Consider the following 144,179-nt stretch of genomic DNA (forward strand, 5'->3'; position numbering starts at 1 on the left):
CATTCAGATTGTCACTTATAAACATAATTATTCTTCCTGAATTAATCAATGTACACTGAGATGAAACTGGGTATTACTATGCCTAACACCTTTACACTGAACTTATCAATAGTTTGTAACTACTTAAATATTCCACATTGTAGAAAAATTAGAACTCATGTTTTGTTTTTTCTCTTTCTCACAAACTTGGTAATATTTAACCCCAAAGGAATCAACTCAAAATATCAAAGCTTTCATGATATTATAAAAATTCATTCATCTCAAATATATTTGGCAAAATTATTACATCACCTTATCAGCAACAAAACTAATGACGTTGACATCTCACATCAAAGGCTTGAAATACAGAGGAAATAAAGGTAGGTCAATGTCCAATGTTTAGCATAGCTCAGTTCTAAAAGAAAACTTTCCTATGAAGTCTTCTCATTTGCATTGTTAGCACACAATGAAGTAGTTAAGCACCCCAACAACATTGCTATGTTTGGGGGCCTCCTGTTTTATTTTTTAACCATTTATCCTATGAAGGTCACCACATTAATCCAAACCTCTCAGGATTCTTGGGCCCTAAGTCTGAGAAGTATGTACACACTTCATGATTCTATCCCCCGCACATCATTTATGTATGCATTTTATTTATCGCTTTTCTTCCAGGCAACAATTATTCTTGAACATGAATGGCTTCCACAAAACAGAAACTTTAGTAAATAAAAACTCAAGTCATCCGGGTCATGTATAAAGCGCGTAAGTGCCTTAAAGTCCATCTTCTTTAACATCACACTAAGAACACAGTGGCAATTGTTTTGTAAACCGTTATCTCTTTGAGAAGACAAGGGTGAGATTCCATAAGGATGCTCGGGCCTCTTCTCTCAGACCTCCAGCCAGGTGGACAGGAGTGAAGATGGCACTCCCTGTTGTAGATACCTGTGCAGTAAAAGACTTTATTTCACATGGGCTAATAAATTGAGGCCAGGAGACTCCATTTAGAACAGTGGTTCTCAATGCCAACATGCTTTGTAATCACCCATAGGATTTGTAAGTGCCTATATTCCTGGGTACCAAACCCAAAAGATTCAGGTTCAGTAAGTTTAGGATACGTGTTTAATACTAACTTCTGCTAAATGTGTGTGTTGTGGTTACAGGGACCACACTGCACTGAGAATCACTGATTTCGAACACAGAAATTCTGACTTCTGATGACAATACTCTCTCTCTCTCTCTCTCTCTCTCTCTCTCTCTCTCTCTCTCTCCTTCTCTCTCTCCTCTCTTCTCCTCTTTTCCTCTCCCCATGTCTCTCTCCATCCTTTCCCTCTTAAGGCCTCCCTTATTTATATAACACGAACTATCATCTTGGGATCTAATATTTGTCTCACAGCTTAGAGTTAATGAACCCAATTATATTAGAGAAAATCATTATATCATGCTTAGTGAGCTGCAAGGCTATTAAGGCTTAGTACCAAAAAGATTTGAAGATAACTTCAAATCTTAAAGTGCTAACTGTCATCACGATCAGAAAATTCCAGCTCTCCTTGCATGTAGTGTACGGTAGACAGAGTTCTCAAAAGGGAGAGAGGAGAAACACATTGAAAGTGATTGTGTTCATAGATATAGAACATCACGATATTCAGCCATATGATTTTGATAAACCTCATAGCAGAGGGTAGTCCTGGCTTAGAATACTAAAAGGCACATGGTAACAAAACCCTAAACTCTTGAAAAGAAAGTATGGATGATTTGGTTGTGTTATTTTTCTCTGAGAATAAAGAGTTGGGGAAAAGGCAAAATGACAATATAAGTATTTTCAAATAAAATCTCTCTCAAATATTAAATATATACTGTTTCTTTATAATCAGAGTGCCTACATACTACTACTACACTATGAGATGAAGAACAATTTAATATGTACACTTTCAAATTCTTAATTTAGAAGTGGACACTTTTATCATCAGAATTTTGCAAAGAACGAATTTGAAATAACCATTTCAATCCCATAATTTAAATTTATACAAAATATACTCTAGAGTTTCTATTTGTATATGAATTAGTAGCCAGCTTTCCACTTTCCTAGCTTCCAGTCTCTTAGCCTCAGGCACGCTAAAATTAGTAATACAGAGAGTGTAATATAATTTAAATGGGGGTGGGGGAGGGTTGTAACAGTCCTGCCAGTGTTGTGGTGGGGACCACCATCTTTGGTTGTGTGACTTCTCTGCCATGCCTGGGAATCTTCAGCCCTCCTCTCTCACTTACTTAAGCCTCTCTCTCACTACAGTAAGCCTTGGTTCATTTATTTGATGTTGTTCATTTTGTTGTTCATGTTGTTTCATATTGTTCAGTGATGAGGACTGAACCGAAGCCAAGTGTAAACTGCTAGAGAGATGCTCAGCTATTTATACTTACCCCAGACCTAGAGTCCAGCCCTTCTTGAGCCCTGTCTGCAACCTCTTTGCTTTACTTATTCCCTAGCTCATAGACACATTCTTAATCCAGCAAGGGTGACTAACTCATTATCCTTAACTAGAAGAATAATCTAATTTTTAATCTCTTAATTTAAATCTTAAATCCTTCCCTAGAGATGAAAATGATTGTATATTAGTAGTTGGTACAATTTTTTTTTAACTTTAATTCAGTCATTTTGATTCTGTATTACACACACACACACACACACACACACACACAAATCTTAGATATTGTAAGGTTATAAACCTGAGAACATTTAGTAAGTGGAAAATAACATCAGTGGAAAATTAGGCTTAATCTTATATATTTTAGGTGATTTGGAAAGGTATACTTCGAATATATACAAATTATATGCATTTAATTAGGTAGCACATTGTAATGATAGTTTTTGTAATGTTTTTAAAAATTAAGTGAATTATGCTTGTTGTTAACTAAGAATTAATAATTGTTACTTTCTTTATATGCTGAAAGGAAATGATTAATTTCTGGTGATTTTTAGCAATCAATTTAAATGGTTAAATTAAAATAGCAAGCAGTTATAGAAAGAATTAGAAATGTTCAAACCCTTAATTGCCACAAACTTCAGTACACAGAATTAAGAAAAAGTAGCTTGAAATAAATTCAGCTGAATTTAAACTTATAACATGTTTGAGAAAATGGTTCAGGAAATATTTCAAATTTGTTTTTATTTCCAAAGAGTGATCTATTAAAAAAATGCATTGACAAGTAATTTTAGGTTTAGATCAACTGGATACTAAAACTTCCATTCACAGAGTTTATATAAAAGAATAGTTTGGGTCGGATATCCTCATCATAGCAATAAATATTCTACCAGTTTTGAAGCGTTCCTGCCCCGTTGGCTGCTGGGAGTGTGCTTATGCTGGTGAGCACCACGTGCTCTGAGAGTTTTGATACATTATCAAAGTTGCTGATCTGCGTGGTCAGGGACTTCCTGCTCTCTGTGCTCGTGCATCCCCTGGCGAGGCGATCTCCTTGGCGATGATGAACCCCAAGACAACAAGAAAAGGCAGCTTTAAATTCCTCTCGAAATTTTCCTGGCAGACCAGAAAGAATGAAAGGAAAGTGAATTATGCATAAACAGTTCAATACCTAATGTGCAGGGTACAAATGAGTCATTCCCTTGAGCCAAGGTAACAGTGAGGTGGCACATTTTGCATCAGTAAAGGAAATAGAAAAAGGAAATTAAACGATGAACTATTTTCATATGTAATACTTGGCATTTGTTTTCTTTCTTTAAAGTCAACCCCCACTGTGCTTCTCAAGTTAGTTTTTAACCCTGTAATAATGCCAAATGGCTCTTAGGAAAAGTTTGCCTAGACGTTCAATGGCTTCAAAAAGCAAAGAAATCTGCCTTCTGTATAAGCAAGAACATTGTATTTTAAGATACATTGTATTTTAAGGACGTTGGTATGTATCATAAGGGTTCAACAAAACAAGAAAAAATACACTAAAATATTTATGAAAAAAGTCTCATTATCCAAGTATGGCAAATTAAGTAAATAAAGAAACTGGAAAAGTCTGAGGCGGTAGTAGTTATCTTTAAACTATGAGTGAGATTCTAGGCAGGTGAGAAAATGAAATGAGGGCAATTATTAGAGAGCAACCGACAAGACAGGAAACTGTTCTTCCTTCTCTTCCCGCCTAGGTCACCCTTTGCATTAGGCTGCTGAGGCGACTGTTCACAGGCCTAGGACAATGGCAGGCTCACACCAGGGGGTTGTCAGTGGCTTCTCTAACTCCTCTTGACCTCATGCCAGCACTCTGCCTTGCTCTGCCTTCTATTTCAAACACTCGTCCCCCCATTTCTTTCTGGGTCTCACCTACTTAGTGCAAGATCAAAGCACTAGTCAGGGTGCAATGATTATTTAAAAAGTGACAAAATCCCTTCTCAGAAATAAAATTGGTCGTGCTTTTCTTTTTACTAATTATAACTTTTTAATTCATAATATTATAGAAATTATATTTCTAGACTGCCATGAGATATTTTAGTAAATGTACGTAATTTTCATGGCTTGAGTGGCATTAAATGGATGAAAACATTTGATGTGTATTCATGGTAGAAACATTTAAAATCCTTTTTTGTATGTGTGTATGTGTGTGTATGTATGTATGTATGTGTATATGTGTGTGTATGTATGTATGTGTATATGTGTGTGTATGTGTGTATGTGTGTGTATGTGTGTATGTGTGTGTATGTGTGTATGTGTGTGTATGTGTGTATGTGTGTGTATGTGTGTATGTGTGTATGAGTGTGTGTATGTGTGTGTATGTATGTATGTATGTATATGTGTGTATGTGTGTGCATGTGTGTATGTGTGTGTATATGTGTGTATGTGTGTGTATATGTGTGTATGTGTGAATATGTGTGTGTATGTGTTTGTGTATGTGTGTATGTGAGTGTGTATATGTGTGTATGTGTGTATATGTGTGTATGTGTGTGTGTATATGTGTGTGTATGTGTGTGTTGTGTGTGTATGTGTGTATGAGTGTGTATGTATGTATGTATGTATATGTGTGTATGTGTGTGCATGTGTGTATGTGTGTGTATATGTGTGTATGTGTGAATATGTGTGTGTATGTGTTTGTGTATGTGTGTATGTGAGTGTGTATATGTGTGTATGTGTGTGTATATGTGTGTATGTGTGTGTGTATATGTGTGTGTATGTGTGTGTTGTATGTGTGTATGTGTGTGTATATGTGTGTATATATGTGTGTATGTGTGTATGTGTGTGTGTATATATGTGTGTATGTGTGTATGTGTGTGTGTATATGTGTGTGTATGTGTGTGTTGTATGTGTGTATGTGTGTGTATATGTGTGTATATATGTGTGTATGTGTGTATGTGTGTGTGTATATATGTGTGTATGTGTGTATGTGTGTGTGTATATGTGTGTGTATATATGTGTGTATGTGTGTGTATGTGTGTATGTGTGTATGTGTGTATATGTGTGTATGTGTGTATATGTGTGTATGTGTGTGTGTATGTGTGTGTATGTGTGTGTATGTGTGTATATGTGTGTATGTGTATGGGTGTGTATGTGTGTATATGTGTGTATGTGTGTATATGTGTGTATATGTGTGTATGTGTGTATATGTGTGTATGTGTGTGTGTGTATGTGTGTGTGTATGTGTGTGTGTATATGTGTGTGTGTGTGTGTGTATGTGTGTGTATGTGTGTGTATATGTGTGTATGTGTATGGGTGTGTATGTGTGTGTATGTGTGTGTATGTGTGTATGTGTGTGTATATATGTGTGTATGTGTATACGTGTGTGTGTGTGTGTGTGAATCATAAGTTTGATGTAAGGCACGGAAGATGCCCATTATTCCTTTAACATTTATTTAACTTTTCCAAGGAAAAAGATTAAACCATTTACTCTGATGAGCTTGATGGCTTATATTCACTTTCAAAATGAAGACATTCTACAGAAATCTACTCAGGGGCAAATCACAGCTCAAATTGAAACTAAGTTCTGTATCTACTTCAGAACTGCTTCAGGGCAGCTCTAGAAGCTCCACCCTTGAGTAGAGGCTTAACAAAGAAACACTGAAAACTTACCACTAAGAAAATTATAAATAATTGGGTTTGCAGCACTATTGGCATACACAAGCCAATGTGAAAAAGTGAACCAAGCGTAGACAGTCTCTCTGTCTTCAGTGTGTGTGAACATCCCAAATACTCTGTAGGAAAAGAGACAGAAAATCAAGAGTCTTAAATAATTGAATCCAAAACATCACAGAACTAGCCTGACGCTGTCCTCTGCAAAGGCACTGACTGCACAGCCTCTTTACAATGGTTTCCTGTGCCTGTCAGAAACCCCAGCTCAGAGAAAAAGTCTCTGTGCCTTGCAACCAGAAAATGCAAATCTCTTGTCAAGAAGAAAGAAGCCGAACATTTCCCTTCTGTTATTTTGTTTCTGAATGTGACTGAGTAACCTTCTGTTGGTATTCCACCACGCACATGTTTTCATTTGTTTATTTGCTTGTTTTAAGCATATGGGCGGTATGCCTACATGTCTGGGTACCAAGTGTGAACATGCCAGGTACCCATAGAGGTAAGAAGAGGATGCTGGATTTCCTTTAACTGGAGTTACAGATGGCGATGAGCATCAAGTAGATGCTGAGACTCGAACCATGGTCCTCTGAAAGAGCAACAAGTGCTCTTCACCACTGAGCCATCTAGCAGCCCCACTGCACATATTTTAATCAGCACTCCAAAACTGCACTGTTAGGTTCTTCCCACTTTCACCTGTGCACAGATCAATGCATTATATATCTTCAAGTTCAATGAGCCCAGCTTTGTTGAAATGAGACTTCGATGTATGCAGGCAATAACTGGTTTTCAGTGGGTAAGAGTCTACATGAGTTTTAAGTTTTCACATATTATGTTAAACTAAAAGAAAATGTATTATAGTGTCCTGAAAGTCCATTTTAAAGCAATTTTAACACTGATTTTTCTGGGCTGTGGGCATCAGGCAGAGCACATGTGTGAAGTTCAGAGAATAACTGTCAAGAATTGGTTCTCGCCTCCTTCCGCCAGGCAGGTCTCAGAAGTCTGCAGGCTTCATAACAAGTGTCTTACCCACTGAGCAACCTTGCTGTCTGCCTTAAAGGCATCTTGAATTTTGCGTTCTTTGGTGTGGGGAGACTAGACAGTGGGTAGAAGCAAGTCCTGTGAAGACTTAATGACCTGAGTTCATATTATCGGAACACTCACAAATCCTGATAGAATAGTGTACATCTGTAATCCCAGCAATCATATGTGAGCTAGGAGGTGGAGGCTGGAGACTCTCCTGGAAGCTCATAGGCCGGCTAGCTTGGGGTATATAGTACAGCTGCATGGTCAAGAGCAACCCTGCTTCAAGAGACACGGAAAGCCAGAACTGGCCCTCATAGGTTTTCCTCCTTTCCTCTAACCTATGCTATAACATGTGTGCAACAGCAGCAACACACACACACGCACGCACGCGCGCACACACACACACACACACACACACAACACTAAAAAGAAAAAAACCTAACTCATTGTATTTTATTCTTAGAAATTCCCATTTATCTTTTGTATTATTTGATGATTATATTCAGTAACTACTCAGTAAGTCCTAGGATGAAGAGATATTGTGTTCCCTCCTGAAGGCCCCAACCCTGATTATGTGATCTATGTCTTATTTTTTTTCTTTCTAATGAGAAGGTACACAATAGAAATAAATTTCAGGGAAGAAGGGATGCTCTATAGAGTGGTAGAAGTTCACAAACAAACATAATAGAAGTTCACAAATAAACAGAGTGGAAGAATGTAGATAAATTAAATATACAATAAGATGCAATTGCTGGCTCAAAATCTCTGAAATACTAGACCAATAAAAATCACATTGAAAGAGGCAATAGGGAGGGAGAGGGGCGGGTGTCAAATGTAGGGAGGGAGGGAGGGGGAAGAGAAGACAGTCAGTGGTGTGGGGGAGAAGAGCATGTCAGAGACCCGGGATGGGGAGTGGCCCCGGAGGGTCTATGGGGGTGACTCTAGCTGAGACTCCTAGCAGTAGGAGATATGAATTCTGAAGTGGCCACTTCCTGTAGCTAGGCAAGAATCTCAGTGGAGGGGTAAGGACAGCCACCCAGATGCAAAACTTTTGACCCAAAATGTGTACTGTCTACAAAAAGTACAGGGACAAAGCTAGAGTAGACAGAGGGAATGGCCAGCCAACGACTGCCCCAAATGGAGACCCAGCCCATGGACACCATAAACATGAGTGACACTGAATAGACTCATCCCTCCTCTTCTTTCCTTCTCCTTTTATAAAGCTGTCTTCAGTAAAAACATTTTCAAAAACATTTTAAAATGTTTGTGTGTGTGTGTTGGGGGGGGGGAGTACAAACACACAGATTGCTCAAAAACTTTAAAAAGAGTTTTAAATTATACATAGATTTCTTTCCCACCTTGACAAAGGAAACTTTAATTCAGAATAATGAGATGAAAATAATTGACAAGAGGGCATCTGGAAATAACGAGAGGGAGAGGTGCAAGTGCAGACATAAGAAATTCAAATGTTCATCCCACAGAATGCTAAATCCTTTTTCAAGATATTTGATCAGGATTGGTAAAGAAAGAAGGGGAGAAGAAAAGAAGAGGAAGAGGAAGAAAAGGAGGAGGAGGGAAAGGTGAAGGAGGAGGAGGAGAGAAAATGACAGGAAGGAGGTGAAAGGGGAGGGAGAGGAGGAGGAAGAAGAGCAGGGGAAGACAGGGATGGGAAAAGAGGGATGAATCTATTCAGTATCATCCATGTTTACGGTGCCTTTTTTCATTAATTTATTTATTTGTTCACTTTACATCTGAATGGCATCCCATGCCTGAAGTCCAACCTTTACAAGCTCCTGTCCTTGCTACCCCTTCACCTTCCCTGAGGAGAAGAGGAAATCCTCCTCATGCACTTCCCTACCCTAGGAATTGCCTGCCACTGGATTCCCTTCTGCTCGAGGGACTGCCTGGTTTAGAGTGGACAACTAGCAAGCTGGCTACATACTCAATACATGTGTGTATGATTTCCGTTAGGAAGAAAATGAGAGGGAACCTTGGCCGAAGCAGGGGGTAAACTGTGTTTTGTGAATGAACACATATTTCAAGAACTGGAGTTTTCAAAAACCCTTAAACATACAAGGCTATATCCTTTCTGAACAAACGTTCGTGTTGGTATCAGGCTCCGAACCCAGTGAGGTCACATCTAGGCGACCCCCACATCGTTGCCAAGGCAACAGCCGCACACTCCCAGAATCCACCCGGCTACCTCACCTTTACCTGGGAGATACTACGTCATCGCCCATATAAAACAGGCAGGCCCCCCTGACTCGCTCTCTTATCTCTTCCACCTTCCTCTCCCCACCTTTGCCCTATCCCCTGAATAAACCTCCTCCCCCTTGGAACCGCATAGTCTGTTCTGAGCTGCAGTCGGACTTTTTCTTAAAACTAGCAGTTCATTTTCTACTTCATCATTGAGAAAGTCTTTAAAGAATCAAAACAAAGTCCAAAGAGGACAACTCTCTGCAGCTGTTTTATACCACTTTTTGTCTGACTTTGGCCAAACTTACCTGTCTCCCAGGTCCCCAGCTGTGAGGAATATGATATTGACTCTGACTTTGGGAAAAAGGACACGAGCAATTCCAGGCTAAATTCGAAGCCTCTTATAAACAGAAATAAGGCTGCCTTGGGACGAGTGTGTGTATGTGTAACAGCTTTGATGTTTCCCCCAAAAGCTGGCTATCCATGTACTGTACTGGATTTGCACCTCAGCATCTGCTGCTCACGTCACTAGTCAAAAGCATTTCAACTTCAGAGTTTTGATTATGTACTTGCACTCACTGGAAAAATAGGGTTGTTTATATATTTGAGGGAAAAAAAAAGTTTTGTAAAATTCATTTACTCTTTTCCAAAATAATTTAGAAGTACAATTGACTTTTATTTACTTATGAAATTAGTTATTGAAACAATTTTTATTAAAATACTTTCACATCTAAGCCTTAGAGTCAACATCAGGAGGTTAGGAAAACAACCGTTTTATCTGCCATTCAACTGAGAGTCTTCACCGACTGAAAGAGTGTATTTCCTGACTGTGCTTGACCACTGGTATTGCCTTAAGTGCTCAAAGAACATCACCAGCTCAAACAATTGAATTGATTGGCCAGACAAAGTGCTAGGGAGAGCGGTTTTGTCTGTTTAGAAAGAAAAGAGTTCTTAATTAAAATGCCAAGCTGCTTCATTTTTAAAATAAATGCACGTGTTTTACCTCTTTAGCACATTGAGGATGCTGATTGGTAGATAGCAAATTGCAAAGACCAGAAGTACAACCATGAGCATCCGGGCTGTTTTCCTTCGTGCTCGGATCTGCTTTATCTCAGCGGCAACAGTGCTAATCCGGGCCTTGCTCTGCTGTCCAGACCCCCGGGGCTGAGAAACCGGCTGTGGCTGCTTCCATTTTCTCTGAACCACAGAAGAAGTTCCTGGAATCTGAAAGGAGATGGGATCCCTCATTGGTACTTAGCAAAGTTCTACAAAGAAGATGTAACCACTAATAAAGATTAAGAAACAGAAGTTTGGAGTTTGAAATCTCCGTCTTTCCAGACCACGAGCTAGGCAGAGTATGTTCTTAGCACTTATTTAGTCAAACGCCTAATAAGTATTTGGGGGGAAAAGTTAGAAACAAGCTTATGTTGTTCTTGTGTTAAAACACGATAATCTTGTCAAGGTCTGAAGACAAAAGAATGCTATGAAAATTCAGACTATAAGATTTCGTTATAAATTCTAAATTCGGATGTCGCCTAAATTTAAACACTCATCAGATAACAGATCCCCCCCACCCCACCTCCGCACACACCGAAAAACAACAAAAACTTAAATGAAATTTTGATGCATCGATACTGCCACCTGCTGTCGCGTGGAGACACCGCACCTAACCAGCTATTGATTTTTTATGAGGGTTTTTTTTTTTTTTTTTTTTTTTTTTTTTTGTCTCCTTTTGAGACAAAGCAAATCTATGTGTAGAAGGAACAAAAACTATTCTTCGTGATTTACTGTTCCCACTTACAAAATTGCCTGAAACAAATTTTGCAATTTTCCTTTCTGGAAAGCACACGAATACACTGAGACTCCTTCCGGGTCTTACACTAATATTTCAAATAGCCACGATTTGTAGCAATTACATTACACAACGGCGTTTCCCTTGATTTTTCTTTGGTTGATAATATCAGAAAATTCTGCCAAGTATAATATCTTCTTAATTATAATCTCATGAAAATTGATAGATTTTAGCAAAATGTTAAAATGCAGCTTGTGCTTTTTATTTTATTTTATTTTTATTTTTTTTTTTAGATGTGCCAATAAGTACAACGCGGGGACAGCTTGATTGTGTTACAGTTACTCAGCTGCTACTTTTATCTTTGCGCCGCTCACAGTAGAGAGCAATGCGTTCCCGTGGCCTCTCAGAATGAAGGTTACATTGAACCCGTGCCTGTTTACACTACGAGATCAAAGTCTATTAGAGAATCTTTCCTTTGAAAATGGAGCTTTGCTTTGATGTCCAAACAGATGAGTCTCATTACATGAGACCCCACTTGACCATCTTCTCAGTTCAAGAGATCAATCATGCAGATGAAAACCTGTCCCGAGACAGAAACTTCTCAGAAATGGATGGGACCACCTCACCAAACCACTGGCTGGGGAGATAACGAGCTACAAACGTTCCCATCTCGACGATTCTATTTTTACATTTCTAAAAAGATTTTTCAATTTTTATTTTTGTGTCTATGAGGGTTTTGCTCTCTTGTATATCTGTGCGTCACATGTACACCTGATACCTGAGCAGGTCAGAAAAAGATATTAGATTCTCTGGAACTGAAGTTGGAAGGTTGTGAGCTGCTATGTGTGTGTGGTTGGAATTGAACATAGACCTTCTGCAAGAGTAATCATTACTCTTAATTGCTGAGAATGTCTTCAGTATTGTGGCTCTCTTTAAAAAGAAAAACAAAAACAGTTTTAGAAACAATTGTTTTAGAAGTAACAATAGATCTTAGAAAGTTCCAAAATCATCCTATCACAAAAGCTGGTACGTATCCATAAACTTGAAGTAGTTTCTAAATAAAACTGTAAACATCGTTCTATTTTTGAATATTCCCATGAAGGGGGGACCAATATTCTGCCCAATGATGACTTCTTCAAATATCGGAAACATTCCCCTGAACAGGAAGTTGTACAGCGCGCAGAGTTGTAGCCTTGCAATGAAAAGGACATGTGCTGATGTCATTCTCAAATAACAACCTGAAGGCAGAAGAGGCTTAATCCTGCAATCCATTCTCCACTGATAAACTGTGCAGAAAAGCTGAGCAGCCCAAAGGGGACAGTGAAAATTTATCAGGAGTCATTACATCAACTGACATTCAAGAATTGCACATAACCTTAAGCCAGGTCCAGTGTGTCCTTAAAGGTAAATTACAAACTGCATTTTATAGATTTGATTGAGAAGATACTAAGTAGAATAAAGCAAAATATTTCAGACCATATATTTAATTTGTACAGACCTTCAAAACACACCTTATTTTTAATTGTAAAAAGATTCCTTTTGCAAATTTACATGTAAGAGATTAAGCTTTTTTGCATACATTTTTATATGTATGTGTGTGTGTGTGTGCAGTTTTGTTTGTGTACATATGTGTGCACAAGCATTGGAGGTCAGAAGACAATGTAGGTTGGCATTCCTTGGTTGATATCCATCTTATTCTTTAGACAGGGTCTTTCATTGGCGTGGAATTTGCCAAGTTGGCTAGCTTGTCTGGCTCGTTAACCTTAGAGACCTTCCTGGCTCCCCTCTCCAGTACTGAGGTTACAACTATGTGCCATGAGACCTAGATTTTTTTGCATGGCTTTGGCATATTAAACTCTTGTCTTCATGCTTACAAGGTAGAAAATTTATAGGATGAGGTATCACTCCAGACCCCTGATTTTTGAATGCATGTTTTATAACATAAAAGTACTAATACTGATTTAAAAGAGCCAGAAAAGACACAGTCCAAGAGTTTGTCCTTAGGTCCTTTCACCAATAATGTCACTGAGGGCTCTACAGTACCTAACAGAAGAAAGCAAAACACAGAAATAGGTGTTCATTATAGTGTAAATGAACCCTGTAAACTATCTTTATATAAAAAATACTACAATAGAAATGTGAACAATAGTTATTAGTTCAAAGTACCATGCAAGTGATGAATACTGAAAAAGAAATAAAATGCAAGCCAGATAGAAAAGAGGATTTTCATGTTTCTGGATTAGCAGAGTTAATTTAGTGAAAATGGTCATATAAAAATAAAAATATAACGTAATCTGCACATTCACTGTAATCCACATCAAAATTCCAGTGACATTCTTTGAAGAACTATAATATAATCTAAAAAAAATCATAATCAAATGTAAACCCAAGTGACCATGCATAGATAAAACAACTCTAAACAGAAAGGATACTGTTGAAGATAGCATAGTTTCCAACCCTGGCCTACTATAGTAAAAAAGACAGCATGGTATTGGCTAAAATAAAAATAAAAATAAAATAAAAGGATATGTACACCAATAAAATTGCATAAAGAACCCATTAATAAATACACAACAATGGCTTAAATAAATCTGAAAAGGACATTGAGAATATACATTGCAAAATGGCAGCCTAGTCAAGAAATGGCACCGACAAAGCAATATCTACATTCAGAAGAGTCAACTGAGATCCACATCTCCATTGTACGAAAGTCAGTTGAAACTGTTCAAAGATTAAGGTGCAAATTTTATTTTAAATTATTTCTGTGTTTCTGTCTCTCTGTCTCTCTCTCTCTGAGTGTGTGTGTGTGAGAGAGAGAGCACATGCCAACAGAGACTGAAGGTGTTAGTCTTTCTGGAGCTGGAATTACAGACAGTTGTGAGCTCCTTGGCATAGTACTGGGAACTGAACTTGGGTCTTCTGTAAGAGTACAACATGTTTTTAACAACTTGCCCATCTCTCCCACCCCAAGACCTTAACTGAAATCTGAGATCTTTGAGCAAAACATAAGGAATTTACTTGAAGTTAAGGGTATAAGCACAAACTTTTTTTTTTTTTTTTACCAGAACTCCAATGACAGAGAATAGTCCTATGAATCAAGAAGTGGACTATGAGAAATTTAAAAGTTTCTATGCAGCAAGGAAAATTATCAGCAGAGCAAAAGATATACCATAGATTAAGAAGAAAGTCTTTGCCAGCTATAACTCACACAGGGGGAGGGTGTGGATATATAGAATAAATAAAGCACTGTAATGTTTAAATACCCAAGCCACAGAACTGCCAGTAGATAAATGGGCTAATGAAACAAGCAGCCAGTTCTCAAGGGAAACACAAATGGCCAATAAATGTTTTCAGAACTGTTTAACATCCTCAGCTATAGACAAATGTAAATTAAAACGATTCTAAGATTCTATCTCAACTCTATTGGAATGATTACTGTTTTAGTTTGGCTTTCTATTGCTGTGATGAAATATTATGACAAACAAAACAAAACCCCTAACAACTTGAGGAGGCTAAGTCCCCATGAGGATCGCAGACCATCATGCAGGGAAGTGAGGGTAAGAACTTGAGGCAGGCACTTGAAGCAAGAACTGAAGGAGGGGCTGGGGGGGGGTGGTGTGCTGCTTAGTTTGCTTCCCATGGCTTGCTCAGTCTGCTTTCTCATGGCACACAGTGCCTTCTGCCAGGAGTTGCATACTTATGATGAGCAAGGTCCTCTCATATCAGTTATCAATCAAGAAAATGCACCACAGGCTTGCCAACATCAACAGACAGTTGGTGGGGACATTTCCTCAGTTGAGGCCTTCTCTTCCAAAATGACTTTATCTTATGTTGACAAAAACCCAGTTAGGACTGTCAAAGTAACTTTTATTCACCAGATGTAATTGTTTCAGAGGCTTGTTGCTCAATAATCTCACCCTTTCTAGTTCTTTCTGAATTGTGGCTTGCTGGTTCAAATTAGCTGTCTGACTCCTTTCTAAGGTGACTGATTTAAACTGGTTTCTCTTGGCTTCTGACTGAATTGCTCTGTTTGGCCTCTAACTCTGGCAATATGTTTTTTTTGTTGTTGTTGTTTGTTTTTCGAGACAGGGTTTCTCTGTGTAGCCCTGGCTGTCCTGGAACTCACTCTGTAGACCAGGCTGGCCTCGAACTCAGAAATCCGCCTGCCTCTGCCTCCCAAGTGCTGGGATTAAAGGCGTGCGCCACCACCGCCCGGCGGCAATATGTTTTAATCTTCTGGCTCCTTCATATTCTCTGGCTTATTCTCTCTTCACCTATGTTTAGCTTCTTTTCTCCCTGCAACCTGCCTCTGTAAAACTGCCCCCTCCTTCTTTCCCTCTCTCTGCACTGCTCTCCTCACTGCCTGTCTTGTGATAGTTGAACATATACTATCTCTGACTCATTGTATCAAATATTTTTCTGATTCACCCTCAGTTAGACATCACTTTCAAACACCAGTGTTTCCTCTACGAATTAACCTTACCTAATTGTTAGGGATTGAAGGAATTAATGGAGTGTCTGCAATCCATCCAGAGGGATTAAAAGTGTGTCATTCCAGTCAGATCACACTGACCTAGAAGGTCTTTGTATGTAATCTGTTGCCAGAGCAGCCATGTTGATGGATTAAAATTCATTTACATCTGACAACTACCATCAAAAAAAAACCCAAACGACAAAAACCAAAACAAAAGAATATCAAAACCAAAAACAAATGACAAGTGTTAGTGAAAGCGTGAGGAAAGATGTGTTCTTATCCACCGTTGGTAAGAGTGTAAACTAGTATAACCACTATGGAAGTCAGTATCAAGGTTTCTTAAAATACCCAATTCTAACTACCATATGACTCAGGATAGCAAAGGATTCTGTATTTTGTCACAGAAGTGATTGTTGCACATCTGTATTTGCTGCTGTACTATTCACAAAAACAAGGGAAAGGAACCAGCTTAGATGTCCATCATCATCATCAACAACAAAATGGATAATGAAATTGTGACTCATATACAGAATGGAAACACACTCAGGGGTTAGGAAACATTAACTTTGAAAATTATGGAACATGGATTGTACTGGCAAGTGTTATACTAAGTGAGGTATTGCAGTCAGAAAGACAAAATCATGTGACTCTTCACTTTACTATTCGTAGAATTCTGGTTACTCATTCTGTTTCCTAATATAGGTTTGTTCAAATTTTCTAATTTACATTTGCCATTTTGGTATTTTTGAATATGCATATATTACCTATTTTGTTTATTTCTCTACTAGTATTTTATTATTTGTGTTTATTTCTCTATTAGTATTTTATTATTTTTATTGTTTTCTACTATGCCATCTAAATTTTATTGTCTTTCACTAGATATTTTTAACATCACTCCACACCCCCTTCATCTATTTTTTAAGTTATGTATTTATACATTATAAATTGAATTCTTTGTTTTATTATTTTACACAATTATATTTCAGTCTGGATACAAATAGAAAAGATTACAAACAAAAATATCTTTACAGTAAATTCTTTTTTTCAAGACAAGGTCTCACTATGTAGCCTTGGTTATTCTGGAACTCTCTTTGTAGACTAGGCTAGCTTTGGATGTGGAGATCTGACTGCCTCTGCTCCCTGGGTGTTGGGATTAAAGGTGTGCACCTCCACTGCTTGGCAGTCAGGCACTACTTGTACTTGTGCTTTTGATTTCCTTATGGAACTTGAAGCATTGCCTTCCTGCATCTCCTCTTCTTTTATGACCTTCTATCCATTTTCTCACACTAGACTAATTTTTATAACTCAACATCACTGCATGAATTCTAAGGACTCTAAAAATGTGGTAAATAAAAGGTAAACGGGGCCCAGGGACACAGTCATAGTATGGAAGGCCTTTCAGCCTTTGGAAAGCTAACATCCTGTCTGACTTCAGAGTATATTGCTGTTTAATCTTAAAGCTTTACATAGTGTGAGACATGTAAGTGCTTAGTAATATTTTTGGGATGCATTAACAGAAGTTTACATAGTAACCAAGATCTGTTATTGAATTCTTAGTACTGGATTGAACGCTAAAGTATGCACAAGTAGCCAAGCGAGTCAAGCTTCAGAAGTTTCTGAATGAGAGGCTCTTGAGAGACTAGTCTGTCTCATAGCCAGTGGATTCTTTGACTCATATTGTCAAGGAAAGCGAAGTCTACTGATTCGAGCAAGACTATTAGTACTTTTAAAATGATTACTAAAGTTCTTAACAAAGTCAGACAAGGACACACGATTTGCTCACTAATAACTTTACACTTGCTAATTCAAAAGTGCAAAACAGAATCCATGTATCTTCATAACTTTAAGCAAATAGGGTAGGCCCTTCTCTTCATGGCTCTCTTGACGTGGCCCATGGCAAACACAATGCCTGACAATTTGTTTAGAGGCAGTAACAGTTAGAAGCCAAGCGTTGATCAAGCAGAGTTCTATTTAATTATCCATCTGGGGTCAATTTACTTTATTACAGCTGTAAAGTGGGCTCAGCTCAACTTGCCAATTTCCATTCCAATCTGCTTTTAAAATGTTTTAGTCTCACAGTTCAGGCATTTCACTGCAAATCTTGTGAATCATGTGGATAGCACTAAATGAGACATTTTGTAAAAAAAAAAAAAAAATGTAGATCATTTCTAAGCCTGTAATACAATTTGAGCCTATTTTTAAAGGTTTGGAAATTGAGAAATATATGTTTAAATAATAAAAAAAAGTACATTGTTCATGATTCAAGAGTCATTTGCACAGCAAAGAACATTTTTCAAGTCCTTTCTTTGTGCAAGGTAAAAGGTAACAGTTGTCAGCACAATGATAACAACACAAATTATGTATCACACGTAAGAGTTTTAACAGTCTATTACTTTTTAAGCAAGTGAATATGAAAATATATGTAAAACTACATAAAAGCATATCTTGATGTTTAATTTGATCCTCAGAAACTCAATGTACACTTAGAACATGTGTATATCTGTATTATACATTAATATCTTTTCTTCTTTGAGAAACTGTCATATTTTAATTTTTCTAAAGCATTCGTCAGAATGGCAGAGAAGTCAATTGCTACATGTCCTTACTTATTTAAACTCTCACTAGATTTTTTTATGTAGTAGTTGTTTAGGCATGTGATGATTAGAAGAATACAAAGACTTAGGCTATTATGTACTATTTATCCATTAATGGCCTAGAGGAAACAGAAGAGTCATTATAAGGTTGTTCTAAAGCCCCCTGAAGAAATTTTTTTTTTTAAGATTTATTTATTTTATGTGTATGAGTACACTGTTGCTGTCTTCAGACACACCAGAAGAGGGCATCAGGCCACATTATAGATGGTTATGAGGAACCATGTGTTTGCTGGGAATTGAACTCAGGACCCCTAAAAGAGCAGTCAGTGCTCTTAACCACTGAGCCATCTCTCTAGCCCCAAGGAAGTTTATTTTTAAGAATGTTATTCAGTCAAAAGATATGCTAGTCAGTTAAAACATGGGTAGGCTATGAGTTTCATCCTCTAGTATGAAAAGAAGGAGGAAGAGGGGGAGGAGGAGGAAAAGGAGGAAGAAGAGGAAGAAGAGGAAGAAGAGGAAGAAGAGGAGGAGGACAAATAAAGGTCACAACAATTTAACACATGCTAATGTAGAACTATAATCAGACTTACTGGAAAGTCCAGCTAACAGCATAGACTGCTAAGGTACCTTATTCAATGATACTTTAAGGATTTTTATTCAATAATACTAATAGTATTAATAATAATAATAATAATAATAATAATAATAATAATAGTATTTCAATGATTTAGGTACTTAATTCGTCTAATAGGTATGATTTTGTGAGCTGTACGATTTTGTGAGCTGTACATATCTAATGTAAACATGATGAAAATGAGGCTGGAGATGTGGCTCGGTGGCTAAGAACACTGGTTTCTCTCAGAGCACACATGTGGTAGCTGACAATCTTTTGTAACCCCTATCCCAGTAACTCCTACCCAAGATATATGGTGCCCTCTTTTGGTTCCCACAGGTACTGTACACACACAATCCCCATACATACACATACAATTGAATAAAATAACAATGATCGAAGTCACAGGAATTATTGATAAACTTTGTGCAACTACCAAGTAACATGCTCAGAGTTTAAACTCTTGCATTCTTGCCCATTTTTGCATTTTCATGGTGTGATATTCCATATCATCTACTTTCAACTTGTGAGGATATCCTTATGGTTCTGTGATTTGTGCCTTTTGTCAGAGAATACTGAAATATCTGACTTCGGGGGGCAATGGAAGATTACAAGATGTAAGCTCATAACAGAAATTTCGAGTGGTGGTGGATATTTTTTTCCCAGCATTTCTGTCTTTACTATGATACCCAAAATGCCATGTCCCAGATAGCATCACTCACATAGTCTGGTGGAACAGTAGTTAGAGCCCAACACTGACATGAGATGGGAGTGAGACAGAACTGTTGCCGAGAAGAGTATATACATCTTGGATAGTATATAACCTAGTAAAAGCTGATGCAATAGCACACACGAGGAAATGGGGTGTTACAAAAACAAAACATCCTAGAGTAAGTGGCATTGGCTTTAGGACAGGTAGAAAATCTGAGAAAACACGTTGCTGGGAATTAAATGCATCATTGCTTATGTCTTACAGTGTTTGTACTCGTCTTTCTTTGTTTTGATTAAAAGATTTGGAGAACAGTATGTGACTTACCTTGACTACTGGACACAAAAGGTCACAGAAGTTGTAATATATATATATATTCTGTATGTATATATATATGTGTGTGTGTGTGTGTGTGTAAATATATGACTATATAGATATAATGAAAGGAATCATTAAAAATCTCACCTTGCGTTTGTGTGCCCATTTATATTCAGTTACTTATGCTATGCTCAAAGAACTCATAGTTTATTATTTAGAGTTTATTTATTTAAAACTTAGCCAGTAATATGCATTTTAGCATATAACATGAGTATATACACTTACAAAACTTATGCTTTAGGAATATTTTTGGACTTGACAATTCCATTTTCTAGTATCCTCAGTGTTTGGAGTTTTAAGCGTGCAACTCCCGTGTGTGCTCAAAGAGGCCAGAGCAAGAAGGGTGCTGGGTGACTTACTTGATCTGTTGCCTGACTGGCTTGAGACAGCATCTCTCACTGAACGGGAAGCTCACTGATTTGGCTAGTCTGGCTGGCAAAATAGTGATTACAGATTGCTTTATGAATAAAATTTAGTATAAAATACAGATCTAATGTATTCAGTTCTGTTATGCCTCAAGTTATTGTTGCTAATACACTAGTATACAAAAACTGACAATAATTCTCTATAAAGTATATGGTTTAAAAAATCTTACCTTGTAAAAATAGAAGAAAAAAGAAAAACTAGGACTTATACAACATATATGCCTAGAAACTGTAAAAGTTGTTTGTTTCCAATTAGTGAAAGATGGTCTTGAAAAGATGGTTTGAATACCAAGGGTTGAAGAAAATACAAATGAAGACTCATCTCCAAAAACCAAATGGGACATTTTAATAATTTACTATTTTATAACCATATATATTATAAGCACATATATGCTTATAAAATAGTAAATTATATGTCTGTATATAGATATAGATATATTTATATAAGAGTTTAATGTTTTATTTGGAGTTGCACAGGAATAATCCTCCCAGAAGATGTAAATTGCAAAATAAAAAGCCTATTGCCAAGTACTGAATTATTAGTCAGAGGAGTCTCATAGAATACCCAAAGCAGTTGCAATTGCTTTGCTCTTGTTTTCTACAGATTTTGATGGTAAGACACTATTGATGACAATGCTATACACTTTGATACAGAGAAATAAAGGTGGTGTTGAGAGAGAAGGTTCCTTTCTGTTAGCTAGTTTTCATAGCATCAGAAGATATTACGCAGGTACTGGGGGAGAAAAGTCATTACCAGCCCTTACTCAGCTACAGTAAAGGCAGGTATTTCAAGATACAGTTATGAGTGCCACAGTGGCATGAATGCTAGGTGGATAACCAACCACTTTCTGATTAGAATTTTAGGGGAAATTTTAGCAAAATGATAGTTGTTGATTTATCCTTCTCTGAGCCGACTAGCCCTGGATTCTTGCCAAGGTTTATAATATCAGATATGGTATTTCTAAAAGAGGAAAGTTATGGAGTATGACTTTAAATACAATGTTCCTGAATCTACAACCACAGATTAGTGTAGGTCTCCCACCTTTACAGAGTACTTTTTCTTTTGCTGTGAATGGCAGTTAATGCAGAAAGTTGCAGCTAGCTAAAGTGCCCAGTACCTGTGGAGTACACAGTCATGAATGGGACATATTCATCACACACACTCTACTCTCACAATTCACAGACCCATGGAAGAGGAACTGGAATGAAGAGATTTCCCAGATATTGGGAAAAATGGGGGAAAATAGCATCTTCTGGAAGCGATGGGTCCACTATACTCATGAACTCACAGCAGCTATGGTGGCCTATATAAGACATACACAAGATCAAGCCAATCAACATTCCATTGTGCAGGTAGGAGGGGCTCAGGGTCTATCTGAAAGGCTAGAAAGTTGGTAGGTGATTAGTAGGAGTGGAGGTTGGGAGAAATAGATTTTCTTTGAGTGTGTGGCTCTTGATGGGTCAACCATGCTTCATTGGATGTCCTCAAGTCCATGAGTACATGAGAAGCACAAAATTGACTCAGTTGATTATAAAAAGAGGATATGACTTTGCAAGATCTAAAGATCTGGGAGGAATTAGGGAGAGGGGTTGCAGGTAAACATGATTAAAATACATTGGATATTGAATAAATATGCAAAATTCACATATAATAGAAACATTTCTTTAAAAGAAAACAAATGGAATTGCCTTTAATGAATTAAAACGTTCTCAGTAAGTTCTTTCTCAATACAAATTTTTAGACGAAGGAGGCCAACAACCTGTTAGTCCACAAACTTAAAATCAAATAAATGACTGTACTGGCCATAGTTATAGAGAAATAAGAAAAAAATGCACCCTTATCATGTTATATAATTTATTAAACAACATTAGATGAGCTATATCCACTCGGCATATTTACAGTTCTCCACATTTGCTGATTTTTTTCAACTTATCAAGATTCAACTTAAAAGTTCCTATCCTGAGCTTAGAGACCCCACATCACTCAGCTCTAGGATCCTGTATTTGTATTAAAAAGTTGTTTTCATTGTATACCTGATTATACCTCTTCTATAGCCTGAAATTACTGCTCACATGAACTAGTGGTTTAATTTGAAAGATGGTACACAAAAAAGTATTAATATATGACAAATGAATCACTGGAGTGACTGAAATCTCATGGATGTTACCATTTTCTAATTTAAAATTTATTAGAATTCAAAATCCTTCAAAAATTTTTTTCTTTCTCCTTTTTTGGAGTTTATTTCATCTTATATCTTACAGTACATTCTGAATGGTAATCAGGACAGGAAATCAAACATGAATATGGAGGCAGACACTGAAGAAGAGGTCATAAAGGAATAGAATTACTATCTTGTGCAGACTGATTTCTTATTCCAGGTGTTCAGGGATGGCACTTGCAATAATAAATCATCAGTCAAGTAAATACTCAGTGATCTTTTGCCTACTGGACAATCTGATGGAGACATTTTTCCAATTAAAGTTTCCTTTTTCAGTTTGATTCCTGTTAGACTTTATTTGATAAAAAACAAACGAAAGAAAGAAAGAAAGAAAGAAAGAAAGAAAGAAAGAAAGAAAGAAAGGAAAGAAAGAGAGGGAGGGTCTCAATAGATGGCTTAGCAGCTAAAAACACTGGACTGGCAGCATTTCTTTTTTGGATCCAGGTTTGGTTCCCAGAATCCACCTGGTTGCTCTCAGTTATCTGTAACTCCCTTCAGAGTATTTAGTTCCTTCTTCTGACTTCTGAGAGCACCATGTACAGGTAGTATGCAGATATGCATGCAGACAAAATTCTTAAATGTTACTCCCAGACAAAATATAACTTAGTTAATTATTGAGGTTGAGAGTTTATAGAAGTGTAGACTTCTTAAGGCAGAATCTAAGACATTTGCTAAATATCAGTAAAACAGTTAAGAGATATTTTCACATCCAGAGTCTCACTATGTTAGAACAAATAATCCTGTGTTAGAAGTGTTATATTAATTCAGTGAATTTTAAAATTTGTTTTCATATACATTCTAAAGAAAACTCAAACAAAATTATTTGATATTACTTACCTGTCGGCACCAGAGTTTACGGAATATTTGGAGATAAGCCAATACCATAAGACACAGAGGCGCCATGTACGTCACCAGAAAGAAGCAGATATGGTACATCTTTGGGTAAACTTCACCTGAGATGAGAGTTAAACAGTAAAATATTCCATTAAAAAATTAAATGACTAAATCCATGTTTAAATAAGAGCTAAATATGAATACAGTTCACTATGCTTATTAAAATGTAAGTTTCTCCAATGATGGGACCAGTTGTGCTCTTAAATATAAATGCAAAAAAGTTGGAAAAGTAAATACAATCAATATTTGTTTTGTTGATTTATTGTCAATATTCCTATATGTGTAGCATTCATACATATGTTTGTAATGAAATTGAGAGCTTTAGGGATTTCACAGTTAATTTTTTATCTGTGTTTTTTATGTCCATCTCACTTATTGGTAATAACTACATTTAGGATTGTAGTGATTTTCTAGTCATTAATCCTAAACACAAATATATCTATCACAATGTTAGCATTTATTAAACAATAAGTTAATCACTTAATTAATGCAATTAAGCCTAACAATATTTCCGTATTTCTCCTAAATGAGTTTTATAAATAATAAATCAGCAATTAGTTATAATTCTAACTGAATGCTAACAGAGTAAAGCAAAGATTTCACTTCATTTTTGCTTTTTCTTTCATTTTGCTTCCTTCTAAAATTACATATTTTATCTTAAAATCAGTGCTGGTATTGATGAGGTGATGATTTAAATAAAAATGACCCTCATAGGTTTATTATATTTGAATGCATACTCAACAGGGAGTGACACCATTTGAAAGGATTAGAAGGATTATGAAGAATGGCTTTGTGTGGAGAAATGTGTTACTGAATGGGGAGTTTTGAAGTTTAAAAACCCCATCCTAGGCTCGGGCTCTCTTTCTGTCTATGAATATAGCTCTCAGCTACTTTTCCAGCGCCATGTTTGCCTACATGTGGCCTGTGGCCATGCTCCCCATCATGGCGATAATGGACTAAACCTTGGAAACTGTAAGTAAGGCCCCAATGCAATGTTTTCTTTTATAAAAGTTGCCTTTGTCATAATGTCTCTTTACAACAGTAGAACATACATCTTCTTTTCTGGAATTGATTGAATCTAACAGTTTTGAGTCTAATTTTTTTGTATTCTTCATTCTGAAATTATCTTATTTCTCACTTTTTTTTCTGTATTGTATAGATGGTACATAGGCTTTTGGGTGGAGTAACATCATTTTAAGGTGTCATTTTTAGATCCTTTCTGGGTCAGGAGACACTCATACACCTCATTCATTTCTAATTTCCTTTCAAGTTTATCTTGTAAAAGAGGTCATTATAAAGAGTTATAGAGTTCAAGTATTGGAGTAGTAGCTGATAACATTCCCACTGGAAGTGCAGCAGATTGAACAGCATTTGCTGGACCAATTTCAAAGCAACTAGAAGGTCACCCAGCAATTCCCAGGGACCTGAATGGCTTTGATCTTTTATTTGTCTTAAAAAGTATCATATGTCACGTGTACTACACACATGTGCACACACACACACACACATACACACGCAGAGAGAGAGAGAGAGAGAGAGAGAGAGAGAGAGAGAGAGAGAGGTTTGAAGCTCATGCACACTGAAGCTCTAATACTTGTCTCAGACTAAACTGAGATGGAGGAAAGTAGATTTGATTGCTAACATTTTTTCTGCTACAGTAGTAGATACCATTACTGACATAGCAATTTGGAGTTTTGAATGGATGGAAGGAAGGAGACTTTTTTTTGGTAATTTTGTAAAAGTGGAAAAATTAATGACTGCCTAGTAGGTATATATTATGATGAATACTTATGCAGAAAAGTTGATCAAACAAAATTATATTCTAAGAACAAATGTGTTACTGGTGAGGTTATAATAGATAATTAGGGAAATGTAATGTCTTAAAAATCTGCTTTACATTCTCAGATTAAGAACTAGTTGCAAATTCAAATATGGTACTGAAAATTTAAGTTGCATGTGTTGAAAATATCCTTGAATATTTCACTTGATAGTAATCACTATCTTCACTATATACTTATAAAACTTATAATCTAGAATATAGCTACATAAAGCTTGTGTTGCTTAAGCACTGCCTAAGTCAGAAAGTGGCATTTTGCAGTCTGGTGACTATACATCTGTGTCCTAGGCAGCAGATGTTGCTCAGCCAATAGAACACTTGCTTATCGTGACTTGTTAGTGATCTCTAGCAGTGCACAAAGCTATGTGTAGTAGTACACATCTATCATCACAGAGTCAGGGAGAAGAGGCATGAAGTTTAAGATCATCCTTGCCTACATAACAAGTTTAGTGCCAGACTGGGCTAACATGAGTACTTGTTTCAAAAACAACAACAAAAACAACAGCAGCAGCACCAGCAGCAACAACAACCAGTATCTTTATTCAACTGATGGAAGGCAGTATCTAAATAAATTCTTGTCTGTATGTATCTATAAATCCATATCTATCTATCTATCTATCTATCTATCTATCTATCTATCTATCTATCATCTATCTATCTATCCATCTATTTATCTCTATTTATCTTCTTACCTATTACTATCTCAAATCAAGAAATCAGAAACAAATATGGATATTTATGATATCTTTGAAATCAGAGATTAAAGAATAATATTCTTTAGAAGAGTTAAGGCACATTGTCCACCAGGATATTTACCTAATTATACAAAAATTACATTTTCCTCTGTGATACACTTGTCAGGGACAAGTATGTTAAACATAATTTGCCAATATTCAAATAGACAACTTATAAACTTAATGAATATTTTACAACTGTTTATTAATATATATATATATATAAATATATATTAATAAACTCATAATGAGTCAAAAGCCATAATTACATTGATCATAAGGAAGGTTCACTCTATTTTTCTTTTGTCAGATCATCAAAGTACATTTTGTTAGATCCATGAGGAGAGGTATAATCAATCTACAATATTAGCTGACTCTGTGACTTATTCCTGAAATCCTAGAATTCATGAGGCCTAGGCAATAATAATATATTTGCTAAATCTTGGGATTGAGGACAGCCTGGGATTTAGAGTAAATTCTAAGACAGCTTGGGTTACAAAAAGAGTTTTAAGATAGACTATGCTACAAAATGAGTTCAAAGACTACCTTTGGCTACAATGAGACTCCCTTTCAAATACAATTCTAATGTCTTGAACAATATTTGGTGGACATTTATATTCATAAACATTTGATCGAGGCATGATCAGATGATTATTTCTTGAAGTGAGTGTTAAAATAAGTAACTTTCTTTAAATAAAGCTTTTATTAAGGAACTTAATATTCACTTGCTAGCCAAGGAAGTATGAACATAATTCTGGAAATTATAAAGTTTTATAAATGTGGGAGAGGTTACAGAGCAAACAATCAACATGGATAACAGTGTAGTGCAACAGGAATTAATTTAGTAGGACACACCCACATTGTATGTTAAAGTGAGCAGCTCAGACACACATGTACCTTGTGTTATTTTCTGTTGGAGGGATCTGGTTTTTTTGTTTTTAAAAAACATGAACATGAAGAATATGATCATTTTGAAAACACTGGTCCCTGCATGGTCTCCCATCCTTCACAATACTGCTGTTTAGAGAAATTCCAGTCATCTTGTACCATGTATGAAGGATATTTATTTGCATGGCTTCCCAAAATGATTTGATAGACAACAGACCAGTGGGAGTTCTTATATGCTATCATTTGATAATTAAAACAATACCATTTATTTTCATAATCCTATGTTTATTAAATTTAGGAGATAGGTTAAAAAATAAGAATCACAGATAATAAATTAATCTCAAATAGAAGATACTGTATTCTACAGCCAATGTTTTAAGTTGCACTAAAGAGCATTACGGAGAAGTAACATTATAAACTATATGCTTTTCTATGGTGTGTGATATTTTGAATTATGGTTGGTTTTTTTTTTTTCCAAGTTAACATAAGCTAGAGTGATCTGGGAAGAAGGAATTTCAATTGAGAAAATCCCTTCACCACATTGGCCTATAGGCAAGACTGTGGGCAATTTTCTTAAGGACTGATGTCGGAGAGTCCAGCCCATTATAGGCAGTGCCATTCCTAGGCAAATGGCCCTGGGTTGTATAAGAAAGCATCTGAATAAGCCATGGGTATCAAGCCAGCAAGAAGTGTTCCTTCATGGTTTGTACTTCAGTTCCTGCTTTCAGGAACTGTCTTAATTTCTTGCTCTGACTTCCTTTGATGATTGCCAAACTATCAGCTACAATAAACTTTTCATCCCACAAGTCGGTTCTGGTCTTTGGGTTTATCACAGCAATAGAAAGCAAACGAAGAGAGGTATAATACCTATGCTGATCCTTAACATTTAATTTGGGCATGGAATTTTCAATGGGCTCTATGAACAAGGGTATTCTATTTAAGAATGTTAATGTTAGCATATGAGATAGATAATGCGTTAAATGATCAGAAGCCATTTAAAATTATCTTCCACTCTTCTTGAAATCAATAAATTGTTGGTAATTTGAAATGAATATCTGAAAAATAATAGTTTTATTGATTGTTTATTTTGTGAATTATCATCTCAATTCAGTGTCAATTTATTTTGTCCCCGATAATCATTTTGAGTAACTACCAGATTACTTTCAAGTAGTTTTATCAATGATTTTTGAATATTTGTATGAAAACCAGATAATAAAATACTAGAAATAGAAATAAATTTTGTTTATTTACAGTTTATTTGTCATTTAAAAATATTATGTGTAGTTATGTGATATAAACAACAGAACATTCTACTTAATTACATTTGTGGGTAGGATTCTGCAGCTTGGTAATTTTTTTGTTAACGGGTTAATGATGCTTGGTCATGTGTGGAGGCTATCGTTTATATATATTCATGAACATCTGAATGGAACCCATTGTCAAAGTACCTTAGAAAATCTTCCCTGACATTTAAAGAGTACTAAGTATTTTCTCTAATTGCCCTTTTCATTATCTCAAAGTATGCCCACATTTCAATAGATGTCTGGTAATTGACATGTACACACTGCTTTCTAATTTGAACACATAGTATAATCTCTGTAGGGCTCGGTTTAGTCATGGATTAAGAGAGAAGGGTCAGGGTATGGGTTGTAGAATGCTTTTCAGTAATTTCCCCAGGCTGCCTGTGCCCCACAAGTTATGCCTTCTCCCCTGCCCCTTCTTCCTTAAGATGTGGGTTTCTATGCTTCGGTTTCAGCAACACATCTTTTCCTTCCCCTGGATGCCCATTCCCTGCTTCCAGTTGTCAGAATTGATATTCATCTTTAATGCTTGTTGAAATTTTAGCAATGTCTTTGTAAACATTTGCCCAGATTGCCAGGACTGACAGTGTTCTCTCCTTTGTGTCCCTAGAACTTGGTACATAAGTCCATTAATCACACAGTGGTTTGTTTGTCTTTTGGCCTTACTGGGGAAGGTGCTCTATTAGGCAAATGCCTGGCACACTCCAGATGCTCTAGCTGTGGTTTGAGATGTGGACACTTAAGGAAAGTATTTAGGAGCTTTCCATTCGGTTTATTTTTGTCCATAATATTAAAGGATATTTCATTAAGAAATTGAAGATTGAAAAAAGCAAAAGCATCACAATGTTAGGAAAGAAGAATAAGACTAATTGAAAATAATTCAATATCTTGAGCAACAGGAAATTCAAATTGTAAGTTTTTATTTATTATAGTTTTTATTTATTTGCTTTGGTTGTTTTGATATTTTTCTTCCTCTTTTAAGACTGAGTATCAACGTGCAGCCTAATCTGGCTTAGGATTCAGGATCCATCTACCTGAGCCTCCCAAGTCACCTGGCTTGATTCATCTTTCTCATAAGTGTGACTGCCTGTTCCATGTATATTTAACAATCATTCTTTCCTGATGTTTAAATTCTGCAAGCGTGAGCCATGATAATGCAATTATCTAAAAGAGGGGAATTTGTTTCTCTCATGTGTAGCTAGTACATGCCATGCTGAAATGCATGGTAACCTTCTGTTATTGTTTTCTCTGTCCTTATCTGTGTCTCTGCCATGCATGGCTGGGTATGTTCCCATTGTTAAGAAGTTTTGAGGCAAAGAATCACAATGTCTCTAAAATTCTGCTTGTTTATTTTGCTATCATGGGTGCTGGGTATGTATAGATGTATACCACACAGAGGTGATTTCTAACTGATGTAATTCCACACTCAGTGAACAAGCATCTCTGTGATACTGAGATGCTCTAAGAACACAGTTTTAAACTGAAAATACACCTTTAAGGTAAGTGTGTTCTGTTACTCTTCGTACAACTTGTCCTTAACATATCGTTTTTTCTTCCCCTCTCACAGGGTCCTTTCTAGTTTTTTGGCATCTGCCTTGCTTTATTTGCACGTAAATTGACACTTAAAAAATGAAATGCTAAGATACACACGTGGGAGAGCACATGTAGCAGTTGTCTTTCTCATCCTGTGTTTACTCCATGTAATATTTTCTATCTCCATCCATTTCCCTGATTATTTTATTTTTCTTTATGGTGGGATAAAATTCCATTGTGATATGTATCACACTTTCCTAAATGTCTATGCTGATTATGGTTTTATTTAATATTATGAATAGAGTAAGAATAAACATAGATGCTTAGGTATCTCTGAAATAAAATACTGAGTCCTTCAGGTTTATGTCCAGGAGTGAGAAAACTAGGTTATATATAATATCTGTATTTAGGTTTTTGAGAAAACTTTCATATGATTTTAACAAACCGTTAATTTGTAATTTGATTTGTTTCATTGACCTGTTGCTTTAAAATTATAAGAAATAACTAAAAATGAGTCATTGAATAAACTCCTCAATTCATTTCCACTGTAAAAAATGTGAAAATTAAAAATTGTTCATAAAGCATCTCCAAAGGACCTAAATTATTTATCCAAATTGTGTGTTTCAGCTCTGTTTTCACCCTTTTGCTGAGCTCTTTTAAACGTATGTTAATAAAGTGTATAAGACCATAGTGATGCTAATCCATCATTTGCGGGTACCATGTCAATGTGAGCACATGGATGAAGCCTACTTACCGCCCCAGTGTTCATCACATACTGTAAAGAGGGTGGTCTTATTGGCTAGGCCAGGGAGCATGCTGCTGCACTCCATGACAATGGCTTGAGGAATCATTATGATGCAGGAGACGATCCAGATGACAACAATGCTGTTTCGAGCCCGTTTGGCAGTGCTCTTGAACATCAAAGGGTGACAAATGGCGTACCATCGGTCCAAGGCAATGCAGCTCAATGTAAGAACAGACACGGACACCGACACAGTCTAGAGGGAGAAGAAAGGAACATGAGTCAAGAGGATTACTAGGTGTCTGAAAGGTACCTTGAGCACATTTGATACATCAGCAAAGAGGGCATTCAGGGTGGCCTGCTCCATGTATCAATTCCCATAAATAATTTTCATGTTAAAAAAAATAACGATGAAAGTAGAAATGTAGAAGCCAGTGAGGAAACTTTGTATTTCCTGTTTCCTTTCAGATGGGAAGTAGTAGGTGCTTTGAAACCTTGCAGTTTTCTCACACTAAATGCTCAGATTATCATGTTTGAATAATTCCTATCTTTACTTTGTTTTGCAGTTTTTGTACTGCCAGGGTAAGTAGTGTTTATTCTCTAAGAAAAAAATACATATGTTCTTCTGCAACTGAAAATTCTTTTTCAACCAGAATGACACAGCACTATGTATTTTAAATTACCATGTAGGCTTTCACATGTTACATTTCATTATTGTAGATAAGGCATGGGTATCTTATTTCATGTTTTTAAATAAAAAAGGGCACTTTGTATCAATTGATTTTCAATATAGTGGAACAAATAAAAGCCTAAATCTCACTGAAAGAGAATTCTGTATGTGAGTATGTGTACTATAGTTTACTCACTGACAGAATTAGTAACTTGTTCCTAAAAAGAGGCAGGTCCTCCTAGTATAGACTTGTATGTAAATAGCAACATCACAAGTGATTCTTCATTTTGAAAATGGAAAGAAATAAACATTTCAACCCTGTTGGTTCCCATATAATTAATGTATGGACCTGTCTTTAACACATGATTCTGTTCTGAATGAAGCATTGATTAAATGAGATTGTAGAGTTAACTGAGATGCAAAATGCCTAACTCAAGGCTTCCACACAAGTGCTGTGTATTTACTCTTACTCATTATACTTAAAATGATGATATTAATCATGATACTATATTTATCATCTTACTTAGATGTTTCAAGAAAGACTACTCATAGATCATCTAACTAAACCCATAGATTTTTCTCAACTCTTGGAGGCTAATTTTCTGTAAGTTAATCTTATGTTAATTGATGACTGTTGGGAAGTTTAGGCACCTTCAAATTTCTTTTAGTGACTTCCCTACTCCCTCTTGTTTTTATGCTTAGGAAACTGAGGACCTTAGTCCCCAGATTCCACTTTTAATGTGGGTAGCAAAAGAATAGTCTAGATCTGTAGGGCTGCTGTTTTGTGACTGCTGGGACAAGGCTATGTTTATTTCTTCCAGCAATTAGAAGTGCAAATGTCCATCAAGGCCTCCCAATTTATTATTCATGTATTCTGATCAATGAAAGCAACATGGCTCAAATTCAAATGTTATTTCTAGTATGTCCCACAACTAATAAACTGTAATGATCAATTGATATAAGCTCACTTCAAAGACTGACATTCAGTTCCAGAATCAAACTGGATGTATTGCTTTCTTTGGTGTACATAGGGTGAGAGGTTATACTGGTCTACTTCTAGTAGGGAAAACTAGAAGCCATTGAGTCAACCAATGATTTATTTCAGTTCCTATGTCTGTCAATGTCTTAAGCACATTAAGTGTGTAATTAGCATCCATTTTATCAGATATTCTTGCAAAACATAAAATTGCATCTTATTATGAATGATTGTAAGTCACCGCTCTCTCTTTCTCCCTCCCTCCCTCCCTCCCTCCCTCCCTCCCTCCCTCCCTCCCTTCTTTCCTCCCACCTCTCTCTCATTTCAGCCTGAATCTAGAACCTAGAAATGAACTGTAAATATTGTGAATACAGACAGTAGAGAGAGATGTTGGGAATTTCTGCCTTTGGGTATCTTGGTCCTTCATATATATTCTGGGTATTCCATTCAGAAGGTAAAGCCCGAGGCGACTTATTTTAAATTATATATAGATATTCCAGAACGTTCTCAAAGACCCATGACTAGACATGAGTGTGGGTAATAGGGCCTAATGGGACAGGAGGAGGTAAGATATAACTGGGGCAAACTGTCGAGCCTGTCTGCCTGTCCACTGCCAGTCACCCACTCACATTCATTTGTTCTTTTCCTGCCATTTCCTGTTACCAGCCTCTTCTGAAACATTATGTCTTATAAAAAATATTTTAAAAGAACCAATTACTCCAGTCAGTATTAGTTAATAAAATATATAATGGTTGCTCACCAAGGATAGATTTATTGGTCGTGGAATTACAAATTATTAAAGATCTAAGAGGCCTATTTTAATTATTAAGTTGAATTTTTCCATTTATAAGATTCTTAAATAATTTAAGAATTTGTCAAAGTATTATAGTATATTACTCATAACTCTAAGATGTATTGTTTTAGAAGAAAAACAACATGTAAATTGTTTCAAAATAGTAAAAGCCAAACACAACCAAATATTCCTGTGTAGCTTCCATACATAGAAAGTGTATTATATGCATGTATACAAAATATTTTAACCATGTATTAGGGATAAAAAGCAATTAGTGTTTGGCTGTGTCAACTAGAAGAAAAAATACTGGACTTGAAATGAAAGCACTATCACTGTGCCTCTGTTTCCCTGAAACACAAGGGAAAAGGTAAGGTGGAGACTGGTTTTGCTAGCACATGAATTTCTTGGTGCACTTGCATGCTTCTAACAAGAGGTTGAGGTGAGATGAGTTAAGTGATGAGTACAGTTTACTTCCAGTCTGTGATTACACATTGGTTTTTCTCTTGTGGAAATGGGTGAACTGGACACTCTTTATCTGGGAACAAGAATCTCCCTTTGACCCTTGACATTCAGAACTTGCTCATAAGTTGCGTTAGACAGAAAAATGATGTATTGCTTTGTAAGATTACGATGAGGTAATCACAGGGCCAAGAGAGTTGTGTAAATGATCTAAATAATCTGTCACAACCACTATATGAGGTGGATCTTTCTAAAATTACCATTTTGGGTAAGTGAGTGCCAAGAGTCTATGTATTTTACCTAATAATGTGCCATCTAGAGATGGTGTGGAACTGACATTCCAAATCAGAACTGATGCCCAAAGTTGCCCTTCATTGACCACATACCTCTTAATTTTTCAGGAAGAAGAGAAATCATTAAGAAAAACTGATATTCCTGATTATTGAAAAACAAATGCTCATGATTATTTGAGCTAGGATCGATATCTTAATCATTAGTTTGTTCAAATCATCTATTTTATAATGAGGACTATGAAATAATTAACAGCATTATTGGCTCAATTTTATCCAGGCATGATTTATTCAGTAAATCTCAAGTATAACCATCCTTAAATTGTTCACTTCTTGAACATCTATATTTATTTATTAACTCATTAACTATTTTACCAGACCATAATGTTTTTAATTAAAAACATATAAAAAGGCTCAGAACATGTAAAAGGGTTCAAAAAAATTACCTGTAAATAAGGAATGACCTTACATAGGGACTGCCCAAAGAACCAGGTCTCGGTGATATCCACAACGAGGGTGGCTGGAAGGCAGGTGATGGTCACAAGCACATCTGCCAGGGAAAGGTTGACTATGAAGTAGTTGGTGACTGTCCTCATGTGGTGGTTCTTCCACACAGCCACACAGACTGATAGAGAAAGAAAAAGAGATGGGAATTAACATGACTTCAAAGTCTATACACATGTGCTGAGAAACCCATACATGTGTGTTTAAAGCTGTGCTGTTGTCTGTCCATCCGTTAATATCTGGGAATTTGTAATCTGTGGTTAAAATGAGTTCACTGACCCAATACCTGTATTTGCTATTCATACGGCCTGTTTATTTCTTGAGTTGTATGTCAAGTCAAAGGGCAGTTTCTGATTGATCTTTCTATTACTTTAGTACTTAGTATGTAGAAAAATGTCAAGAAATAGTTCCTGGACTAGGTATAGTAGCACATGTTCTTAATCTTAGCCTTGGGAGGCAGAGGCAGTCAGCTCTCTGTGAGTTTGAGATTAGCCTGGTTTACACAGTGAGGTCCAAGTCAGTCAGGGCTACATAATAAAACTCTGCCAAAATTAAAATAAAATGTTGATGAGTCAGAGTTGAACAGGAGAATTAGAATTAGTAATCTTCAAAGAACAATTGGGATCACCTCATTCATGACCTTGACCCATGTCTTTCCACAAATTGCATTGTGGACAACCAGGGGAAGAAAATATTAACTATTGGAAAGATAAACAAACAAACAAAACAGCCTACTACTACCCAACCATTACTCAACCCCAACTTTTGCCAAAAACTTAGCCAAATATTTAGTTCATGAACTTATATTGTGCTATTTGGGCAAATCTTACAGGAAGACATCAGGCATATTTGTGTGTAAGAAAATTGAGATGAAGACATTTGTTGGATCTGTTAAAAACTCACAAAGTATGAAAAGTAGTAAATTCCAACTGTGTCCCTCACCACTAAATTTGCCTTCGTTTTTGAAACTGAAGAGGTTATAATTGAGTAAATTTAAATTCTAGGCTCTAATCATCTCTTTATTACTCTTGATGTCCTCTGAACATCATGCTGAAATCTGTGGAACCTTCCTTCTTTAATGCTGTGCTAGCCCGCTCAACTGCTTTTTATAGAAAGAATATCAATTACTACACACTGTGCCCTCCACCTGTCTGACACACACAGATTTCAAAACTACCAGTTTCAGAATCTATGCTTGTACACAGTGCTAGCTACATCTGCTAATGATTTTCAGTAAATGGAACTGTGATTGTGTTTCCAGGGTATCCTTAACCTGCTAGGGTTGTCATGGACATGTTGCTGTGATTGGAAACATTAAGTAATGGCATAGAAATAAAATCACCTTGTTAAAAATTCTGAGTGTCTGAGTAAAAACTCATTTTTGCCAATTATCTACTGTAGAGTGAATATCTTGTGTATTGTATGGATGCATTGCCTGTCAATTAGAAAGCTTATGGCCCATGGCTAAAGCAGAAAATAGAGGTGGAAGATCTGGGAGGAGAATGAATTCTATCACCAAATCCGGACACTATTGTGGATGCCAAGAAGTGCATGCTGACAGGAACTGGATATAGCTGTCTCCTGAGAGGCTCTGCCAGAGTCCCCAATGGAGGAGTTAGAGAAAGAACTGAAGGAGCTGAAGGGTTTTGCAACCCCATAAAAAGAACAATAATATCAACCAACCAGACCCACCCCAGAGCTCCCAGGTACTAAACTACCAACCAAGGAGTACACAAGGAGTGATCCATGGCTCCAGCCACATATTTAGCAGAGGATGGCCTTGTTGGGCATCAATGGGAAGAGAGGCTCTTGGTCCTGTGAAGGCTTGATGCCCCAGTATAGGGGAATTCGAGGGCAGGGAGGCGGGAGTAAGTGGGTGGGTGAGAGAACACCCCTCAGAAGCAGGGGAGGGAGGTGGGATAGGGAGTTTCAGTGGGGAGCAACCAGAAAAGGGGATAACATTTGAAATGTAAATAAAAAATATCCAATACAATGCAATAAAATAAATAATTTTTTTTTTAAAAAAAAAGAATTCTAGAATAGAGCAAGGTGGGAGGTCCAGGGGAAAAGATGTGAGGAAAAGGATATATGCCAGCCACATGGCAAAATGTAGGTTAAAATAATTGGGTCCTTTTTGTTATGATTTAGTCAGATTAGAGCCTACCTATATGGCCAAGGTATTTGCAAATATATTTTGAGTCTGCATCTTACTTCTGGGAGGGACTAGGAGGAAGAACCAAAGCTTAACTTCTACAAAATTGTGCTCAACTGACAGTAATTAGAACCAAGGCTCACAGCCTGGAAAGGCCTACATAGAAAGCAGGAAAAAGTCAGGCTAGTCTGGTCTCCATAAATAAATAAATAAATAAATAAATAAATAAATAAATAAATAAATACCAAAAATAGACCAAATCCAAAGCTTCCCAGAAGAGCACAAGACAGGCTGCTGGGAAGGAAGATTCCTAGCCAAGGAGAAGGAACCCACAGATAGTACAGAAGATGGCTTTTTAGAAGATGCCCCTATTTAATTTAAAAGCAGAAAATAGAAGTTGGGGCTTCTCTCAAGGGTAGAGTGGGTAAGAAAGAGGCAGAACTGGCCCGAATTCCAACCATCTACCATGAGGACTTTTGTATTTTGGCAAAAATACATCTACTAGCTCTTAAGACTGGAATCAGCTCTCAGCTCCCAATATATAATTTAAGAAAATATTTATACTTTGGAAGGTTTAGTTTTTGAATATTTCACATGATCCCTTAACTTCAGCAGGTGATAGCCAAAACATCAGATGGCTTTAATTAGAATACACTCCAATGCTTTCACTTGAAGGTGATATTGCCAAATATGTTATTTTTACATAAATACTTGAAACATACATATTCTAGCAATTGAAAAAACACATTCTTATGGTTTGTAATAAGTAAAATGAATATCAAGTAATATTTTTGGGACTTTTTAATGTATCCTAAACTGTGCAACTTAGACCTATAAAAGAATATGTAGTTAGTCCTGCTAGCCTTCAAGCCTGTATGGAAGATCTCCCTTGCTTTCTCCTTGCTCTTTCTGGTCTGATGACAGCCATGGCTAATCTGCATACTTTACATGTGTAGTTCCAATCTCTGCATTAGTGGTCACATGACACTCTCTCTTGTCTAGATCTTTGCACAATCATCTTCTTACAAGATCATATTCATATGGGGCTACAGGTTCACCCTAGAACAGTTTAATGTCATTGTCCAAATTACATCTTCAATGATCCCATTCCAAAGAGATGGAAAGATGACTCAGTGACTAAAAGTACCAGCTGCTCTTTAAGAGGACCTGGGTTGGATTCCCAGCACCCATGGGGCAGTGGATTAGAACTGTCTATAACTCCAGTTCCAGGAGATCTGTGCCCCCTTTTGGCTTCCCCAGGCACAAGATATGCACAATATACAGAAATATATTCAGGAAAAAGTCATACACATAAGACAAAAATGTAAAGAACATGTATACAAGGAAAGCCACTGTCTGAGACAATACAGACCAGGATTTCACTGTATCTTCCGGAGTTAAGGGGCAGAATTGAACAGTGGCTATAATGAACTTAAAGTATTTAAAGATCACTGTTATGGTCATCCTCCCAGTCTTTTCTTCTCTGGCTAAATCTTTAAGACTCTCACATACACTCATCATTTTGTATCACTTGTCATTCTGGTCCCTGTACTATGAAGACATTCCAAGTTATTAATAATGACTTTCAATGAGCCATATGTAAATGCATGTGCTTCTAGGTGTAGTATGTTGAGCAAAGAAGAGGATGACTGCTGTGTTTTCTATCTCAGTGTTATATCTTCACTGACATAGTGCTATACCTATTGATGGGGGCACTGGTCAACCCAAAGCTTCTTTGCAGTGGACAAGACCCAAACTGGTGGTATGAAGATTTTGCAGCACTCATTCCTAAATGGGATGTCTTCATTAAACCCCTCCCCTTAAGGCTCAGGGGTCTATGTGAAACAGAGGAAGAAAGAATGTAAGGTACAGAGATGCTGGATAGCACCAAGTATACAGTATATTCCAGACAAAACAGCACTGATGCACATGTCAACTTAGAGACTGGCAGCACAGAGGTATATGGAAGACAGACAAGGTCCCAGCACTGAGAGGGGAAGGGAACACTGAATCCCACAACTGACCAAGAAGCCATTTTAATGGGGTGACACTGGTTATATCAACCATACTCCAGTGTAGGCTATGTCCAGGAGCAGTGGGCACAAAAAACCATAGATTTGACTTTCTTTTTGGTGTGTGTGTGTGTGTGTGTGTGTGTGTGTGTGTGAGAGAGAGAGAGAGAGAGAGAGAGAGAGAGAGAGAGAGAGAGAGAGAGAGAACATGAAGTTGGGTGGGTAGGGAGATGGGAAGGAGCAGGAGGAGGTGGGAAGCATGATCAAAATATATGACAAAAATAGAACCTCAAACCATAGACTGTTGCCAACCATATTAAGATAGGCATTCTCATCTCAGCTAACGTAATTAAGAAAATCCCTCACAAACACTTTGCCCAAAGGCTTGTCTCTGTTGATTCTAAATGCTGGAAATTTTAAATTCAACATGAATCATCACACATTATTATGGTAGAGGTTAACACAAGGGAAAAATCAATAAAGAATATTATTAGGAGAGTCCTGGAGCAGCTTATGTTAGAACTTTATGTTAGGTTGTATTATTCTGTCACTAAAATTTAAGGGTAGTGTTTGTATTATATCTGTTCAAATATTTATAGATTATGACTTTGCTTACCCATAAGGCTTTGCTTCTCTTGAACTTTCACCATTCTCATACACAACAAGGAAGCTCCACCCCTCATTGTCCTGGCCTCACTTGTGAAAACATTTCACATTGTCAGGACCTGTTTCTAAATGATCTGTCAGCTACACACAACCCTATAGTTATGTTTCCTGATATCTGCACATGGGTGTTTGTCTGTTTACTTGCCCATTCAAGACCAAAAGATACAACAGTAACCACTCTTTTCTTCCACAGCATGACAAATTCATCTGAAACTAGATTCAAGCCTTTACTCAGATTTAATATTTCTCTGAAATGTAATATCCTTTCCTTTCCCCCAGTGACCAATGCTTGAAATCTCCACAATGTCTCCCACCTGTCATGTTTTTTCCTACTCGTATTGAAAATATCCAGTGTCACTGTAACCAATAGCAACAGCAATGTCATGGCCTCCTGAGAGCTCCTGGCAAAACATCTGCTTTTATCTTTATGGATGGTGTTCTTTGATCACATACTCTAGCTACATTAACTCTTTATCTTTCACAGGAACCATTTCTGTAGGAAATCCCTATCCAGGTTTTCTCTTTTTGTTAAATTAATATTTAATTATGTAATTTCCCACTCACTCTTTCCTCCAATTCCTGTCATATTTCCCTGCTCCTTCTCAAACTCATTGCTTCTCTTACTTTAATTATTATTACATATATGCATAAATATGTAAATGCACCATGTCAAGTGTGTTTAATGTTCTAGGGGACCACATTACATCAGAGAATCAATTGGAGGCTCACTCCAATGGAAGTTCTATGTCAGTAGTCCATACCTGCCTGTAGTTCTTTTCTAGGGGTGAAAACTTGTGATGTGTTCCCCTTCCTTGGTATTGTCATTCTTCATGTCTTTTTAGGCATCCATGCAGATAAAGCATCATGGATATAGCTTCCCTGTCATTTTAGGATCAATAGCACAGCATATTTCTAGTCCTCTGGCTTTTGCAATTTTTACACTGCTCTTGCCAAATGTCTCCTCAGCTTCAGGTGTGGAGTTTGTGCAGTTGATCCTAAGAACTTTATGATCAGTTTTCTGTATTTTGATCTGTTGTAGCTTTCTTTTCTTTCTTTCTTTTTTTTTTAAAAGAATTTATTTATTTATTTTGTGTAAGTACACTGTAGCTGTCTTCAGACACCCATTATAAGGGCATCAGATCTCATTATGAATGGTTGTGAGCCACCATGTGGTTGCTGGGATTTGAACTCATGACCTCTGGAAGAGCAGTCAGTGCTCTTAACCACTGAGCCATCTCACCAGCCCAAATGTGTAGACCAGGCTGGCCTCGAACTCGTGATCCTCCTGCCTCTGCCTCCTTCAGCAAATCCTACCGGCGTGTGCCACCACAACCGGCCTGTTGTAGCTTTCATTAATGGTCTTCTCTGTTCCAAAGAGAAGCTTCTTTGATAAGGGGTATGAGCTATACATATCTGTGACTACATGAGAAGTGTTTAGACTTAGAAATTATACTAGCTTATGAAGGTGGAAGTAGTGGGTTCTTTTCTATTCCTGACTTCAATAGCCCCAGGTATTTGGATAGGTTTACAGTACTAGGTATGATTTTCCTCCTGTTGAGTAGGCCTTAAAACTAATTAGATATCTTTTGGTTGCTGCCAAGATGAGTGACACTCTTGTACCTTTAAGGATATCTTATCATTATGCTCACTCTGATGGTTCACATTTATAGGCATCACAGCTGTGTAGGGTTATTGGATTCTTTCCTGCCTTTGCAGCTTGTGTTATGAAAGCCAGCCCTCAGGGAGGAGACTGTGTATCATATTCAGCTTGACTCTTTTGAGTCTTGAGTTTTAAATGCACAGTGTCTTCAGAAATAAGAATTTATGCTCAAGTTCTAGGAGGCAACCAAGCTCAGATACATATTGTTTTGGGGAGTCTCTTGGACACACTGGGCCAACAACTCCAAAAAGGTTTTCCCATGTCGGGTAATAGGATATTTGTCAGTCTATGATTCTTGAGGGGGGGAGCATTATCACCCCAAGAAGCATAATTTTATTGAAAGTATACACATATACTAATATATACTTCATGTAATTTTAGAAAAATATGAAATAATATGGTTCTTCATGAGGTTTTCAAACATTTTTGATACCACTTTTTCCGTTTCTGTTCCTCTTTTTTCATATACACATCCTCCTTGCCTCACCCACATTTCTCCCATTATCTCCTTAATAGCATCTAAATCCCTCTATTCCCCTCTTGAGCACTACCCTTATCCCATGGTCCAGTTTTACCTTCCTGGTTTCTGTGGTTACTCCAGCCAATACACTCACATTGTTTTTACTTCTCTAATTACTAAAGATGATGGACATATTTTATAGCCACTCCTATTTCTCTCCTATTGAAAACTAGTCATATATATATATATATATATATATATATATAGAGAGAGAGAGAGAGAGAGAGAGAGAGAGAGAGTGGTCAGACTCTACATGATATGGGATGCCCAGCAAGGTTGTGGGTGTTGTGAATGCCAGACAGGCAGAAGGGGAAGTGTATCTAGAGACTTCTGGGGTCTTTGAGTGGGAAATAGTGTGATACAGATGCTTGGTGAAGTGGTAGGTGACTTGACTTTATCCTTCACAGGCAGACAGATGGAAAATGGAGGTCCCAGGTGGTCTTCCTGCCCCTGGGTTCTGGTGGGAATTGTCTCCATCTATCAGAGCCCCCAGTGAAACACCTGGAAAGTGAGTGAATGTGTGGCATCTCACTTGCTTAAGTATTGTGTTGGTTAAATATGCTTGGCCCAGGGAGTGACACTATTAGGAGGTGGCTTTGTTGGAGTAGGTGTGGTCTTATAGGAGGAAGTATGTCACTATGGGGGTGGTAATTGATAACTTCCTTTTAGCTTCCTGGAAATCAGTCTTCTCCTCTTTGCCTTTGGAACATGATGTAGAACTCTCAGCTCCTCCAGTGACATGCCTGCCTAGACACTGCCATGCTCCCAGCTTGATGCCAATTGACTGAGCCTCTGAACTTGTAAGCCAGCCCCAGTTAAATGTTGTTCCTTACAAAAGTTGCCTTGGTCATGGTGTCTTTTTATAGCAACAAAACCCTAACAAAGACAAGTATCTTCAGTGCATAGGGCATTACTCAGGGGTTACCAACATACAAGAGGACAAGGCAAGAAGATTGCAAGTTTTAGTACAGCCTGGGCTACATATGTAGACCTGAAAACAAAAACAGCAGAAACACAAAAAGCTTGTATATTTTATGTTATAGATGTTTCATCACAATTTACAGAATTGTCTCCCAAAATAAGAAAAGCCATAACAATGGTTACAACTTAATAATATCTTTCTGAAAATGTTTGTATAACGTTATTTTTTTAATTCACCTTATTTGAAACTGGTATGTATAAATTTTTAATTATATATAATAATGGGGTAGTGTAGTATTTTAAATATATGCATTATTGTATAATGTTTAAAACAGTGTAAGTACATCTGTTCACTCACACAGCTGTTATTTATGGTAAAACTTTATAAATCTTTCCTGTAATTTTTTTGAAAATTATAGTGTATTATGGCTCTCTGTTGATGTCCTGCTGTGCACAAGCACACCTGAACTTCTTTCTCCTCTAACTATGACTAGTAATGATGGATCGATATTTCCTTATTCACTGCTACCCTACTCGTCTTAGCCCCTGAAAGCGCCATCCTATTCTCTTTGATTATGAGATCGTCTGGTTTTTTTTTCAGATTACTCATGTGAATTAGATCATATAAACATGTCTTTATGTGCATGGCTTATTTTAATTAAAATTACAGCCTTGAGCTCCGTTCATTATCCATATTATTGGAAATAAAGGCTTTTTTGAGCATTTGTAGCATTTCATTTTGCTCATGTCATATTTTCTTCATTGATCCCTCAGTTATTGGATACTTTGGCTTTTCTTATTTCTTGACAGATGCAAATGGTGACACAATTAACACAGCAGTGCACATCTCTTGGACTCATAATTTTATTTCTTTTTGGCGTTTATTAGCAGTGGAGGTCTAGAAAATTTCAAACCTCTTAGGAGCTGAAGTTGTGTAAGAAAATTTATAGTCCTAGTACATGACCCACCTTTCCTAGGATAGTTGCTTCTTCCCTTTCTCTTCTTCCCCAAACCCTTTGCCACCTGGAAACCCACAAGCCCGGTTTCATACACAGGGCCTGCAAACACACCATCTTCACATATCATCCATCTTTCCACCTTACCTGGGTGAGCTGCCGTCTCTTTCCTAGACTCACTGCTGTCTACAAATCTGCAAGTCTAGTCAGATCTGTGTTTAGGACCCTCCTTCATTTACAAACACCCTTTGCCTCTCTCAGGGATAAGCCCTCTTATTTGTTATCCATACAGAGTGGTCAGTCTTGAAATCATATACATACATACATGCATACATACATACCACATACATACATACACATACATAAAAATGTACTCGATAGGACACACATGCATAAATATCACAAATAACAATAGCAAGTAAAAGAGGCTATCAACTTGAAAGGCAAGAGGCTTGGAGGGGGTTGAAGGGATGGTGGTTGGGAGGAACTGAAGGGAAGAAAGGGAGAGGGAAAGTTATGTAATTATATTTCAATTAAAAACATTTAAAATTAGCATTTAGAGTCTCATTGTGCTAATGTACTATTAAAGACAGAAAACATGATTCATTGTAGAAAATTTCACTGTGGTGAAAAAATGAATTATCTGAAACACAATTGTAGCATAGGTCAGCAGTGTAGATATTTATACAATATAATGTAGATCTTCTAATGAAATATTACAACTCTATTGATTTTAATTTGCAGCTCTATATAGAATATTCATTGAGACTCTTGAGACAAAAATCTACACTCAAGCAAAATATTAACCATTTCAAGAAATTTATAAAAAAAGAGTGTAGTACCACCTAGTACCACCAAGTGTCAGTGGAAGCCTTTGGAGTCACCTACCTTGGCATCTCAAGGATGTTTTCAACTTTGAATCAATTGTAACTTTTATTATAATGTAGAAATTAATACATTCATTTAAAGTCACATTTCACATGCCAGAAAGAATGTTGAAGGAAGAATAAACCATCCTGTACCTTCTCAATTTATGAAAATGTGTTAGTCAAGATGAAATAATGCATTTCTTTGTGAAGAAGAAAACAAAGAAGAAGAAAGAAAAGAAACCCGCAACAAAATGTAGGTGGTGGGGGGGGGGAGCCTGCAGTTAACCTTTTCAGTATTCTGTATTGAGTCACTCATTAAATATCTAAGGGGTAGACATAGGAAACCAGGAAGTGGGTCATCAATATATCCCTAATTCTGATGTATCCCGAAGGCCCTTTCCATGTCCACCTTCACTCTGTGGCCCTCCTTATTTGTACTTCTGGTTTTTATACCCATCTCCATATGTAACAGTAGACCTGCCATATCAACCCTTATCCACCTCCCCACATAGGCAAAGTTCTTTCTATATCTCTCTGGCTCATAAACATTACACATAGTGTTTCCCCTTTTACATGCTTCATGGCTGGAATCTTGCCATCAATGCAGCTGAATTATTATGAATTTGTCAACCAAAAGGTTAACTAATATTAATAGACATGAAACTTTAAAAAAAAAACATAAGGTACTATAAATGGACGAGTGCCTATATGACCTTCACTTTTATTTACTTAAGAAAATATAGGTCTGCAATTGAATAGATAACTCGGGTATACCTGATCCTTATGTGAAAGTGGCCAGGTCTTCTCTGAAAGACTAAGAGTGTCACCATGGTGCTGATGCTGTGAGGGAGTAATTACATCACTGCAGGAAGAATTTGCTTGGGGAGAGATTTAGAAAAATACTGTCTCTATGTACATACACACATACATACATATATACATACATACATACAGTGAATGAAAGAGGGAGAGGTAGAGGGGGGAGAAGGAAGAAGAGAGAGCAGACAGGAGAGAGTCTAGTGATAAATTCTTACAGAAGAAAAAAAACAGTGAAAATGGTGTTGAAAATGTTTAGCAACTGTCTCTGTGTGCCACCCGGACTCAGCAGTGGGAGGTGGGATGATTCAGAACTGTCTCTAAATCTTTTGTGAAAAAGCTCCCAGAGAGACAATATCACAGTTTTTAATAAGTATGAACAGGCAGCTAAGGTTCCACTGAAGCACTGGATCAGAGGTTGGGTGGTCAGGGCCTGAGATAGTACCTGTGTGTCGTATATAGTAATTATATCACCTCAGTGGCGTTTGAGTAGAGTTTGTGTTGCTTACTTCTTCCTTTGTCATTCTTTGGAGGTAAGTCACTGCAAGCCCCTACTCTAGTGCTGTCCTACCCAATTGTACCTGCACTTTTAACCTGTGTCAGAGCTTTTCAGGGGCACATGACCAGTTTTTATTTCTGACCTTTCTGAACTCAGGAGATGACCCTCCCCCCCCCCCACACACACAAGCAATAAATCCTTACAGCGCCATTTGGCTTCTTTCAATTTAATTCCAGAAGTAACTCATATTTTGATCACTTTATAGAAGAAAAAATTCTTTCAGTATAAAAATATATGTAATCCTGAATCCCCTTGTTTTGCTTCTTCCCTGCTTTTCCCTTAGTTACTATTATTTGGTTTTCACAACTCTAGTGTTTATCTCTGGTAGACTGACAGTTACAATCAAAACATCTGACTCTAATTCTTGGGTAGCTCTCATTTTTTGTACCTCAAGCGTCTTCTGCTTCGGGTTGCCAAAAAAGTAACTTGAGGGATCATTTGAAATTTACATGTGACTTTAATATAATATCAGAAGGATCAATTTTGAAGTTATTCTTCAGTTTTAAATAAATTAATTAATGAGCAAACACTGGTAAAAATGATATGAAGGTTACAATAAATCTTAAATAGAAGGCTTCAGTGAGTACATGACTAGCTATGAACATAAACGTGAATTATTGTCAAAGAAGATGTGAGGGGAATTAGATGCGTGGTGTCAAACATTTGGGGACACTCGCTGAACTGGAAAGAAAGAATTAAGAGACTGTTTAGGAGCAGGAATATAAGATGAAGAACTCAACTGTGTACACATTGTTCAGAAACACATGTAAATTATCCTACTGTCAAAATCCAGTTGACATTTAACCTTGTAGTTCTATTTTCCAAGATGTATATTTCATTTAGAGGTAAACATTTATGCTTTACCAGAATAGAGACTGTGATTAAAGCAGTTGAATGGATAAGACAGCAATGACTTAAGTCATCCAGAAGATGGAGAATACTCAAGAACATCTAGTTGTCCTCAGAAATCACATTTTTTGCATTATCCTATACAGAAAGTATATTCCTGGTAGCAGTAGATAATTTTGCTGCCATGTAAATGCCCTATAAGACATCAGGAACCTATGACAATGGAAGCTAGGAGCATCCAACTTTGTGCATGTCCAGTCTCTCTAAATCATCAGAGCCACTTAGTTTGTCTCTTTGTCATTGGAAGGCCATCTTCAAGGCAATGACCAGAAGGACCAGTGTCTCTGGGTGAAGAACAGCAGAAGAAAGGCCCTAGCATTCAGTTTCTCTGTTACTATAAGCTGAGGATGCAGAAGAAAACAGAGAGCTGAGTTCTTGGGAGAGTGTGAGCAGAAACTTGAAAAATTCAAATGAAAAGAGGAAAATTCCTGAGTCCAGGCTGATCAAAGCAGCTAATTTTCTTGGCTGTAGCTGTAGCTCCAACCATAAACTCTTAAGGGAAATAACTGTAGCAGACATGGGAACCAAAAGGATAAAGTTTGTATCAAAGGATTTTGTCCATTGACTAGACAGAATGTTTCTGCCTCAACACTAACTGCCCAAAGAAAACAAATTCTCTAGCGAAAAGAAGACAGCATAGTCTGAAGCATAAGATAATTTCTATCTTTTTAAAATTAAAATATCACTCCACTCATCCAATGAAAAACCGCACCTGTCCAAGAGTGTAGCACCATACAACCACCACCACCACCACCACCACCACCACCACCACCACCACCACCACAACAACAACAACAACAACAACAACAACAATCTAGACAGAAAAAAATGAGAAAATTGAGGATGATTGTATAATAATTGTAATAGATTATTTGTTATTGGGACTATCAGGCAATAATTAGAGAAATTAAAGAAAATGTACAACTAAAAAATATGGGAAAACAACAGATAGATTTCACTGATTAAATGGAGAGAAAAACAGAAAATGCAGAAAAGCATACAAGTAAAAATGATGAACATTCCAATGTACAGGTAGTTACACTCTTTACACATGTGTAGAGAAAACAAAGTGAAAGAAGTATTTTGAAAATACTAACCAGGAAGGTATATCCATTCACTGATTTAAGAAGTGGCCCAAATATCAACTAAAATAAATATAAAAGAAACTCATGCATTCCTATAAAATTTCTGAAAAGCAGCATTGGGGATACTCTTAAAGCACAAAGAAAAATGTATCATCTTTAAATCATCATAATGAAACTGGCAGTTAAATGATCAAAAGAGAAATTCTATAGGAATTCTACCAAACTAACATATTTCTTCATGGTTCCACAGATTGAACGCTGGGGCTTGTGCATGCTCATGCCCTGACTATTGATCGTAAAAGTCAATTCACTACAGTCATTCGATATGAAATAATACTGCTTTACTTTGGATTTTAAGTATCCCCAAAGGTCAATGTGATAAAGACTCGCTAATTAGGAATGTTATTGAACCTTTTATAAGAGAAGACTACAGGAGGACATTATGGTATTATGGGTATACCCTTAACAGATCGTGGTGCTCAGGTAATTTCCTTTTTTTCTCTTTATCACATTCTACCCCTAGGTAAATAGTATTTTAATAAAGCTCTGATCACAAGCTGATTAGTTCAGTCATGGAGAGCTCACTAACACACTTTATTTTTAATTTATGAAAAATCAATATATAGGGCATACAATATATGTATAAAGTCAATTCTGTTTGTATTAAATAATAACCAAAACAATAAACTTAAAAAGTTGATAATATTTAGTATGTGGGTACATCAAAAGAATAGAAAAGGCGCTACTTGATGCATCTGTTTGGAAGTGTCAATTTGAGTTCATATTTGTTACAGATAATGGCTTTTGTTGGTCTCATGGTTGTTGGTGGTATTTTTAAAACCTTTTAATTGCAGGACCACATATGCATACAGGTATTACTGGGAAAAGCATCATGAAAGAAACACATCTTTTTAGTTACTGTTCAGACTAAGAAATAATATATGATCATTGCTCAGATGTGATGTTTTTGTGTCTTCTTTGATAACATCCACTTTGTAGCCAAAAGGAAACTCATGTACTGACTTGCAAAACAACAGATTAAGGTTTACTGTTGTTATCCTTATCTAAATGAATAAAACAGTATCTGTTATTGTATACCTGTGATTTTCACTCTATAGTGTTTGCAAGGTCATTCATGCTTTATGAATAACTTAGGGGCCTTTGTTTGGATTGTTAAATAATTACCAATATATGTTACTACCTTATCTTTATTCCATTTCATTGTGGCAAACATTTTTAAATTATTCAAAAATACACACTCATAGACATATACATGTATATATGTACACACATATGTGTATGTGTATACACACATACACACACACACATATACACACACAACCTACTTTCTTTTTAGATACACGTAGGTATCTAACTTGAAACTTATACTCACTTGAAAAAAAGTGATTTTCAGAACATGATAGTGACCATCACTGCTACAGAACTGCCAAGAGCAGTGCTTGATGTAGTTGAGTCTTTATTCTTATTAGCAGGTGAGAACAAACCTCAAAATGTAGTTCTTCTATATACTTACTTAAATTTAGTACTATTGGGTATTTTTCCCAGGTTATAGATATTTTGGCAAATTTAGAAATTCTGTTTACTGTTTATTTTAATTTTTGTTATTTATATATTGGCAATTTGAGACTTGTATAGGAAACTACTCTGTAGGTTTTATAAGAGATATTTTATGAAAAGATATCTTGAGTACCTCATGACTACTGTAGAATATAACTTTTAAAAAAATTGCCATGATGGTTACTTGGTTTAAATTTACACTTATTTTAAAACTAAATATCCCTTAAATAGTATTTTGTGAACATTTATATCTCTGCTATTTTCTATTATATCCGTAACATTGTCTAGTGTTCTTTTGATTTTATATGGCATTTTAAGTAAGTGATTCTTTGTTGTTTTATTTTCTTTAGCCAGGAATTATTTTTAAAATTCTAGTTGATGTCCAGAAAGTGGTTGATATCATGTGGTACCCATATGACTCATTGTCCTTTTTATATTAGAGTGTTTATCACAAATATTCAACTCAGAATCAAAAAAACTTAATTTAAGTAAATCATAACACCCACCTTTTCTAATTTTTCAACTTAGATCTTTTCAGACACATAAACTCACTAAATAATATCAAAGAGTATCTTAGCTGACAGCTGAAAACAACAGACTTACCTTAAATAAGAGAATGGGACTCAAGGACACATGCTCCACTGTGTTCATAGAAGCCTTATTTATAACAGCCAGAAGCTGGAAAGAACCCAGATGTCTTCAACAGAGGAATGGATCCAGAAAATGTGCTACATTTACACAATGGAGTACTACTCAGCTATGAAAAACAATGACCTCAGGAAATTTTTGGGCAAATGCATGGAACTAGAAAATATCATCCTGAGTGAGGTAACCCAGTCACAAAAGAACACACATGGTATGCACTCACTGATAAGTGGATATTAGCCCCAAAGCTCAGAATACCCATGATACAACTCACAGACTATACGAAGCTTAAGAAGGAAGACCAAAGTGTGGGTGCTTCAATCCTATTTAGAAGGGCAAACGAAATAATCTTGGGAGGTAAAGGGAGGGAGGGACCTGAGAAGGGAAAAAAATGAAAAAAAAACAAACAAAAACAAAACCCAACATCGAGTATGGGACTCATCTTCACCTTATCAGAAGGCAGAGGACAGCATTCTGTCAGGACATAATATCCCATATCTACCATAAACCACAGTGGTTTCTGCTTTATACTGATTTGTATTTAAGAGTTGTACACAAAATTATTTCTTTATTATTATGTGTATAGCTTTATTAGCTTTAGTATTTATAAGAACAGTTGTCTTGAAGTCCTTGAATGTCACTGCAATAGATGAATAAATAATTTATTCATAATATATCTGCCATCTTCCTAAACATGACTTGCTTTAGCCTTTTGCAAGAAAATGATGTACAGTTGAGGTTTTGGTAACAAACAGTGATCACTTTTAACCTATTTGCTTATATATGCTTCAGCTATAACATCTGAAGAGGTGAGATATGTGTGCCTATATCATGGAGATGTTTTAATTTAATAAAAGAATTTCTCACAGTTTAGATTATAAACGTGTACTCGCTAAAAATGTATATTTCCAACAGAGTAAAATGTGATCTCTGGCATATGATAATCAAGACTTTATTAAGTGATTATTTCAGAACTTTAATTGAAGAAGTCGTCTGAATTCAATTTTAAAACTGTCAGCTATCCATAGACATTCCCCAGTTTTGAGCTCTCAATGACTAAGGTAACTAAGAAACACTCTTTTATATCTCTCTTCATTGTAGTCAAAAGATTCCCAAAACAATATATATTATTGATGTATGCGTTGGTTGCCTCTCAGAGGTTGAAGGTAAGTTATTACTGCTGAAGACGCCTGTCTTAGTTTGGGTTTCCATTGCTGTGAAGAGACACCATGACCAAGGCAACTCTTTTGAGAGAAAGCATTTAATTGGGGCTGGCTTAGTTTCAGAGGGTCAGTCTATTATCATTATGATGGAATGCATCGCATTATCCATGCAGACATGGTTCTGGAGGAGCCGAGAGTTCTACATCTTGATCCAAAGGCAACCAGGAAGAATCTCTCCTCTACACATAGCCACATTGAGCAGAGTATGGACATAGAAGACACCCTCAAAGCCTACCTAGTCAGTGACACACTTCCTCCAACAAAGCCACACTTATTTTGACAAGGCCACACCTCCTACTAGTGCCACTTCCCATGGGCCAAACATATTCACCACCACAACACTAAAGATTTAGGACATAGGACTCAGAAGATATAGGCTAGATTTAGTCTGAAAGCTTCCTTTCTGAAATCTACCTTCCAAGGTATGAGAAAATATGTTGTAAGCTTCCAATTAAGGAAAACAATTAATAGTCCTACCTAGGTGCAACACCTATGAACTCAATGATGACCACAATGGTTAAAATATCTGTAATGGTGCAATAAGTGGTACCTTCCCTCTATGGTAACTAACAGCTATCTAAATCTACTAAATATCCACTCATTAGGAAGGAAATCATGGCTGGAAATCTAGCCAACTTCCCAAGGCTAGTAAGGTTATAGACCTGAGGAAGAATTGACTTTTGCTAGGGTAGTATAATTTTGTACTACATTTTAAATTGTATCTTTACACCCACAGATAAGTGTAGCTATTATACTTTATCACAAAAAGTTTTTTTTTAATATCAGTGGAGACCATTAAAGAAAACCACAACTAGGTTAATGCAAAGATCAATGGCTTGTGGGAAGCCAGCCACAGTGGTTATGTCCACATCACAGTTCCTGCATCTATGGCTCAGAAAACATGGCAGAAAAGTGGACAGGTAGATTGTAAGAGCCAAAATACCAGAAAGTGGTATTCTGCTACAAAACAATCCCTCCTGGAAATGGCTACATAAACAAGCCTGAAACAGTGGCAATATTTTTAGACATGCTAACCTGAAAGGGGAGAATTTATGGAGTCCTACCCTTAGACAAGTACCTATAGGCAATTAATGACTTCTGGGAGAGGGGGAATTAGCCTGTCTCAGAGGAGAGCTTTTTATTGGCTATAAAGTACAAAGTGGTCAGCCCTGAAACCATATGCACCCAAACAATATAAACAGACTCAAAGGTAGTATTTATGTATCTGTGCATACATATACATAATATATGCATGCAACAATAATAATCAAAGAAAAGGAAACTATAATTTGAGAATATTAGTATTATAATAGGAAGGGGCTGGAAGGAATGTAAATAGAAGTGGCTGGAAGAAGAAAAAAGAGTGCAGAAAATAATGACATTCCATTTTAATTAAAAATGTATTTAAAATAAACATTGATGCAAATATATATCAATATTGTATGCTAAATTTTCCACAATCTGATACCTAATCCTCTTTAATTTGAATATATTAAAATTCTATACTTATTTATATTTACTACTGATTAGTTGACAAAATTACATGTATTTACTGTGCATTTTGAAATATTTATATATATGTTGAAATAGCAACATTTGGCCTAATTTGCATGTGTTAATAACCTCATGCATTTACTCCCACTTACACTTCCTCCAGCCATTTCCATGCCCTTTCTCTCAAATTATAGCCTCTTTTCTGATTATTATTATTATTGCATGCATACATATGAATATGTACTGATAATACTTTAAAAATCTACTCTCTTAGTAGTTTTCTAGAATGCGACACATTTATATCATCAATAATTACCATATTATTGACAATATAATCTGTTAAACATACATATTACACATTATGCATTAGCAAAATTAATTAACAATATATATTATATATTAAGTATAACTTAATAGTTATACTTAAGTTAATTTTAGTCAACTAAATAATTTTATGCTCTAAAAACATCTCTTCAAACCAATGGCTTTCACATGGTCAGGAGATATTCTTAGACATGCTAACCTGAACGGGATGAATTTATGAACTACAAACCTTAGACGAATACATATAGGCGAATAATGAGTGCCGGGAAAGGGAGCATTAGCCTTGTTTCCTCCATTCTATCTTCCTATTCATGGACTCACTTTTCCTAGATTCCTCATGAGGTCATGAGGTTTTTGTTTTCCTGTCTTGATTATCTCAGTTACCATAATACCCTCTGTTCAGTCATAGTACAAAAAAATGGGATTTCCTTTTTTTAACCTTCTTTTAAATGGCTGAAAAATATCCCAACACACAGCCAACTGAACTTGTCAGATTCTTCACCAATATGTTTTTACCTTTAAAAATGGATAGTTTACTATATCATTATGCTAGTATGACATAACATGATGTGTATTGGCTTACTTAAAAAATATATTTGAAATAACAGTTAAAAAAAGAGTAATTTAAAATCTTTCATATGTTCTTTTTTCGATCAACACATCTGTGCCATAATATAAGTCTCAAAGCCATGATTAGATTACAAAAGATTTCAAAACATTTCTTAATTTAAGCTCAGTGTGGACTCTAATAAATAACATTATTACACTTACATCATTTAGATATATGGGTCCTTTATTTATATGTTTGTCTAAGTCTGGGGCTAATTAAAACATAATTCATTTAGTATATCTAACTCTACTCAGAATACTCATGTATTCATTCTATTACAGACATAATTTGAAAATCTTGGGTACCCTTCACATCAGATAATGGGAAGATTTGTAGCAGCACAAAGGATAACACTGACCTTCATTCATGTGGAGGAAAGAAATCAATAGATGTCACTGATAGCACTCTAATATGCTTTCCCGTTCACACAAAATCCTTCACAGGCCTGAGTTCGGTGTTCGGTGTAAAGATTGAGCAAATTTTTGAATAATTCATTCTCCAACAGAGGTTTACAGGTAAAGTTCAGAGTTCTGTTCCTTTTTTATTGTTGTTAAAAATGGCTCTCGTTAAAAGACTGAATGTATCCTCACTAGTTGGCAAACCATATTTGTTCCAACTTTACACAGGTATAAATCTTAAGCCATATCATAAAATGATGTTTTTAAAGTGCTCTATTGAAGATCTATTAAATTAGAAAAAGGTGGCCTGATTATAAATGCTAGTTTTGATCTAGAGTCACAAAAATTGTAAATTCTCCAACTATCTTTAATTGGAGCATTTTTATGGGTTCAGATTGTATAAATTACTGCATGGCTTCTTTAATAATATTGCCCATAGAAGACAAAATAAGGGTGTTCTGTAACATTCACTATTATTATAAACTGTTGAAGTTATTTTATCCAATCTTCCATTCAAGACGGAAACACCTTCAATACCATTAGAAATCATACAGTAGATTACTTACCCATTCATATGTCTAGAAGATTTAGTGATGCTTCACTCATTCCACATTTTATAATGGTTCTTAGATGTTTTTTCTTACAGTACTTTATATTTTTCCACCTTATTGGTTTAGCTAATACAACCCAACAAAAATAGTGTGGCCCTTATATCCCATATGTTCACAATCTGATTTGTTGTTTAAATTTATTTCAAATGGTAGGCTTCTTTTGAAGCAAATCAAGTCTATAGTGTGTGTGTGTCTGTGTGAGTGTGTGAGTGTGAGTGTGTGTGTGTGTGTGTGTGTGTGTGTTAAACAGAAAATTATCAGTTTTGTGGAAAAGAGCAAGCTCTAACCTATGAATTTTCACATTTAACTAAGTTCCTGGCAAAGAAGTCATTTAATCTCTATATAATGTTTAGCTTAAAACATCAACAAATGGTTTCATTAATAACTTCTTTATTTTACAAATTAAGAATAATTCATATAAAATAGAAGTTAAGATATATTAATTCATTAATCAAAACAGGTTGGATAGATTTCTGAAAGTATTAATGATCCTACTAATAAGTGGATTGAGTGGACTCAACTTTAGTAATTTATGAATTTACATCTCTAAAAACAAGGGTTCTTAAAATAACTTGAAATTATCCTGTTTCATAGAAAATTTTAAAAATGGAGAAGTATAAACTTATTTTGTATGGTCACACAATCAATTATTTGTAAAGACAAATTTTAATTGATTGTATATCCTAAACAAGTAGATATTTGACAGTAAACTGGGAAAATTACCCTAACTCAATGATATAATACAGGCAAAATATATTCTACCAATCATTTATATATCATTATCTTTGCTGTGTAATATAATATTTTAAAAAGTCATTAATAAATTTTAAAATTAATTTAATCCTAATTTTCTCTTTATTTTTGTGGTACTATAGTTTAAAAACCAGGGCTTTTAGTGTAGTAGGCAAGAATAAATATAATAATCCATAAAAATCATTTATGTTTTTACTATATGCTATGTATGTTATTTTTCCTTCATTAATTATTATCCAGTTAGAATGAACCAGGACATGACCATAATTCTCTTTATGGGAATTTATTTAAATTGTAAGTGGCTTTATGAGTAGTGGCTTTATTATAGGCAGATAATACTTTTATCATACTCCTTATGGTCTTCTTTTTCTGCCAGAAGAAGTCAGACACTTACCAAAACGTGTATTTTTGTTTGTTTTGTTTTTTACGGTACTGGGACTTGTACCTGGAACCTTGTATAAACTAGAAAAATATGACTCCTGAGTTACATCTCCAACTTTATTTATTATACGTCTAGTCTTCTGATTTCGACTAGCCCTACTTTCTGCATCAAAATCTTTATCATTTCCTGATACTTACTTTGGCTGGTGCATAGTTAAATATAGATTGCAGACTTTCTGTAACAGACCCCCATATCTTAGCACAACCAACCCAATAATGGACGTACCATTCAGGCTGTAAAACTCAACACATAGACAGCACCACCTGCTAATCCAGGCCCAATCCATCAAAGTCTATAGTTTTGGGAGTCTCTAAATGTACTACCTTTTTTTGGGCTTCTGAAGTTCTGCTTCTGGCTAACTGTTCATGATAACTGAAGTAGGTCAACTCAGGGTATGGATTTTGTGGTTTAAAAAATCAGCCTAAGGAAGGTTCAGTGCTACACTGAGATCTCAATTGGTTTAAGCCCCTATCCAATGAGTCTTCTCTGATGAATACTCCACAAGACTTCCCTCTCAAAGGAGATAAGGAAAATCATCAAGTACTATCTTAAGAATAACATTGCATCTGGTTATAATTGTCTCATGATTTTACATATATAATTATCATTGGTGGTTCTCTAGTTTGCTTTGTAAATGTTTTCTATCTAATGAATTCAAATAAGCCATGAATATATAAAATTTTATGTGATATATATATATTTTTTTAAAAAAAAATAAACCTCTTCGAGGTATAACTTAGTTCTTTCCAAATTACCAACTAACTGAATAAGCTATAGAGCTGTGACATAATAGGTTATGATGAAATAATGGCTAAAACTAGGAAAAAATAGTATTTATCAAATACCATTTAAAAGACACAAAACAGCCCACCTTAAAAAACTATGTAGGGCTGAAGAGATGGCTCAGCAGTTATGAACACTGGCTGCTCTTCCAGAAGTCCTGGGTTCAATTCCCAGCATCTACATGGTGGCTCCCAACCATCTGTAATGGGATCTGATGCCCTCTTCTACTCAATCAACTCTAATTATTATTCTCTATTTATCTTAGGTTTCAATGGCTGTGATAAAACACCACAACCAAAGGCAACTTACTGAGAAAAGATTTACTTCTTGCTTACTGTTCTAAATCACAGTCCATCGCTGAGAGATGGGCAGGAACTCAAACAGGAGAAGAACCTGGAGGTAGAGGCAAGTATAGAGGTCATGGAGGAACAATGCTTACTGGCTTGTTCCTCATGGCCTGTACAACCCACTTTCTTTTTGTACCCAGGACGATCAGCCCACAAACAGTACTGCCCACAATGGGCTGAGTCTACCAAATCAGAGAAGAAATGCACCACAGGCTTGCCCCCAGGGCAATATGGTAGAAGCAATTGATTCTCTTTTCCAAAACGACTATAGGATGTGTTATGTTGACATAAAACACCACCTTTCTTTATCATTCATCTCCAGCATATAATATTAATAGTAATATCATAATGTAAAACATTCCAACCTTTAAAAGTCTCACTCTACAAATGCAAGCACTTTAAATGTTTTGTCTCTTGAAACATCCTAAATCTATAAAGTCTCTTTAAAAATTCTGTCTAGTGTGGTCTCTTTTAAATCAAAAATAAACTGATCACTTTCTTAGTCAAAGATAGAAAAAGCAGGGAATCTTCGAAGTAAATAAAAGTTGAGGAGTATTATAAAGTTAGGTGCATGATGTTTGGGACCCATGCGCTATCATCTGTGTTTTACACGCCTTCATTTCTCCACATCCGCATTGAACAGCACGGCAGCTTGAACAATAGGCTTGGTTATTCCCCCTCTTCATCTGCTGCTGTCCTTAATGGTCATCCCATGGTACTAGCATCTCCAAAATGCTGAGGTACTCACTGTAACTGGGCTGCACCTTCACCAATAGTCTGCCCTGGGCTGTCTTCTGTGAGTGATCCTGTGCCATGGTACTAAAGCTTCAACTTCTTTTCCATTACCCCTTCAATCCTGGGGCTTCTATTTCTAATGAGGGTCTCTCTCTTTATGGTCTCTCATGGTGCAAAGCCTTAGCTGCTTCCCTGACCTTCTCATGCACACAAATCTAGGAACTTCTGAGAAACTCTTACATATGACTTTGCTCTGCTACCAGCACAAGGTATAGTTTGGGCGCCTCTGGACCACAGTGTCTGTGTGCTGACCCCGAGAAAACGAGGAAACACTTCTCAGAAGATTTGACTTCAGTGATGTTGATCTTTTCTTAATCACAGCTTATTCTTTAGATCCAGCTGACTAGTATCACTGCTCCAGAAAAGCAAAGAATTGCATGGATGCTTTCAAGAGAAACTTTAAAGACTCTCAAAACTTCCCTGTGACACTGAGCCAGCCTCTGTCATCGGCACCACTCTCAGCATTATCTTCTAAATTCCTACTACAGTTCATTAACCTCTGAGCACTCAATGGCTTTTGTAGTCAAAAAAAAGCTAAGTCTTTCTTCCATAGTCCTTCCCAAAACATAGGGTTATGTCTGTCAGAGCAATCCCACACACAGAGATACTATTTTCTATCTTATTTAGGTTTCTTCTGCTTTGCTAAAACATTAACCAAAAGCGACTTGGGGAAGAAAGGGTTTATTTCAGGTTATAGCTCCATAACACAGCCTGTCTTTAAGGAAAATCAAGGCAGAAAGCAAAATGGGGTAGGAATTGGAGGTAGGAACTAAAGCAGAGGCCACGGAGGAGTGAAGCTTCCCGGCTACCTTTTCAGAACTTGCTCAGCCTCCTTTCTTATAGCACCCAGTACCACTCTCCCAGGGGTGCCACCACTCAAAATGAGGGGAAACCCCCACATCATGTATAAAATATAATAAACCCAGGCTTGCCAACTAATCTTGTGGGATGTTTTGCAATTGAGGTTCCCTCTTGCTAATGACTGCAGCTTGTGTCAAGTTGATGTAAAACCAGATGGCACACATTATTTCATGAAAAACACTTAAGGTAGTTGATGAGTTACACAATAACATAGTAGGTGCTAAAACTCCAACCTTCATTTCATTTAGATTGTTTAGTAACATTTCTCTCCCTCCTGGAAATATTTTAGACAATTGACTTAGATTTCTTCTTCATGGTGAATCTTGCTCAATTTTATCTTTGACTTTACTACTTCTCAGCATTGCTATTGTGGTATTTGGTTTTTCTATAATATTTACCCAGATTCACATATATGGTGGTCTCATCTATTTGGCACTTTAAATATGAATTGCATGCTGTTATTTTTTAAATATAATATTCAACTTAGATTTTTCACATCGCAGTGCTGACTGGCATTCCCACTTGGGTGTCTAATATACACTTTGGTTTGATTATTTCCTTTTTTTTTTCATCTTCTATTTTTAATTGGATATTTTATTTATTTACATTTCAGATGTCATTTCCCCTCCCTAGAAATGCCCCAGCCCATCCCCTCCTCCTTTTTGCTTTTATGCCATTTTAATTACATGCATGTATTAAGGTCAGTTCTAGGTTGAGGAACAGAAATACAATAGATGCAAATAGTCAAGGAACAAGCAAAACAATAAACACAAATAGGCAAAGAACAAGCAAGGCAATAAACAAAGTTCCATGAACATCCCCATGATCACTGTTTCTAAGGGTTTATCAGGATGACCAAAATATCTGAGCCTACTTCTCTGTCCTACCCAAAAGTCATTTTTATGTCTGAAGCCTACTTCTTTGTTCTAGCCTAAGATTTAGATTCCTGCCTGAAATTACTTCTTTGTTCTAGCCTAATATCAGATTCCTTTCTGAAGCCTACTTTCTTGTCCTTGACCAATGTCATATTCCTGCCAAGAAGCCCATTTCCTTGTCCTTGGCCCATGTCAGATTCTTGCCAAACAGCCCCAAAAGCTCTCTGCCTCTCCCCTGTTTTTATTTTATAAACAAGACTGATCCTGTCTTAGGTCATTCTGCCAAGAATGCCTTCCTTACCCGTTGTGGAATATGCATTATCAAAATCAATGTGAGCTTGCTGAATGCCTTGACAATGGTGACTGGGAGGCTGTATTGGACATACATTCCTGACCCACCTTTGCTTACCTATACCACAGATGGGACAGCTGCCTTGCCTCAAATTTTTAGACCTTGTGGGACAGAGAATCAAAAAGAGAAATTATAATGACTCTTGTATTTTTCTTAAATGTGACCAGTTATTTTTACTCAATCATGGACTGGTCTAGAAATCAATCCAATATTGGCAATAACAGTCTTCATTTGGAAGGCTGGTTCTGGAAATTTTCAGAGACATATTTGGAAGTTAGCTCCAGTTCTCTATGATGTTATATTAGCAAGAGATAAAGTTGGGACAGGATCTGAATTTCAAACAAGTGTTAGTACATGTGTTAAGGCTCTTTTAATTGTCAAGTTAAAATTAATTTTGTTTCTTCTACAGTATTTAATGTAAGCTGCATTGACTGTGTACTTTCTAATTGTGTTAGTGTGTTGAAACCTGGCACATCTGTTATAGAGGTCTATCAACCAGCTTTTGTTTTAGTGTCCTGAGTATCACAGAACCTTGGTATTCTGAAAAAACATGTAAGTACTGGAAGAAGTGAGTCAGGCTTTAAGCAAAAGCAAGAGGGTAGCGGGCTTGATTATTGCTGGTATAACAGCTTTAATTTCATTAATTGCTAGCACCTCTGCTTCTGCAATTGCTTTGACACAATAAGTCAAGACAGTTACTTTTGTTAATCATTTAGCAAAAAAAGTTACTAATGTGTTGGATATACAAGAGGATTTAGATAGGCATTTGGAAGAATGGATTGATGCTCTTTATCCTATTCAAATTATTGAAAGGAGGTTCACAGTAAGAGTAAGGAGCCATGTCTAGTGTCATGCCAAATACCATTGGATTCATGTTAGTTCTAAAATTTACAGTGGTAGTCATTATAATTAAGAAAACGTTTAAAGACACTTGCAGAATATTTGGCCTAATTCTAACACCTCTCTGGATGTTTTAACTTTGCATAGTGAGCTTATGAATTTAAAGAGTGCTGCTCTGTTGATGTGGCAGATACTGCAGATAAAATTCCCCATGGCCTGAAGTCAGTATTTCTATTTTGGTCAAGCTTCAAGAATGGCATATATAGCTTGATCATGCAGCCCTTTTTGTCCTGAGAACACTTTTATTCCTTCTGTATTAATGTCTTTAACAACCTCAACATGTTGGCAGCCAAAATACATGGCTTGAACCTGAAAATGGACCCCCAGACAGAATTATTAATTTCACAGGCTGGCAAGCCAAGGTTGGGTAAGATTCTGCACAGAGCTTTAGCAACCTAAGACAGAACGTTGGATTATTTCAAACCCAAACTTTGCTTTGCTTATTTAAGACATTCATTTTGGTAATACCTTTGAGAGCACTCTCACATTCTATCTATCTATCTATCTATCTATCTATCTATCTATCTATCTATCCATTCTCTCTCTCTCTCTCTCTCTCTCTCTCTCTCTCTCTCTCTCTCTCTCTCCTTGCTACTACATTTTCACAATCTATATATCAACCAGTTTCTTCATCTTGATCTTGCTGTATCCAAATCATGGTAATTTCTTTTAAAAAAATATTGCTACCACCTGGCCCAAGCTTTTATGTTGTCTGCTGTATCACTAGAGAAATCTACAGTTACATCTATGTTACTACTTTTTGCCCTTGTTTAGCTTAGTTTTATTTAAAATAAGACTCTAATTAAAACATTAAACTGCATCCGTTTATTTAAGAAGAGCTTTGGAGAAGTACTATTAGGAAATGGAGTATTCAGGTCAAAGAGTGAGAAAGTCAATACAAATGTAGAGGAGGCCCTCGGGGTGAGAGGAGAGTTTATGTGAGCCTGTGTATGCACAACCTCAGCACTACTCCTGTACATACCCACTTATGTACTTTGCAGATATCTTTGCTAGGTGCATGAGAGATAGAGGATTATCAATTAACTTCCACAAATGAAACTAGGTGTGGGCTTAAGGGCCATACTCAGTGTCACTTTCAGCATGCCCAATATGTGCTTGTGAGAGGATTTGGACTCTCAAAGACATGTTTTGGTTATTCACAAAAAGCTCTCCTGAGAAAAGTAGAAGGAGTTGAATCTGGAAGGTGGCACAGTGGTTAAGAACCCTTGCTGATATTCTGAAAGACTCAGCACCCACAGGGCAGCTTACAACTCTCCATAAGTCCAGTTCCAGGGAAACCAACACCCTCTTCTGGCCTCCTAGGATTGCATTCACGGGGTACACTTATGGTATGCAATCGAAATACTCCTATACATTAAGAAACAAAGTATTAGAGGCTGACCAAAATTGACATGGGCCTGATCTCAAGTTTGAGGATGTATTTAGTCCAGGAACAGAGTGATCCTCTGAATCATAAAACAGGATGTGCTGTATTTCTACTCAAATAATAGATCTCTATTTTACTATGGGAAAAAAACCTAATCCAACTGCCCTGCTCAAACAAGAAGTTTTTATAATGGTTAATAGGTTCCTACCAAATATTTTCTTTGTTTCCCAATTTCATGTAGATTTGTAATATTTTAAAATTGAGTAAAATTAGGAAACTGTACAGTTCACAGAAAAATGACTTAACTACTATTTTGGAATACCTGCCTTGTGATTTCATAGTTTAGAAAGTCCTATATTAATAAATGATGTTATTCTGAATTGAATCTGAGGAGAAAGGCTCCCAGCACTTAAGTGTTATAACACTCCACTGTGATTTAACATTGTCAGATGCTCTGTCTAGATATTGATCTTCCAGTTAAAAATGAATGAAAGCGAGAAGATTCAGTTCAGTGGCAATGTAAAAATGAATTAGGTGGGAGAATAAAGATGAAACATTTTTAGAATTATTCTACAAAACAGATGAAAATATTGGGGAAGATTTTGCTAAAGTTTCTAAAAGATGGAACTGTTATGGGAGCCGCTCCAGAAAATGAAAAATCCAGAAACAATCTAAGATATAGTCACAGCACAGCAGGTAGAAGAATTAAAATGAAACTGTGAGTCGTATTAGTTAATCTTATGTCAATTTGACATGAGCTAGAGTCATTTGGGGAGAGGAATTCTCAGTTGAAAAATGACTTCAGAAAATTGGCAAATCTGTAGTGCATTTTTTGATCAATGATAGATGTGGGTGGGCCCTGATCACCGTAGGCAATGTCACCCCTGGACAGGTGGTCCTAGATGCAATAAGAAAACAGCCTAAGAAAGCCACAAGGAGCAAGTCAGTAAGCAGAATTTCTTGGACTCCCTGTTTCAGTTCCCACTTGAATTCCTGACTTGACTTCCATCCGCGATGAGAAGGTGATCTGAGTGCTGTAAGTTGAGTGCTGTAAGTTGAAATAAATCCTTTTCTTCCTAGGCTACGTTTAGTCATGGTGGTTTTTGTTTATTTGTTTTGTTTTTGTTTGTTTGTTTTTTTATATTAGCAATAGAAACTCTAAGTAGGACATAAGGATTGAGGGGACTTAAACCACATATGAATGAGGGCTAATAAAATCTAGGTTCCAAACTATAAAGAAACACATTCCAGAATTCATAAGAATTCTGAAATACAACTAGATATAACTCTTCAAGTGAGGATAATAGACATGACAAAGATACTGCTTAAAGCTGGGCATAGTGACACATGACTTTAATCCCTATACTCAGGAGGCAGAGGCAGGTAGATACCTATGACTTTGAAGCCAGCTTGGTCTAGACAGTAAGTTCCAGGCAAAACCAGGCCCACATAGTTGAGATCTTGTCTAAAAATAAAATGTATGCCATGGAAGAAATTTTAGCACAAAGAAAACAATGAAAATACCCATAATACTCATAATCATATAAAATAGATTCATAAAATCTGAGATAAGAATGATTACAAAAAATGGAAGAAATGTGGTTATTTTTAATAAGCAAAGGTACCAGGTTTATCATTTTCTTACAGCAGTAAAATGAAAATACTCTGAACAAATACATACAAAATAAAATCTAAATTTTTTATCAATCAAGGATCTCTGTCCAATCAACCTTAAACTAATTTGCTTATGAATTGCACTTTCTGATAGAATAAAGGAATTTTGCAACACAAAATCAATGCACATATCAAAACCAAGGATGACAGTGGAAAAAAATTGAATAAACTACTGTGGAATACTGAAAACAATTCAATGCTTGAATAATAACGTGCATATTAAACTATAGAGAGACTATTTATAAAGTATATGTTATATAAGATGTATTGACACTATAATAATAAATATGAAGTCAAAGCTACACTAAATATTTTATGAATGTCAGTCATATGATATTACAGATTTAAATTTTAATAATAAGACCAAGAAAGTTTAATGAGCTATAAGGAATCATATAATGCTATAAGCAGGATTGAGGAAAAAAGACAAGTGGCTGCTTTACACACAATAATTGATTTACTTAAAGACAAACATTAATAGAAATCAATTTTAAGTGATGGATTTCAAATGGTACTTTTTGAAAATAACATAAACATAGACACAATAAGATATCTAAACAAATGAAAATGAGAAAGTATTTATTAAAAGAATAAATGTAAATGAAAATTTTTTATGGGTCATACCATGTACATCTTGGTTGTTACAATGTGGTGAACAAGTCCAGTAGGTTGCAATGTTACCTTGGGCAAAGTGCAGCAGTGGCGAGGCCAGTTTGGTGATAAAGCCTAGGCTTCAGCCCCTGTGTCGATCTTCATTCAGAACTCAGGACACACACAGTTCTTTAATGTATTCATTCAAGTACTGAGCAGTTGGTAGTGTGCAGAGAATCACATTCTGATGGATTTAGATTTTTCACTGACTCATTAAATCCTCCCTTATGAATTTTTCATTTCATTCACTCAAACAGGAAAAACCTAGAATTTTAATATTAATATCGGGCTATCTCTGTCAAATCCTCAATTACAGTCAAGGTCTTTTTCTTTCATCTTGAAATTATCCTCGAATCAGTTAATTTTTCTCAAGACAAAATTGATTTGATTTTATTATTTTGGAGCAAACATGAGAAACATAACCATTTGAGATATATCTAATCTGGAAGCCTCTTTTCTGCTGTCTAGTTACTGTAGCACCAGAAAATTCTGAGCTGCGAAGACAGGCAGCTAATAGCCTTACCAGGATGCCATGCCTATGAACCACCGTGGCACGATATACTTAAAGTTGCAATAAGTGACATGTAGACAGTTGCCTACATCGACTTGAGACCCACACAACAGGATGGAAACCACCTTCCTGAGGCTAAAGAGGTCATGGACCTTGGAAAAGAATCTACTCCCACCACTTGCTAGATCTTCATACTTCCTTACTCCTTTCTGAATTTATCCTTAAACTCACAGATTAGTGTAACCATCGCCCCTCATCAATGGAGCTTCTCTTTCCAGCATAGAGAGCATTCACAACAGATGTCTCTTTATAGCATATATAGCTCCTTACAGGATATACAGAAAACACAAGTACAGTGAAGAGATTAGTATGTAGTGACAAGACCAGTCCCAGTGGATACATTTACATCACAATTCTTGCATCTATGTGTCAGGGACCAAGGCAGAAAGTGGGGGCCAAAAAGATTTTTAAGACTCAGAATATCAGGGAATTTGCTATGAAATAGTCTCTTCTAGAAATGATTTCATACGCAAGACTAGAGCGATTGCAATGTCTATAGATGTGTGAAGTAGAAAGGAAAATATTTCACTGGTCCCACTCTTAAACAAATATGGGCAATTATAACTACTGGGAGAGGGAGAGTTAGCCTCTTTCAAGGATATGAATGCATATATACGTATGTAACAATAATAATAAAAGCAGGAATATCGTATTGAGAGTGGGAATCATGGAAAGCATTGGATGGGGTGGTATTTGGTGGGAGTGGGGCAAGGAAAGGGAAGAGAGAAGTGATATGATTCTATTTTAATTAAAAGTACATTTTGAAATGGAACATTAAACACTATTAAATCCTAAATGCATAATGACACGTTTATTTTCTCAATGCTGCCTAGGAAAAGTTGATGAACTAGGAAAAGATAGGAAACAATTTTATACATTTAAATAAATTCTATTTTAAAAAAAACCCAACAACCTAGGAATTGTTTCCTACCAAGTATTTGCATTGCCTTAGACAAATCATGACTTGTGTTCCCCAAAGCATTCTATCTATAGCTCACTTTATGGACAGGAGTTTAGTATTCTCCACCTTTGTAAAGGAAAAGCATAGATTTGTCTTTAAATATGTATGTATGTATGTATGTATGTATGTATGTATGTATGTATGTATTTATTTAAGGAAGGGTTTCATCATGTAGCCTTGGGTGGCCTGGAACTCACTGCATAGGTCAGGCTGACCTCAAACTCATAGAGACCCACCTGTCTCTACCTTCCGAGTGTTGGGATTAAAGAACTGTGCCGCAGTACCCAGCTCATCTCCCAATTAACAATACGACACATTGTGGCTAATTCTAGACTTAGTGTTTCAGTTTAGAGGCACATTGGAGGCAGATGAGATTTAAATGAATGTTGTGGAGTTAAACTTAGGTGAAGGGCCAAGTTTCAAGGTGTAATATTCCTGAAGATTTGGGGCCGTAGGTGGGATTGGGTTTAGTGTTAGTGCTGTAGCTTTGTTAAGACACTAGGTAGACTGGAGACAATATTCTCCTCCATTCATTAAGCAGAGGCTGGGAAAACCATGGTTCCAGCATACATATCACATACATGGGACAGAGTTAGTGAAGTCTTTCAGGAGTGCAAATTACTATCGAGAAGTTAGAGGTTTCTTAGTTGCATTCCTTATTTGTCTTCTCCCCCCCCACCCCCCAGCCATTTTTTCTTTCTGTCTTTGTTCCTACCAATATAATGCATGTGTTTTTCCTATTTAACTTATGGTTTTAAAACTATAGTCATCCAAACCTAGTGAGTATTAACTAAATAAGGTTCATACCATAAAAAGCCTTAGTCTGACTAGATCATTGAATTTATCTATCCAGGCTTTGCCTCTTATCACTGTAAATTGTTCTCATGGGTCTCTACTGGGATGATCATAGCCCATGGTGTCTTCGTATCAGTTTTCCTATTTCCCTTATCTGTAGCCAACTTCTACCAATAAGTAATGAACAGAGAATTTTAGATGCTCACAGTAGATTATGTTTAGGTTTCTTTTCATTCTGAAGCATGGCAGAGCCTCACACCATGCTACTCTGTTCCACCCTTGTCGGGCCGTCAAAGGGGTCTTGGATTTTGGTAGAAGCGCTGGCTGAAAGTAGCCCAGAGACCCTGCAAGGGACGGGCATCTATTCCGACGTGCTCCCAGAATCCAGGCTCCTAACAGGTGGCATGAAACTCCATTAACCTGCACCATTCAGTCACATAGGACATTGCAGTCACCCTACACAGGTAGAGGGCATGACTACAGGCTTCAGCCTCAAGAGATTTCCATATTAATGAGTTATCTAAAAGCCAGAGGGCGTAGCTAATTAAGTGACCCTCCTCTCCCTCTCCCTCCTTATTTAAGTCAGGCCCCCCTTGGCTTAAGTGGGAGGGGTGACATCTGGACCGTCTATCATCCACCATGTCAATAAAGCTCATGAAACCCTGGACTGTCTCATGTTATTGGGGCCTGCCATCATGCTGCCATTGTGGTGGATTTCTCTGCATTCCAGCCACCGGAGGCACCATTCAAGCCAAGTGAGTATAACAAATGAGCACTTTCCATGGGGTGCGGTGTCAGAGCCCCAGCACAGCCCCTGCACGTTCCTTGTCTCCGTTCTGCTGCAGCCTCCCAGAGCCTAGGAGCTCCCAGAGTCCCAGAATTGAGACCAATCGGCCCCTGGCCGCCTCCAGGCCAGGGAGTCCCCATCCAAGAGCCCTGCAACCCCACAGAATCAGGCTGAGTTCACTCCCCCCCCCCCCAGGTGCCCCGGCAATCTCTCATGGCCCAGCACCTACCTGGTGTCTCACAGAACGAACTCAGTCAAGATCCCTCGTGCTACCACCATGTTGAGCTGCAGTTCCAGCGGACTGAGCTGTGGCAGACTCACGGACCCACAACACAACAGAGCTTTTCCCTACAAACCCTGATGCAAAATTTCTCTTCTACTCAGCATATACATGTGGTATATCATACTGGGTTGTTAGCCACTCGGAAGTCATGCTCATTAGATCATTGTCATGAGATCTCTCAGTTTATACATATACATGTACATATACATATAATTATTTTATCTAATAAGTCTATCCAAATGAAATGGCATAGGTGATGGAAATTAGGATAAGCCAAATAGAATCTAAAAGAACCACTTTTTAAGTGAAAAGATGAAAATTCTTGACTTAATAATGAAAGGGAAGGTGAGCACGATGCTGAGACTTTTGGTAACCTTCTCTTCCTCCTGTTCCTCCTCTTCCCCTTCCTCCTCTCTTCTTCATTGCCATCATTGTCAACTGTGTCTCACTTATAAAGCTGTTTTCTTAACTATGTCTAACTATAAGTATGTACACAAAGAAAGGCGCGCGCGCGCTCACACACACACACACACACACACACACACACACACACACACACACTGAGGCTTCAAGCATAGATGATTGCTTTTAAATGGGAAAGGAAAAGGTCTTGGTTGTCTCTATGTCTAATGATTCACACTAGCAAGAATCTTAAAAAAACATAAACTTGTTTTTCACAGATCTATGAAAATATAACAAACGGTGGTTTTTTTTTTTTTTTTTTTCTTAGATGACCCCTCTTTGCCTTCCTGGGATGACTGAGGGAAGGAGGTTGGAGAGGCAGGTCTGTTTTGGGTCCCTGCAGCTCCATCATCCTTCTGCAGTGTAGGAATCCAGGATCATCTAGAGGAGAGATGGTGTCAGCAGGGGACAGTGCACAGAGGGGCATGGCTGTTGGGAAGACGAAGCCACAGCTCCTCATGCTAGGGTGGACATGTAAATTTCTTGATGTTGTAGGCATTTGGAGCTGTGTTCCTACTCATCTGCCATATTGTATTTCAGTTTTTCTCTTTGTCTTTAATTTAAGCTATTTCCTCTAGTTTTGTCTTCAGGGAAACTTGGCACATCATATTCCTCATGATACCATTATCTAAACTCACTTTAAAAGTCAAGTCATTTTCTATGTTTTTCTTTTCATTTTACCTTACATTGATTTTTTTTCTCCCTGAGGTTTTTTATATTTTAACGTTTTGGTTTTTTTTTTAAAGGCAATTTCTTATTGAGTTTTCATTTTATTTTCATTCACTCCTCTGGTTTACCTTGTTTCTGAGTTTCCACTCTTTCTTTTCTCTGCTTAATTTTTTATTCTAGAAGAATGACTCTATAATTACTGACTTTACATGGTAGGTATTTTTTTTCAAATAAATGTGATACATTGTAAAATCAAGTGGGATTTTGTCTATATTTTTTAGGTAATTATAATTTTAGCTAAATTTTACGTATTATATTTATGTGTAAAATATTTTATGAATCATTTATACTTGTTTTTTTAATCACATTTTGTCTTTCCATGTGATTGAAGTTATTCCAAAGCTGCTCTTGCATTCTTTAACAAAATCTAAAAGGCTAATCCATTTACTTTTATTATTTTTATATTTTTCATTAAATTATTTATTTATTCACTTTACATCCCGATCTTAGTCCCCCCCTGACTCCCCTTATTGATCACTTGCTCACAAGGCCTCTCTCCCCATTCCACTTCCCCCTTCTCCTCTACTCTGGCATACCAAGTCACTCCAGGGATAGGAACATCCTCTCCCACTGAGAAAAGGAAACCCAATTGAGGGGAATGGGATCCACAAGGAGGCAGAGTCGGCCCTTGCTCCAGTTGCTGGGGGACCTGCATGAAGACCAAGCTGTGCATCTGCTACCTATGTGTAGGAGGCCTGGGTCCAGCCCATGCTTGGCTCTTTGGTTGGTGGTTCAGTCTCTGGGGCCCGCCCCCAGAGTCCAGGTTAGTTGACTCTGTTGGTCTTTTTGTAGAGTCCCTTAATGCCTTAGAGTCCCTCAATCCTTCCTCCAACTCTTCCACAAGACTCCTGGAGCTCCATTTAATGTTTGGCTTTGGGTCTCTGCATTTGTTTCCATTAGCTAGTAGATAGAGCTTTCAGAGGAGAGTTATGCTAGGCTCCTGCCTGCAAGCACAACAGAGTACCATTAATAATATCAGGAATTGGTTCTGGCCCATGGGATGGGTTTCAAGTTAGACCAGTCATTGGTTGGACATTTCCTCTATCTCTGCTATGTTTTTTTTTTTTTTCCTGCACACTTTGTAGGCATTTAGTTTTAAAGGTATCAGACTTGATAATGAATTAATATCTAATTGCTTTGGTGTCATATTCTAGGCTTGTGGACGGAGATACATGAATGCAAACAGAACATCACAGTGTTGAATAAAACACCAAGAAAGACCTTTAAAAATCAGTCTCCTTTGTTTTCTCTTGATGTTGTTAAATGTATTTATTAAAACCCTGAACTCTAAAATCAATAGTTAGAGTATTAAGATTGGTTGATATTATTGTTCTTCCTATGGGGTTGCAAACACCTTCAGCTCCTTCAGTCCTTTTTCTAACTCCCCCATTCCCCATTGGGCACTCTGTTCTCACTCTAATAGTTGGGTGTGAGCATCTGCCTCTGTATTTTTCAGGCTCTGGCAGAGCCTCTCGGGAGACAGCTATATCAGGCTCCTGTCATCATGCACTTCTTGGCATCCACAATAGTGTCTGGGTTTGGTGACTATATGTGGGATGGATCCCCAAGTGGGGCAGTCTTTGGATGGCCTCTCCTTAACCAGACCCCTCAGAGATCCCAGAGACTAAACCACCAACCAAGGAGTACAGATGGAGGGACCCATGGCTCCAGCTGCATATGTAGCAGAGGATGGCCTTGCCAGGCATCACTGGGAGGATAGGCCCTTGGTCCTATGAAGGCTTGATGCTCCAGTAGAAAAATTTGAGGGCAGAGAGGTGGGAGTGGGTAAGTGGGTGGGTGGGGGAACACCCTCATAGAAACAGGGGAGATGGGATAGGGGGTTGGGGGGATCGGGAAAGGGGATAACATTTGAAATGTAAATGAAGAAAATATCCAATAAAAAGCACTGTAATAAAATAAATGCTTCAATTAAAAATATTGAAGTAGAATACACACACACACACACACACATTAGGATGGAGGTACCATTTCAGATATGTTGGGGTCTAGGTGATTACAGTTTCTTTCTAAAGCACAAACCTTGACCCAGATGTGGTTCCATGATGTTAGAAAACTGCAGGCATAAGATAAGGTCCAGGTGGACTGTCCTCCAGGGGAAAAAATGTCATGGGGATAGGGAAGTACAGAAGGAAGAACTCAGATAAGTGGGGCAAAGAGACACTAGTAGCTAGATAAACATTATATCAACAGCTGTAGGAAAAATAAGAAGCACTCAATCTTGCAGTGAACACAGAATCTTGTGTCTCTGTCTAACCATACCCTGCTTTCCAGCTCCCCTTGATGCCCACAGCTGTGCTAGTCATGGCACAGATAAAATTAATTTATTTTAAATTTGAAAATGGAGACACGGATTACCCATCTCAATTGTCCATTGTATAGTTTTCAAATTTTCTAAAAATTAGAAAGATTTCTAGGTGATTTCTTGTTATTATCTCAACAGAGTGGATTGTAATGTGGGAATGCATATGTAAACAAACTGATTCTTTTACTATATCTAGTGTGAAATATCATCTTTTAAAGTCAATAGCTGCTTAGCAACCATTGTGTAGAGATTTATCCTAGATTAAACCCTCCCATCTCATCGCTGATGGATAATTGTTACCACACAATGTATCAGACAGGAGGTAAAATAAGAGGGTGATCCTAAGGGAGGTGAAACATGCCATTCTGGAAGGGAGCCCATTAATCTCAGGAAGTAAACATATCAAAGGCTCCAGGAAGTCCCTGAAACGGACCAGATACATTGTCTCTTTCTCCACAAGCATACACAAGCTCTTAGAACTGTTGAGAGAACTCTCAGACCAACCAGGCTGCCTGAAAGAAACAGGACTTAACTAAAGCAACCCAACTATTAATAGCAGAGACATACTGAGCTTCCTGGAAGAGGCTCAACCAACTTTTCTTCAAAAGGATATTCTCCAATATATTGAACTGCCCTGTGCTCCAGGTTTCCAGTTTTCACCAGTGGCCATCTATCCTGGAAAGGGGCTTTTGGTGATAAAGCTGCATTTCAGTCATTTCTGCCCCTGTAACTAACCCCTCATCAGCATTCCTGTAATGAAGCCCAGTGAAACTCATGGGCTCACCTAGTCCATTTTCAGTGATACCCTTACTTCATCCTGTCATAGTTTCCCTGTCTGAGGTGAGTGAAGGTTGTTCTTGTCCCCCAGAAACTACAACACAAAAGCAGCATGAACTATTTCAGCTTGCATGATTTTGAAAAGATAAACTTGTAAACAAACTATATTTCCAGTGCATTCTAAAGTGAAAGCAGTGTCATGTGCATTATAAAGTAAACAAATAGATAAATGGTGCTTATGGATGTTAAACAGAAACTATAGTTTGATGCTTGGAACAGGATAGAGGAAATAGCTTTTCTGGGGCTAGAGAGATGGCTCAGTGGTTAAGAGCACTGACTGCTCTCCTGAGTTCAATTCCCAGCAACCACATGGTGGCTCACAGCTATTTATAATGGGATCTGATGCCCTCTTCTGGTGTCTGAAGATAGCAACATGTACTCATTTACATAAAATAAATGAATCTTTAAAAAAGAAAAGAAAAGAAAAGAAAAGAAAAGAAAAGAAAGCTTTCCGTGTTGTTTTATTTGAAGAATTGCAGTTAGTGGAATTTTTCTTGTGTTCAAGCTTCTATAGCCACTTTTGAGTTTTCTCTTACCATATCTGTCGACACTTCCTTAATATTCAATCTCTGGTATTAATATTTCATTTTTATACGTTGAATTCCTTAGTGTGTGTGTGCACATGCATTCATGCACTGCGTTTGTGTATGAATATATACTCAGGATGTCAAGTTCTCTGATTAAGATTGGCCATTCTGTTGTGTTTTACTTTATTTCATTTCTGACGTCCTCATGATGTATCTGACTTCTCAAGGTCAATGAGGATATATTCTTGAGAGCTGATGCTTCTATTATCAAGAAAACGCTAAACAATAGGCTCTGGTTTCATGAAGGATTAATGGATATATTTAACAGTATTGGGATTTACTTTGTGTACACTCAGCTGAGGCTGAGTTAGATCTCAGCAGAACAACAGGATGCAAGCTGTGAGATGAAATATCTTTTATTGATAAAATGATTTTCCACAAGTTTCCAAAGGAAATCAGTTCTTGTGATCTTGCTTTTGTTATCCCAAAGCTTCTATCAATTTTCTTCAGTTTTCAGATCTGAGCACAGATCATCTTTCCTTGTACTTATGATTAGTGCTGCAGTTTTAATTATCATACTGATGAGGAAAGTGGCCATTAAAAGTACAACATATGTTTAGCTCTTGTACTGTATTTGGAACTATGGATGAATTTATGACATTTAGAGATTGCCTACAGAAAAGGAAGCCAATTATATTTGGCAATGAAGATATTTAAATGTTTTATCAGTAAATAGTTAAATATGAAAGCTAAGCACAAAACAATGAGTTGTAATTTAAGGGACAAAATTGTGTTGAAAGTAACAACTTTTATAGAAAAAGCTAAGAAAAGCTTAAAACTTTTTTTGTGGAAGTAAAATGACAGCTTCAAACTTTAGTACATTGTAAAACATGTTATTTAAAAATACTATAGACATTTACTTAAAGTGTATGAGAAACAGAAACATTTATATATATACATATATATGTAATGTGTAAGTAATGACATATATGCAATATATAGAAATATTAGATATGTTAAAACCTGAATAAATTTATTTAATTTATAACAAAGTAATTCTCTAACTTAATTATACCTGATATATCTCTAGGCTTATAAATCTTACTCCATACTTTGCAAAGACATAACTTTTGGAAAAATAATATTAGCAAATTCTGAAAATTTGTAGAAAAGATAGCCAGCCATTTATCTACAGTGAAGTAGACAGAGTTGCCAGGATCTTGTCCTCCCTTTACAACACATTGAAAGATTAAGTATTTTTGAGTGGAAATTGCATTTCTAAAATTTAGGTATGGACATATCCTTAGACCTTTTTGTTTTTTTAGATTTTTTTCATCTTGAGTTATTCTTCTAGTAGTTTCACATTTTTAAATATTTTTGAAAATTTTTAATGCTTTGCAAATTTCTTGTAATCTCAATATGTGACCAATGACTCCTGAAATTTATGACATAATAAATCAGAGCTACTAAGAATGACTTCGAGTTTGGCTTTCATAATCCTTTGGTGGTGACACCTCTTTAATTTTCATATCACCACTTCAGTTTCCTTCTATGACAAAACTGATTAACTTACGCTTACTTTGCAAGAGCAATATGTGTGTGTAGATTTTGTTTAATGGTTCAAAGGACACAGCAAAATGAAATGACTTCAATTTAATTTTGCAGAGCTGACTTGTTATGTAGAAAATGTAGAGAGAGATTGTGTATTATTAATTCTATTTTGCAATGAAATTTACTCACCGTCTCAGACTTCAAACATCTCCTTTTCTGGTGTAATGTTGTATAATAACACATATGCTGATTGTCTGTTACATACTAGAATGTGCTGAACTCCACAGTTGTAACTACACATTAGTAGTGATATCAGAATATTACTTAAAAATTACTTCTAGGAAAAATTTTATAGTTCTGATAGCGTTAACTTCTGTTTTTTCCTCTATCTTTTTCTATTGGTCCCTTTCTTACATTTCTTTGTTTTCTAGTCTAATTCCAATTCAAAATTGGTCTTATATTCTTCCCTTGGAAACTACTGGCACAATCAACTTTCATTTCATGTGAAAGCATTTTTTTTTTTTCTAGCAGCTGCCATCTAACACTTGGGGGTTACCTTTACTGTTTCTTATGGCAACAATTTCCATCTTCATTGTATCAAGTAAGATGCTAAACAAAATGCAAATTCCAAAGTCTCTATACTTTTGGAATTCTGATTTAAGAGTTGAAACATGGGCCTTGAAGTTAGATTTCTGATGTGCATTTAGCTTTGGTTTTCTGGCTGTTTTTACAAGTACATGGTTCAAGATGATTCTTTTCAAGTCTTAAGTAAATGTAAAAGGAGAAGAAGAATGTTGTTTAAAAGCAGCATCTGTGCAGAGAGAGTTTGGATGGAAAAAAGTCAAGATCAAAAGCCATCAAGTGAACAATAAAAGAATGGATTATGGAAACGAGGAAGGAGACTGGGTAGAAAATTTTCCATAATGAAACCAGCTGGTCCCCTAGCCACACCATGCTGCTAGTGCTGAGCTAGGTTCCATGAGGTAATTGTGGTGAAGAACTTCAAGTGCTAGCGAGTGTAAGCCAAGGAGAAGGCCTTTGCAATGCTGAAAAGCTGATCAAAGATTGAATTCAGTGAGCATGCCAGGATAGAAAGACTTCCCATGTTCATGGATTGGTAGGATTAAAATTGTGAAATAATCATCTTACCAAAAACATCCTACATAGTCAGTGCACTACCTATAAAATCTCAGCACAGTTCTTCATAGCAATTGAAAAAAAAATACTTCTAGATATTATATGGATACACACACACACACACACACACACATAGAAAATAACCTTGAATAATAAAAGAACTACAGGGAGTATCACCCTTCCATATTTCAAATTATACTACAGAGCTATAGCAATAAAAAACCCTGGCATTATATTTTTATAAAACTGGCATTGATTAGTGGAGTAGAGTTGAAATCCAAGACATAAGTCAATACACTTATGAATACCTAATTTTTGAAAAAGAAGCCAAGGAAACAAAACAAAAGAACACACAGAGAAACACTAACGTCTTCAACAAACAGTCCTGGTCAAACTGGATGGCTACATGTAGAAGAATGAGAATACATCCATATCTATCACTGTGCACAGAGCACAGTTCTAAATGGATCAAGGAGATCAACACAAGACCAGAATTCTTAAACCTGAAAGAAGAGAGCGTGGTGGAATAGACTTGAACTTATTGGCCTTAGAAAAGACTCTCTGAACACATCCCTGAATGTTTAGGTATTAAGACCAATAACTAAAATGCAGGATTCAATGAAGCTAAAAAGCTTCTGTGAAGCAAAGGACTCCATCACTGAAGCAACACAATGTGGCAGCCTATAAATTGGGGAAAGAAACTTTACATATTTTACATCTGACACAGGGTTAGTATCTGGAATATAAAGGACTCAAAAATCTGAACATTAAGAAAATAAATTAAACCCTATTAAGAATTGGGTCTAGAAGTTAAGTTGTGGTGATACACACCTTAATAACAGCACTTAAAAGGCAGAACCAGGTGGATCTCTGTGGGTTTAAGACCATTCTGATCTGCATAGTGAGTTCTAGAACAGCCAGGGCTGCATAGAATAACCCTGTGCCCAAAAAACAAACAATGAACAAACAAAAAGTATAGAAATAAACAGAGCTCTTAAGGAATGAAGCACAAACATCTGGGAAACACTTAAAAATGTCCAATATCCTTAGCTATCAGGGAACTGTAAGTTAAAACTATGTTGAGATTTTATCTTATCCTAGTCAGAATGACCAAGAACAACAAAGCATGAGAGCATCGTATGCTTGTGAGGTTTCAAGGAAGGGGAATACTTATTCATTGCTGGTGAGAGTGAAAACTGGTACAACCACACGGGAAATTAATGTTGAGGTTCCTCAACAAGCTGAAAATTAATGTACCAAAGATAAAGGTATGACATTCTGTGGCATATATCCAAAAGACTCTGCATGTACTACAGAGATACATGTTGATCCACGTTCATTGCTAGTCTACTTATAATAGCCAGAACTTGTGGGGCGGTGGGCTGTGAGAAGCAGCTGGGTAGCTGGTTGAGCACAGGTCTCGAACCCTGGATAATACTCAAATGGGACGCCTTGCTCCTGGGCCCTGGTTCCTTTCACTTATCCACAGCCCCTCCCAAAGAAAGGTTTGTGGCACCACTGGGAGACCGCAGGGCTGAGACTGGTGGGGGGTGGTGGGGAGGGGAGATACGGGCTGGACCGTCCCAGAGCCAAAAAGGAGGGAGAGAAGCTCCAGTGGCGCCCCATAGGGTAGAGACTCTTGGTTGAGGAAACTCGTTTGTCTGTGTCATGGCTGGCTTGGCTAACTTGCTTGAGTTGACAGGCCTTTGTGGCTGGAGAGAGGTCTTCTGGAGGAAGATTAGGCGGCAGCTCATTGGTTAAGGGCCCCTTCTACAGTTCCCCATGGCAGGCCCCAAAGACAAGAGGAAGACCATGGTTTTAAAAGGTTTATTGTCATGGATGACAATAAAAAAAAGTGGATGAAGCTGTACCCTGTGTCCTCAGGGCGGGCCTGAGGTCAAATACCTTTTGTGAGTAGGAGGAGGGTCTGGGAAGGAATGCTTAGTTGGCTACGCCCTCTGGCCTTTACGTAACTCATGAATATGGAGATGTCTTGAGGATCTACTGCCTGTAGTCACGCCCTCTACCTGTACTACCTGTGCTACATGACTTAAGGCCACAACCTTTCTTTGGGAGGGGCTGTGGATAAGTGAAAAGAGCCAGAGCCCAGGAGCAAGGCAAACACCTACAGTCCCATTAGGGTATTATCCAGGGTTTAAGGCCTGTGCTCGACCAGCTACCCAGCTGCCTCTAAGAGCCCACTGCCCCACAAGAACTTGGAAACTATTACTAATGGCACATTGATATAACTATCTCTGATCAGTGCACCTCTGAACCCTTATCAGAGAATCTTCTTCTTGCAGCAGCTGGTAATTAACAGAGACCCAAACCTGGACAATGCAGAGAGAAAAAGACTTCAGAGCACTCTGTCTAAATAGGATTTCTGTATCATACTTCTCCCATCAAAACTCAGGAATGCAGATGAAAGAGGAAGCAGACAGATTGTAAAAGCCATAGGTGGGAAGGTAACTGCAAGGAAACTGGGTTTTATAGGCAAAAATGTGCTGAAGAACATATAAATCAAAGAAACTCTGATAGTATGCACAAGATCTGCCCAAGTACAGAGCAGGCAAAATCTAAGCCTGGAGAAGGGAAGTTGATACAATGCCCCATCCCTAACATAGAAGTCCTTTGTGATTGATAGTTGCTTGGAAATGAAAAACTCACTTTTCTTGTATGACATAGGGGGTAGCAACCACTCTACAGGTGAGGCAGCATGGCCAGGTATAGCTGGCCAAAGCAAAATGGATTTCATAGTTTATTTTATAATTGTGTGTGTGTGCATGTGTGTGTACATGCATTCTTCTGTGTGCAATGTATTTTTGTTCTTGTTGGTTTTGTTGTTGTTTTGAGAAAGAGGAAGAATGTGAAGCAGGTGACTATGAGCAGGAGTGGAGGGCATCTGGGATGCATTCATGTAAGGAAAAGAAGATCATGAAAAATATAGTGTATGAAAATTTCAAAATGAAAACCAAAAGAGACAAAAAAAATAATCCAACTTTCTATTGTCTGCAGAAGTGCATGTAAGTAGAAAAAATAGACCCAAACTGGAAATCAAAGATTAAAAACAATCCATGAAGTAGAAGGAAATTGTGAACAAGTTGGCAACTTTAATCTTATATGTGATAAAGTAGACTTCAACCTCACAACGAATCAAGAGACCCACAGAGGGTAACTATATATTAATAAAAAGAAAAAAATCCCAAAGAAGATATTACTATTATAAACATTTATATGACAAATCTTTTGCTATCAGTTTCATAAAATAAATGATAAAAGAATCAGAGAACACACAGTTCCTACCACATTTGCAGGAGAATTTAGATTTCCTTCATACCTGGATATGCCTCATAAAACTGAAGTCAGAAAAGAATCTTAAAGGCTGACTTATAGCATAGATCAACTGTTTTTAATATAAAACTACAAAATCTTCTGCCTCACAGATATTCTTTTTCATGCCACATCAATCTCCTCTAAGTAGTGCATTGTAGGCTACAAAGCAAGTCTTAACAAATATCAAAAGTAAATTGAAATAATTATAGCAATCTATCAGATCATTATGAAATGAAACTGGAAATCCTCAGTAAAGGTAACCTCAGAAACTAAACAGGTGCTTGATATACTTTGAGATTATACAATGTACTTTTGAATCAAAAGCATGTCAGTAAAGAATGCTGAAAGGACATTTAAAAAAAATTCTGGTACCAAATGAAAGTGATAGAACAAACTACCAGAGCTTCTGGAATATAACCAAAGTGGGACTAATGGGAATTTTATAGTTATAAGCCTTCCCAATACAAACAAACAAACAAACAAACAAACAAACAACAAAGCAAAAAAAAAAATACCCAGAGAGATCTTAATTAGCTAATGATGTATCTCAAGGTTCTAGAAAACCAGGAAGGCTCAGCAGGTAAGCATACTTGACACCAAGTAGGACTGACTTTGATTCCCAGGACCCACATTGTAGAAAATAACTGACTGCCACAAATTGACCTCTGACTTTCACATGGGTACTAAGATGACCATGCAGTCACACACAGACACAAATACAAATACAAATACTAGAGAGATAAAACATATTCTTAAAAGCATTCAACCTCCATGAGAAAGCCATGAGAAAATTGCGAATTACAACTACTTTTAGAGTCTATCTCACCCCACTCAGAACTCCTATCACCAGGAAAACAAGCCCTGTGGAGAATGTGGAGAAAGAGGAACCTTTATCTATTGCTAATGAGAGTGTAAACTGATGTAGCCACTATGAAAATCAGTGGTGATGTGCAGGAACCGCATGGGTGTAGGTTCTTGAATCTTGTTGGGCGGAGTTGATCCCTGAGTGTCTACCACAGCTCAGTTGGCTGGTACGGGGCTCAGCGTGGCAGAAGTGTGTCTGGGGAAAATCGACTGAGTTCCTCTCATGGTGTGCAGGAGAGTGGGGGGCACTTCAGGGCCCCCACCTGGGTGTTGAGGAGAACTCAGTCTGAAGGTTCTGTGGGGGTCAGGGAGCAGGGCTCTTGAGTGGACCCTGAGGCTGCTGTCTCCATTTGGGGCCCCCAGAGGCTGTTAGGGGGATGCGAACAGAGACTGTGGGTGTGAGGTGCAACCAGCCCTCATGCTGAGAGAAACGATGGGGAAGAGGGAAACAGAGGTATTGTACTTGCTTAGCAGGGTCATGGCTTGGCTAGCTTGCTTGAAGAGGAGGGCCTCCAAGGCTGGAACACACAGAAGTCCTCAGGGAAGCAGGATGGCTTCGGCTACAGTGGCTCATTAAAGGCCCTCCCTGCAGTTCCCCCTTGACAGTCCCCCAAAAGACACGTAGAAGTCCGCGGGTTTTACAGGCTTTATTTTCATGGTGGATGGTAGTTGAATCTGGATGTACCCCCACTTAGGTCAGGGTAAACCTGACTTAAATAGGGAGGGAGGAGGGAAGAGGGTCTGGGGGTCTGGGAGAAGAATACATAATTGGCTATGTCCTCTGGCCTTTAGGTAACTCATTAATATGGGAATCTCTTGAGGCCCTGAGACCTGTAGTCATGCCCTCTGCCTGTGGAGGGGCTGGTAGGGGGTTGCCCTACGTGACTGAACAGAACAGATCAAAGGGAGTTCACGTGTCAGGAGCCTGGATTCTGGGAGCACAGCGGAATAGATGCCCGCCCCTCACAGGCATGGGCATCTGTTGGGTCTCCAGGCTGTTTCTAGCCAGCGCTTCTACCAAAACCAAGCCATCCTATCATGGTCCCACAGTGATGTTGCTCAGTTAACACAACTCAGTTATTCTACTCTTGAGTATATACTCAATGAGTTCTATATTGTATCAGAGATACTTATACTCTTTTTTTTAATCGTTCTCTATTTGTAATAGTAAGAAACTGCAATCAGTAGAAGAAAGAAAAATGAAAATATGCTCTCTATATATGATGGAGTTTTATTCATCCTTATAAGAACAAAAATTTGGCAAAATAAATAGAACAGGAAAATAGACTAAATATACCACAAGTATAATGTAGTTATAGATTGTGAAATCAGAAAACAAAAATGCAAAAACCAACCAACCAACCAACCAACCAACCAACCAACCAAGAAAAACTCGTCTTGGTTTCTTTTCCTGTTGCTATGGAAATATCTTGACAAAAGGAGAATATGAGATAAAAGATAACTTGGCTCTTAGTTCCAGGTTAAAGTTCATCAAGACCAGGAAATCAAGCAGCAGAAGCTTGGGGAAGCTGGTAACATTTCTTTCACATTCAAGAGCAGAGCAGACTGGATTAATGCATGCATGTAGTGCTCAGCTTGCCTCATCTTATGCAGTCTAGGATCCCTACCCAGGACATGGTCCTGCACACAGTTAAGCTTCTCACATAACTCAAGGATTAATACAACCCCTCATTGACTTTCTCAGAGACGGATCTTCATCTAGATAATTGCTCACAGGTGTGCCTTCCAGGTGTTGAGTGATGATTACCACTAAGCATCGCAGGCATATAAGGGGTGGGGTGTGAAGGAAGGAGTCGGGGATGGTAATAGAACACACGTGAAATGAAATGGCGAGGAAAGACTGGGGATAAAAGTTTATAGGCAGGAGAAGGAGCTGAAGGAAAATGGAGGAGAGAAGCAGTATAGAGGAGGATCAACCAGGACATAGGAGAACACATTTAAAATGAATAATATAAATTTGGGGGTTGCTACTGGGACTGGTAAAGTCAAAGGAGGAGAGGTCAGGGGATAGAAGAAAGGAAGGGGGGTGAATGTGAGGGAGGGATAACCAAAACCTAAAGATGGAAGAAACACTTATAAAGAAGTCTTGTCTTTAAAATAATTAAGACTCATTTAAGAATTAAATATAAGTATCCTGTATGAGTGGATAATGCTAATTTCAGAAACCACAGATGATCAAATGAAAATCCCAGTGCCAGGATAAGATGCCTCTGTGTGAGGTGATGGTCATGTATGCCCTTGTAAACCTCCAAACAGCAATGAGTATTGCTGTTGCTCTTGGTTGCTCACCCTACTGTTGAAGAGATCACAAACCTCTGTTGCAACTGATAGGAAAACCAAGCTGAAACTGAACTGGAATCTTCATATCTACCAGCTGACACTTGTACTGCTGGGGATGTTATATGACAGCCAGGGTAGAAAAGTAATCAATAATGTTACTTATCAGTAAATCTAGAGTGTTGCAGAATGGACCTACCAGGCAAGTTGTACCCATTGGTACAACAGTGGGATTAACCAACCATTCCCTGCTTTGATTTGAGACCTGCTTCTTCAGAGAGAATTCATGCCTTGTACTGGAAACTCAAATATTCATGACGGGGGAGGTCATAGACACCAGGGTTTACTTACTACTGTTATATTGTAAAATGAGCAAGTGTTACCCTGCTTTCTAAATGTTGATATTTACACCCTTAGATAAGTGTTATGCTCAGTCTTGATCAGAGAAAATCCTTTTTTGCAACAATGTATGTAAATGAAAAGACTCTTGGCTGCTCAATGAGCTGAGAATAAATCACTGGTGAGTGCTCAGCTCTAAATGGGACCAATGGGACACCAATATCACCCCTTCAGGGATCAGTGAACATTACAGAAGAGGGAACAGAAAGCATATAAGAAGCAGATGATGGGAAGGAAGGGTATGAAACACTGTCTTCCTGGTATGGCAGATGTCGCAATTATTAATTCACACCAGCTGTGGTTCTCTGCTCCTGACCTCTCAACAGTCAGTCATAGCTAGTGGAAAGGATCATAGGACCATACACCTCATGTCTGATGAGCTGCCAACTTCCAGCTCTACAGTATCTTTTTGATTTGTTTCATTCTATTCCTATTCATCTGCCGGGTGAACTTTACCCTAATAATTGTTGTCCTGCAGAATCCAGAGCAGGCTTGTCAGTGTCTGGTCTCTCACATCTTCATCCTTACACTGCTCCAAATTGATTTTCCTTCTGAACTCTCACAGGTGACAACAAAGTCATTTAAAAACTAGTCTAGGGAATGTCTAGAATTGTAAATATCCTATTGGTGGGTTTTTCCTTTGATGAGTGTGTTGTGTACCCTTCTCTATTTTTTTCATAACAGTTTGTGTGTTCCTTAAAGTCCACAGACACTTTAGGTTTGGTTTGAAGTCCATTTTGTCAGCTATTAAAATCGTGGTTTTGTTCTTGCAATCTACCATTACCCACTGCTACAGAAAAGAAATACAAAGTAAGGACCCACAAAACAACAAAGGAAGAAATTCAAAGGATCAAAACAAGTATTATGCTAAATTTGTCAAGAAGCATATAAAAACACAGGTTTTGTTGGGATTTCTGCATCGCTTTTTGGCAAGGTTTATGTACAATTATGTATTTACAATTTATTTCAATTTACTACTGTATCAGCTTTACTGGAATGTTTTGTACCCTCAGGACACTTCAAATTATCCTCACATGTCAACAAATGGAACATTACACATTTTTTTTTTAGTGGAGTATCTGACCCCAAGTCAGATTTGCTGTTCCCTCTGACTTTATGTTTCCCTCTTCAATTTCTATCACACTGTAGTCTATTATTTACAACTTAGACTCAAACATACAATTAGAAATTCCTTGTAGTTAAGGGTCATATCTTATTAGCGTCTCTATTTCCTCTACAGAATGAAATAAAAGAGATTGCATGTTGTGGGTGTTTAATAAATATTTGCTGAATGAAACGAGGAAAGGAAATAGCTCCAAATTAAATAATCCTAGAAAATTATCATGTTGCCATAAGACATTGTGTTTTTTCCATTTGCCTCTCCCTTCTGCACAAGACTGAGTCTTCTATAAATCTCTGCTGCTTTTGTTTCCACTTGGATGATAAATATATCTCTTAGAAGTTGAAACCCATAATCTTTAGAGAGTTCCTTTGTTGCTGATGACACTCAGTCCTTACGAGTAGTTAGTTGTAAGAAGTTCTTCCCAAGAGGGAAAAATAGCATCTCTGCCTTACTTGTCTTCCTTATCTTGTGTCTTTTCCTTCTCACTCCCTCTAGCACCTGTGATCAGGTCTCAGGCAATTATAGATCACCGAGTCCATAGTGATTGTAGAATTCAAAACTCCTTCAGTTAATTCTACAAGAAAATGCACATAACAGTTTGTTCTATAAAGTCCACAGACACTTTCTACTTGTATAGACTAACATACTAATACCAAGGATAAACATGGATAACAGAATGGTGAAGTAAGTCACTGCTTAAGAATGAGAAGCTATTCAGAAAACTATTCAGAAAACTAACCTAGTAGCAACTCTCTAACATTGAATGTTGCCACTTAGGGAACATTCTGTCATTCTTGTTACTCAAGGACTGACTAAGTTGGGCTATTATAAATGCTTTGTTGAAGAATTACATAGGTAGGGCGATATAATAGCTCCCCGAAGCGAATTCTTTAAATTGTACTGTATTCACTGACTGCTAACAATGTACACTGTTGAGAAGGTTGCTTTGATCAACTGATGATCTGTTAGACTTAGTGACATTACTCTTCTTGTAGTATTTTCTACACAGCAAAAAGTTTACAGTTAGTATGATTTGCTTGTACTTTATGGAAATTTCCCAAAGTTGAACCTCTGTTGGCATGCTTGAAACACCTTGTGCTCAGGTAAAGATGTGCTTGTCTAACAGAACTTTGGAGTCATGGTGACATTTGGGATTAGCTCTCATCCTGTAGTTAGAACATGAAAGTCAAGTGTACCTGTGGATGCATAAAGGCAACTCAGGATTGTTTTGAAGCAAAGATAGTTTAAGTGAAGGTTTTGTACATTATGTAGCCACAGATATTGCAGCAATATAGAATATTATCTAGCAAGATCATGGTGTACTTTCCTTGAAAAAAAAAACTTGAACTATTGAAGCTCAAGTTTCCTATTGAAGTTTCCTAGAGGAGCAAAATGGTCTCCCGGTATGAGACCCTGAGTGATGGTGAAGAGCTTGCACTGCTGGGGAGAGATGTCTTAAATGGTACCTCTCAATTATTGCTTTAGTAATTATAACATAATTCTTTTGAGATGTATGTGTCCTTAGAAAACAGAACAAAGTTGGGCTGAAATTCCTTTTAGTAATACAGTTTATGCTTGATTGTATATGGGGATCCAAGTTTAGTCCTAGTACCAAAAATACATACATATGTACGTACATACATACATACATACATACATACAATGTATTCATCTCTATGTGTTTATCTTTTATGATAGTGAAAATGTTTGTAATTCTTTGAGAATTTCATACATTATTTTTGATCACATTCATTCCTCTTCTCCAACTCTATCCAGATCTACTGCCCATTCTATAATAGTCCAATTATGGGCTATTAGATAATTTTTAAAAATAAATCCATGGAGTCCAATTTCTGATGCTTATATACTCTTCTGTATAAGACCATGTATTGGAATGTGGTCAACATTCCCAGGACTATACTTTTAAAGAAAATCACTGCACTCTTTTCCCTAAACTTATCAATTACCAATAGCTCATTAGCTAGGGACTTTATAACCAGAACACTCAGCTGGGGTAAGTGATTATTTTTATCCTTCAGAAGCACGAATTACACCTGTCATCAGTATGAAAGCTATCCAGAAGGGATGACTCACCAGGTCAGGACCAGCTTGATTTCTCCATATTCCATGACTCAAGTGTGTGGTATCAAGTTCTGGGTTTCTACTTTCATAAAGGCTAGTTCATTCATACTGGTACTCATTAAAAATACCCTGTTGAGTTTGGGAAATTCAAGACACTGACAACTTAGAGAAGGATATTACATTTGTATAACAATATCATGTTTATTTATTTCTGTGTTCATGTTGATGTGTATCTATGTTGTGTACAGTTGTGAACTTGCCACCATGTGATTCCCGCCTAGGATACTTCAGTGTTAATCATTGCTGTGCTTTCATTATGAATTCTAAAAAAAAAAAAAAAAAAAAAAAAAAACCAAACATTTTAAATCTACTCATGCTTTCAAAAATTGTAAAGTATGTAGAATTGCCAACCTAGAGATAAACACTTATTAAAAGTCCTGGACCTTAGGCATTATGCACAGGTTGTTCTTGGTCCATGCTTTATCATAACCCAGATTTATTTCCAGTCTTTCCTTACCTGTGGTTTCTTGGGAGTTACCAGTTGGTAACATTCGTTTTGTAGTTCATGTCTCTTTGATTTTCTTTATGCTGTTTTCTCTGGTTAGAATATCCTTACCCGATTTTCGTTACCCAGGTAACTTGAATTTACTCATTAATATTCAGGTTAAGAGTCTTCTTTTTCTGTCTTTACCTGTGGCACTTTGAATAAAATAGCCCTCACAGGCCCATAGCGAGTGGCACTACTCGGAGGTATGGCCTTGTTGGTATAGGTGTGGCTTTATTGGAGGAGGTGTGTAACTAGGGCTTTGAGGTTTTAAAAGCTCAAGCCTGGCCAGCATGCCACAGTCTTCCTTCTGCTGCCTGCCAATCCAGATGTAAAACTCTCAGCTCTTTCTCCGGCACCATGTCTGCTTGCCTGCCTCCCTGCTTCCAGATGTGATGATAATGGACTAAACATCTGAACTATAAGCCATCCCTAATCCAATGTTTTTCTTTACAAGAGTTGCCATGGGCATGGGGGTCTCTTCACAATAGAACACCAACTAAGACACTACCTAATCATGTGAAAAAGCTTACAGTTTTCTCATGTGTTTCTGTTACTCTGTGTGTACTTTTCCACCATAGCTCGTGCCATATTATAGTGAGACAGTTTGTATGTCTGTCTCTTCTAGGGTACATGCCCCTCTCATTTCTTCTTGTCCTCTCAGACTTAGTACAGTGTCTGGCATAAAACCTCTCAACATTTACAGCTAACTCTATTGTTAGAGATATAAAATTGTATATCTGTAGATCACCTTAATGGTATGCTACTGGGAACTGAATTTCTCTCACGTCCCTTATTCTGACTTTATGCAAATTAAAATACCATTTAGTATCACACCTTTTCTGTGAGAGAGGTGCACGTCTCCCAGCCTCCTTTGCAATTAGTTGATAAAATATAATGCTGTTAGATGAGGCGCAATAAGTATGAGCATGTTCGTCACTTTGTCACATCATATTTTGGTTAAAGAATCTGTCTTTTTTTTTTTTTTTTTTTAATTGCTAGTTCACTCTTATCCTACCATGAATATTTTAGGATATGCACATCAACTTACCTGAAAACCTAATGGCCTAAGATAACTGAAGTATATTCTCAATTTCAGAGGGCCAGTTATTGGTATGGAACTTGGATGGACAACTCTGTTTCTGAGTCTGTTATTAAGTGTCAGTCAAACTGGATCAAGAGTATGTCACAGACTTCTCAAATGGCCCCTCTCAGAAATGAGGGATCTTGCTGTCAAGTTCACACATAAAGTTGTTAAGAGTCTTCCTTTTCTCTCTGGATTGTGGAAGGAGTTCAGCTATACCCTGAGTAGACTTGCATCAGAGAAAAATATTTAGGAGCAAGCAAGAAAATACGCATTCTGGCTAAAGTTTCTAATATTTTAAAATGTAATCTTGGATTTGGCATATTATCACATCTTCTGTTTGCTCTTGTCATCCAGACCAAAACAAAGATGATGTCAATTTTGAAGAGACAAGGTATGAACACTAGGAAGCAGAAATATTAGAAGCTATACTGGAATCTGGTTACCACAGGTGCCAGGTGTTGAGATGGTACATAGACACAGTAGATGATTGGACCATGAAGATATTGGGTAAAACAGACTTTCTGACCCACATCACTTGTTAAATTATCAAAACAAAGGTCTGAAGAAATGGTTCTCTGGTTAAGATTACAGACTTCTCTCATAGAGGATGGTGATCTAGTTTCCAGCATTTGCATGAAGTTTCTAACAAGCCTGCTACTTCAGCTCCAGAGAATTTTTAACATCCCCATCTGGCCTTTTAGGCCACCTGCCCACACATTGTGATGCACATAACCCCTCAAAAGCACACACACATACACCCACTTAAATAATTTTAAAAATCGAAAAGAGAAAGAATACATGTATATGGTCTGAGACAAGGAAAATCCAGGCATTATTTGTTATTGTGGCAGGGAAATGCTATTCAGGCCAAACCTTATTTTAGTGGTTTAAATGAGAATGGTCTCTGTGGTGGTTTGAGTATGCCTAGTGCAGAGAATGGCACTATTTGAAGGTATGGCCTTGTTGGAGTAGATGTGCTACTGTGGGCTTGGGTTTTATTACCCTCATCCTAGCTGCCTGGAAGTGAGTCTTAGCAGCCTCCAGATGAAGATGTAGAACCCATAGCAGGATATGGAGAACTCCGACACTATGCCTCCCTGGATGCTACCATATGCCCGCCTTGATGATAAATGGACTGAACCTGTAAGCCAGCCCCAATTAAATGTTGCCCTTATAAGAGTTGCCTTGGTCATGGTGTCTGTTTGCAGCAATGGGAACCCTAACTAAGACATCTCCATAAGCTGATAATTTGAATGCTTAGTGCTCCGTGGTGGAACCTAGGGAGAATTAGGAGGAGTGACCTTGTTGGAAGAGGTGTGTTACTTGGGGTTGAGTTTGAGGTTTCTTTAGCTCAGAACTAACATTCCCAGTTAGTCCTCCCATTCTCTGCTTCCTGCTTGTGGATCTGGATATAAGCCCCCATCTACTGTTCCAGTGCCATGCCTGCCTGTCTGCCACCATGTTTCCTGCTGTGGTGGTCATGGATTCACCATCTGAAACTGTAAGTCCCAGACCAACTGTTTCTTCTTCAAGTTGCCTTGGTCACAGTATTTTCTCACAGCAATAGGAAAATAACTAAGACAAAAATCGTCATGTTAATCTACCTACAGAAATAATTGATGACTAGAAAGACTGTGGTCTTTCACGACCTTATAGTTATTTTTCTGTCAAAGCAAGGTGTTGAAATCATCTTATTTTCACAAGTTTTTGAGTTTGATTGAATGTGAATGTGTTCCCACTGTACTGACAAGTTCAAGAGTTAAAGACAGTTTAGCAGAGGACTGGGAAAAGGGCACTGTGCTCCTGATCTGGCTCTCTGGATTGATAGGAAATGGACAGTTGTTCTCACTCTGAGCAACTACCTACAGGATATTTCTATGTGCCATGCTTTTCTTTCATAGTGCCTTACAAGATCTCGAATCTTAAATTAAATACAACGACCCTGAGAAAGGTGCTCACTCCGATGAGTAATGAAGACAAAAGTACAGCAGGATTTCCAGAAGAGTAAATACTCTATAAATATTAAACTTGATTTCTGGGTATTTACTGTTGAAGGCAAATTGCTATCAAAGATTCAGTGACAGTGATGCATAAATGAGAATAAAGGAACAAAACAGATACTTAATTTGAGGAGCTGGATTATGAGGATCTAATGATGAGGAATTTAATGCAAATTAAACTATCTATCAAATCTACATAGTCAAATTAATAACTAAAATCAGTTTAACAAAAATGTTAATATTTTAAAAGTATCACTGTATTTGAAAACAAAGAGAAAGGACAAGGGTCTCCAGATTACATCAGGTTTTAAGTGGTTTCTAGTCTTACGTTATGTCTAGCAATAATACTTTCAATAACATGAAAAATCCCTAGCCAAAATTATCTAACATTTTTCCCCAGTGAGTCAGCTCTCCAGAACAGGCAAAAGCATTTTTGGCAGTACCTATTTTACCTTGAAACTTTCTCTCATAATGTAACCCTATCCTGACCTTGATTGGCTTATCAAATGAGCTCATTCTCGAGCTGAAGAAGTGTAGTCTATCAGAGAAACAGCATGACAATATGCCAGGACAGTGTTGCACACTGTCTAGAGGGCACAGGGGCATTGCCTGTCCCCTCCCTTCACCTGTTCTTCTCCTGTCAAGCTTAGATGATAAAGAAGACGTGGGAAGCACTAGAACCTGCATCATTGGTTCTGACAAATCCATACCTGAGACTTAGTGCTGCCACTTTCTCTGTAACTGGACTTTCAGACTGGTTAAAATTGTATTTTTCTCATTTGCTAAAAATTTATTAATTTCTGTATTTTAAAATGATTGCATGTTGACATTTAAACATACATGAGTGGAGCCTAGCTAATGGGCCTTGGGGGTCATTGTATTCAATAAATGGTCTTCATCTTTCTTTAGTGTGAGAAAAGGAATGGGGGATAAGCACATCAATCATATATGTCACATGTTACTGACTGATCAATCCCAGTGAGTCATTACTTATCAAAGCTAGTACCCCTAGCCGAGCAGGGAGCTTCAGAATGCCTGCAACAATGGGCTTCTCTTTCACCAGAGAAAGTGCATCAGCAGTGGTGGTTTTGAACGTTAAGGGCCTAGTGAAACCTCAGTGAATTTGAGTGTTGGCATGGGAAAATTTCAAGCATAATTAAAATGCTGGATGATAAAAATTCTTCAATAATATTAGTTATTATCTCCCACTAAAGTTTGTAAAAAAAAAAAAAAATCAGAAAGCTGAAATGTTGTGTTTGACTTTTAGATTAAGCATCATATTCTTTATCTTGCTACTTTTGATTTTCAGGTAAGTTGATGCGTATGCCCTAAAATTTCCACGGTATGACAAGAGTATACTTGGGGAAAGGTATTGTGATTCTTCTTAACCAAAATATGTGTCATATGTGCTCATGGTGTCTGGGTCTCATTTAATAACATCACTTTGCATCAACCTAACCTCAGTGGAGGCTGGGAGTAGAGCTGTAACTTTGCAAGTCCCACCTCTGGGATACGAAATTAGCTGTAGAAAACAACTACATTACATATATGTCTACCAACTCACAAATAGAATTTGCCTTAAATTTTACTAGTTAAATCCTTAAGTGTCAATGTAGTTTATCCTTATTGAATCAACATATTATAAATAATTATTTAGAACACCATTGAGAGACCAAATGACTAACAGCAACTGCAATAAACAAGCAAATGATCAGGCAAGTAAGACCTGCTGCAACAAGTATAATCTACGAGGGAAAAAAAGGTAATCTGATAATTAGGAAGAATTTCAAGGAGAAACAGAAATGCAATGTTAAGCAGGAGATGGGTAGATGGATCTGACATGGAAAGGGAGAGTAATGCGACTAACTCCATTGTACTTATTTCTTTTGGGAAAACCCTGTTGAGGAATGGGATGAAAACAGAGACCTGAAAGAACCACATAGATCTAAATGGGAAATGGCAGCAGACTGTGGCTACAAATCTCAACAGTGGAAGTAAAGAAACAAACAAAAAAAATAACATTAATTAGTCTTTACTATTTTTTTTAAAAATAGGTTTTCATGTTTTTTATCAAGAAAAAATATTTATATATTATTTGTAATATGAATTTTATAAGGCAACTAGTATCAACTTTAGTTTATAATTAGAAAAGGGTAGACTTGGAGAGTTCAGAATTTGATAGTGGACACACAAACAGCAAGAAGCATACCTAGGTGAATGTTCATTGTTGGAATGCTTTGCTTTTTCTATATTGAGGCAATGATAGGGAGATTTGAAATTTTCAAAGTGAAATAATATCATTCAGATAGGTGAAGAGTGGCAGAGAACTGAATATTTTACTGAGGATTTAATTTTTGAATCACTAGAAACATCTTTCTTTCCAGTTTTTTCTCTAGGAATAATGGCTAAAGATTTCATCTAATTATTTGTTTCAGTGTTCTGAAGATTTTTCTTTTTATGCACATCAGTTTTATAGATATAATATTGCTCAGAATATATCAGTTAAATGTGTAGATGAGTGGACTTGGTTCTAAGATATAGAACCTTACCACCTACTGCTTCCTAGGACTTAAAGTTCCATAATTAGACATGCATATGACTTTCTGCTGGAACACAAACACTCATCAACTCCCATTTACAGTAATTGTACCTTTTTGTGAATGACTTTGTCATTTGTTTCCAGGAAACTGCTTTCTGTCTCTGCAAGGAGCATCCTCATAATGAGGTGGGGACATAATGTTGGTGAGAGATTGTCAGGATGAGAAAGAAGAGGCTGGATGATCGAGTCTCTGCTTTTCTGCTTAGACAGTATTCTGCTATATCATTTTACAAACGAACATTGTCAGAGAACAGACTTCTAGTTAATGGCATTACATTTGTAAGTTCAACAAGGTTGACGTTTTTCAAGTAGTCAGTTACACAAACGTGTGCATGGTGTATGGACCCGAGGGTCAGTAATTACACCTGCTGCTTGTACTGTGTTATGCTTCCTTCACATGAGTGGTATCCCTTTGTTTATGCCACATGAGTAGTGTCACTTCCCCTGACACCCTAAGTAGAGCTATTTGTACCATGAAGCATAAAGGTAATTCTTGTTCCAATTCATTTTGCAGACTTGACAGTGACACCAAAGATCAAGAAGTCTGTAAGCAATGACAGTGCTCATTTGTTTAAATGTCAAACCCAAACCTCTCCAACTTTCAGGAAATATGTCAGTAGTGTAGGAGCTTCAGTTCCCCAGGAGGAGATTTCAAAGTTATTCAGATGTAATTCACTCCCTGGGGAATAGCTGTCAGTGTCTACAGAGTGGAGTTCCTTGGGTAAATCTTTTAAACTGAATGGAAGTATTTCAAGACTCAAGACTGTGGACAATGCTGTCCTCATTGACACTATGAAGTAGCCTCAGTGATGTTTCTCTTTTCCTAACCAGAAAATATATAAGTTTGAACTACATGATCAGGCCTCAAAGACTCTGCAACACAGGGTCTATGTGAAGCAAACAAGAATAACATCAAAGAAGAATACATTTCTCACAAAGATTAAGCCTGAAATAAAACTAGGAAGGAAATGGTTAAGGTTTATAACCATTTCGTCTAAAAACAAAACCAAAACCAAAAAACCACTTTTCTTGGATTTAAAAGCAGTAATATCTCTTCCTAGACAGTTGGGTTGTTGTTGTTTATGTTGATTTTGGTGAGGTGAATCATAGTGTTACTTTGCTGGCAGTGTACTTAGATGCAGAGGAGGAAAGGAAGCTTTTTGCAGACAACCCAGAACAGAGAATCCATTGTCTACCTCCTTTCTAGCTCTAGAGTAGAATTACAGTTGAGAATTCTGGATCTGAGGTTAGAAAAAAAAAAAAAAGAGAGAGAGAGACTGGATATGAATCATGCCTCTAATAAGCTTTTCTTGTTTTCTTGTCTTTCAGTGTAGTTTATTTTCAGATTTAAGCAAGAGAGCATATGTCAAGTGGTCTTGCAAAAGTAGACACTCAGTGCATGTTCAATTTCTACCACTCACTCAGCAGTAGGTATGTGCCACATCAGTAAGTGCTGCTGTGCTCAGTGCTCTGGGTATAGCTCGTGACTCTGTAGATGGCAAGGTGGAAACCAGAAGATACTCCATTAAAAGACTTATTCTTCTACAAGAGGCTGAATCATATCCATTCATATGTCCCTTTACTTTCAATGTATCCTAAAATGATTGTCTTTATTTTTAATCTTAAAAAAAATCAAAAAAGTAAAATATCCTCAAATAATAAAGGACACGCTAAAGTTCTTGGAGATTTCTAGTCTCATGACTAATATTCTCCCTAATGAGTCCCGCTCAGTCAGGAACTGTCCGCTTATCTACACTGTGAATTAGAAGGGAAGGGAAAAGCCAGGTTGGGATTGATAGCCTGGCGACATCCTTATTGTCCTTCACTGCAGTTACAACCTTTATTTTATTATTATTATTATTATTATTATTTTACTTCCCAGCTTCCCAGCCTATTTGGTTTCACTCACCTCTCCGCCTTTTTATTGGGGAGTTAGCACTGTCTCCAAGCTGCCTGCCTCCTCCTGTCATTTTCAACAGACTTCCTCCACACTGCCCTCTGCATTCTAAAAGCCTCCCGCTCTCCATTCATCAAGGTACATCCTCCTTCCATTCACAATTTAAGTCGTAGCTCTCTGGGGAAGCTCCTTGTCTTGAAAGCGATTCCCGGGTCCTGTCCTAATAAATCCGTCACCGCCGTCCCCATAGTTTGCTTACCTCTCACTTCATCTTTCAGACATGGTGGTGGGGAGAATAGTAATGAGCACGCCAGAGAACCCGTGTTCTCACGGACCAAAACAGACTTTGACATTAAGCTTAATATCATTGTAAGAAAAAAGAATCAGTTGGTACAAATATTTTCCGAAACTGGTAACAACCATTCCCTCCAGGGGTATGCATTGGTTGAATGAATGAATATATGCATGTATGCATGAATGAATGCTTGAATGGATGGTGAGAGTGAGCTCCGGGGTACTTTTTAGGCTGCTCCTCCTTCCTTCTGCTGCTCCAGGCACCGCTTCTGTTTAATTCTGCTTTTGTGATTGAGCGCGCTCCTCTGTCTGCCTCTGTCTCCACTCTGCCCCTTCATTACCACTTCTTGACCCGAGCCTAAGGCTCCTTGCTAAAGGATGTGCCACCAAGCTCCCGAAGGCCTTATGACTTCATCAGTTTCTGCGGGTGCAAGCCCTCCCCAGTAAACCCACCCAGCCTGCACAAAGGCATTACAGATTCCCCTACACTCAGCAAATCCACCTGGAGGTCCTTGTCCCTCTCCTTGCGCTTGTATTCTAGGTTCTCAAACAGAAACAGTTTCCCTCTTTTCCCTGCAGACAAACAGAATAATCATTCTAGAGATTCCCTCCTAGTTTGTAAAATCAGAAAACTTAAAAAAAGAAAATTAGAAACCTCATCCAAGAGCAGCGACCTCTTTGTTTGCACCCCAGGAGAAGGGAGGGGTCTCCCAGCCTTGCAGCCTGGGCAGAGGGGAGGTGACAACCCTTCTGGAGGGCTGCCGGAGACCAGACTCACCCAGCACGTTCCCGATGAGAGCCACAACGAACACAATGATATACCCTGCGATCAGGACCCACTCATATTCTTTCGGGTGTAGGTATTCCCTCCACAGGTACCGCAGGAATTCCTCGTCGTCATAGTCCGTGGGGTTTAAAAACGGCTCTTGAGTTTCATTCAGCTCCGAGGCAGATGACCAGTTGCGACGAGGAAGGGAATCCTCCAATTTGATGCTGGACATCACGGACTGGTCCGGTTCGGCTCAGTGCTGCAAGCTTGTCTCCGCCTGCCCCATGAGCACCGGGGATCCGCGGTGGGAAAGGCTGCGCCGCTGCCGCGACTAGGGGCTCTGGAGCCGGGAATGACGTGAAAAGTTCCTGAGCCAATGCCTCCAGAGCCCTGCGCACCGGCAACTTCGGGCTGCCGCTTCAGTGTCTTTGCAGGGGATTTGCACCAGGAGAAGCTGCTGAAGAGCTAGGGAAATGGCAGGGGAGGTTGCAGCAATGATTCTGGAGCAGAGAGATTCTCCTTGACCTCAGCTCAATCACTCGTCATTCCAGTACTAAGCTTGCAGCCCACAGCCTTCCCCAGAGCTGAGGGACAGAGAGATGAAGCTGGAAAACAAAAGTGGGGCGGGAAAGGGGGGGAGTAAAGGCAATTACCTTAACCTGTTTCTTTGTGGATCACATGTCCTTTTTCCATCACTTGCCTTTGTTTTACATGCAATTTCTATACTATACTGGCATGCATAAGCCTGTGGACGCGGCGGGAAGGTCAATGCATGGTTAACAGACGGTCTATTCTTCACTTGTCTTTATGCAAATGTAAAAGTAATCATCAGCCACTCTAGCCTCAGACAGGCCTTTGCAAAAGTCATTCCAACCAAATATTTTAATATTTAATATAGCATCGCAGTATTTATCATGTGCCAAGTTGGCAATGGTTGAATTGTTAAGGCATTGCCTACCATGCCACTCCTTATCAAAAAGGAGGAGAGGATCATTTTTAATTGAAGACTGTATTTAATAGGGATTTGCACTTTTAAGGGCAAATGTGTCAAAGCTCAGCTGAACCTACGATTCTAAGTGGACAAGGTATAAAACTAACCCCTAATGACTTATTACAGTAATAGATTAATTAATGCATCTCTCAACCTGCACCAGAGGAGAGTCTGTTTGCAGTAGATGATGGTTAACATGGAGACCCAGAACTGGCCAAGATGCAGAGAAATAAGAGGCTGTATAGAGATGTTTAGCCCTAACAGAAACACATCGTACCACAAGCCCTCCTCCCACAGCTCAGGGATCATTTTGGGAAGAGGGGTATGAAAGAGCCTAAGAGTGAGGCAATCAATGACTGCGAAGAATCAGTGTCTTCTGGACACAGTAGAGAAGCTGCACATATGAACTCATAGTGGTTTTGGCAGCATGTTCAGGACCTGTGCAAGTCTAAGCCAGAACAAACCTCAGCGTGCAGAGGGCATCTGGATGAAAGTACCCATACTAGTTGATGATCTATTGGCAATTGTTAGCTCCTGGGAAGTCGGTTTTTTTTTTTTTTTTTTTTTTGGTTTGTTTGTTTGTTTGTTTTGTTTTCTAAGAGTATAATCCTATGGTTAAATCTCCTACCCTACAGTGCTGGTCCCTGCATCTAAGAATATCTGAGCTCAAATTAGCCTTGATGGAATAAAAAAGTAACAGAACACAAAGTTGGGTAGGTAGGGAAGGCAAGATTGATCTTAGAAAGGTTGGGAATGGGAGTGGATGGGTCAACATAAGTACAAAATTCTCAAATAACTAATACAACAATGATATGCTCATGTATAAATTTAATTTTGTTGGAGTCTTAAGATCATTTAAATGCTAATGTTATCATTCAAAAGATCATCCATTCCTCCAGAACTGTTGTCTCCTGTGAAAGTTGGGGGCAGAGCTTTTATGGACTTCACTCAAATCCACTGATACAAACATGGTACATGTTGAAAGCTGGTGTCTTTCTGTGACTTATAAATATTTGATCTTTTTCTCCCTACACTATTCATTTCAACTGTGAAGGCTTGTTGCACCTTTGATTAACTTTATACTTGTTAGTGTCTGGAGATTCCTCGCTATTGGTGATCTATAAAAATGGGCTCCATCTGCTATTTCTGAGTCATTGTCATTAGCTGTCATTGTTCGGCATTTAACCACTCTATACTTTGTCGTCCTTTTCCAAGTCTTCTCCTGTGACTAATCACGCCCGTGTGTTACAGTTGTCAGTGGGAAGAAATGAGAATGTCTTTACGATGTTACTCCAATGTCTGCCTTTGGTTGTAACAAGCCTAGATTTATCTCCAACCCACAAACATTCCATTTCCTCTTCTCTGTGCCTTATCAGATACTTTCCTTAAAGTCTGTGGTTCTCTAATGCTGTAAAAATTCTACTGAAACATCTCACTTATAATATGTTTTCCATTTCTATGAGCACAGGAGAAATAATGAATCTTTCTTACTGACTGGACCCTATTTTTTAATACCTGTTAACATCTTTTATAATTTTCTCAGGTAAGCATTCACTTTCAAATCTTTCTGCTGTATATGTAAAGAAAGGTGTCAACACAGTTTCAAGTCACAATATTATTTCTGATCTTAAAGCTGCCACATTAAATCCTCTAAATTAGTTAATATTTTTAAAGCAATATCTTGTCTTGGAAAATATTCTAAATTTATGTGTAAAATAAAATTTTCAAGTACATTATTGTATTGCTTTTGCTCTAAAACTGTGTAAATTATGATTTCCCAGCACAAATATTATTTGCTATACATATGTTTGCACTAATACTTTTTACAAAAGTAAAATATATCTTTTAATATTCTGAATAGTTTTATTAGATACCTTTGAGTTGAAGATATTAAAAATTAGTGACAGTGAGTAAAATAAGTCATAGAACCAGCTTTTTATTCTTTCCTAATGGTTTTACATAGCTTTCTTAATGACATCAAAAATTGTTTTCTGTGCCACTTGCTATTTTCTTATTTCTAGTATGAAATCATTTTATCAACCTTTTCTAGGCCTAACACAACTTTGTGGATCCATTTCAGTAAAGAATTCTGAGTATTTGCCCCCTTTCCAGTAGTTTATCTAGAAATTAAGGCCATAAATAGAAGTAAGATTACCCTCAATAATCAGTCTTTCCTCTGGTGAATGAACAGTGTTTAGATTTTCAAATCTCTGTATTACTGGGGTAAGGAAAAGGCACACACCATACCACGGGGTCATGAAGGAACACATTTGTCAGCAAGCAGAAACCCAGGGTGGATTGCCTTGTTACTGGAACATCCCTTCAGCTGGCTCCTTAAACACAAAAAGGAGATCACCTGGTCACTAAAGCGGGTGGCTTTCGAGCAGAGGAAATCGGAAAATGAGAAGTAAAAAGGTGAGAGGAAGCAAAGTAGACTTTGAAATCTTTGCTGGGAAGAGTGTAGAGATAGCCTCAGAAAGACAAAAAGGAGGAGCAGCGGCAAAGCTCTGCTGTGGGAGAAGAGGGATCTGACTAGAGGTGGGTGACACTCGAAAGTATGAATATAGAATTCTACTATGAGATAATAAGATGACTGAAGTTTTATTTCTTGAGTTTAACTGCACATTAACACTGCTTTTAAGACATCTAGTGATGAAATATTTATGCAGTACAGGATGGTATGTCAGTAAATATATATACAAAATGTAATGATCAAATCAAATCTATCTAGATAATTAGCATATTCATTTCCTAAAACCCATCTTTTTGTTGTTGGTTTTTTGTTTGTTTGTTTGTTTTTGTTTTTTTGTTTTTTTTTTTTTTTTTTTTTTTTTTTGAGACAGGGCTTCTCTGTGTAGCCCTGGCTGTCCTGGAACTCACTCTGTAGACCAGGCTGGCCTCAAACTCAGAAATCCGCCTGCCTCTGCCTCCCAAGTGCTAGGATTAAAGGCGTGTGTCACCACTGCCCAGCCTAAACCTATCATTTCTTTGTGGTAAGTATATTTAAAACCAATTCTTTTAGATACTATGAAATAAACAGGTGTGACTTGGTACATGCTAGCCAATCTCTTCCCACTCTTTCCTACTGATACCCTTTCCAGTCTGTGAAGCCACTGTTCTGTTTTCTGTTTCTATGAAATGAGAGTTTTGAGAACAGGAGCTATGGCCTGTGTTTGTCTCCTTGCTACTTGAAGTTGTTTTGCTTCTCTTCTCTGTTGGAATGAGGCTGACCGCTCTCGGTAATGACATCACTGGCAGCATGCATGACATCACTGAGAGATTATATACACAAACTGAGTGCTGACATCTCTAGATCTTAAGCATACATTTTCTTACAACATACCGATGAGCTAAATCTTTCTGAAAAGTTCTGAGTTATTAGGTTCTGGAAATCTATAAACGAGATGAATGCTCCTGATCAGCTGTTACATTGAGAGGCTGCTGCAAAAGAATAACTTCAGACATGAGAAGACTCAGCCATACATAGTGAAGGTCACTTACCACAATTTACTGTGACACGTGTCTCTCTACCTCTATCTTTCTATTCTCTGCTATTGCTTTTTAAAAAAATTAATCTATTTTGGCTATTATACAGTCATATATATATATTTTTTCAAGTATGTGACTATTCAAACTCTTATACTTTTGAGTATTACCCAACTCCAGTTAGTCTCCATAGCCACAGACACAACCTCTTTTCCAATAGCATAACTTTAATATATATTAAAGAATACATTTATATCCTTACTAACACACACACACACACACACACACACACACACACACACACACACACACACTCCATCAAGTTCCTATGCAAATTCCGTGTCTTTCTGTTCTATTTTCATCTTTGCATTTTGGTTTAACTAGGGGCATTGATACAAGTAAAACCACGTAGCTATCCACTGAAGCGTGGGCCACTCATCACAGAAGACAATGCCCTTTCCCCCAGCAGCACTCAATTCCCATTAGCTCCACTGGGTTCAGTGGGGTCCCATAGGCTCCTCTCCTACCTTTGACTCAATGTTTTGATGACGTTCATCTTGTGAAAACCCTATGCAGCCTGTCATGAGTTCGTAAGTGCAATGGCCAGGACATGTTCAAAAGACAACATCTCATAGTTTTCCTCCCTATCGTTAACTTTCTTTGATCTTTTCTCCGCCCCCTTCCATTATGTTAATTGAGTCTTGGCGGGGATGATATGGGTGTCCCAAGTATGGCTGAGAACATAACAGTCACGTGTCCTCGGCATTCTGACTATAAGTTTTGTTAATTGCAGGTAACTGCAAATAGAAGCTTCTTTGGTAAAGGTTGCTTTGCTGGTAAAGACTGTACCAGTCTATGGTTATTAATATAAAAATATCGTGGAGACAGTTTGACAACAAATCCATCTAGGAAAACAGAAGTAGTGAATTTACTACTCGTGTCTATGGCTTCCCCAGCCATGGTTGGGGAGCCTTTGACCAGGTTTACAGCATTAGGTTTAACTCACTCTTACAGAATGGGCCTCTGAGGAACAAAAAATCAGTTGGTTATCTCCTTAACATTCTTGCCACTAATACATCAGTAAGCACATTTGCCTGACAAATTGCTGTTACAAGTTGCAAGGTCCAAAACTGGAAAAGACGTCTGTTTTTGTTTTTGTTTTTCTCACAGAAGCTTGCATAGCAATGTTAGGCATTACAAAAGCTATGCAGCTTGAAGAACGCTTCCATTTCATTTCCGTGATGGTCTTTTTGAATTTTGCAGCCAAGTTGTCCCAACCCTTTTGATACTCTCTCATCTCTAAGAAGGCTCTGTGTTCCTTTTTGCCTCTTATTCTGCACTGTAAAATAGTTTGACATAAATATTTTACTACATCTCTAACGAGTTGAGCTGATGTGGACATTTTATCTGTTTTATCAAGCTTTGTTGCAAAAAAAATAAAGCATACAGGGGCATATGAGATATTTGATTCAGTAGAGCAAAGACATTGAGGTATAGATATACCTAAGAAGGTTTGAATTCATAAGTAGAAGAGACATCTAGTCCTCCAAAATGATGCCAAGAAGGCCATCTGGAGGAGGCATGTGTGCCATATTCTGCTTCTGAATGTGTGTGAGGCAGCTGGTGCCAGATGGAGGTCCATGATTGCATAGGCCAAAGCTGTGCCAGCAACTTTATGTATATCCACAAAATCGACCTTCATGACTCAAACTGAGAGGTGCGTGCTGCTATATGCATAGTATATTTAAGTACACAGGTTGTAGTACTGAGTTGTCGGGATTGGGAAGAATTAGAAGATATAGCCTTTTTGGAGAAGGTGTGCCACTGGGAAGGGCTTCAAGGTTTCAAAAGCCCATGCAATTCAGATTAGTCTTCTCTACCTCATGCTTGTGGATCAAGATGTAAACTCTCAGCTACGATCCCTGAAATGATGGTCATAGACTCCCCCAGTAAAATCTGTACATTTTCTGGTCATGGTTTGTTATCACAGCAATAGAAAAGTAACTAATAAAGAAAAGTTTATGAACTATTCAGATTTACACAGAAACTGAGATATGGAAAGTCGGAGTAATTTGCTTAAAGCCAAGATGCAAGGAAGCTTTAGAGTCCTTGACCAGATTTGTAAGGACCAATTCCACTCTATATCCCATCATTACAAGTTCTTGTTCCATAGCATAGAAAAAAAATATTAATGCAAATTACTTATTCTTATAGTAAAAATAATAAATTCTTATTCTTACCAGAGACAATTACAAAATTATATAATTTTGTATGTCTCAATAGTCTTACATTTTATATTATTTTTGAATATTAATTTATTTTATTTTTGTGCATGGGTTTTTTGCTTGCAAGTTAGGTCTGTGCACCAAATGCATGAAATATCCCTGAGTCACCTGGGACTGAAGTTGCAGACAGTTATGAATTTCCATATGGTTGCTGGAAACCAAACCCAGGTCCTCTCCAAGAGTAGCAAGTACTATTAATCCCTGAGCCATTTTTCTAGCCAGATTTTAATGGAAATTAAACTGTAGAAACACAGGGAAATTGTTTCATTCTGCAAGATAATATCTCGCCTAAGTAAAGTCAGTCTACCCTGGATTTTCTAGGACACTTTTTATAACACTGTATGTTTATAATCAAGGATGTTGTCTAATTCATATTTTTTGCTTTCCCAGGCAGCCTTTTACCAGTTGTTATTTGTTGATCAGGTGTTAGTTTCAATGCAGGTAGAAATTTATTTTTCAAAATGTGAATATTTTATCAAAATTATATACATATCACAATGGTTCATGTGAGCATTATAGAAATTCTTGTATGTGCAACTGATAATGTCTATTTCTGGATATAGAGTTGGGAACCTTTTTGTTTGATTTGTCCTTCTATGAATTCACTTCCTCTCTGCAGAGCCCTTTTCTCCTGTCCTTTGCACTGCTCATGAAACTGTCATTTTGACTGCCCTGGTTTTCCAGGAAGTCCCCAGGATCACCCATCTCAATCCCAGAGTACTAGAATTACAGGCATGTGTCACTGTACTTGGCTGTTCCAGTTGGTGCTGGGGATCCAAACTCATGTTGCTAGGCTTCCCTAGCAAGCACTTAGCCCATGATATTATCTCTCCAGCCGGATAATGAAACAACTCCTATTTTATGTAGTAATTCTAAGTGTCTGAAGAGATGGCTCATCTGTCAAGATCATTGGCTGCTCTTCCAGGGGACCTGAGTTTGCTTCCTAAGATCTATACTGTGGCTCATAACCATTTGAAACTCCAATTTCAGGGGATCAGATCTGGACTCAGTGGGTACTAGGCATGCAGACAAGACACCTGTTAATTAATTACTCTCTTTATCAAATATATAATTTTCAAATATTTTCCCACTGCTGAACTCTTTATAATATCACCTGATATACAATTAATTCACTTTTTAAAGGGTGTGTTTGCTTTTTGTCTCATAATTTTAGAAATCATTACCTAGTATATGGTCATAAATAATTACAGACCTTTCATTCTAAAGGTTTTATAGATTTAGCTTTTAGGATATTGGATCTATTCTGGATCCATTTCGTATATGCTGTAGCGATCAATCAAAACTCACTTGTTTAGATATCAAGTTATTCCAATACCATTTTATCAAAAAGAGTTTGCATCTCCCACTGAAGGATGTTCGTAACCCTGCTAAAAATCGATTAACCGTAGACATGTGGTTTAACTTCTGTTATCTCCATGCTAGTCTATGTCCACTCTTATGTCAGTTGTTGCAACCTTTAAAGTATTGTATCTTTGCCACATATTTTTACGATTAGTTAAGTGTGAGTCTACCAGTTTTAATTTCTTTCTAACGTTGTTTTGTATACTAATGAGTCTTTAATATTTCATATGGTATTTAGGTTCTACTAGTCCATGTCTAAACAATAAAATGTATTTGGAGATTTGGTAGAACTTTTATAGATTTTACAACATAGGGCCATTTTAAGTCTTCTTATCTAGGAACATGGAATTTCTTTCAACTTATTTAAGACTTTTAAAATTAACTTTTATAAGCCGGGCAGTGGTGGCGCACGCCTTTAATCCCAGCACTTGGGAGGAAGAGGCAGGCAGATTTCTGAGTTCGAGGCCAGCCTGGTCTACAGAGTGAGTTCCAGGACAGCCAGGGCTACACAGAGAAACCCTGTCTCAAAAAACCAAAAAAAAAAAAAACAAAAAAACAAAAACAAACCAAAAAAAACCCCCATAACTTTTATAATATTTTATATTATTTACATTGAAATATAGTTTAATTCAAGTTTTGTCCCACAACTCTTATTCTTTCAGATGTTATTGTAATTTACTTATCTTTGTTTTCCTATTTTTCTTTTCTACTTTACAGAAACATGTGTTCTTATATTGTTCTTATGTCCTGCATTGTTAAAGGATTCACTAACTACAGTATCTGTATATGTGACTTTTTGTGTATATGCATGCATGTGTGTGTGTGTGTGTGTGTGTGTGTGTGTGTGAGAGAGAGAGAGAGAGAGAGAGAGAGAGAGAGAGAGAGAGAGAGAGAGAGAGAGATTAGTGCATCTCCCAGAGATAATTTACTTCTTTCTTTCTAAACATAATAGCTAGAACTCCTGTGCAATGTTACTAATTAGTTGTGAACCTCCCTTCCTAGTCCTGATCTTACTGGGGGCTCTTTCCATCTTTCACAGCACAACATGGTATTGCTGAGGTGGTTTTGTCTCTGTCTTTTGTCACAATGTGTTTTTTTCTTATGATATTTTTGAATTGTTTTTTGTTGTTGATATTGCTAAATCATGAAAGTGTCAGGCTGTTTTATGTCTATTGAGATCATGTTTCTTTACTTTTTTTTTTTTTTTGACTAAGTCATGTCACTTGGATTCATTTTATGTGTCTGAGCAGTCTTGTCTGCCTTGGACGATTCCCAGTGCTTTATGGCATAGACCCCTTCTAATATCCTGCTGTGTTCACTTTGGTTTTATTTATGCATTCATAAGAGACTCTACTCAGTCACTTTCTTCCCATATGTTCAACTGGTTTTGATATCAGCAGAACACTACTAGCCTTGTAGAATGAATGGCTCTGTGATTTTTATTTCAATTTTACTGAGTATTTGAATTCCTGAGTATTTGAGTTCCTAAGATAACCAAATGGTAAATTGTTTGAAGTTGGGTGTTGAAATTTCACTGGGTGTTTGAGAGTTTGAATATAAAACTATCAATTGATAAATTTAAACTTTTGATTGTTCATTTCTGGGTTAACCACTCCAGACTTTGAATCACAGCAATTATGTAATATTGTGAAGAGTATTAGCATAAGAAGAATAACAAACAGCAGTTTGGGAAAGAGCTGTACATTAACTAGGATTATTATAATTAATTGGTTTTATTCATCATCACAGCATCTTTGAAATCAGTCACAACCTTCCCAATATATTACAAGAATCTATTTTTAGTAATAATGAATGTGACAAAAATTTTATATTTCAAGAATACACACACAGACACACACACACACACACACACACACACACACACACACACACACATACACACACGTTGGGGACACAGAATAAGGCCAAAGCTCTTGGTATGTATTAACCTATTTTATCTTTATCTTTGCAACACTATAATCAAAGCAGTTTATTTCAATGGTTTATTTCAATGGTTTATTTTCATGACAATATAGTAACTGAAATGTGAATAAGTGATGGGAGGCTAAAAGGTTAACAGTAATAGTTATCCGTGTGACACAGTGGTAAATAATAGAAATGAATCATTTTTCACTCATATGTTCACACACTATTCAAAAACAATAAGCATTTCCTAAACACCCATTTGGTTAAAGTAAATTAAGAATAGGAACAAATACATCTATCTCCTTCTAATACCATAAAATTAACATTTCTGTTGTTTAAAAAATTAACTTTCTTTGAGCATCCACCACTAAATGTGTCAGACTCTGGCAGACCTCTAAGGAGACAATATCAGGTTCCTGTCAGCATGTACTTCCTGGCATCCACATCAGCATCTACCTTTGGTGACTGCACATGGGATGGATGGATACCCAGGTGGAATGGTCTCCAGACAGCCCCTCCTTCAGTTTCTGTCCCACACTTTGTCTCCATAGTTGCTCCCTTGAATATTTTGTTACTCCTTCTAAGAAGGACCGAAGCACCCACACTTGGTCTTGGCTATTTCAAACGTCTGGGCTAATATCCGAAGTCCTGAAAGCCAGATCAGTGAGTGAATACCATGTGTGTTCTTTTGTGATTGGGTTACCTCACTCAGGATGATATTTTCTAGTTCCATCCATTTACCTAAGAATGATCAAGGGGTTCCCAATGGAGGAGTTAGAGAGAAGACTGAAGGAGCTGAAAGAATTTGTGGCCCCATGAGGAGAGCAACAATACCAACCAACCAGAGCTCCCAGGGTCTAGGAGCACATAGAGAGGGACCCATGGCTCCAGCTGCATATGTAGGGGAGGATGGCTTTGTCAGGCATATGTGGGAGAAGAGATTCTTGGTCCCATGAAGGCTAGATGAGTGTGGGAGAATTCGAGGGTGGGGAGGTGGAAATGGGGGGTAGGTGGAGGCACATCCTCATAGAAGCAGGAGGAGGGGGGTTGGGATAGGGGATTCCTGGGTGTGTGTGTGTGGGGAATGGAGTAAGGGGATAAAATCTGAAATGTAAATAAAATATCCAATAAAAAAATTAACTTTCTTAAGCGGTTTTTATTTAATGCTTAAATGAATAGTCACTGGCATGGTGCTTGTTGAAAATACCTAACCACCACCCCCACACACCACAGCAGTGAATAGCATTTAGGCCTTGGAAGTCAGACAAGTATTTTATGAAATAAAACACCATTCACTTACACAAAACATTTAACATTAATGCTGGACATTTTTCCTGAAAGACAAAACCAAACCCATTATCTGAAGTTTTAGTCTATTCATAAGGATTCACATCCTTTGGATAAATTTAAACATCCTTGACTATTCTGTGCTAACCCAGAATACTATTTAAATACAGGCTCAACTCTTATAAACAATCAAAATACATTTATTTGGAACTGAATGTAGAAAACAAAGAATATGTCTTGAAATTCAATGAACACAACTTCAGAAAACTAGAATGAAAAGAAACTCATTTGTATCGGCAAATAAGCTATGGGTTCGATTTTATTGGTTTAAACATATTGTGATGATTATTGTTTCCATTTCTGTTTTAAAAATATTAGTATTTTGATAAAAATAACTATATGTAAATCCTATCAGGTTCTGTAACTATGTGAAGTACTATGAACATGCTAACAGTATTAATTTCTTCATATGTGCCTTTGGTTACTGTCATTGGTATTTTACAGTTTTCACTGTATAAATTTTTTATTTTCCTGAAGTAATATGGTGATTTTATGTCATTACAAATAGAATTTTCCTAATTTTAGTCTCTAATAGTATTTTAGTTATCACATAGAAATGTGACAGATTCTTGTACATTGACTTTTGTATGCTGTAACTTTACTGAATATAATACCTGATTCAAATTAATTTTTATTTTGCTTAATCATAGAAAGATATTGGGGTTTGTCTCTGCATTATTCATTGCACACTTCAAGGCAAAGCTTCTCTGACAGGGGCCAAGAGGAATACTAGTTTATAGCTACAACCATAAACAATTAGAAGGCAGATTGATATCATGTTGACTTAGCAAAAGAAAGTTCTCCTAGGGCCTATAATCTCCATAGCTATGAGCATTTGAATCAGTTTACATGCCAGATGCTCATCCCCTCCTGTGATGGAGACTCAAATCCAACCAGAAAATAATTGATTTCCCCCTTTACTGGCCCTTCTTTGATAAAATGTTGTTAACTTCAATCTTTGGTAAAATGTTCTCAAATTAATGAATCTAAATGTTAGTGAAGAACAACAAGGAAATGATGCAAACTTACCAAATCATCTCAACAATTTCCAACCAGAAGTCCTGAAAGCCAGATCTATTTATTTAGGTGGTCTACAACATTGTTTTGAAACTGGTACTCTAGATTTGGCAAAGATATGACTAGATATAAATAAGAAATAAAATTTGGCAAACCCTCTTAAAGAGGATACTTAAATTTTTTTTAACTGCTAATAAATTAGTGTTGTGTTAGAATATCCATAAATAATATAAATATTGTTTTGCATATTTAATTCAAAATGCCTACATTAATAGTTTCACATTTAAATTTTCACCCATTGCTCATCTTCAGAGACTCTGTTTGGCTTTGTTGAGATATTGTTTTTTATCCTCAGTTGGTTTTTCTTGGTTGGTCAAAAGAAGAGAACAGAAAGTACAGCTGATATTAATTGAAATATCAATTTGTCTATGTCCCTCCTTACCCATAGTTACCCATAGAGCAACTGCAGTTGTTAGTAATATGTTGAAATTGCATTGCCACAGCTAAAGGATGTCAGTGCAAACTCCTGCTGTGTATTATTAAAGCCTACTGAGTGTCCACACGGGTCCAAGCGTTCAGTGCACTGAAGGGGCCTTTTTGGCTTAAGGATGATAATGAGCACTCTTTCAATTGTCATGTTTTTTTTTCCCTCAGGAATAAAAATGTTGAGGTAGAACAGAATAGAATATGAAGAAATTACATACATAAAAAATGATGGGGAATAATCAATTAAATCATTTGAACTGGCCCCTCTTTCAAGTCTTCTGGCTATAATTACACCAGAATAATTAACCAAATAATAAACTTGCTCCAAGGTTGTTAGTATCATTGTCAATGCTTTGAACCAAAGATGTTAATTTTCTTGACTTCATGATAAGATTTAGATTAATATCTAATGCATAAAGTAAGGAGAAAATAGAATATATCTACATATATCTACCAGAAATAGCCATTTCGCTTTTTTTTTTTTATCATTTAATTTCTCTGTAAAACAGTACAGAAATGAAGTTAGCTTTTCATAGTCATGATTCTTAAAGTCTGGTAGTTCTCACAGGTGTGTAAGCATTTAATAACATGCAATGAAGTCTATCCCCCATTAAAATCTTCATATAAATACATGTCACATTGTATGATACTTATCCATACACTTCCAAGTTCATAATCTCAACCTTGTCAGATACGGGATTTGAAGCATCTTAGGAAGATAGAATTTTTTTCTGTAAAATTTTTTTCAGAAAAAAAGGAAGAAAAATGTCACCACAAATTTCGATGGAGCAGAAGATTGGTTCTTCATTCTTTCCCAGAGGCAGGCTTTCCTATCATCCATCACAAGGGCTATCCTAGTCATCAGGATCTACACAATATTGTTATAAGCAGGTTTGTAGTAAGTACCTGGGGACAAGCGGAGAAGAAAAATTTGTAGCTGACAGTCAGTGGATTTAAGGGCAAAGAGAATCTGTCCTGTGATTTCCAGTCAGTAACTGATATTGTAGAGTCCAGGTGAGTGCCTCTGAAGAGAGATGCTACAGAGATAACGGTAAAATTATGTTCTTCATCATCTTCAGTAGCACCTCTCATTTCATAGTTTCAACACAGCCATCTTCTGGTTTGCCAGAATATATGGTCTATAGTTTTTGCAGTCAGTATTTACTTTAAGAAGATTGTCATATTCCACTGTCCCCCACACATTCAAATATGCACTCTTATTTAAATATATACATTCTTCTATATAAATGTATATTTCTTTAAAAGTGTGTGTGGAAATATATACATGTACACAGACTTACACATACACACACATAATACAATATACACATATACATGCACATATACACATATATAGTGATAGAGCAGAAAGCTGAACAATAAGCAGAATAGTTCTTGAATATTCTATACTTTAATTTTTGTCTTATGCTGTCACTGTGTTGCTGGAAATTGAACCCAGATGACTCTTATGGTAGTCAAGAACTTTACCAGTGAGCTCTGCCCATTCTATACTATTTTAATAAATATTTTATTAATTATTTGAGAATTTTATACGATATATTTTGATCATACTCATCCTAAATCCTCCCCTTAACCTTCCCAATTTGCATCTGTTTTCTTTTAATTTAATAACCCATCAACTCCAATTGTTCTGTCAATATACTCTGGGTGTAGTGTCATTCACTGGAGTGTGGTCTACCTACCAAGAGCCACACCTTTAGAGAAAACTGACTCTGCCTTTGCCAGAGGCAGTATGAACTATCCACAACTCCTCCGATGGGGTGCCCATGATCCCCCTTCTCACTCTATGCTAGAATGGCGACTGTTTTAGTCTTATTCAGGACTTATGCGGGTGGCTGCAGATACTCTGAGTGCACTAGGGCTGCCATGTTCTGAAGATACTGTTGGCTCTAATTCTCTCCAATCTCTGGCTCTTACAATCTTTCTTCTCTTTCTGCAGTGGTGCCTGAGCCCTGGGAAGAGGTGATATAAATGTCCCACCTATGACTGAGATCTCCACAGTTGCATACTCTCTTTGTATTTTAACCAGTTCTGAATTTCCATGTTAATCACCATTAATTACATAGGAAAAGTTCCCCAATGAGGCCTGAGACCTGCACTAATCTACCACTGAAATCATTTCTGTAATGTTGGAGGACTTTGATGTTTTAAATACAATTATTGCAAAGCTTGGTTTACCTTCATTGCTAGAAAAAAAATGTCTTGTTTGCATTAAAAAGGAATGATCTCCAAAAAAGATTTCTACCAGTTCCACTCTTGCAAACTTCAATTACCCATTGAACTTTTTATGATAATTCTAGGAAAACATCCCCACCAGAGTCAATCTACTTACTCCCAGAGCAGGTGCAATGCAAGTCTTTCCTTCCTGCATGTAACTACTGCATGTAACTGTGCATTACTGTCTTTAAGTGCTGAATTTGAAGAGATGCTTTGTCAGGAGGAGGTGACATCAGATTCATTGGACAGAGCATCAAAGGGAACCACCGTAAGAGCATAACTGGCTGATCTATTTCTACATTAGTCTTAGTTTGGCCTCTTGTTAGCAAATATACATTAGTGTGACAGATTTAGAACAACAATACCTACTTTATAAAGTTGGTATGAATTACATGTAAAGCACTTAAGATCATCTTGCCTATGTTAACAAATATGTCAGTTAGTAACTATCCATGTGTATGTGTAGATTTATGGTATTCTTTCTAAATGCTGTTGATATAGAGTCCTGCTGCACATTAGCTTAAAAGGAGAGATGGTATGATACTGTTTATTTTAACAAAGTATATACATTTTTCTTTGTCAAAAAAGCATAAATTTACTTATGCCCCATTCTTTTACTGAAACATTAATATATAGATCAACTATAAATATGATAACACTATAACAACACCATTCATATACTTATAGTCAAAATAACAAAACAGGTATTTTTAATTCCCAGTTTGCATGGGAAAACGATGTAATCATTTTAAATATTCTCCAAGCTATTGTTCCTCAAGTTTTCTATGCATCTGAAAAATCTGGGCAATTTTTAAATCCCAAAGCGAAGAAAAATCCCAACCCAATTAACTCTGAGAAAACACCAGTAGTTTATAACGATCCCCTGGTTATTCCAGAACACACCAGAATTTGAACCTCTGCTCTAAACCCTCCTTATCTCATATGTGGTACTTACTTCCGAAACATTGGAGCCACAGGGGAGCTTACTGGCCATGCAGAAAAATGAGCCCCACTCTAGACTAGCAAATCTGAGTCTACCTTATCAGCGGGATCCCTGGATAATTCATACTCATGCCAAAGCTTGAATCACATTGTCTGACATCTGGAAGATAAATAAAATCCCTAAGCAGAATAACATATAGAAACAAATTCTGGCAAACATGCTGGCATCAAAAATGGCTGCATTACTATCTAAAGAAGAAAAGAAAACCTTGGAGGTTTATTTTCATCCTCTGCTCTAAACTTATATTCTGATTTTATTATGCAAATACCAGTTACTTTGTCTGCAATGTTAATTGTCCAGTCCTCTTTTCAATAAAGTATCTTCCATTTTCCCAAATCCACTTAGCATTTTTGACCTTGAATTGTTAGTCTTTTTTTTAATAGATCCATGTTGTGAGAATTAGTGTCTACAAACCGTTTCTTTATAGCAATATAAATTTTATTACAAGATGGCATTTATGCCATCAGATGAATAAATTATTAGTTATACTAATGCCAAATTTTCAAGTTCTTTTTGTCATAGTTGAAATTGTTCTTTTTGGAGACAGATATTAAAACAATGCCATGCAAATCTTATCACTATTCTCTGCCTTTGAACAGTAATTATTTCTATAATATTTGTGAAATACCTATTATGCACCAAAAATTTTTACTGATGTTTTTACAAAGGCTCATTTCCAATGCCACGTATCACTCAAGTGGAAACTTGAGTCAAAGACCCTTTGAGGAACCCATTGGCAAAGTTTTTCTAAATGTTCAGGTCACCAAACTATTTTCTACATACCTATGTTTATATCCATAGATTTGTATCATTACCAACGTTGGTCAGTGAAACTTCTTAACACAGCAGGTGGTGGCTACTGAAGAGACATAGTTCTTGTGTTGAGAAAAACATGTGACTGTGAGCTCAGCCATATTGGAATATTCTTGTAAACGTCCTCCCACGGAACTTAGGGAACATTAAGAAGCAGGACTGGAAAAATGTAAGAGACAGAAGATCAGGAGGACTGCTATGAAATGGTGTCCCCAGCATGTCATGGCATTTACATAAATGAATTATGCATGCATACATGCAGTATCTGTGGTCTACTATGTGAGACCTTCACTAAGTAAGCAAGTTAAAATTTCCAGAATGTAGCAGGAAGGAGTTCCCAAAGTCTCAGTCCTAGCAAAAGAGGTATAAGGGATGAGAAAATCACTTTTCTTTAGCAAAGTGGGCACTGATAGGTCTCTATGTACTAGTGGATGATCCCGTGACAGTGGACGTTAGGGCAGCACCAACTGGATTCTGTGGGTAAAAGCAAACAAACAAAAACAAATAATTAAAAGGTGAAATTGAGTGGCTAGGAGAAGGTGGCAGAAGGTGAAGGACCTTCTGGGGGAAGGTGGAGGGTAAAAGAAGGGGGTAAATATGATAAAATGCATTGTACACATGTATGAAATACTCTGATAATAAAAGATTCTGTGCCAGTAGATAGATGTCACTATAAAAGTATCTGTTCCTGAAAAATGTACAACACCCAACTAGCTTGGGAAAGAGATAGCTTCAAAGTGGAAAAATGTATCAGGTCCAGAAAAAAATGATCAGAGTATCAATTAGGTATTTATCATGGTAGTTTATATGTGTATAAGGTGTATCAGACAACAAGATCACTTGAGCTGCACTGAGGTGAGATAGTGAAGCTTTATGGAGGTATGGACTACCCAGCTGTCTCTAAAAGAAGGCAGGGCAGCAGCACCAAAGGGGAGTTTGGTTTTCCATAGTATGGTTTAAGTTGGGTGGGAGAGTGGTATAGCACACTAAGGGGAAATGGAATTATTACATAGAAACTTCAATAAACAGAAAATTTTAAGAGAGAATCATTGGTCCTTAACATAATGAGATGCTTTGGGGGTTAAGATAACAGAGTTCAATGGTCTTGGGTCAGATTTCTGAGATGTTCAGAAAGTGCAGGCTTCCTACCCACCAGGAATGGTTCTTTCTCGGCCAGAGACTTGGGCCAGCCTCACAATATATATATGAAGACATAAAGTATATTAGCAATAAAATCAAGTCAGGTCTACAGGATGAATGGTTTAAAGAACATGAAGCATGGGAGAGGCAAAGAGACTTTTCTTTGGTGTGATATAAGGTATGAGGCTAAAAAATATAAGTTGTAATTCAGACAGGGAGAAAATTTGATAAGTTCAATTCTTTCATGTTTCCCTTATGGCCCAAGAAGATAGTGATACATGCCAATGCAGAGCTTGTCTGGACAAAACTCTCAATATCACTGGTATACACAGATGATGAGTGGCTCCTATCATTGGGAAATTGATGGAGAGTCATCCTGAGCCTAAAAACTTGTGGGCTATAAACATTTACAGAGCACCGGGGAGAAAATGAGTTTGTAAATGACACTGAGAAAGTGCGGCAGTGGAGATGAGGCAGGACAGGATTGAGTAGAATGTTTTGTAACAGTTTCCTAGGACACTGCAACCTTCCAGCTTACACATAACCTTTTAAAGACTTACGGTATAATTTTTATTTAAAAAAAAAGATAAAAACAAAAGGCTATTCTAAGCGGGAAGCGATAGAAGGATAGAAGACACAGGATGTTCAAAGGGTGATGAAGCAACAGGATGTTCTAAGAAGTAAATCGTTCACCCTGCAGAGGAAGCTCAGGAAATAAAGAACTCATTTCCTTCAGGAATTCTTTGAAACTGACCAGGTATATTAGACGCCCCCTCTCCCCCTGCCCCAGGGAAGCTTGTATAAGTTGTAAGGATTGCGGAGAGATGCTCTCAGACAAGCTAAATTTCCTAGAAGAAGCAGAGACTAACAGAGCTGTCTGGAACAGGCTCAGAACAAGTGAGCTACCTGCCAAGGACACAATCCAACCAGTGCCACTGCCTGCAGGGTATGCAGGGCCCTGTAGGTTTCCAGCTTTTAAGAAATGTCACCTACACTAAACCAGGCTTTGGTGATGATGTCTTTGGATTATTTCTTGCCTCTGTCAAGTAACGCCTTGTTGGGAGCCAAGTCCTAGCAGAAAGTGGCTATCATCTTTGCAGCCATCTTGAGCCATATACCCTGACAAGAGACTTGTTTTCAACAGCTTATGACAGCTGAGCACACTCTGATAAACAACTTGCTTTTCCCACACATCTTGTTTTGTTGTTTAGTGCCCCCAGCTGTAAGGTGCACGTGGTAAAGTGACTTCAGCTGGTTCCTCTTGTGCTTATACATACCCAGGATTTCTTTTCAATAAATGGGACTTGATCAGACTCTCTGTCTTGTCTCCATCCCCACTCTCTCTCTTGCTAGACCCTGTTAACTGACCTGAATAAACCAGGTCAACCCCTCACCCGCATTTCTGTAAATAACTCAAATAAAATACATTGGCTCACCAAGTTGGACTTTGGGGGAGAGTGGTTTCCCAGCACACTCAAAACCCAAGACCCAGTGATGGAAGCCCAGCCAGGGATGCAGGGAGGGCAGAGACAAGAATCATAGAATAAGAGTGTCACCTGGGGTCCAGATAGTGGGTCTGTGGGATCTATTGTATCAACATAATTACAGAACCTAGAGGGAAGCATCTTATTCTGATTTCAGGAAAAAAACATAAAAGACATTTATTTAAGAGGACAGCTTCTAAATGGAAAGACAGGTATCTGTAACATACTGTAAGAGTGTGGGGGACTGATTTTCCAAGTTATTTGGCATATTACTTGAGAATGTTTGATACATAATGGAGACTGCTATTTCATTAACCTAGAAGGTTGTAAAGGGTCTTATTTTTCAATAGTTCTAAAGTTTTCTGGAAATACAGATATAGTAATTTTGTATCTAATGTTGTACATGCAATTTAGTTTAAGGACTCGGTCTATCTATCTATCTATCTAGCTCTCATTTATTTGCCATACGTGCCTACCAATCATCACCTGCGATCTTTTTATCTATCATAATCTATTTTATCCACTTATTTGTTTGTGTATTGTGTGTTGGTTCTAACGTGTTATAAGAATAGAACCTGTGTATCTCAAAAGTATTGTTATTCACTCTGACACATTCATTCTTCAGGCTGACCACTTTTCATAAACTTGGATAATGGGGGGTTTCTTTGAATAAAAATAATATGGATGCCTTTGAGTTACAGATATAGTAACACACCATGAGAAAGAATACATCATTATTCCTTGCTTGTGTGTGTATCGAAATCAGTGCAATTTCTTTAGTTAAAAAAAATGGCAAATTTGGGTTCTGCAGTTATGAGCTCTTGTTCTTGTAAAGAACTGGGGTTCAGTTTCCAGCAGCCACATGAAACTCTAGTTCCAGGGGATCCAGTGCATTATTATGGCTTCTGAAGGCACTAAGCCTGCACATGGTGCATAGACATACAAGTAGGCAAACATTCATACACATAAATTAAATACATCTCAAGAAATTTTCCAAATGCTAAATTAAAGTCTTAAAGTACTGTGTAGCAAAAACAAGGAAAAAAATGCTTTTTTCTGTCACCTATTTATGCGAACTCACATATTAAAAGCTTTAAAATGCTGACCACACAGGTCTATATCCAAGAAAATAAATGACATTTACGATGCTCTATTACTTTCCTAGGAAAGTATGAGTCAATGGGAGAAGTTTGGAGTAAAAGTTAAGAGATGGAGGTTAATGTGTGGGCTCCACAGTGTGTTTGTAACCCGGTCTCTGCACCAAACCTATGTTTTCTTTCTTAATAGAATTTGTAGTATGTGTGTGTTTCCATGTGTATGTGTGCACTTGTGAATGGAGGCCAGAGGTCAGCCTCAGTATGACTCCTCAGGCACTGTTTATATTATTTTTTTGAAATGAGATGTGGGTCTTTCACCGTTCACTGGGACTGGAGCTGATTGAAGCACTCTGTGTTTGGTTTTTACATGGGCTCTGGGAATTAATCTCCACATTTTGTGCTTGCTCAGCAAATATTAACCCTCATCCCTATTTTTTTAAAACATGGATAGTATACAAAACATTTACAAAATCTAAATGTCTGTAAATGCTACTTATAATTCTAAATGATATGTTTTATTGCTCCCCTGGGGGTATATCTTCATGACAGTAAAGAGCCTCTCTCTCTCTCTCTCTCTCTCTCTCTCTCTCTCTCTCTCTCTCTCTCCTGTTTAAACTCTTGGCATATTTCTCAGGACGATCCTGAACTGGAGCTCAAGTATCAAACAATCTATGTACGTCATCTTGAATATTACAGGGTTAACATCTGTTGCTCTTCCTAGCTAAGAACAATGTTTTTAAAACTGATTTTTTTCCTCTGTTCATTCAATGTCTGCTCTTCAAAAAAAAGTGTTTTTTTTTTTTTCTCCTGTGAATTAAGCTCTCAGGAAACTGTCACAAAGTCTAAGTGTGGTGCTTGGAGTAAAACTGAGGAATCAATTAAATAATGGAGCAAAGATACTATCCCTAGTGGACTAAATGCTGGACACTCCCAACAAGTTGTTTCAGTTGTGAGCTTTAGCATATAAAATACACTGAAAACAAAGAGATTTGGCAAGAAGACAGTAAAATAGAAAGACCTTCAGAGACACCTTCTTGGTTATGAATTTCACTCTAGGGAGACTGATGGTGATGCCTTATTGCTATTCATTTCATTGTAAAGTTGCTGATTAACTTCTACAAATCAGAGGACATTTCTTTTTGCTTTGGAAACTGTTATAATAGGAGGTCTGAGATACCACTGTAATGTTCTATATGTTCAAATTAACCACCCCAGTTTTCAAAATAATGGTTGACATTTTACAGAAAGTATTTTTAAATGTTATCCCAACAGCTGTTTGTATTTCAAATCAGTCAATTTTGTGCTTTCTGAGTTTCATAGAAAAAAAATCTGTTTTCTAATGGAAAAAAAAATGAAGTGATCATTAGATTCCACCTACTTTAGTTGGGGGACTAAGTAATATGATTTCCTGTGGTTCAGCTTGTTGCTTGTTTTTCCTTGACCAATATAGAGAAAATAAGAAGATTTAGCTGAGAATGAAATCAGGTCCAATAATTATGGATAATAATGCCTGGCACCTTACAACACAGAGCTTTGAAATTTCTGGTCTATGCAATGCTTTCCTTACACATCACTTCCTTTGATCCTGCAAGATAACCTGTGGAGAAGTCATGCATTATTGTGTTTTAATGGAAAGTAGAATCAAGACTTTGAAGGTTCGGGAACTTGTAAACTTCTTTACAGAGCAGTAAACAAGTAATCAGACACAAAATTTAGTCAAACCAAAATGGGAATCTCCAGTCTTTGATCATTTTATAATGGCAGTCTACCACGCAAGTGACAGCCATTGGATGACTTTGGTAGAAGACAGGCTTCTGGCTTGCTTTCAGTTGTCTCAATGGGCTCTGCTTGTACACTGAGGTGCCCTAGTCAACTCTTCAGCTGTAGACAGTGTGGTTCTCCAAACACTTTTATCTATTTCATTTTCTCTTACTTCCAAACCTCCAATGGTCAACAAGTTCAATAGAAAGAGGATCCATAGTTGTCATTCTGACCTATCAGGCCCTTCAGAATATAGCCTTCAGGCCTTTTCTTCATTCCAAGATCTAACCAGCTCTAACCTGTTCTAACCAGAGCTAAACAGAATCTGTTCTTCAGACCTTTCCATCGTCCCATTCCACAGCACTGTATCTACTTCTTTCTTCTACCTGAGTTCATCATTATCATCACCATTTACTGTACCACTGCTGTCATCATTGTCGTTGAGATTGTAATTACACCTTTTCCCCCTTCCGTCTTCTACCTACACACCCTTGCTCTCTCTCAAATCTATAGCCTCTTTTAATTAATTGTTATTATATACATAAATGTGTAAACATATATAGTTATAATATAACCTGCCTGATCTGTGTAATTTTACTTCTATGTATGTTTTCAAGACTGACCATTGGATAACCAACTAGAATGCTTTTCCCTAGAGAAGAGGGTTTCTCCTATTCCCAACATTCTTGGTTGTAGGGTGAGGCCTCACGGTCTTTTCCCCATCCAGTTTGCCAAGTCATTGAACTTGTGTTTTGGCAGCTATATTTGTGAGATATATGGCTGTAGCTTCTGATATTATTAGGAGACATAGTCCCACAGAAAAGTCCCTGATCCTCTGGCTCTTACTATTTTTTCTGCTCCATCCTCAACAGTGCTCCCTGAGTCTTAGGCATGGAAGTTGTTTTGTATATGTATCTGTTGGGACCAGGCTTCATAACTCCACATTTTAATTGGTTTTGGTTTTCTGTAAATCCATTGCAAAGTGAAGTTTCCTTGATGAGGGGTGAGGAATACACTTCCCAGTGGGGATAAGGACCTTTAAAGTAGTTGAAGGCTATGCCGGCTTGGTGGAATCTACCTGGGCTTTCGAGTTTGTACCTGAAATACTCTTCTAAACACCGTAGTCATCTGCTTGCAAACACGCCCTTCCTCTGCTCATTGTGTAGAGCAGTTTGGGACCTTTGACGGTCATCCCCTCTCAGGGACTTGAACATTTTAGAGTCCATCAAACTCACACTCACTCCCTATCTCCTCCTCGTCTCTCTTTCTAGCTCCTAGGAGCATATCTATCTTACAAACATTAAGTTTTAACAAATTCATCTTGAATAAAACATGAGAAAATAAATAGATAGAACCAGTTGAGAGGAAAGAGCCAGAGCCAGGCTGACTTTTGCCCATATTAGGCTGATTATATGGTGTTACTCATCACTGGACTAACTTTTTCTTTTTTAGAAGTTATTGTGAAACACGTTCTTTCAAGAGATATCCCACTCGCTGGCTGGTCAGGAGATTAAAATCGCACATACAAGTTTTTGGCTAAAACTTAGATACAAAAATGTGATTTATATTCCAGAAGTGATTCATTTGGGTTAAAAGTTACTATACAACCCTAAAAGTTTTTAAAACCTGTTTTTCAGCTTACTAGCTTGAATTGAAATAACAGCTCTATATCAGGCAGCATGGATATATTGCTTTGTATCATTGACCAGATATTTGTGCCGTACAAATATAAACTTAATAAATTAATAGTTTCTTTTGAACTCACAGATACTGTGGCAACTTGCACAGTTCCTACACAGGTCTAAGCCAGAAAGGGGGGGGGGTGTCACAGCAATGAGAGGGAAAGTGGACATAAGACCCATCTCTAATGCAGAACCTATCTCTAATAGATAGTGCTTACAAAAAAAATTGTTTTCTCCAGTGGCATCTCACTATGTATACAAACTACACTTACGGACAGCCTGGTCCATGCCCAGCCCTAGACGGCCAACACAAAGTGAACTCAGTGACACTTTTGGAGGCTCTGATCTCACAGTCATTTGTCTGAGCACTAATTTTTTTCTGTCTTTCTTTTTATCTTTCCTTACAGGCCTTTCGTATATATTGGTTTCCTGTGTTGCGTTTCTATGGCATTTCTGTGTGTTCAAATGTGTATGTCTTGTGCATTTGCACTTGTTTCTTGTGCTTTTTCTCTGGCTATTTTTCTCCTGGTACTTTTGGTTGCCTCATCCTATTCTGGTTTACTTTTATTTTATAATAATTTATTTTATATTACTTCATTTTTTTCAGATACCAATTTGTGTTTTAATAAGAAGGAGAAACAAAGGGCGAAGATCTGGGTGTGTGAAATGCTGGAGAGGATCTGGAAGAAGCTGAAGGAAAAAAATCGTACTCAGAATATATTCTATGAACAACTCCATTTTCAATTAAAAATTAATGGTTTCTTTTATTTCATCAAATTATGCCCTTATTTGATCAAATCTAGCTCTGGGGGGAAAACCATAGGAGTCTCATAAACACAGCACACTGTTAAAAAAAATAACCCTCATGCTAGATGCTGGAGGCAAATATGCAAACTACAACCATTTGAATGCACTAGGTTTCATCTTGTCAGTCATGTAGGATACCTTTACATGAAAATCTTTTTGGACTAAAACAAATCTTGGGATCTGCTTTGGGGGTAGAAAAGTTGAGCAATATAGCTACCCATCCCTCCTTAAAGCAAAGGCTGTGTAATCTGAAACAGTATGGGAGAAATCGGTCCTCACAGTCTGGCTTATCAGAGCCACTAGGAATAACTGGCTATCTCCTTCTGAGATTCCCCTTAAATATCAGTAAAGGAAAGCCAGCATTACTGGTAATAGGAAAAGCTGTGCTTTCTTTAAGTTCGCTAGGGTAAAAGGAAAGATACTTACAGGAGAGGGTTTTGTTTATTTGTTTTTGTTTTTGCTTTTATTTTTAATTTGATTCATCAGGAATTTTGAGACTTATATGGACCTTTAGTGGTTTTGTTGAGCCCCGGGTGGGAAATGTTCTTCACAAAGTAAAATAGGTGTTGACAGACCTGAATTATCTAGACCAGCATATGAATATGAAATTGTCTTAAGGATATTTAAAAACAAGGATAAAACAGAAAAATGACCCTCTGTCACCTGAAGTCAAATATGAAAAGATCCATGTCCAGCCGCAGTTTCTAAGGGATAAAATGACAAAGAGCCAACCAAGTGCAGGGCTACTGAGCTTACAAAAGGCTTGAAAAACTGAGCACCAGTTCGCAGAAGGCATTAACAACGACACAGCGCAAATCAAAAGACTAAGCTTGTCCTGGGGTCAGCAGTCATTTTCCTAGAACAAACTTATGTATTTTCTTAATAAGAAAGTATGCTGAAGATAGAAACTGTTAACTTAGCCTGAGGCTTCCACAGAAGCAATGAGAGGGAAGGAAAGATAATCAGGGTAGCTACAGTTGCCGTGTGTGTCTACCCCAGAACCTCCCAGACCAGGACCACTCACAACAGGGAGGTGCAACTGAGAGAGAGTGGCTGCAGTCCAGAGCCTGTCAGATCCAAGAAACTAATTCAAGTGGCAAAAAGAAGCAAGGTACTGCTCCCCCTTACTCCTGTGTCAGACCAAACAACTTTAGGCAGCTCTACTTATCCCTCTGGAGATGGATGGTGCACAGTGTCCCATGCAAGTGTCCTAGGATAAGGAAACAAGCTAGCTCCTGGAGAATGACCATAGATTACACAAGTTTACCTAAGGTAGTGCCTTCCATCCATGCCGTAGTAACAAACATCACTGTGCACAGAATTTGATTTGTCCTTACGTTCTCATATACTTGTCGTTCTAGGTTTCTGTTGCTATTGTGTTAAGAAAATAAAAGTTTATTTCATCTTAGAATTTGTTTTCCATTGAAGGAAATCAGGGAAAAGAATACAGGGGCAGGAACACAGGAAGGAACCTGGAGGCAGGAACTGATGAAGAGGCCATGGAGGAGTGCTGATTACTGGCTTGCTCCCTGGATTTTGCTCAGCTTGAGTTCTTATGGAACCTGGGACCACCTGCCCTGGACAGCAGCTCTCACAGTGAGATGGGCCCTCCCCCATCAATCACCAATCAATCAAAAAGAAATGCCCTACAGGTTTGCTCACAGGTCAGTTTGGCAGGGGCATTTTCTCAGTTGAGGTTCCTCTTCTCAAACGACTGTTTTCTGCGTCAAGTCACCATAACAATTAGTACAACCACCCATACATTTGTGGTGACAGCTACAATTCTAACTTACTTATTTAATTTCGATATTTTGGAGCTCAAAGAAGATGCCCATAAGATTAAAACTATAGGTTCTTCATGATTGCAAGCAGATATTAATTTTTGCACTGTTTTTACAGCTAGTTTCTTCAAGAACCAGATGAAGGACATTGGACTTTGGAACTAGCCCTCGTCCCACAAAACTCCTTTGTTATTTTCAACTCTAAGGTGTGAAATTATTCAAGTCATCACATAGCTACTCCCACTAATTTCCAAAGCTCAGGGTGATAATGAACTTTCTCCTTGCTCAATTTTTGAGATTATAAAATACAAGAACAAAACATGGCGCTGCATGTCTGAAGTATTAACTGGGTCTGAGGAGTCTTTAAAATGTTGCTACTAGAAAAAAACAGCTAATAAGAAAGTGTGCTGCTGTGGTTTTTTTTTTTCTTTCTCTGTTTTGAGATGAAGGCTATTACTTCTTTCTATTTCCGATGCACCTAAATTTTAACGGTGTAAGGAAGGTTTCTGCTGGCTGCCATTCAGGCTGTCAGCTCTTTAAATATTGTAAGCAAACTCTAAAGGGGTTTTATTCCTTGATCTTGTCATTTCTGTCAAAGGATAGAAATTAATTTGAGGAACTCTAACTATGGGGAATTATTGCATCATGTTATTCCACTGCTCAGTTTATGATCCAAGGTCATGCTGACAGACATCCGCTAGTGTTCAGCCACATCTGATTTCTCCTCCTCTGGCTCATGTGACTATTTCTGGATAATGGGTTGTGAGCAGACACGAGGAGGAATTTACTTGCTGCTACCAGACTCTTCAGAGCACTTCTGTTGCCTTAGCAGCTGAAGAGGCCCCAGCTTCCAGATGGAGAAGATCAACTAGCCAGCAAGGGTCCTCATGAACAAGAGGGCATATGCCAACAAATGGGGACCATTGTGGTGAGGGAGAAGGAAGCTCTTTCAGCATAAATTATTGAAATTTGGAAGAGAGTAAATCTGTTTTTCCCCTACTACAGTCTGAAATAGAGACTGTGAGGTAATAAGTGTGTTAATTGTCTTAATTGTGGTAGTCCTTTCAAATGTGTGTATACATCTAATCATCACCTCAAATATACTAATTTTAATTTCTTAATTATAACATGGAAAAGCATAAAATTTTAAAAGAATTCAAAACATTTTTTTTTAATCAACAAATCACCAATGTATTTTCATGGACAATACAGTGACTTTACTTTATTCAAAACCCATGTAAAAATTGGTTTGTGTTGGCTTACTAAAATTTGGGAAAAAAATTACAATTAACTGAATTAAAATATCACAAGATAATCATTTCTGTTTAATAAAACCTGATGTGTTTGTAAAACGATAAAGAGAGGAGAGATATGTTTTGGTGGGTGTGTGGTGAGGTGTGGGGGAAAGGGGTGTTCCAGTGGGCTGATGCTGAAGCATCCTTTCCCCCTGAGGAACCAGCAGTAATACTGTAGTACAGAAGAGAGTTTATTCAGGGCATGGGGAGGGGAGTTAAGATGGTAGTGGAGGCTGAGAAAAGCAGAGAGAGAGAGAGACAGAGACAGAGAGAGAGAGAGAGAGAGAGAGAGAGAGAGAGAGAGAGAGAGAAGTAGAGGCTTCCATGAGCATGCGGAGAGGCGGGGAAGGGAACGAGGAAGGTGCTAGGGGACAAAGCAGGGAGAGCAAGAAGAGAAGAGCAAGACAGACCAAGAGAGCAAGGAGGGGGCAAGCAGCCCCTTTTATAGTGGGTCAGGCACACCAGTCTGTTGCCAGGGCGAAGGTAACACAGAATGCTAATAAAACCTTTGATGTGTGTAACTTTATATAGTTTCTGATTCTGTTTAAGCAAAACAAGATATATATCTTGACAGAAACATCCTTTCAACATATAGAAACCAGGTATTATTATCTGTATTTAGTCAGAATTGTTATATGCAAATTGAATTGAAAAAGTGGCAGAGGCCACTTGGATATGTGATAACAAAAAGAGAATAATCTATTGTCTCATTCCAAACTATTTGACAGCTCACTTATGAAACCCATTGAAATTAAGCATACACACAAACACACATACACACACACACACATATTTCTGATAGAAAAATAAGGAGTGTGTAAGGAGTATGAAATTTTTAAAAAGGAAAATAAGAATATTTTGAATTCTCATGACTTCTGCATTTTCATGAGGAAAATTAAATTTACTTTGAAACTTTAGACTAAGTAAATAGCAAATTATTTTTCAATTTTGATTAAGAAAAGTGTTTTCAGTACCTAATTTTCTGTGAATTTTGAAGCAATAAAATAAAATAATATTTTTAAAGAATACAGTTCTCTTAATCCACTGTTTAATTTTTGGATTATTGGAAAAGAAAATATTTTAAATCTCTAAGGAGTAATTTTATCCATAAATTGTAAATTATGTTTGAATTTTAAAAATAGCAATGCAGATATAAAATAGATAATATTGTTTCTATTGTTGTTAGGGCTGAAGTGATTGATCATTACCAACAGATATTAGGACGAAAATCAATGTTCTCCTTGGGTTCAGATGCAGTAATTTATTCATGAATGGCAGATGCCCACCTGCCAGGTAATGAGTGCTCTTGAGGGACTTGAGGTTTTTACCTTGAGTGTGTGTTATTTCTGATTCAATCTGCATGCCTTCTTTATATTATAAGCAAGACTGTGTGTCTCTCTGTGTGTGTGTGTGTGTGTGCGTGCACTCCTACATTCTCCCTCCAACAAATATAAATGTATGCAAACACAGAAAGCAAGTAAGTGGTAAGAATATGCCTGTCAACTTCAATTTTGCATGCATAAAAATGCATGAGCGAAGGGAATGAAAACACAGAAGCACGGAGACGGGAAATGGCGAGTTTCATGCCTTCCACCAAGGGAAAAATATTCACCTTAAAATGAGCTCTATCATTACATGTGCTGGTGTGAATTTGAACTTATATTCAACACAAATATGTTTCAATAATTGGCAGTTATCCATGGATTGTCATTCAACTAAGCTAAGAGCTTGTTAATAGCTCTGTGGGTCTCAGAACTTGAGACTTTCATCCATGATTATTACCTATACTAGTTTTGGAAGAATTGTTAGAATGCAGAAGACATTTTCATCCTTCCTAGTGTAACCCAAGAGTTTTATATAACTTAAAAACTCTATCATGTATATAACTATTTAGGTAAAAAATCGTTGTTTTGATTTATTTCCACCCTAAAACGTAATTCATGAGAGTCACGCCTAATTACACATAAAGCAATGCCACTTTCACAGTTGTTTTGTTTTTATCAGTTTTTAATGAATTTCATAACAGTAGATTGTTCTGTACAAGAGATGTTCTGTGATTTTCCACTGTCCCTCAGTGTCCTTCCTCAACTTAGGCACAAATGCTGACTCTAATAGCATAGGGGTAATTCTGAACTTGCTTATTGAATGATTTCTCACACATTTATTTTTTTTTTGAAACATTCACATCTATTTCCTTGTTTTTGAGACCGATCTTGCGTTATCTATGCTGTTAAACTACTCTAGGGATGGCAGACACACTGGTCAATAGTCTCCTGTCTTGTAGAACACACAAATGATCAATAACTACATCATTTTGTACTTAGAACATTTTTAGATTCTGCATCATTACTTCAGATAGTCCTTAACATTCATTCAGAGGTAAAATCTTTTGGCTATCCCCAATAGAAATTGTTTAAATTTTTTTTTATTTTAATTCAAAAGTGGAGGAGGCACAATTGACCTCAACTTTACTTTTATTATGACTGTTTATTGTAACAATAATTATATTAAAGATATCTCATTTACTTTTATACATCTTTAACCTGACATGATGATGATTTTATTTATCAAAATTTGTTAGTTTTGTTGAAGACAGTTAAACTTCCTACAACTATGTGAGAGTTGTGTTATATATTTAGTCTAAAGAAAATATCCCCAAAGTGTGAACGTAAGACACCATTTTTTCTTATGGTGCATACATTCAGAGATGTATCGTAGTGCTTAATTAAGATGATTACCCCAAAAGTACAGAATACCTAGGATACAACCCACAGACCATAAGACTTTAACAAGCAGAAAGGCCCAAGTGAGGATTTTTTTATCCCACTTTGAAGTGGAAAAAAAAAATAATCACTGGAGGGCAGCAGAGGGGAGGGAGGGAGGGATCTGGGTGGGAGAAGGGGAAGGGGAAAGGGGAACAGAATCAGGCATGGGGAAGGAGACTGGAGAGAAGCCCAGAGGGCCAGGAGAATGAATAGAAATATGCAGCCTCTTGGGGGTGGGGGGAAGGGTACCCTCTAGAAAGTACCAAAGACCTGGGAGGTGAGAGACACTCAGGACTCATCAGGGGTGACTTTAGCCAAAATACCCAGAAAATAGGGAGAGGAAACTCAAAGAGTTCACCTCCAGCAGACAAATAGGGCTTCAAGTGGAGGGAGTGGGTTACCAACCCACAGTTGAAATTTCTGACCTAGAATTATTTCTGTCTAAAAGAACTGCAGAGCCAAAAATGGAGACGAGCCTGAAGGAATGGCTGTCCAGTGACTAGCTCAACTTGGGATCCATCTCACTGGTGGAGGTCAGGGGGCTTGCACCAAGACCTTACAGTACTACTGGTGCTATGATGATGTGCTTACAGACTGGAGCCTAGCATGGCTGTCCTCTGAGAGGCCCTACCAGCAGATGACTGAGACAGATTCAGATAATTACACTCAACCATTGGACTAAAGTCAGGGACCCCTATGGTTGATTTGGGGGAAGAATTAAAGAAGTTGAAGGGGAGGGCTACCCCATAGGAAGACTGTCAGTCTCAACTAACCTTGACACCTAAGAGCTCCCAGACACTGAGCCGCCAATTAGGCAGCATATTGGGGCTGGTCCAAGCGCCCCAGAACATATACAGCAGAGGACTGCCTGATCTGGCCTCAGTGGGAAAAGACAAGCCTAATCCTCCAGAGACTTGAGGACCCAGGGAAGGGGGAGTCTGTTGGAGAGGGACACCCTCTAGGAAGCAAAGGGAAAGAAGAATGGGATAAGGAACTGTGGGAGAGGGGACTGGGGGTGGGACAATGGCTGGAATGTAAATAATAAAATAATTTTTAAAAAAATTTAAAAAACTTAAAAATTATAAAAAGATGATTTCCATGATTTTAATATTATTTATGATTTTAATATTATTTTCAAATTTTACAGTTTGTGTGCCTGTCGCATGCACTAGCTCCTTAGAAGCAGAAGCCTTTTTTTTTTTTTTTTTAGGTTTTTGTGTTTTGCATTTTATTTGCACCCTTAGTGCCCAGCATAGAGATTCACACAGAACACCCACAAGTGTTAGCAGAACATGTAACTAACTAAATAAATGTTTTATTTTTAATAAGCACTTATATTACCATGCTTTTATTTGATTAATTCTAGCCATGATGCTGGCAAAGCATTTAAATTGTCTTATGATGAAATTTTGTGCAAAGACTTTTTACAAATTTATATTTTCCCTGAAGATATGGCCTTGTTTTATTTGTTAAAATATGAAATTAAATGGCCCTAGTTTATATTTTAAGGAACAAATGGGAGATCTTTACATAATTTAAATTATATAACTAATTTTATTGGAACTAACCTTCAAAACGATATAGGCAATTGTATGGATTTTCCAAATTATAAATTTTGATATACAAGATTGTTGATGACTGTCATCATTGAAGAGGCCATGATTTCTTCCCTAGAATGTCAGGAACTTGCTTGTACACCAGGCTGGTTTCAAATTCATAGCGATCTGTCTGCCTCTGCCTCTAGCATGCTGGGACACATGCCATGCATTACCATGTCCATACATTTATCTCCATATATTTATCAAAGATTAATTACTTTCACCATTCTCTGCAGAATCCAACTAAAGAAAAGTATGGAAATCTAGAACCCATATAAAAAGGAAATTACTGTGTATTTATGACCAATAATAACAAGATGATGAATGTAAAATTCGTCTTTTAATCTTTAAACAGCAAATTCTCTGAAAAGTTGTTGAAAATGTCATGTCACCAGAAGCACTCGGAGCTATTCTCAAGTATGGTGCTGGTTTACTTTATGCCCAACTTACTCTCATTAATAATCAGTATACACTCACCATTCAGAATCTTATTCTGTATTTTGATATTCATGTAGCTTCAATTTGTCCCAGCTTTGCTCTCAGGTAATCATATCTGATGATTCTTGGGGATTATAATTCACAAACATCAAGGGTATTCGTTCTTTTATATATGAACATGTGTCTAAGTCAGAAGACTGTCCCAGAAAATTATTGGCTTGGAATCTTGAAAGATTGATTGATGATTATAAGACATTTCTATGTATTTCTGTATTAAGGTTTGGAAATGACGATACAGAAAGAAAGTTATAGCATATGGAAGGGCTGTGGGTTCCGAGGAAACATTGGACCTTTTAAGATAAGGGTGGCTTTAAGGCCAACATAACTTTTCAGGCCCTGTTAAGAATATTTGTCTTAAATTGGGCTATGAAATTAAAAGCTTCTACTCAACAAGGAAAGAGTTAATAAAGTAAAGAAACATCCTGAATAGTGAGAGAGAATATTTACTGGCTTTGTATCTGACAGAAAAGGTTAGTATCTATATTATACAATGGAAAACAAAAACAAAAAATCAAACAGCACAATCAATATGTATATTTCTCAAAAACAACAAAATTATCTATGAGCTAGAAATACACATCCTAGGTATTATATTTATGTGAAGAACTGAAACATGGATCCTTACAAAATACATAAAGTGTATTTCTTCGAAGAAGGTGGGTTCTAGAGATAGGCTACCTAGCTCAAGGAGCTAGGGAAGGATCTGGCATGGTCCAAGTCATACATAAAAATAGTGTAAAAGTCATTTCAGGTATTAGCCACTTCTGATCCTGGTTATCAGAGCCTGGGGGGAGCTCTTGGCTATTTGCCTAGATAGATAATGTAAAGGTCTTTTGGACAACTAACTACCTCTGGTCTTGGTTGATGTGGCCTGGCCCAAAAGATAAACCCAGATTGCTATGCTATAATCACTTCCAACCCCCAGTTTTCTGGGTGAAAAAAACAGGTTATATGTCCTTCCTTTTGAAAACAACAAAGAGGGACTAACTTGCTTGAGGGTGTCTACCCCAGTTAATGTGAAAATCAGTTATGAAAATTTTAGTAGGAATAAATGTAAGAAATATATGGTGTGATGAAATTCCCTGAAGAACCCAGGAGTAGATATAAGCAGGAAAATTGTTGTAGAAATTACTTAAATCCAGGCCTGGGGCCTCCAACATGCCTTTGGTTATTGAGTCCCCAGATAAAAATTACACACAGACTTTATATTTTTAATAAGCCTTAAACAGCACAAGGGTTGGTCAGATACCTAGCCTCAATGCTATTAGAATCTACTTTCCTATTGATAACCCTGAATTATTACTTATTACTTACTATGTTTCATCTGGACTGCTCTTAACTACAATTGGCTAGCCCACAGGGCCATCTTTTCATTTCTCCTAATCAATGTCTGCTTCCCCCTTGCTCCCTCCTGACCGTTCTTCTTCTCTTTCTCCTAAGACCCCAATCAGAACTGGAGATAGGGTGACTTAGCTAGTATCTGTGTATGTGCAGAATCTCTTGACCTCTGGGTCAACCAGTTTGGGGGCCAAAATTAGCATTAGAATACAAGCAGCATCAGGCCAACCCACCAGCTGGCCTGAGTTAGTGAATTACTTTCAGAATCAAATGGTACAGGATTTTTGAACATTATCTTACAAAGGAGTAAAATAATTAAATAGTATCAGATGAAGGGATGCATGGTCATGTTTGTATTTTGGATTAGGCACATAGACAAAAGCCTAGTAATGAACTTAAGAACAAACATGACTGGAATTAGAGAGTCCAAACAGGTAGGCATTGCCCTTGTCTAGACTACAAGCTGGGGAAGGATCATCATGATAGGAAAATCATGGACCAAAGTTCATTTAGGAAACATCCTAGTTATCAAGATACAGAGAATGAGAGAGTGGCATACTTTGTAGGTTAGGTTTTTAACAAAGAAGCAAATTATAAAGACAATTACTATCATTTCTTCATTGTTACGGCCCAAGCTGCCCCACGCTTGGGGGCCAGAATATTGTGGACCACTCTATCAATGTTGGAACCCGCACTGCCAAAAGCCTTGATGGCTAAACTGTTAGAGCCTGCACTGCCCCAAGCTGCTCAGTTCCACGAGTCGGGGTTCAGCTAGAGAGAGAGTGAGGATGGACTTGAAGAATGGAGACCAGACAGAGTGTGATTCAATCCCGTTTATTCTTCAGTCTCTCTTCTTCTTTCCAAGTCCCAAGTCTTGAGTTCCTAGTCCCTAGTGCCTCCAAGTTCCAAGTTACTTCTTCCAAGTGCTAAGTGCCTAATGTCTAATTCCAAGTTTTTCCTCCAAGTTGTACTCCAAGTTGTAACCTAATTCCTAGTTCCAAGTTGGTCTCAACTCTTCTGTCTGCCTCTCGCCTTTTATATGTCTCACTTCTAAGCCATGCCTCTAAGTCACGCCTTTAAGTCATGCCCTTAGGCCATGTCTCTAAATCTGATCTCTAAGTCATGCCCTTAAGTCTCGGCTCTAAATCACAGCTTTAAGTCTCACACACCCAAGGGAAGATCCTGGGTATCTAAAGCAAGATGTTATCAGAGTGTGCTCAGCTGTTGTAGGCTATTGTAATCAATCTCTTATCAGGGTATATGGCTCAAGATGGCTGCAAGGATGATAGCCGCATTCTGTCGGCTCCCCACACTTCATCCCATTAGCTTTCTTCTGTTTTGCTATGTAGCTGGAGCCCACTACAAAGTCCAGACTGTCCTCAAACTCATGATTCTTCTGTCGCAGTATCTTTAGTGCGATGCCACCATACATAGTATAATGACTAATCTTGATTGGCAACTTCATGGGATTCAGAATTGCTTGGAAACAAGTCTTTGGGAATGTCTTCGGTGATTTTTTAAAATTAAGTCCATTGAGGTAAAGTTCTTCTTCAGTATAGTCCGCACATTTTCTTACAGTAGAATCTGGTCCTAAATGAGAGGGGAGGAACCTGAGCAGCTATGCTCTCCTTTTCCAGCTTCCCAACTGCAGATGTGGCCAGCTGCCTCAAGCTTCTTGACTTTCCTGCCTTTATACCCTAGACTGTGAGTCAAAGTAATCCCTTCCTACATTAAGTTGCTTCTATCAGATTTTTCAACAATAAGCAACTAATACATCTGCATTATTTAATTGTTCTTAATGTTTCAAAATCTTTTCATGTTGAATAATAAGCAAGGCTTTACCGTTATCTTACCCATTGATGGTAAATTTATAGATAGTGGCATATTTGGTGAAGTTTTAATATTGAACATGGTAATTTTGAGATTACTGCTATAAGGGTATATAATCAGTTAGATTTTGTGATATGACTAAGATGATTTGGGGTTATTTTTGGACTGGGAAGATTATTTGATTTGAATGAAAAATCAGTAGGTAGTTGGTAAAATTGCATGAGGATTGGGAACAAGGCAGTGACCAATAGATTACTAAGAAACATGCTGTCTAAGGTCAAGGCTGAGAAACAAATGGCCATGTGAAAACAAAACAAAGACCAGAGTCATTGAAGAAAATTATGAAAACCTTAATTTTTTTTTCAAAAATCATGTATATAGCATCAAATTCAAAGAAGAGGTGAGTGGTTTGTACTCACAGATTGTTCAACACTTGAATATATCTCTATTGTTTTGTGGAATTTTCTGAAGCTCCTTTTGGTAATTGTACTTTTTTTGTACCAGCACCCAGAAAGTCTTGCAGCAAGAGTTAAGGTTCTACAGAACTCCAATCCTGTACAAAGGAGACAGTAGATAATCCATGTGAAAAAGAGAGTGCATAGAGTAATTATGGCTTACTCAAGTGAAGATCATGAGCCTTGATACTAATTTATCGTTCACAATTTCAGATTCTGCAAAATAGACTCTGAACATTTCTTTTCTTGTGGGGAAGACTTTGATTGACAGCTGTGGTACTGTTCCTGCACACTTGTCATTGACTGCAATGATAGCTATCAAATACTACAAAATAGACTCAAGAGTGCTCCATAAGAGAACACACTTGTATATAAGTATTAAACGTATCAACGTTTCTGTTAGTTTATTATCTTTGAAGTCTTTACTACTTAGAGTTGAATTCTATACTTGTCTCACCAATGCCCAAACTCAGAGAATAATCATGAGCACCTATTCTCTATACACTTAAGGACATTATTTGATGAGCTGACCTCATACTATAAATGTATTCTGCTCGACTCTATCATTTATATTTAACTGTAGACAGATGTTCCAGTCTGTCTGTGTGATGCTGTATTTAAAGCCTAATATCTGATGAGAAAGGAAACCATTTTGCTCTGATGGGAATCTGCTCTCTGTGACCTACAACCTCACACTCTCCCCTTTTATGTAATTATAGTTCTGAGTAGTTTCTGAAACAACTTAAGCACTTGGCACTCATATCACTGAACACTCTTAGACCCTCTCATTCGATGCCATGGAGTAGTGGCTCTAAATAAGAACCAGCCACTAGAATGAGAGTTTGGTTTTTTTTTTTCACTCTTTACAGTTCTATTCATATTAATTAACTGTTTTATATAATCATTTAGAAGCATGTGTTCAGGTCTAACAGAATGCTTCATTAGAGTTTGTTTTAATTGGTTATATTCCTGTTACTTAGGGAGACTTGTCTCCTATTGTAATTGGGTAGTTGTGACTGTTCTTTCTGATTTCTTCCCTTTCCTTTTCTACTTATACCTGGTTTTCTCCTCTTCTTCTCCTACTTCTTTTTTCTTTTTTCCAGGATAATTTTATTAGATGACAATGATGATAATGATAATAATAATAATAATAATAATAATAATAATAAATTTTTAAAAAGCATAGTACAACTTTAGCAAAATTTCAGCAGCTTTCAGGAGGAGAGATGAAGAAAAAGTCATGCCTTCCAAGAAAGGAGTGAAGTAGAAACAGCTCATTTAGAGAGGAAGAGGAAGTGGGAATAATGAAGAGTGAGCTGAGGAAAGAGCCCCACACTGTCTTCATGTTTTTCACCTCATTTACATTGCCCTTTTCTTGTTCTTTCTGTCTAGAAATGTTTTAATCTCTCAGTTTTAATGTCCCTTGAATATGTGTACTAAGGATTAAGCCCTTAGCTTTGCTGAAACAAATTAGACAGTCTAGCATCGACTATAGCTCAAAGACACACACACACACACACACACACACACACACACACACACACGTGCATGCACACACACATATGTATATGTGTATATCTGCAGAAGGGATGATTCTTAGATTCTCAGATTCTCATATAATTCTATTTCTCTTTGCTGTAAGTGAGATTTCTTTTTAACCACACTGCAATCACGTTGCCATTTTCTAACCATTACCCAAAGGTAGAAACAAGGCTTTAGCACAAAATAATCCCTGGCCAGTTTAAATGCTGAATTATCATTAAAAATTCTTAAATTTTGATTCCACAAAGACAAATTGAGGAGTTGAAAGCAATTTATACATATATGACTATATAGGTCTTATGGAAGTAGTCAACACAAATCTAAAAGAAAAAGTAATTTAAAATACAAATGATACATTTAAATATAAACCTGTAGTAATATTTTAGAGATATATCCATGTATTGTTTGCATTTCATCTATTTGTGATTTATCTACTATAAATTTAAGGAATAGTCAGTGTCTTTAAGAATGTTAAGCTTTTCATAGCAACCATGCTGAAATGTCAATTTTTTTCATTCATAAAATGTTTTCTACATTTTAACGACTATATTTGGTATTATGTATGTGCATATATTCAAATAGGATTTCACTAACAATATTGAAGAACTATCACCTAAATTGCCATCTGTCACTAGGCTAACCTTCTAAGACTTACACTTGTTCATTTGTAATTATGTTTGCACATCTCCAAGAAGCAAGGAGCTGTCACTGGTAGATTAGGGCTTGAAAGTAAAGCCTTCACCTTCTCTCTCTTAATCATCAACTTAGACTGCTGCACCCTTTGCTTTGATGAGGCTTGTACTGCAGAAAAGACTGCTGTTTCTGTATTATACAACCAGCTGGAACAGTTCAGCCCAGAGTCTGAAGAGAGCAATGTGCCAGTACTGGAGTGAGGTGATTTCCTCAGGAAATTATCATGTTTACATCTGGAAGAAATAAAAGGAAAATAAGTTAATACTTTAAAAATACTCTATTTTGTAGTCAATAGAATAGCATTTTCTTTTCCCCCATTAATATCCTTTTTTTTTGTACTAACTAGTTGAGCGTTGTCAGTATAAAATGGGAGAAATCTGAGCTGGCTTTAAATGTTTGGATAATTTCTGTTGTCATCTGGTCTGCGTCAGTTAGCTGCAGGGATGGGGGCATTGTGGAGAAGGGAATGCTGTTAGTATTGGTGAGCTGACTAACGCTTAGTCTGTCAGTAGAAAAGAGGATGTACAAGCTTTCTGAAAGTGTCCTTAGAATATACAGAGCTAAATAGTTGTTTTGTTTGTCAAAGTAAAACAGAAGCTTACCACAATAAACCCTCTACCTTCCTGAAATATTTTTAAGTGCAATTACATTTGGTTTATTTCTCATTCCTATGAAGATAAACACACAAACAGGTCCTGGTTTTCCATTATGATATTAGTGTTACTTAGCATTTGCAGTTGAGGCAAAATTGTTTAAAGTATTTTCTATTGAAATTCTAATGGATAACTTAAAATAGGAAGGTTTATGCATAGAATTAATGAAAAATGCAGAAGATCCTGAAAGTCCTGTAGAAGAATTCTGAAATACTTTAATAACTACTATTTCTCCATGCATGGCCCCTGTGCCCTTTAAAAAAGAAGAAAAAAAGAAAAAAAGGCACTATTAAGAAAGTTAAGGATATACCAGGGTGTGCATTTGAGAAGCTGGTTTCATTCTAAAATCTCAGTGTGTAGAGATTAGGTGATTGGGTGAGAAACCCACAGCAAAGCAAATGCTTTGAAACATCCTCCTTCTTTCGATGGAACTCGTATCTAAAGGTCTCTTTAAATTATGTCGCTGAAGGTGTCCTGCAAAGATGAAAGAAGAGGCAAATAGGAAAAAGGGACAGGATATATACATGCAGTGAATGTGTGTGTGTGTGTGTGTGTGTGTGTGTGTGTATGTGAGTGAGTGAGTGTGTGTGTGTGTGTCTATGTGTGTGTCTACATGGAGAGCAGTGGGGAGAAAGATGTCTTAAGTTCATGTGGGTACAAATTATGCTGCAAACAAGGAAGCTAGCTTTTCTGGAGATCAAAGAATAGGAGATAAGACAAGTAGAAGGATATTCTCTTTGTATCTCTCCATTATGTTGAGCTTTTTTGCCTGAATGCTAATTTCCATCTTACAATAAGGCTATATTATCTTATCTATTATCCAGTAATATATGGTATCAATTTTGAAAAATAAATAAAAAATTGTACATATAGACAAAACATCTACAAACAAACATGAATAAATAATCTGTTTGTGGGCACTTTGTCATCTTGGACAGGAGAAATCTTGCAGAAGAGAAGGTTCTTTGAAGATTCTTTGATTTACAAATAAGGTCATGTGTTTTTGAGATGAAAACAAAGGAGTGACTTTGTAAAAGCTGTTTCTGTGCATGGCACTTCCTTGAGTGATGACTGCAGCAGGGGAGTGGAACCAGAAATGTGTGACAGACATGGACCAGACGTGGATGGGCTGGGCTGACAGCTGAGTTTTGTTGGAGCTGATTTATGTTGTTTCCATGTTGGTCTATAGGAAGCAGAAATTGAAATTTTTAATATCTCTCATGCATCTTCTGGCTCATCTCTTGGGACAATTTTTCAAGTGTGATGGTTACTCAAAAGATATTCGCAAAGGTCATCTTTAAACAAGCAGGAAAAATATACAGTGAATGAGTTAAATACATACCTTGCATGTTGAAAGGCTACAAAACAAAAATGAAAGAAAGAAATGCCTCCATTCAATATACTCGCTTCTGGGCGTTTTTTATTTAGCCAAAAGGAATGGTTTTAACGGGAACTTGATCTTTGTAATCCTATCCATGGTGACCTTGATAGCTTCCTCTCTTCTGATAGATTGGTATTGCTAAGAGCTTTGAAATTCAAGGTTGAATTATTATATCACCCTGTGGGGAAATGTTTGGTATCAAGGGAAAAGAGCCATATGAAGTGGGTAATGCCATGCATTTTAAGCATGCAAAATAGCCCACAGCTGGCCAATTCAATGGGGTGTTTTTCAAAACTATTTCCATTAACACATAGACATTATAATAATCTTTCTGTTTTGCATAAGTTTCATTTGACAAAATAACCCTCAGTTAGTGGGAGCACTTTACAGCTGGGCTTGCTGCTGCAGAACTGATGGTCCAGTTCCTTAAGAGCATGGGACAGGAGAATTATAAGTTCAAGGCCAGCCTGATCAATAGAGTAAAACCTACTCAACATAAAAAGTAAAGAAGAGGGCAGGGTATACAGTTCATAGTTCAGTGGTGGTACACAGGCCTTGGGTTCAGTCTCTCTTATGGAAAAGCAGAAGGGAGAGTGCATGAGAGAAAGAGAAGAAATGATAGGGGAGGGAGGGAGAGAGAGAACACAAGAGCAGAAAACTGAGTCTGTTGCTTCCCCTAAGCTTTTCCAAATGCAGCGCGTGCATCTCTGTGACTACTACAACACTTAATGAAACCTTGAAAAACATAGTTTTCATAGGTTTATATGCGTTAGAAGTCTTCCTGTCCTGTAACACCAAGGCAAACACTAGTGAGTCCCAAAGGAGCTGAACATGATACATGATTCAATAAATTGACTAAAGTGCATGAAGTGCTGCCCAATCTTGCAGAGGCACTTAATCCTGCACATGCAATAGGCTGTATGTTCTGCACATGGTGTTGCACGGTAACGTCAAAGCAAAACCTAGTATGTGGTGCTACTTTCTTCTGAGGATAGATATAATGATTTTATATAGATATAGATATGGATATAGATAGATATAGATGTAGATGTAGATGTAGATGTAGATATAGATATAGATATAGATATTCTTTCATCCCCAACCATATACATAGGTTTTTCCTAAATAGTAAATGTTGAAGGCAAGCTTAAACCTTGAAGTTTGGCTTGTAACCAATACAATTCCTAAAAATCCTTACATGGTAACCTGCAAGATGGGCAGAAATCCTTCCTGTTTTGGTGTTAAATAACTTCAGGTAATTGTTTGCTACATTATATAGATTTCCACAAGATATCATATGTTTGGGACTGTGATGACATGTTAAGGGAACTTTTGGGGACATTCCTTCTGGACAGTACAGCATTTCTTACTAGAGGTGACTAAGACTCCTGCAGGTAGGGTTGCTCCTGTGGCATGGCTTGCCATCACTTTACCCCATGATAGAATTGACTGACAATATGGAGCTGAGTGATGCAGCTACAGAGTCAGAGCTTAATGCAGAAGGGAGACACCATCTAAGAAGAATTTAATGGAAATGTGCAATCACACAGTATCTCTCAGGGAGAGAATTCCATGATCGCAAAGTTCATCTCTTCACTGAAGTGAGCACCTGCCACATTGATTCCTAATACAGTGAGAACACTCCTTGTAATACACACCCCATACTTCCTTCGGATTCTCCTTGTTAGAAAATAGAATATGCTTAATCAGTAAAGATTTCTCACAGAGGACATGCTTCTTCTATCTCTACTTAAATGTTTCTAAAAAGTGCCCCATGAATTTGCATTTCCAGACAATTAAAGGGCATCTATCTGCACACAACATATCAGGGCAAGGCACTTGAAGGCTCTTCCTGATTTTGTGCCAGACATGAAAAAGAGTACAATCTTAGTTATGTAATATAGTCCATCTGAGATTGTATACAGATGCCCGGAAAAACCACTCAAAACCGAGACACACTTAGAACTTCAAAAGACAGGAGAAAAGGCATGCAAATGGTTTTGTCTCCCTTTGTCCTTGCATTCTTGGGCTGTAAAATACGAACTCACTGAGTCCAAGACTGACACCTAAGAACTACTGAAGAAAACAATGCCTCAAATTCTAATGAAAAAGCTCTGTTCCCTGTGCCAGGCTCTTCCTCCACAGCCTATGCAGAACATACAGAAATGGCTTTTCCCAAACACGCAGGGTCAACCTTAATTATTGACTTGTTTACCAATATTTAAACCAAAAATGTTTCTGAATTTATGTTGGCAAATAAGGGGTCACCTGGGAACTTTAATCCCTAACAGGGTGCAGCTGGTTAGCACCAGGCTCTTCCTACCCCTGACTTCCCATACTCCCCTAAGCTTGACTAGGTTTCGCAAGCATTTCATTTTACAGTATTTAGTCTTCCCTAAGCTACATCATCTAATATTCCAAATTTTGCTTATAGCACATCTAACATCATCAATGCAAATGAATCTTTGATCATCTTCTTTTCCTTCCAAATCTTTCTTTTCTACTATACTACCCACTTTGAATATTTGTTCCTTTAAAAATGTACATGCTGAAGCATAATCTCCAGTGTGATAGTATAAGGGCCAGATCACCAGGAAGTATTCAGATCATGAGGGCAGAGCACCCATGAATGAAATCAGTGTCCATAAACATAGCTCCAGCAGGGGCTGGAGTCATGGCTGTGGTTAATAGCACTTGCTGCTCTTACAGAGGACCTGGGTTTGATCCTTAGTATCCATATGGTGGTTCGCACTGTCTCCAGTCCCAAGGAATCTGACACTCTTCTGTCTTGCAAGGGCACTGCACGCACATGGTGCAAAGACACACAAGTGAGGAAAAGACTCATTCATACAAAATAATAAAAAAATAATTTTTTAAAAATATCATGGCCAGTGTTGAGAAAGAGAGAATTAGTGTCCTCCAAGACTGAGCTTCTTTCTAGGGTAATCCAATTCCAAATAGTCAGCCTTGGATACATGTGCATAGAACCAGTGCTTAATGGACTCAGTTGGTGTGCATACATGTGTAAATATGTATGTATATTATATATGTAGATATAAAACAATCATAATAAAACTAAAGAAGAGATGGTGAATTTCTTTTGGTGGGAACACAGATGGTTTCTGAGGTGAGGAGATGTGGAAATGGCGCATACAGTGCTCATGTATTTCACAAAATAATACAATCTTAAAAGACGGGAAAAACATGCACCTGTCATTTCCTCCCATGCCATTTTTGTTGGCTAATAATTTGCATTTTCCATAATTGTTTTTATGTGGTGTCAAAAATATTAAAGCACTTTTCATTCCCCTAAATCTCCTCTCCATCAAGCTACAGGACTGACATCCAGTATCATTCACCCGGGGGGTGGAGCTATTCAGTGTAGCTTCCTGATGCTCTGCTCCCAAATTGCTTCATCAAAAAATGATAATTTAACGTTTTGCATTTGCTTATTTACTTTTTGTCTATGTTTAGTCATCTATACTATAGCATTCTGTGCGTCAGAGGACAACTTGTAGGAATCTGTTTTCTCTTATCGTATGTGGGTGTCAGTGATTAAACTCGGACCGTCAAGTTTAACAATCAGCATTCATGCCAACTGAGCCATATTACTGGCCCAGAAATAATAGTATCTGATAACTGTAACTGATCTTAAACCAGTCATCTTGAAAAAGAGTCATATCTTTTTTCTCAATGTTTTAATATGAATTCTTGTTAGTGTGTGTCTATAGAATTTATTTTGACATTCTCATACATGTGTATGACATTTGGATTCTATACTATGATGCTACAAATAGTGTATAAACCCAGTTAAGTTCATCTTTAAGCATGCTTTGCCACATCAAGGAGGCACGATCCAAAAATAAATGTATTCTGGACAATACACTGTATTATTTGCAGGGTGTTTTGTTGCTATTTTGAATTTCTGTTAGTTCTTTGAGAATTTCATACAATAAATTTTGACCAAATTTATTCTCTCCTTTCTATCCTTTTGATTTTATCCTTTTTCTACCCATTGGACTTTGGATCCTCTTCCTGTAAAAAAGAAGGAGAAGGAGGAGAAAGGAAGAGAAAGAAAAGGAGGAAGAGGAGGAGAAAGAGGAGGAGGAGGTCACATACATATAATTGGTTTAGGCCTTATACTCTGCAGCAAGGGCATCCTACAAAGCCACACCCTTAAAGAATACTAACTCTTCCTTTTCTGGAAGCTAACAGTTGCCAATAGCTCCTCAGCTAGAGATGAAACTTTATGTCCCCCACCCTTCCCCATTCCGGATTTTATCTGGATTGTGCTGGCACAGGTTTTACGCATGCTGTCACAGCAGTGAGCTCATATATGCAGCTGTCTTACTGTTTTCAGAAAATGCATTTATCTTGTCAGCCACTGCTCTGATTCACACACCCTTTGGCTCCTCTTCCTCAGTGATCCCCGAGCTTTGCTAGGAAGAAGTACAACATCTCACTTTTGGGGCAGAGTATTTCATAGTCTCTCAGTCTGCACCCCATGACTAGAGTATATATCTGTGCAGATCAGCAGGTATTCCAGAAAGAAGCTTAAAGGTACAGGGGGTTTATGAAGCTATGGAAGGGTATTCTGTGAACCTATTATAACTTGCAATTTTTGACTTTACATCAGAAGCTTTCAGAATACAGCAAAACAAATTATAATAAATAAACACAATCATGATACTACAGTGAGATTCATTCACGATACTACAACAGTGAGATAATTAAAAAATACCCAGAGTAAGCATTTGTGTTCTTAGGAAGAAATGTTGGTAATTAAATGTGTCCCTAAAGCATAGGTCTCAGATAACCTGACATCTGGACAAAGAGCGACATGTTTTATTTACTGCCAAGGTTTTAAACTATGGATATCTTTCATTTAGCAAGAAATATTGTAAAAATATCTCATTTGTATCAAAAAATCTTATTTGTCTTTTAGATCTAATATCTTTGCTAATGTAAGTATTTGAGAAATTTGTTCTAATACTAGCTAAAGAAAAAAAATCATTATATCTTGTCCTATCATTATGTAGGATCTACAATGTCTTTGTTAGTAGCTTATTTAACCATGAGAAATAGATAGAAGAGCACACAGTGGTGATGACTTGTAAAGATTCTATGGGCACTAGAGATGTAGCTTATGAATACAGTAAATGCTCCTGTATTTAATTCTGAGCACAAAATAGTCTGTTAAAATTATATATAACAAGTTAAAAGGTTAACAAAATTTATTATGAATGCTATATCCAGAGTTAAGAATTCTGTACTCCCTCTAACTTAGCTCATTCTACAATTGGGATGATCATTTTATTTCTTGACACATTAAATTTAAACTATTAACATTGTTTCTCCATTGTGAAGACTTGAAGATTTCTTATTAGTAATCTAATTTTTGTTCTTGTTTATTCTCTCTCTCTCTCTCTCTCTCTCTCTCTTTCTCTCTCTCTCTCTCTCTGTGTGCATATGTGTCCTTGTATTTTGCAATTTAAATTGCATTGCATGCTCTTATGTTTGTTCCATTAAAACCTGTCTATAATTTATAAATTATCTTTTAACATGAGAATATTATTCATTCAATTTCTTTTTTCCCCTTTTTTTTCCTGTTACCAAATCTCCTTCTACCCTTCTATTTCATATCATCAAGCTACCATATAAGTATCTGCTCCTTTCCAATGCAAACATACATCACACATTCTTCATCCCCCAATTGTGTATGGTAAAGAAAAACTAAGAACAGATTATTCATTTAAAAATTTAACACTGATACCTAAATTGAAAATAAATGTGAATATATTGAAAGTTTATTAATTACTAGAGACATTAATCAAGCCCCCCTTTCAATTTCCTGTTCTCACCTAAGTTGCTTTTCAATGTCATTAGTATGGTGCCCCTCGACGTTGCTAGCATTGCCTTGAAAGATACTCATTCTGTGGGCTTGTTTTCTTTATTTGTCAACAAACTTCTCTATATAATGCCTTCATCTGAAAAGAGATCTATTAGAGACAATTAGATTCCGTGAAAATGAATATCTCGATGGAATAACAGAATAGATGTTTCTTCATCTGAAATATTTAAATGATTTATTGTTTGAAATGCTTGGCATGGGGCTACAAAGTGTTTGACTATAGTCATTTTGAAATAATAAAGACAAGGTCCCCAACACCTTGGAAGTGAATAATGCCTAGAGCAGGACACCTCCTCACAACCAAGACATGAGGATATTTGTTTCATAAGAGATAGAACTAAGAGTCTAATAAATAAGTGTGCCATGACTTATGTGATATTGTTTTGAAAGATCCCAGGAGCCAAAAAGCTACCAACTCAGTCTTTCTAGCCAAAGGGCGTATGATTAATAAATACTCAGGAGATGAAAAAGTTATCATACACAGCCAGTAATGCAAGTCTCAAAAGAACACCGAGTAGATCTCCGATCTGTGATAATACTTCAAATAAGCATAAGGCTGAAAGGAGAGCTAGTTGCATCTTCCTCGATGGTGCTGAAGCAGGTTTTTATCTTTTCTTCCTCATCGTCCTGCATGCACATAAAAGTTCACAGTCCACTTCAAAGTAGTGTTTTAATTTTGTTAGTGACTTGATTTTTTCAAAATCAAGACAAGTAAGTAACTGCACTTTCTGCATGTATCTGGCAATCTACGTGAATCAGATAGGGTTATCTTATAAGGGCAAAATTAGCCATGCCTAAAAAACTGTCCAGTGATCATTGGGCCCTTCTTGTGTGGTAAATTCATTGAGGAAATGTGTCCTGGTATAGAGCCCATGCAAAAGGTCGAGAGAAATAGCAGACAAACAAACAAACATTTGTTGAGACAGGAACTAGCGAAAGAGAGAGCCAAAAGCTTAAGTTACAGTAAAACTCTTCTAAGTGTATAACGAAATTTTTAAAAATGTACCCAATTGTGTACAGTAAGATGTATGCACTTTAATGAAAGCAAAAATTTGTTAAGAAGCAAAAAAAAAAAAAAAATGAGCTTTTCATTAAAAAGTAAAAGGCTATTATAAGCTATAGTGAAAAATCATTTGCTTGACAGCAGAACCCATTGCTATGAATAAAAGTAGAAAAGAAGGAAAGAAGTGTGTGTGTGTGTGTGTGTGTGTGTGTGTGTGAGCGAGAGAGAGAGAAAGAGAGAGAACTTTATCATTGACTAAATGAGGGCATCAATGTGATTGTGCTTTTCAGTCTGAACACTTCAATCAGATAAACTGAGGATTACATATTAAGTGGAGAGGCAAATGCCTGCAGATCAATGAGAGCTGAAAGACACACATAAAGTATAAGCTTAAAGGCACATTACTTGCATGACACATGTTCCACTACAAGCCTTTGGATGGACAAAATGAAATGTGGAACTATGAGCTAAGAGCCAAACACCAGGGGCTGGAGAGATGGCTCACAGCTTAAGGACACTTGCTGGGCCCCTCCACCCCCCAAGCTGGAGTTTGATTTCCAGAACCATCATAGTAGCTTACAATTGCCTGTACTTCTAATTCTAGAAGATACAAACACACATACATGAACATAAATAATAAGTAAAATATATAAAAAAGAAGCAAACACCAGTCTAGCGTGGTGGCAAATGCTTATAAATTGTCAATATTTAGGATTCTTGGACAGAAGAATATCAAATTTGAGACATGTTTGAGCTATATACAAAGATTAAAGCTCAAAAAATAAAAAAAATAAAGAAAAAGATAAATGTTCATTAATGTAGAAAACATAGTAACTTTATCAAGAAAATGTTTTTATGATCTAATGATCAAATTTGAATGACCTTGTGAACAACTCAACTGTAGCTATTATTATAATACTCTGAAAAAGTTCAACACAATTTTTTAGTAATTAAAAGTAAAACTGCACCTGCTATGAAACAAAGCATATATAATACTACCTCATTCATTCTCCATAAAACAGAAAGGAAACATTATGGAGCATAACAGCAAAAGAAGCAGATGAATCTATTTTAGTAAAATAGATGCTTAAATGAAGCTTTAAAGAAATCCAAAACAAACTCCAGATGTAAGTACCTGAAGTACTTGTAAGTACTTGGAATTCGAAGATAACAGCAAGAATTAAGAAACTGAATATAGGCAAGTATAAACAATGCTTAGAATTTTTCTCTTATAGTTATTATAAGATAGCAGGAAACATCCACAAGTCTTATTGTAAACAATATGAAAACTAGAGATAACCAATGAAATAATGGTTTTCATTATTAACTGAGAGCTCTGGGCGTGAGTTCTCAGGAAAAGGAAAATAACACACATCTGTGACCACTGAGATTTCATTCCAAATGTGCTGCTGATACTGTGTTGACACTTAGCTGACAGATCTATGGTGTCACTCAGCTGACAGACACATGGTATCATTCAGTTAATAGACAGATTCATTTCCAGAGAATCTGAGGAATCTTTGATTGTAGGACAATTTACTGATTGGAGACAATTAGCCATGCATAGAAATATTAAACTCTGGGATTTGGAATGGGTTCCATCTAGTATACAATCTATATAAGATTCATCAAAAGGCAAAGGAAGGTAGCTAGCTAAATAGATAGATAGATAGAAATTATAGATAGATAAAAATTATAGATAGATGATAGGTAGATAGATAGATAGATAGATAGATAGATAGATAGATAGACAGACAGACAGAGTCAGAGAGACAGAGAGACATGTGAAGATCTAGAGCCAAAATATTTTTAAAGTGAAAAACTTGGCGGATTTGAATGTCTTGCTTTCAACATATATAATCATGGCACAATAATAAAAATCAATATAAAATGTCATAATAATTGCACAAAATCCTAAGAACAGACTACTTGGCTCATAACCTGAAATACAGACATGCATGGCAATGGTCATCCACAAATGATACTGCCCTTGAACTACAAATAACTATTGGAGTTAAATCCCTATATCAAGGTTGTTACAATGAGCCCATATCTTATGGTTGAGAATCTAAAACTTTTATAATATGTGTAGACACAAAAGGGAAGCTGCATATATGAACTCCTGTGGTTGTGACAGTGTGCACAAGACTATGCAAACCCAAAGCTATAGAATGCCAGCAGAAGAGAGGACTATTGGGAGCAACATTCCAGTTCTAGCTACTGACAATTATTAGTGGTAGGGAAGGGAACGGTAATTTTTTTCCCTAAGTATGAAGCTCTGATAACTCAACCAGTCTCCAGTGGACGGTCACCAATCCAAGAATATTTGCGCAGCAAAATTTGCCTTGATAGAAATAA

At 37.2% G+C, this 144,179-nt stretch overlaps 1 protein-coding gene across 1 annotated transcript; it reads right to left on the bottom strand.

Moving 5' to 3' along the window:
- Positions 1–732: 732 nt before the first annotated feature.
- Hcrtr2 (hypocretin receptor 2) lies at positions 733–94,609 on the bottom strand. The gene is made up of 8 exons (XM_034509161.2): positions 94,163–94,609; positions 34,016–34,194; positions 30,394–30,637; positions 23,290–23,405; positions 10,252–10,472; positions 6,033–6,154; positions 3,287–3,509; positions 733–921 (listed from the first exon to the last, which is right to left on the bottom strand). The coding sequence occupies exons 1-8, from the start codon at positions 94,383–94,385 to the stop codon at positions 867–869; spliced, it is 1,383 nt and encodes a 460-aa protein (XP_034365052.1). The 5' UTR covers positions 94,386–94,609; the 3' UTR covers positions 733–866.
- Positions 94,610–144,179: the final 49,570 nt, after the last annotated feature.

Source organism: Arvicanthis niloticus, chromosome 7 (assembly GCF_011762505.2).
Source record: "Arvicanthis niloticus isolate mArvNil1 chromosome 7, mArvNil1.pat.X, whole genome shotgun sequence".
Taxonomy (NCBI): domain Eukaryota; kingdom Metazoa; phylum Chordata; class Mammalia; order Rodentia; family Muridae; genus Arvicanthis; species Arvicanthis niloticus.

Excerpts from the sequence above, each read along its gene's own strand:
- Hcrtr2 (XM_034509161.2), bottom strand. The coding sequence starts at position 94,385 with ATGTCCAGCATCAAATTGGAGGATTCCCTTCCTCGTCGCAACTGGTCA. Across the intron at positions 23,406-30,393 it reads ATGTGATGAACACTGGGGCG|GTGAAGTTTACCCAAAGATG; the intron begins GTAAGTAGGCTT and ends CTCTCATCTCAG. Across the intron at positions 922-3,286 it reads GCAGGAACGCTTCAAAACTG|GTATCTACAACAGGGAGTGC; the intron begins GTAGAATATTTA and ends TTTACTGCACAG.